Here is a 144,179-nt window from a genome sequence, read left to right on the forward strand (position 1 = left end):
GGTCAGTGGCAAAAAGAGGAGGAGGATGCCACTGACACTAACAGCATGGGTAATAGGAGTAGTATAAATGACACAGGTGACGGTGCGGGGCGCTCTGCCTGCTGCTCGCCTTCGCCTGACTGTGCACTGCTGCCAACGGTGCTAGAGTAAAATGTGAAGATTGCTCAGATGGCAGTGATGAGAAGATGTGTGAAAAAGATGTGTGCTGAATCTGACTTTGTGTTCAACAGTGGTCAGTGTGTGCCAAACAGATGGCAGTGTGATGGGGATTAGGATTGTGAAGATGGGTCTGACAAAAGTGCTGAGCTGTGTCATGTGAGAGCATGCCGGGTAAATGAAATCAGCTGTGGTCCTCAGTCGACCCAGTGTATCCCAGTGTCGTGGAAATGTGATGGTGAAAGAGACTGTGACAGTGGAAAAGATGAAGAGAATTATGGCAATGTGACTTGTAGTAGTGCAGCAGAGTTCACATGCAGTAGTGGACAATGTATTTCCAAAAGCTTTGTCTGCAATGGTCAAGGTGACTGCTCTGACCACTCAGATGAATCTTTGGAGCAGTGTGGCTGCCAGCCTGCACCTCCGGTGAAGTGTTCTGTGAGTGAGGTGCAGTGCGGCTCAGGTGAATGTATCTACAAGTGGTGATGTGACAGAGATCCTTATTGCAAGGATGGAAGTGATGAAATTAACTGCCCTTCCTAGATGTGAAGATGGGAACTGTGTCCATGGGGGTAGACAGTGCAGTGGTGTGAGAGACTGTCTGGATGGCACTGATGAAGCAAACTGTAACAATGTTATTCAGTGCTCTGGACCTGGCAAATTCAAGTGCAGAAGTGGAGAATGCATAGATATCAATAAAGTGTGTAACCAGCAGAGAGACTGCAAGGACTGGGGTGATGAGCCCCTGAAAGAATGCAACATAAATGAATGTGACTGTCCAGCTGGGAAACTGTGGAGATAGTGATGAATGCCAAAACCCTGGTATCTGTAGTCAAATCTGTATCAACCTGAAAGGCTATCAGATGGAGGCAACCCCTATGGGTATTGACTGCCGAGTGAGAGGGCCTCGACTGGACTTCTCCCACACTAAGGTCAGGTTGTCCTGAGAAAATAACATAAGAACCTTTTTTTAACCTATATAAAATTGTGATTCGTTTTCCAGGAGCTGGATCACCCTGACAGGCCGAACGGTAACACAAGCCTGAATCAACCCTGAAGGTGTTTGCCTATTATGATCCAGATACGTGGGCAGAAGACAGATTGTGGGACTATAGGACCCCAGTATATATACTTAATAGAATAATTAGGTTATTAGCTGTAATAGAAATAGTTATAAATGATGAGAACTGCTTTGTATCAAAATAGCCTAACTTTGGATTATTTACTAGCACAAGAAGGAGAAGTCTGTGGAAAATTTAGCTTTAGTAATTGCTGTTTAAAGATTGATAAAAAGGGTGTTTCTTCCTAGTAGCTGATAGAATGTTATGTTCTGGTTTAGGATGAGAAGAATGTTAATAATATGCTGATGTTTTAATTGTTTTTAATTGTTACAGAGCAGTGCTTACACCAAGCCAAGGACCAAGCCAAATTCAGCTTCTCACTGTCCTGCTAGCAGGCAGGCTGGGAGGAGGACCGGACTGCTCGGGGTTAGGTTGGGCATCGGACAGCAGGTGGTGAGCAATTGAATTGTGCATCACTTGTTTCGTATACATTATTACTAGTAGTAATATTATCATCATTGTTGTTATTATTATTATTGTTATTATCTTCTTGTTTTTATCTCAACTCACAGGCTTCACTTTCCCATTTCTCTCTCCCATCCCAGAGAAGGAGGGGGGGGAGGTGAGCGAGCAAACACAAACCTGGAAGGATATGGAATGGGATTTATTTTCATGGCTGCCTGGTGGACCATGGGTTAATAGAGTGTTATTTTTATTGTTATGTGGTGTAAAGATGTTATTGTTTATACCTTGTATGATATCTTGTCTTACATTATTAATACACCGGGTGATAAATAGTACATTGGTAATAACTTCATTAAAAAAAGAAGGGAATATGTCAATTATGATGCTTAAGGATTGGACCCTCCAAGAACTGATTTCAAACTGATGAAATCCAATTATTAATAACAGAAGAGACACGAATTGGGGATATTAAAAAGAAGATAAGGGATTGTGAGGAATGTTTTAACAATTCCAATTCGTGTCCATAAATTTGTGTCCATAAAGAATAATTCTGTTTGAATCCTGTCTGCCTCTGGGCCCTGCACTGGCAATTTAATTCTTGAACCACAGATGCAGTGTGCCCCAGTCTCCCCCTCATTCCAGTCAATTTATCACGTCTTCAGAAAACACTCCTTAAATTTGTGAACCTGTTTGCTTTTGTTATTCCTGACTTCTAGTTCTAACAGTTACAGTTTTTTTTCTGTCTTCTTCGAGATTGATTTAACACTGCTATAGATGTTATGTAGATGACTGTAAATAGCTGGGAAAGAATGTTTTAATTGCTCGTGAGTCGTCAAGCTGTTTGGGAGTTTCAGAACAACTGATAAGAACTGGTGACTGCTGGTGACTGTTATGAGATCCTTGGTATCTGGCCAGGGGGGCCAAGAGATTAAGAGGAAGAAAAAAGAAGCTGAAGGACGGTTGGGAGACAAGACCTGTGGAGACTGTACAGAGAGTGTTCCATAAACTTGGAATAGTGCCGAGTAAGTACAAAGGGTGAGAGGAAGACTACGAGCCTTCAGCATGAAAGACCCCTAGAGACCCCCAGAGGAGACTGATGTGCATGCTCCAGTAGGAGGAACTGGACCCCGGAAGCTAATTATAATAATCTATTTTTTTTAGAAGTCGTAATGAATATGTATTAGTCTAGGTGCATAAAAATCAGCTGCTTGATGTAACTGGTGTGCGTCCTGGTGGAGCGAAGACTCCCGGTGCACCCAGCGCTGTTTGCTTACCTCTATTCCTTTATATTCTTTTAATAAATCCTATTTTTTTATTTAATCCTAATTTGAATCCTGAGCCATTTATAACACTCCGTATTCGCTCTTTCACAGCAACCCTAAATATAGCCCTGGCCCGCATTGAAGACGACTGAAAAATCGGGCCCCAGAAAACGGGTTACAAGCCCCTTTCGCCCATCCAAAAGTGCCCCCAAAGGAAGGCTTTGGGAACAAGTGAACTCCCCAGGGGAGCCTTTATGCAGCCCCACATGCAACTGGACCCTCCTTATTCGCTCTTTCACAGGAAGCCTAAATATATCCCTGCCCGCATGGCAGACGACTGAAAAATCGGGCCCCAGAAAACGGGTTACAAGCCCCTTTCGCCCATCCAAAAGTGCCCCCAAAAGGAAGGCTTTGGGTACAACTGAACTCCCCAGGGGAGCCTTTTTGCAGACCCACATGCAACTGGACCCTCCGGGTTCGCTCTTTCCGAGCAACACTAAATATAGCACTAGCCGCAAAGGGAGAAGATTAAAAAAGCTGGCCCCAGAAAACGTATTCCGAGCCCCTTTCGTCCATCCAAAAGTGCCCCCAAAGGAAGGCTTTGGGTACAGCTGAACTCCCCAGGGGAGCCTTTTTGCAGACCCACATGCAACTGGACCCTCAGGGTTCACTCTTTCTACGCAAGCCTAAATATAGCCCTGGCCGCAAAGGGAGAGGATTGAAAAAGCTGGCCCCAGAAAGCGGGTTACAAGCCCCTTTCGCCCATCCAAAAGTGCCTCCAGAGGAAGGCTTTGGGTACAAGTGAACTCCCCAGGGGATCCTTTACACAGCCCCACATGCAACTGGACCCTCCTTATTCGCTCTTTCCGAGCAACCCTAAATATAGCCCTAGCCCGCATCGGAGACGACTGAAAAATCGGGCCAAAGACAAAGCGTTACAATACCCTTTCGCCCACCCAAAAGTGCCCCCAAAGGAAGGCTTTGGGTACAAATGAACTCCCCAGGGGAGCCTTTACGCAGCCCCACATGCAACTGGACCCTCCGGGTTCGCTCTTTCACAGCAACACTAAATATAGCCCTGGCCCGCATGGCAGACGACTGAAAAATCGGGCCCCAGAAAACGTGCTACAAGCCCCTTTCGCCCATCCAAAAGTGCCCCCAAAAAAAGGCTTAGGGTACAAGTGAACTCCCCAGGGGAGCCTTTACACAGCCCCACATGCAACTGGCCCCTCTGGGTTTGCTGTTTCCGAGCAAAACTAAATATAGCCCTAGCCGGAATGAGAGACGACTGAAAACTCGGGCCCCAGAAAACGCATTACATAACACTTTCGCCCATCCAAAAGTGCCCCCAGAGGAAGGCTTTGGGTACAACTGAACTCCCCAGGGGAGCCTTTTTGCAGACCCACATGCAACTGGACCCTCAGGGTTCACTCTTTCTACGCAAGCCTAAATATAGCCCTGGCCGCAAAGGGAGAAGATTGAAAAAGCTGGCCCCAGAAAACGGGTTACAAGCCCCTTTCGCCCATCCAAAAGTGCCTCCAGAGGAAGTCTTTGGGTACAAGTGAACTCCCCAGGGGATCCTTTACACAGCCCCACATGCAACTGGACCCTCCGTATTCGCTCTTTCACAGCAACCCTAAATATAACACTAGCCAGCATGGCAGACGACTGAAAAATCGGGCCCCAGAAAACGTGCTACAAGCCCCATTCGACCATCCAAAAGTTCCCCCAAAGGAAGGCTTTGGGTACAAGTGAACTCCCCAGGGGAGCCTTTATGCAGGCCCATACGCAACTGGACCCCCCGTGTTCGCTGTTTATAAGCAACACTAAATATACCCCTAGCCAGCATGGCAGAAGGCTGAAAACTCGGGCTCCAGAAAATGCGTTTCAAGCCCCATTCACCCATCCAGAAGTGCCCCCAAAGGAAGGCTTTGGGTACAAGTGAACTCCCAGGGGAGCCTTTATGCAGGCCCATACGCAACTGGACCCTCCGGGTTCACTCTTTCACCGCAGGCCTAAATATAGCCCTCGGCGCAATGGGAGAAGACTGAAAACTCGGGCTCCAGAAAATGCGTTTCAAGCCCCATTCACCCATCCAGAAGTGCCCCCAAAGGAAGGCTTTGGGTACAACTGGACTCCCCAGGGGAGCCTTTATGCAGCCCCACATGCAACTGGACCCTCCGGGTTCACTCTTTCACCGCAAGCCTAAATATAGCCCTAGCACGCCTGGCAGTCGACTGAAAGCTCGGGCTACAGAAAATGTGTTACGAGCCCCATTCGCCCATCCAAAAGTGCCCCCAAAGGAAGGCTTTGGGTACAACTGAACTCCCCAGGGGAGCCTTTATGCAGCCCCACATGCAACTGGACCCTCCTTGTTCACTGTTTACGAGCAACCCTAAATATACCCCTAGCCACCATGGCAGAAGACTGAAAACTCGGGCCCCAGAAAATGCGTTTCAAGCCCCATTCACCCATCCAGAAGTGCCCCCAAAGGAAGGCTTTGGGTACAAGTGAACTCCCCAGGGGAGCCTTTATGCAGCCCCACATGCAACTGGACCCTCCGGGTTCACTCTTTCCCCGCAAGACTAAATATAGCCCTCGGCGCAATGGGAGAAGACTGAAAAAGCGGGCCTAGGAAAATGCATTGCGATTCCCCTTGGACCATCCAAAAGTGCCCCAAAAGGAAGGCTCTGGGTACAACTGGACTCCCCAGGGGAGCCTTTACGCAGCCCCACATGCAACTGGACCCTCCGTGTTCGCTCTTTACAGCAACCCTAAATATAACCCTAGCCAGCATGGCAGAAGACTGAAAACACGGGCCACAGAAAAAGCGTTTCAAGCCCCTTTCGCCCATCCAAAAGTGCCCCCAAAGGAAGGCTTTGGGTACAACTGAACTCCCAGGGGAGCCTTTATGCAGGCCCATACGCAACTGGACCCCCCGTGTTCGCTGTTTACAAGCAACCCTAAATATAACACTAGCCAGCATGGCAGAAAACTGAAAACTCGGGCCACAGAAAAAGCGTTTCAAGCCCCATTCACCCATCCAGAAGTGCCCCCAAAGGAAGGCTTTGGGTACAAGTGAACTCCCCAGGGGAGCCTTTATGCAGCCCCACATGCAATTGGACCCTCCGTGTTCACTCTTTCACAGCAACCCTAAATATAGCCCTGGCCCGCCTGGCAGTCGACTGAAAACTCGGGCCCCAGAAAATGCGTTAAAAGCCTAATTCGCCCATCCAAAAGTGCCCCCAGAGGAAGGCTTTGGGTACAACTGAACTCCCCAGGGGAGCCTTAACGCAGCCCCACATGCAACTGGACCCTTCGTATTCGCTCTTTCACAGCAACCCTAAATATAGCCCTGGCCCGCCTGGCAGTCGACTGAAAACTCGGGCCCCAGAAAATGCGTTAAAAGCCTAATTCGTCCATCCAAAAGTGCCCCCAGAGGAAGGCTTTGGGTACAACTGAACTCCCCAGGGGAGCCTTTACGCAGCCCCACATGCAACTGGACCCTCCTTGTTCACTGTTTACGAGCAACCCTAAATATAACCCTAGCCAGCATGGCAGAAGGCTGAAAACTCGGGCTCCAGAAAATGCGTTTCAAGCCCCATTCACCCATCCAGAAGTGCCCCCAAAGGAAGGCTTTGGGTACAACTGAACTCCCCAGGGGAGCCTTTATGCAGCCCCACATGCAACTGGACCCTCCGGGTTCACTCTTTCACCGCAGGCCTAAATATAGCCCTCGGCGCAATGGGAGAAGACTGAAAAAGCGGGACCCAGAAAACGCATTGCGATTCCCCTTGGACCATCCAAAAGTGCTCCCAAAGGAAGGCTTTGGGTACAACTGGACTCCCCAGGGGAGCCTTAACGCAGCCCCACATGCAACTGGACCCTCCGTGTTCGCTCTTTCACAGCAACCCTAAATATAGCCCTAGCACGCCTGGCAGTCGACTGAAAGCTCGGGCCACAGAAAATGTGTTACGAGCCTCATTCGCCCTTCCAAAAGTGCCCCCAAAGGAAGGCTTTGGGTACAACTGAACTCTCCAGGGGAGCCTTTATGCAGGCCCATACGCAACTGGACCCCCCGTGTTCGCTGTTTATAAGCAACCCTAAATATACCCCTAGCCACCATGGCAGAAGACTGAAAACTCGGGCTCCAGAAAATGCGTTTCAAGCCCCATTCACCCATCCAGAAGTGCCCCCAGAGGAAGGCTTTGGGTACAACTGAACTCCCCAGGGGAGCCTTTACGCAGCCCCACATGCAACTGGACCCTCCTTGTTCACTGTTTACGACCAACCCTAAATATACCCCTAGCCACCATGGCAGAAGACTGAAAACTCGGGCTCCAGAAAATGCGTTTCAAGCCCCATTCACCCATCCAGAAGTGCCCCCAAAGAAGGCTTTGGGTACAACTGGACTCCCCAGGGGAGCCTTTATGCAGCCCCACATGCAACTGGACCCTCCGGGTTCACTCTTTCACCGCAAGCCTAAATATAGCCCTAGCACGCCTGGCAGTCGACTGAAAGCTCGGGCCACAGAAAATGTGTTACGAGCCCCATTCGCCCATCCAAAAGTGCCCCCAAAGGAAGGCTCTGTGTACATCTGAACTCCCCAGGGGAGCCTTTACGCAGCCCCACATGCAACTGGACCCTCCGTGTTCGCTCTTTACAGCAACCCTAAATATAACCCTAGCCAGCATGGCAGAAGACTGAAAACTCGGGCCACAGAAAAAGCGTTTCAAGCCCCTTTCGCCCATCCAGAAGTGCCCCCAAAGGAAGGCTTTGGGTACAAGTGAACTCCCCAGGGGAGCCTTTATGCAGCCCCACATGCAACTGGACCCTCCTTGTTCACTGTTTACGAGCAACCCTAAATATACCCCTAGCCACCATGGCAGAAGACTGAAAACTCGGGCTCCAGAAAATGCGTTTCAAGCCCCATTCACCCATCCAGAAGTGCCCCCAAAGGACGGCTTTGGGTACAACTGAACTCCCCAGGGGAGCCTTTATGCAGCCCCACATGCAACTGGACCCTCCGGGTTCACTCTTTCACCGCAAGCCTAAATATAGCCCTCGGCGCAATGGGAGAAGACTGAAAAAGCGAACCTCAGAAAACGCATTGCGATTCCCCTTGGACCATCCAAAAGTGCTCCCAAAGGAAGGCTTTGGGTACAAGTGAACTCCCCAGGGGATCCTTTACACAGCCCCACACGCAACTGGACCCTCCGTATTCGCTCTTTCACAGCAACCCTAAATATAACCCTGGCCCACATGGCAGACGACTGAAAAATCGGGCCCCAGAAAGCGTGCTACAAGCCCCATTCGTTCATCCAAAAGTGCCCCCAAAGGAAGGCTTTGGGTACAAGTGAACTCCCCAGGGGAGCCTTTATGCAGCCCCACATGCAATTGGACCCTCCGTGTTCACTCTTTCACAGCAACCCTAAATATAGCCCTGGCCCGCCTGGCAGTCGACTGAAAACTCGGGCCCCAGAAAATGCGTTAAAAGCCTAATTCGCCCACCCAAAAGTGCCCCCAGAGGAAGGCTTTGGGTACAACTGAACTCCCCAGGGGAGCCTTAACGCAGCCCCACATGCAACTGGACCCTTCGTATTCGCTCTTTCACAGCAACCCTAAATATAGCCCTGGCCCGCCTGGCAGTCGACTGAAAACTCGGGCTCCAGAAAATGCGTTTCAAGCCCCATTCACCCATCCAGAAGTGCCCCCAAAGGAAGGCTTTGGGTACAAGTGAACTCCCCAGGGGAGCCTTTATGCAGCCCCACATGCAACTGGACCCTCCGTGTTCGCTCTTTACAGCAACCCTAAATATAACCCTAGCCAGCATGGCAGAAGACTGAAAACTCGGGCCACAGAAAAAGTGTTTCAAGCCCCTTTCGCCCATCCAGAAGTGCCCCCAAAGGAAGGCTTTGGGTACAACTGAACTCCCCAGGGGAGCCTTTACGCAGCCACACATGCAACTGGACCCTCCTTGTTCACTGTTTACGAGCAACCCTAAATATACCCCTAGCCACCATGGCATAAGACTGAAAACTCGGGCTCCAGAAATTGCGTTTCAAGCCCCATTCACCCATCCAGAAGTGCCCCCAAAGGAAGGCTTTGGGTACAACTGAACTCCCCAGGGGAGCCTTTATGCAGCCCCACATGCAACTGGACCCTCCGCATTCACTCTTTCACCGCAAGCCTAAATATAGCCCTCGGCGCAATGGGAGAAGACTGAAAAAGCGGGCCTCAGAAAACGCACTGCGATTCCCCTTGGACCATGCAAAAGTGCCCCCAAAGGAAATCTTTGGGTACAACTGGACTCCCCAGGGGAGCCTTAACGCAGCCCCACATGCAACTGGACCCTCCGTATTCGCTCTTTCACAGCAACCCTAAATATAGCCCTATCCCGCCTGGCAGTCGACTGAAAACTCGGGCCCCAGAAAATGCGTTAAAAGCCTAATTCGCCCATCCAAAAGTGCCCCCAGAGGAAGGCTTTGGGTACAACTGAACTCCCCAGGGGAGCCTTTACGCAGCCCCACATGCAACTGGACCCTCCTTGTTCACTGTTTACGAGCAACCCTAAATATACCCCTAGCCAGCATGGCAGAAGACTGAAAACTCAGGCTCCAGAAAATGCGTTTCAAGCCCCATTCACCCATCCAGAAGTGCCCCCAAAGGAAGGCTTTGGGTACAAGTGAACTCCCCAGGGGAGCCTTTATGCAGCCCCACATGCAACTGGACCCTCCGTATTCACTGTTTACGAGCAACCCTAAATATAACCCTAGACACCATGGCAGAAGACTGAAAACTCGGGCTCCAGAAAATGGGTTTCAAGCCCCATTCACCCATCCAGAAGTGCCCCCAAAGGAAGGCTTTGGGTACAACTGAACTCCCCAGGGGAGCCTTTATGCAGCCCCACATGCAACTGGACCCTCCGCGTTCACTCTTTCACCGCAAGCCTAAATATAGCCCTCGGCGCAATGGGAGAAGACTGAAAAAGCGGGCCTCAGAAAACGCATTGCGATTCCCCTTGGACCATCCAAAAGTGCCCGCAGAGGAAGGCTTTGGGTACAACTGGACTCCCCAGGGGAGCCTTTACGCAGCCCCACATGCAACTGGACCCTCCGTATTCGCTCTTTCACAGCAACCCTAAATATAACCCTGGCCCGCATGGCAGACGACTGAAAAATCGGGCCCCAGAAAAAGTGCTACAAGCCCCATTCGACCATCCAAAAGTGCCCCCAGAGGAAGGCTTTGGGTACAAGTGAACTCCCCAGGGGAGCCTTTATGCAGCCCCACATGCAACTGGACCCCCCGTGTTCGCTGTTTACAAGCAACCCTAAATATAACACTAGACAGCATGGCAGAATACTGAAAACTCGGGCCACAGAAAAACTATGAAAAGCATAATTCGCCCATCCAAAAGAGCCCCCAGAGGAAGGCTTTGGTACAACTGAACTCCCCAGGGGAGCCTTTACGCAGCCCCACATGCAACTGGACCCTCCTTGTTCACTGTTTACGAGCAACCCTAAATATACCCCAAGCCACCATGGCAGAAGACTGTAAACTCGGGCTCCAGAAAAAGAGTTTCAAGCCCCTTTCGCCCATCCAGAAGTGCCCCCAAAGGAAGGCTTTGGGTACAACTGAACTCCCCAGGGGAGCCTTTATGCAGCCCCACATGCAACTGGACCCTCCGTATTCGCTGTTTACAAGCAACCCTAAATATAACACTAGCCAGCATGGCAGACGACTGAAAAATCGGGCCCCAGAAAAAGTGCTACAAGCCCCATTCGACCATCCAAAAGTGCCCCCAAAGGAAGGCTTTGGTACAACTGAACTCCCCAGGGGAGCCTTTATGCAGGCCCATACGCAACTGGACCCCCCGTGTTCGCTGTTTACAAGCAACCCTAAATATAACACTAGCCAGCATGGCAGAAGACTGAAAACTCGGGCCACAGAAAAAGCGTTTCAAGCCCCATTCACCCATCCAGAAGTGCCCCCAAAGGAAGGCTTTGGGTACAAGTGAACTCCCCAGGGGAGCCTTTATGAAGCCCCACATGCAACTGGACCCTCCGTATTCGCTCTTTCACAGGAACCCTAAATATAGCCCTGGCCCTCCTGGCAGTCGACTGAAAACTCGGGCCCCAGAAAATGCGTTAAAAGCCTAATTCGCCCATCCAAAAGTGCCCCCAGAGGAAGGCTTTGGGTACAACTGAACTCCCCAGGGGAGCCTTTATGCAGCCCCACATGCAACTGGACCCTCCGCGTTCACTCTTTCACCGCAAGCCTAAATATATCCCTCGGCGCAATGGGAGAAAACTGAAAAAGCGGGCCCCAGAAAACGCATTGCGATTCCCCTTGGACCATCCAAAAGTACACCCAAAGGAAATCTTTGGGTACAACTGGACTCCCCAGGGGAGCCTTAACGCAGCCCCACATGCAACTGGACCCTCCGTATTCGCTCTTTCACAGCAACCCTAAATATAACCCTGGCCCGCATGGCAGACGACTGAAAAATCGGGCCCCAGAAAAAGTGCTACAAGCCCCATTCGACCATCCAAAAGTGCCCCCAAAGGAAGGCTTTGGGTACAAGTGAACTCCCCAGGGGAGCCTTTATGCAGCCCCACATGCAACTGGACCCCCCGTGTTCGCTGTTTACAAGCAACCCTAAATATAACACTAGACAGCATGGCAGAATACTGAAAACTCGGGCCCCAGAAAAACTATGAAAAGCATAATTCGCCCATCCAAAAGTGCCCCCAGAGGAAGGCTTTGGGTACAAGTGAACTCCCCAGGGGAGCCTTTACGCAGCCCCACATGCAACTGGACCCTCCTTGTTCACTGTTTACGAGCAACCCTAAATATACCCCTAGCCACCATGGCAGAAGACTGAAAACTCGGGCCACAGAAAAAGCGTTTCAAGCCCCTCTCGCCCATCTAGAAGTGCCCCCAAAGGAAGGCTTTGGGTACAACTGAACTCCCCAGGGGAGCCTTTATGCAGCCCCACATGCAACTGGACCCTCCGTATTCGCTCTTTCACAGCAACCCTAAATATAACCCTGGCCCGCCTGGCAGACGACTGAAAAATCGGGCACCAGAAAACGTGCTACAAGCCCCATTCGACCATCCAAAAGTGCCCCCAAAGGAAGGCTTTGGGTACAACTGAACTCCCCAGGGGAGCCTTTATGCAGGCCCATACGCAACTGGACCCCCCGTGTTCGCTGTTTACAAGCAACCCTAAATATAACACTAGCCAGCATGGCAGAAGACTGAAAACTCGGGCCACAGAAAAAGCGTTTCAAGCCCCATTCACCCATCCAGAAGTGCCCCCAAAGGAAGGCTTTGGGTACAAGTGAACTCCCCAGGGGAGCCTTTATGCAGCCACACATGCAACTGGACCCTCCGGGTTCACTCTTTCACCGCAAGCCTAAATATAGCCCTAGCACGCCTGGCAGTCGACTGAAAGCTCGGGCCACAGAAAATGTGTTACAAGCCCCATTCGCCCATCCAAAAGTGCCCCCAGAGGAAGGCTTTGGGTACAACTGAACTCCCCAGGGGAGCCTTTACGCAGCCCCACATGCAACTGGACCCTCCGCGTTCACTCTTTCACCGCAAGCCTAAATATAGCCCTCGGCGCAATGGGAGAAGACTGAAAAAGCGGGCCTCAGAAAACGCATTGCGATTCCCCTTGGACCATCCAAAAGTGCCCCCAAAGGAAATCTTTGGGTACAACTGGACTCCCCAGGGGAGCCTTAACGCAGCCCCACATGCAACTGGACCCTCCGTATTTGCTCTTTCACAGCAACCCTAAATATAACCCTGGCCCGCATGGCTGACGACTGAAAAATCGGGCCCCAGAAAAAGTGCTACAAGCCCCATTCGACCATCCAAAAGTGCCCCCAAAGGAAGGCTTTGGGTACAAGTGAACTCCCCAGGGGAGCCTTAATGCAGCCCCACATGCAACTGGACCCTCCTTGTTCACTGTTTACGAGCAACCCTAAATATACCCGTAGCCACCATGGCAGAAGACTGAAAACTCCGTCCCCAGAAAAAGCGTTTCAAGCCCCATTCACCCATCCAGAAGTGCCCCCAAAGGAAGGCTTTGGGTACAACTGAACTCCCCAGGGGAGCCTTTATGCAGCCCCACATGCAACTGGACCCTCCTTGTTCACTGTTTACGAGCAACCCTAAATATACCCCTAGCCAGCATGGCAGAAGACTGAAAACTCGGGCCACAGAAAAAGAGTTTCAAGCCCCTCTCGCCCATCCAGAAGTGCCCCCAAAGGAAGGCTTTGGGTACAACTGAACTCCCCAGGGGAGCCTTTATGCAGGCCCATACGCAACTGGACCCCCCGTGTTCGCTGTTTACAAGCAACCCTAAATATAACACTAGCCACCATGGCAGAAGACTGAAAACTCGGGCCACAGAAAAAGCGTTTCAAGCCCCATTCACCCATCCAGAAGTGCCCCCAAAGGAAGGCTCTGGGTACAAGTGAACTCCCCAGGGGAGCCTTTATGCAGCCCCACATGCAACTGGACCCTCCGGGTTCACTCTTTCACCGCAAGCCTAAATATAGCCCTAGCACGCCTGGCAGTCGACTGAAAGCTCGGGCCACAGAAAATGTGTTACAAGCCCCATTCGCCCATCCAAAAGTGCCCCCAGAGGAAGGCTTTGGGTACAACTGAACTCCCCAGGGGAGCCTTTACGCAGCCCCACATGCAACTGGACCCTCCGCGTTCACTCTTTCACCGCAAGCCTAAATATAGCCCTCGGCGCAATGGGAGAAGACTGAAAAAGCGGGCCTCAGAAAACGCATTGCGATTCCCCTTGGACCATCCAAAAGTGCCCCCAAAGGAAATCTTTGGGTACAACTGGACTCCCCAGGGGAGCCTTAACGCAGCCCCACATGCAACTGGACCCTCCGTATTTGCTCTTTCACAGCAACCCTAAATATAACCCTGGCCCGCATGGCTGACGACTGAAAAATCGGGCCCCAGAAAAAGTGCTACAAGCCCCATTCGACCATCCAAAAGTGCCCCCAAAGGAAGGCTTTGGGTACAAGTGAACTCCCCAGGGGAGCCTTAATGCAGCCCCACATGCAACTGGACCCTCCTTGTTCACTGTTTACGAGCAACCCTAAATATACCCGTAGCCACCATGGCAGAAGACTGAAAACTCCGTCCCCAGAAAAAGCGTTTCAAGCCCCATTCACCCATCCAGAAGTGCCCCCAAAGGAAGGCTTTGGGTACAACTGAACTCCCCAGGGGAGCCTTTATGCAGCCCCACATGCAACTGGACCCTCCTTGTTCACTGTTTACGAGCAACCCTAAATATACCCCTAGCCAGCATGGCAGAAGACTGAAAACTCGGGCCACAGAAAAAGAGTTTCAAGCCCCTCTCGCCCATCCAGAAGTGCCCCCAAAGGAAGGCTTTGGGTACAACTGAACTCCCCAGGGGAGCCTTTATGCAGGCCCATACGCAACTGGACCCCCCGTGTTCGCTGTTTACAAGCAACCCTAAATATAACACTAGCCACCATGGCAGAAGACTGAAAACTCGGGCCACAGAAAAAGCGTTTCAAGCCCCATTCACCCATCCAGAAGTGCCCCCAAAGGAAGGCTCTGGGTACAAGTGAACTCCCCAGGGGAGCCTTTATGCAGCCCCACATGCAACTGGACCCTCCGGGTTCACTCTTTCACCGCAAGCCTAAATATAGCCCTAGCACGCCTGGCAGTCGACTGAAAGCTCGGGCCACAGAAAATGTGTTACGAGCCCCATTCGCCCATCCAAAAGTGCCTCCAAAGGAAGGCTTTGGGTACATCTGAACTCCCCAGGGGAGCCTTTATGCAGCCCCACATGCAACTGGACCCTCCGTGTTCGCTCTTTACAGCAACCCTAAATATACCCCTAGCCACCATGGCAGAAGACTGAAAACTCGGTCCCCAGAAAAAGCGTTTCAAGCCCCTTTCGCCATCCAGAAGTGCCCCCAGAGGAAGGCTTTGGGTACAACTGAACTCCCCAGGGGAGCCTTTATGCAGCCCCACATGCAACTGGACCCTCCGGGTTCACTCTTTCACCGCAAGCCTAAATATAGCCCTCGGCGCAATGGGAGAAGACTGAAAAAGCGGGCCTCAGAAAACTCATGCGATTCCCCTTGGACCATGCAAAAGTGCCCCCAAAGGAAGGCTTTGGGTACAACTGGACTCCCCAGGGGAGCCTTAACGCAGCCCCACATGCAACTGGACCCTCCGTATTCGCTCTTTCACAGCAACCCTAAATATAGCCCTAGCCCGTCTGGCAGTCGACTGAAAACTCGGGCCCCAGAAAATGCATTAAAAGCCTAATTCGCACATCCAAAATTGCCCCCAGAGGAAGGCTTTGGGTACAACTGAACTCCCCAGGGGAGCCTTTACGCAGCCCCACATGCAACTAGACCCTCCGTGTTCGCTCTTTACAGCAACCTTAAAAATAACCCTAGCCAGCATGACAGAAGACTGAAAACTCGGGCCACAGAAATAGCGTTTCAAGCCCCTTTCTCCCATCCAGAAGTGCCCCCAAAGGAAGTCTTTGGGTACAACTGAACTCCCCAGGGGAGCCTTTATGCAGGCCCATACGCAACTGGACCCCCCGTGTTCGCTGTTTACAAGCAAGCCTAAATATAGCCCTCGGCGCAATGGGAGAAGACTGAAAAAGCGGGCCTCAGAAAACTCATGCGATTCCCCTTGGACCATCCAAAAGTGCCCCCAAAGGAAGGCTTTGGGTACAACTGGACTCCCCAGGGGAGCCTTAACGCAGCCCCACATGCAACTGGACCCTCCGTATTCGCTCTTTCACAGCAACCCTAAATATAGCCCTAGCCCGTCTGGCAGTCGACTGAAAACTCGGGCCCCAGAAAATGCATTAAAAGCCTAATTCGCACATCCAAAATTGCCCCCAGAGGAAGGCTTTGGGTACAAGTGAACTCCCCAGGGGAGCCTTTATGCAGCCCCACATGCAACTGGACCCTCCGGGTTCGCTCTTTCACAGCAACCCTAAATATAGCCCTGGCCCGCATGGCAGACGACTGAAAGCTCGGACCACAGAAAATGTGTTACGAGCCCCATTCGCCCATCCAAATGTGCCCCCAAAGGAAGGCTTTGGGTACATCTGAACTCCCCAGGGGAGCCTTTATGCAGGCCCATACACAACTGGACCCCCCTTGTTCGCTGTTTACAAGCAACCCTAAATATACCCCTAGCCACCATGGCAGAAGACTGAAAATTCGGGCTCCAGAAAATGCGTTTCAAGCCCCATTCACCCATACAGAAGTGCCCCCAAAGGAAGGCTTTGGGTACAAGTGAACTCCCCAGGGGAGCCTTTATGCAGCCCCACATGTAACTGGACCCTCCGGGTTCACTCTTTCACCGCAAGCCTAAATATTGCCCTCGGAGCAATGGGAGAAGACTGAAAATTCGGGCTCCAGAAAATGTGTTACGAGCCCCATTCGCCCATCCAAAAGTGCCCCCAAAGGAAGGCTTTGGGTACAAGTGAACTCCCCAGGGGAGCCTTAACGCAGCCCCACATGTAACTGGACCCTCCGTATTTGCTCTTTCACAGCAACCCTAAATATAGCCCTGGCCCGCCTGGCAGTCGACTGAAAACTCGGGCCCCAGAAAATGCATTAAAAGCCTAATTCGCCCATCCAAAAGTGCCCCCAGAGGAAGGCTTTGGGTACAACTGAACTCCCCAGGGGAGCCTTTATGCAGCCCCACATGCAACTGGACCCTCCTTGTTCAATGTTTACGAGCAACCCTAAATATACCCCTAGCCATCATGGCAGAAGACTGAAAACTCGGGCTCCCGAAAATGCGTTTCAAGCCCCATTCACCCATCCAGAAGTGCCCCCAAAGGAAGGCTTTGGGTACAACTGAACTCCCCAGGGGAGCCTTTATGCAGCCCCACATGCAACTGGACCCTCCGGGTTCACTCTTTCACCGCAAGCCTAAATATAGCCCTAGCACGCCTGGCAGTAGACTGAAAGCTGGGGCCACAGAAAATGTGTTACGAGCCCCATTCGCCCATCCAAAAGTGCCCCCAAAGGAAGGCTTTGGGTACATCTGAACTCCCCAGGGGAGCCTTTACGCAGCCCCACATGCAACTGGACCCTCCGTGTTCGCTCTTTACAGCAACCCTAAATATAACACTAGGCAGCATGGCAGAAGACTGAAAACTCGGGCCACAGAAAAAGCGTTTCAAGCCCCTTTCGCCCATCCAGAAGTGCCCCCAAAGGAAGGCTTTGGGTACAAGTGAACTCCCCAGGGGAGCCTTTATGCAGCCCCACATGCAACTGGACCCTCCGTGTTCGCTCTTTCACAGCAACCCTAAATATATCCCTGGCCCGCATGGCAGACGACTTAAAAATCGGGCCCCAGAAAACGTGCTACAAGCCCCATTCGACCATCCAAATGTGCCCCCAAAGGAAGGCTTTGGGTACAAGTGAACTCCCCAGGGGAGCCTTTATGCAGGCCCATACGCAACTGGACCCCCCGTGTTCGCTGTTTACAAGCAACCCTAAATATAACACTAGCCAGCATGGCAGAAAACTGAAAACTCGGGCCCCAGAAAATGCATTAAAAGCCTAATTCGCCCATCCAAAAGTGCCCCCAGAGGAAGGCTTTGGGTACAACTGAACTCCCCAGGGGAGCCTTTATGCAGCCCCACATGCAACTGGACCCTCCTTGTTCACTGTTTACGAGCAACCCTAAATATACTCCTAGCCATCATGGCAGAAGACTGAAAACTCGGGCTCCAGAAAATGCGTTTCAAGCCCCATTCCCCCATCCAGAAGTGCCCCCAAAGGAAGGCTTTGGGTACAACTGAACTCCCCAGGGGAGCCTTTATGCAGCCCCACATGCAACTGGACCCTCCGGGTTCACTCTTTCACCGCAAGCCTAAATATAACCCTAGCACGCCTGGCAGTCGACTGAAAGCTCGGGCCACAGAAAATGTGTTACGAGCCCCATTCGCCCATCCAAAAGTGCCCCCAAAGGAAGGCTTTGGGTACATCTGAACTCCCCAGGGGAGCCTTTACGCAGCCCCACATGCAACTGGACCCTCCGTGTTCGCTCTTTACAGCAACCCTAAATATAACACTAGCCAGCATGGCAGAAGACTCAAAACTCAGTCCACAGAAAAAGCGTTTCAAGCCCCTTTCGCCCATCCAGAAGTGCCCCCAAAGGAAGGCTTTGGGTACAAGTGAACTCCCCAGGGGAGCCTTTATGCAGCCCCACATGCAACTGGACCCTCCTTGTTCACTGTTTACGAGCAACCCTAAATAAACCCCTAGCCACCATGGCAGAAGACTGAAAACTCGGGCTCCAGAAAAAGCGTTTCAAGCCCGTTTTGCCCATCCAGAAGTGCCCCCAAAGGAAGGCTTTGGGTACAACTGAACTCCCCAGGGGAGCCTTTATGCAGCCCCACATGCAACTGGACACTCCGGGTTCACTCTTTCACCGCAAGCCTAAATATAGCCCTGGCCTGCCTGGCAGTCGACTGAAAACTCGGGCCCCAGAAAATGCGTTAAAAGCCTAATTCGCCCATCCAGAAGTGCCCCCAGAGGAAGGCTTTGGGTACAAGTGAACTCCCCAGGGGAGCCTTTATGCAGCCCCACATGCAACTGGACCCTCCTTGTTCACTGTTTACGAGCAACCCTAAATATACCCCTAGCCAGCATGGCAGAAGACTGAAAACTCGGGCTCCAGAAAATGCGTTTCAAGCCCCATTCACCCATCCAAAAGTGCCCCCAAAGGAAGGCTTTGGGTACAACTGGACTCCCCAGGGGAGCCTTAACGCAGTCCCACATGCAACTGGACCCTCCGTATTCGCTCTTTCACTGCAACCCTAAATATAGCCCGGGCCCGCCTGGCAGTCGACTGAAAAATCGGGCACCAGAAAACGTGCTACAAGCCCCATTCGACCATCCAAAAGTACCTCCAAAGGAAGGCTTTGGGTACAACTGAACTCCCCAGGGGAGCCTTTATGCAGGCCCACATGCAACTGGACCCTCCGTGTTCGCTCTTTACAGCAACCCTAAATATAACACTAGCCACCATGGCAGAAGACTGAAAACTCGGGCCACAGAAAAAGCGTTTCAAGCCCCTTTCGCCCATCCAGAAGTGCCCCCAGAGGAAGGCTTTGGGTACAAGTGAACTCCCCAGGGGAGCCTTTATGCAGCCCCACATGCAACTGGACCCTCCGTATTCGCTCTTTTACAGCAACCCTAAATATAACCCTAGCCACCATGGCAGAAGACTGAAAACTCGGGCTCCAGAAAAAGCGTTTCAAGCCCCATTCACCCATCCAGAAGTGCCCCCAAAGGAAGGCTTTGGGTACAACTGAACTCCCCAGGGGAGCCTTTATGCAGCCCCACATGCAACTGCACCCTCCGTATTCGCTCTTTCACAGCAACCCTAAATATAGCCCTAGAACGCCTGGCAGTCGACTGAAAGCTCGGGCCACAGAAAATGTGTTACGAGCCCCATTCGCCCACCAAAAAGTGCCTCCAAAGGAAGGCTTTGGGTACAAGTGAACTGCCCAGGGGAGCCTTTATGCAGCCCCACATGCAACTGGACCCTCCGGGTTCACTCTTTCACCGCAAGCCTAAATATAGCCCTCGGCGCAATGGGAGAAGACTGAAAAAGCGGGCCTAAGAAAACGCATTGCGATTCCCCTTGGACCATCCAAAATTGCCCCCAGAGGAAGCCTTTGGGTACAACTGGACTCCCCAGGGGAGCCTTTACGCAGCCCCACATGCAACTGGACCCTCCGTGTTCACTCTTTCACCGCAAGCCTAAATATAGCCCTAGCACGCCTGGCAGTCGACTGAAAGCTCGGGCTACAGAAAATGTGTTACGAGCCCCATTCGCCCATAAAAAAGTGCCCCCAAAGGAAGGCTTTGGGTACATCTGAACTCCCCAGGGGAGCCTTTACACAGCCCCACATGCAACTGGACCCTCCGTGTTCGCTCTTTACAGCAACCCTAAATATAACACTAGCCAGCATGGCAGAAGACTGAAAACTCGGGCCACAGAAAAAGTGTTTCAAGCCCCTTTCGCCCATCCAGAAGTGCCCACAAAGGAAGGCTTTGGGTACAAGTGAACTCCCCAGGGGAGCCTTTATGCAGCCCCACATACAACTGGACCCTCCTTGTTCACTGTTTACGAGCAACCCTAAATATACCCCTAGCCACCATGGCGGAAGACTGAAAACTCGGGCTCCAGAAAATGCGTTTCAAGCCCCATTCACCCATCCAGAAGTGCCCCCAAAGGAAGGCTTTGGGTACAACTGAACTCCCCAGGGGAGCCTTTATGCAGCCCCACATGCAACTGGACCCTCCGGGTTCACTCTTTCACCGCAACCCTAAATATAGCCCTCGGCGCAATGGGAGAAGGCTGAAAAAGCGGGCCTCAGAAAACGTATTGCGATTCCCCTTGGACCATCCAAAAGTGCCCCCAAAGGAAGGCTTTGGGTACAACTGGACTCCCCAGGGGATCCTTAACGCAGCCCCACATGCAACTGGACCCTCCGTATTCCCTCTTTCACAGCAACCCTAAATATAGCCCTGGCCCGCATGGCAGACGACTGAAAAATCGGGCCACAGAAAACGTGCTACAAGCCCCTTTCGCCCATCCAGAAGTGCCCCCAAAGGAAGGCTTTGGGTACAAGTGAACTCCCCAGGGGAGCCTTTATGCAGGCCCATACGCAACTGGACCCCCCGTGTTCGCTGTTTACAAGCAACCCTAAATATAACACTAGCCAGCATGGCAGAAAACTGAAAACTCGGGCCACAGAAAAAGCGTTTCAAGCCCCATTCACCCATCCAGAAGTGCCCCCAAAGGAAGGCTTTGGGTACAAGTGAACTCCCCAGGGGAGCCTTTATGCAGCCCCACATGCAACTGGACCCTCCTTGTTCACTGTTTACGAGCAACCCTAAATAAACCCCTAGCCACCATGGCAGAAGACTGAAAATTCGGGCTCCAGAAAATGTGTTTCAAGCCCCATTCACCCATACAAAAGTGCCCCCAAAGGAAGGCTTTGGGTACAAGTGAACTCCCCAGGGGAGCCTTTATGCAGCCCCACATGCAACTGGACCCTTTGAGTTCACTCTTTCACCGCAAGCCTAAATATAGCACTAGCACGCCTGGCAGTCGACTGAAAGCTCGGGCCACAGAAAATGTGTTACGAGCCCCATTCGCCCATCTAAAAGTGCCCCCAAAGGAAGGCTTTGGGTACAACTGAACTCCCCAGGGGAGCCTTTATGCAGCCCCACATGCAACTGGACCCTCCGGGTTCACTCTTTCACCGCAAGCCTAAATATAGCCCTAGCACGCCTGGCAGTCGACTGAAAGCTCGGGGCACAGAAAATGTGTTACGAGCCCCATTCGCCAATCCAAAAGTGCCCCCAAAGGAAGGCTTTGGGTACATCTGAACTCCCCAGGGGAGCCTTTATGCAGCCCCACATGCAACTGCACCCTCCGTATTCGCTCTTTCACAGCAACCCTAAATATAATCCTGGCACGCATGGCAGACGAATGAAAAATCGGGCCCCAGAAAACGTGCTACAAGCCCCATTTGACCATCCAAAAGTGCCCCCAAAGGAAGGCTTTGGGTACAACTGAACTCCCCAGAGGAGCCTTTATGCAGCCCCACATGCAACTGGACCCTCCGTATTCACTGTTTACGAGCAACCCTAAATATAACCCTAGCCACCATGGCAGAAGACTGAAAACTCGGGCTCCAGAAAATGCGTTTCAAGCCCCATTCACCCATCCAGAAGTGCCCCCAAAGGACGGCTTTGGGTACAACTGAACTCCCCAGGGGAGCCTTTATGCAGCCCCACATGCAACTTGACCCTCCGCGTTCACTCTTTCACCGCAAGCCTATATATAGCCCTCGGCGCAATGGGAGAAGTCTGAAAAAGCGGGCCTCAGAAAACGCATTGCGATTCCCCTTGGACCATGCAAAAGTGCCCCCAAAGGAAGGGTTTGCGTACAACTGGACTCCCCAGGGGAACCTTAACTCAGCCCGACATGCAACTGGACCCTCCGTATTCGCTCTTTCACAGCAACCCTAAATATAGCCCTGGCCCGCCTGGCAGTCGACTGAAAACTCGGGCCACAGAAAATGCATTAAAAGCCCAATTCGCCCATCCAAAAGTGCCCCCAGAGGAAGGCTTTGGGTACAAGTGAACTCCCCAGGGGAGCCTTTACGCAGCCCCACATGCAACTGGACCCTCCGTATTCGCTCTTTCACAGCAACCCTAAATATAACTCTGGCCCGCATGGCTGACGACTGAAAAATCGGGCCCCAGGAAAAGTGCTACAAGCTCCATTCAACCATCCAAAAGTGCCCCCAAAGGAAGGCTTTGGGTACAAGTGAACTCCCCAGGGGAGCCTTTATGCAGCCCCACATGCAACTAGACCCCCCGTGTTCGCTGTTTACAAGCAACCGTAAATATAACACTAGACAGCATGGCAGAATACTGAAAACATGGGCCACAGAAAAACTGTTAAAAGCCTAATTCGCCCATCCAAAAGTGCCCCCAGAGGAAGGCTTTGGGTACAACTGAACTCCCCAGGGGAGCCTTTATGCAGGCCCATACGCAGCTGGACCCCCCGTGTTCACTGTTTACAAGCAACCCTAAATATACCCCTAGCCACCATGGCAGAAGACTGAAAATTCGGGCTCCAGAAAATGCGTTTCAAGCCCCATTCACCCATCCAGAAGTGCCCCCAAAGGAAGGCTTTGGGTACAACTGAACTCCCCAGGGGAGCCTTTATGCAGCCCCACATGCAACTGGACCCTCCGGGTTCACTCTTTCACCGCAAGCCTAAATATATCCCTCGGCGCAATGGGAGAAGACTGAAAACTCGGGCTACAGAAAATGTGTTACGAGCCCCATTCGCCCATCCAAAAGTGCCCCCAAAGGAAGGCTTTGGGTACAACTGGACTCCCCAGGGGAGCCTTAATGCAGCCCCACATGCAACTGCACCCTCCGTATTCGCTCTTTCACAGCAACCCTAAATATAGCCCTAGCCCGTCTGGCAGTCGACTGAAAACTCGGGCCCCAGAAAATGCATTAAAAGCCTAATTCGCCCATCCAAAAGTGCCCCCAGAGGAAGGCTTTGGGTACAACTAAACTCCCCAGGGGAGCCTTTATGCAGAACAACATGCAACTGGACCCTCCGTGTTCGCTCTTTACAGCAACCCTAAATATAACCCAAGCCAGCATGGCAGACGACTGAAAACTCGGGCCACAGAAAACGTGCTACAAGCCCCATTCGACCATCCAAAAGTGCCCCCAAAGGAAGGCTTTGGGTACAACTGAACTCCCCAGGGGAGCCTTTATGCAGGCCCATACGCAACTGGACCCCCCGTGTTCGCTGTTTACAAGCAACCCTAAATATAACACTAGCCAGCATGGCAGAAAACTGAAAACTCGGGCCACAGAAAAATCGTTTCAAGCCCCATTCACCCATCCAGAAGTGCCCCCAAAGGAAGGCTTTGGGTACAACTGAACTCCCCAGGGGAGCCTTAACGCAGCCCCACATGCAACTGGACCCTCCGTATTCGCTCTTTCACAGCAACCCTAAATATAGCCCTGGCCCGCCTGGCAGTCGACTGAAAACTCGGGCCCCAGAAAAACTGTTAAAAGCCTAATTCGTCCATCCAAAAGTGCCCCCAGAGGAAGGCTTTGGGTACAACTGAACTCCCCAGGGGAGCCTTTATGCAGCCCCACATGCAACTGGACCCTCCTTGTTCACTGTTCACGAGCAACCCTATATATAACCCTGGCCCGCCTGGCAGTCGACTGAAAACTCGGGCCACAGAAAATGCATTAAAAGCCTAATTCGCCCCTCCAAAAGTGCCCCCAGAGGAAGGCTTTGGGTACAACTGAACTCCCCAGGGGAGCCTTTACGCAGCCCCACATGCAACTGCACCCTCCTTGTTCACTGTTTACGAGCAACCCTATATATACCCCTAGCCACCATGGCAGAAGACTGAAAACTCGGGCTCCAGAAAATGCGTTTCAAGCCCCATTCACCCATCCAAAAGTGCCCCCAAAGGAAGGCTTTGGGTACATCTGAACTCCCCAGGGGAGCCTTTACGCAGCCCCACAAGCAACTGGACCCTCTGTGTTCGCTCTTTACAGCATCCCTAAATATAACCCTAGCCAGCATGGCAGAAGACTGAAAACTCGGGCCACAGAAAACGTGCTACAAGCCCGATTCGACCATCCAGAAGTGCCCCCAAAGGAAGGCTTTGGGTACATCTGAACTCCCCAGGGGAGCCTTTATGCAGCCCCACATGCAACTGGACCCTCCGTGTTCGCTCTTTACAGCAACCCTAAATATAACCCTAGCCAGCATGGCAGAAGACTGAAACCTCGGGCCACAGAAAAAGCGTTTCAAGCCCCATTAGCCCACACAAAAGTGCCCCCAAAGGAAGGCTTTGGGTACAACTGAACTCCCCAGGGGAGCCTTTATGCAGCCCCACATGCAACTGGTCACTCCGGGTTCACTCTTTCACCGCAAGCCTAAATATAGCCCTCGGCGCAATGGGAGAAGACTCAAAAAGCGGGCCTCAGAAAACTCATGCGATTCCCCTTGGACCATCCAAAAGTGCTCCCAAAGGAAGGCTTTGGGTACAACTGGACTCCCCAGGGGAGCCTTAACGCAGCCCCACATGCAACTGGACCCTCCGTATTCGCTCTTTCACAGCAACCCTAAATATAGCCCTGGCCCGCCTGGCAGTCGACTGAAAACTCGGGCCCCAGAAAATGCATTAAAAGCCTAATTCGCCCATCCAAAAGTGCCCCCAGAGGAAGGCTTTGGGTACAACTGAACTCCCCAGGGGAGCCTTTACGCAGCCCCACATGCAACTGGACCCTCCGTGTTCGCTCTTTACAGCAACCTTAAAAATAAAACTAGCCAGCATGGCAGAAGACTGAAAACTCGGGCCAAAAAAATAGCATTTCAAGCCCCTTTCGCCCATCCAGAAGTGCCCCCAAAGGAAGGCTTTGGGTACAACTGAACTCCCCAGGGGAGCCTTTATGCAGCCCCACATGCAACTGGACCCTCCTTGTTCACTGTTCACGAGGAACCCTAAATATAACCCTGGCCCGCCTGGCAGTCGACTGAAAGCTCGGGCCACAGAAAATGCATTAAAAGCCTAATTCGCCCCTCCAAAAGTGCCCCCAAAGGAAGGCTTTGGGTACATCTGAACTCCCCAGGGGAGCCTTTATGCAGGCCCATACGCAACTGGACCCCCCGTGTTCGCTGTTTACAAGCAACCCTAAATATACCCCTAGCCACCATGGCAGAAGACTGAAAATTCGGGCTCCAGAAAATGCGTTTCAAGCCCCATTCACCCATCCAGAAGTGCCCCCAAAGGAAGGCTTTGGGTACAACTGAACTCCCCAGAGGAGCCTTTATGCAGCCCCACATGCAACTGGACCCTCCGGGTTCACTCTTTCACCGCAAGCCTAAATATAGCCCTCGGCGCAATGGGAGAAGACTGAAAACTCGGGCTACAGAAAATGTGTTACGAGCCCCATTCGCCCATCCAAAAGTGCCCCCAAAGGAAGGCTTTGGGTACAACTGGACTCCCCAGGGGAGCCTTAACGCAGCCCCACATGCAACTGGACCCTCCGTATTCGCTCTTTCACAGCAACCCTAAATATAGCCCTAGCCCGTCTGGCAGTCGACTGAAAACTCGGGCCCCAGAAAATGCATTAAAAGCCTAATTCGCCCATCCAGAAGTGCCCCCAGAGGAAGGCTTTGGGTACAAGTGAACTCCCCAGGGGAGCCTTTATGCAGCCCCACATGCAACTGGACCCTCCTTGTTCACTGTTTACGAGCAACCCTAAATATAACCCTAGCCACCATGGCAGAAGACTGAAAACTCGGGCTCCAGAAAATGCGTTTCAAGCCCCATTCACCCATCCAGAAGTGCCCCCAAAGGAAGGCTTTGGGTACAAGTGAACTCCCCAGGGGAGCCTTTATGCAGCCCCACATGCAACTGGACCCTCCGTGTTCGCTCTTTCACAGCAACCCTAAATATATCCCTGGCCCGCATGGCAGACGACTTAAAAATCGGGCCCCAGAAAACGTGCTACAAGCCCCATTCGACCATCCAAATGTGCCCCCAAAGGAAGGCTTTGGGTACAACTGAACTCCCCAGGGGAGCCTTTATGCAGGCCCATACGCAACTGGACCCCCCGTGTTCGCTGTTTACAAGCAACCCTAAATATAACACTAGCCAGCATGGCAGAAAACTGAAAACTCGGGCCACAGAAAAAGCGTTTAAAGCCCCATTCATCCATCCAGAAGTGCCCCCAAAGGAAGGCTTTGGGTACAAGTGAACTCCCCAGGGGAGCCTTAATGCAGCCCCACATGCAACTGGACCCTCCGTATTTGCTCTTTCACAGCAACCCTAAATATAGCCCTGGCCCGCCTGGCAGTCGACTGAAAACTCGGGCCCCAGAAAATGCGTTAAAAGCCTAATTCGCCCATCCAAAAGTGCCCCCAGAGGAAGGCTTTGGGTACAACTGAACTCCCCAGGGGAGCCTTTATGCAGCCCCACATGCAACTGGACCCTCCTTGTTCACTGTTTACGAGCAACCCTAAATATACTCCTAGCCATCATGGCAGAAGACTGAAAACTCGGGCTCCAGAAAATGCGTTTCAAGCCCCATTCCCCCATCCAGAAGTGCCCCCAAAGGAAGGCTTTGGGTACAACTGAACTCCCCAGGGGAGCCTTTATGCAGCCCCACATGCAACTGGACCCTCCGGGTTCACTCTTTCACCGCAAGCCTAAATATAGCCCTAGCACGCCTGGCAGTCGACTGAAAGCTCGGGCCACAGAAAATGTGTTACGAGCCCCATTCGCCCATCCAAAAGTGCCCCCAAAGGAAGGCTTTGGGTACAACTGAACTCCCCAGGGGAGCCTTTACGCAGCCCCACATGCAACTGGACCCTCCGTGTTCGCTCTTTACAGCAACCCTAAATATAACACTAGCCAGCATGGCAGAAGACTGAAAACTCGGGCCACAGAAAAAGCGTTTCAAGCCCCTTTCGCCCATCCAGAAGTGCCCCCAAAGGAAGGCTTTGGGTACAACTGAACTCCCCAGGGGAGCCTTTATGCAGCCCCACATGCAACTGGACCCTCCTTGTTCACTGTTTACGAGCAACCCTAAATAAACCCCTAGCCACCATGGCAGAAGACTGAAAACTCGGGCTCCAGAAAAAGCGTTTCAAGCCCGTTTTGCCCATCCAGAAGTGCCCCCAAAGGAAGGCTTTGGGTACAACTGAACTCCCCAGGGGAGCCTTTATGCAGCCCCACATGCAACTGGACACTCCGGGTTCACTCTTTCACCGCAAGCCTAAATATAGCCCTGGCCTGCCTGGCAGTCGACTGAAAACTCGGGCCCCAGAAAATGCATTAAAAGCCTAATTCGCCCATCCAGAAGTGCCCCCAGAGGAAGGCTTTGGGTACAAGTGAACTCCCCAGGGGAGCCTTTATGCAGCCCCACATGCAACTGGACCCTCCTTGTTCACTGTTTACGAGCAACCCTAAATATACCCCTAGCCAGCATGGCAGAAGACTGAAAACTCGGGCTCCAGAAAATGCGTTTCAAGCCCCATTCACCCATCCAAAAGTGCCCCCAAAGGAAGGCTTTGGGTACAACTGAACTCCCCAGGGGAGCCTTAACGCAGCCCCACATGCAACTGGACCCTCCGTATTCGCTCTTTCACAGCAACCCTAAATATAGCCCTGGCCCGCCTGGCAGTCGACTGAAAACTCGGGCCCCAGAAAATGCATTAAAAGCCTAATTCGCCCATCCAAAAGTGCCCCCAGAGGAAGGCTTTGGGTACAACTGAACTCCCCAGGGGAGCCTTTACGCAGCCCCACATGCAACTGGACCCTCCGTGTTCGCTCTTTACAGCAACCTTAAAAATAAAACTAGCCAGCATGGCAGAAGACTGAAAACTCGGGCCAAAAAAATAGCATTTCAAGCCCCTTTCGCCCATGCAGAAGTGCCCCCAAAGGAAGGCTTTGGGTACAACTGAACTCCCCAGGGGAGCCTTTATGCAGCCCCACATGCAACTGGACCCTCCTTGTTCACTGTTCACGAGCAACCCTAAATATAACCCTGGCCCGCCTGGCAGTCGACTGAAAGCTCGGGCCACAGAAAATGCATTAAAAGCCTAATTCGCCCCTCCAAAAGTGCCCCCAAAGGAAGGCTTTGGGTACATCTGAACTCCCCAGGGGAGCCTTTATGCAGGCCCATACGCAACTGGACCCCCCGTGTTCGCTGTTTACAAGCAACCCTAAATATACCCCTAGCCACCATGGCAGAAGACTGAAAATTCGGGCTCCAGAAAATGCGTTTCAAGCCCCATTCACCCATCCAGAAGTGCCCCCAAAGGAAGGCTTTGGGTACAACTGAACTCCCCAGAGGAGCCTTTATGCAGCCCCACATGCAACTGGACCCTCCGGGTTCACTCTTTCACCGCAAGCCTAAATATAGCCCTCGGCGCAATGGGAGAAGACTGAAAACTCGGGCTACAGAAAATGTGTTACGAGCCCCATTCGCCCATCCAAAAGTGCCCCCAAAGGAAGGCTTTGGGTACAACTGGACTCCCCAGGGGAGCCTTAACGCAGCCCCACATGCAACTGGACCCTCCGTATTCGCTCTTTCACAGCAACCCTAAGTATAGCCCTAGCCCGTCTGGCAGTCGACTGAAAACTCGGGCCCCAGAAAATGCATTAAAAGCCTAATTCGCCCATCCAGAAGTGCCCCCAGAGGAAGGCTTTGGGTACAAGTGAACTCCCCAGGGGAGCCTTTATGCAGCCCCACATGCAACTGGACCCTCCTTGTTCACTGTTTACGAGCAACCCTAAATATAACCCTAGCCACCATGGCAGAAGACTGAAAACTCGGGCTCCAGAAAATGCGTTTCAAGCCCCATTCACCCATCCAGAAGTGCCCCCAAAGGAAGGCTTTGGGTACAAGTGAACTCCCCAGGGGAGCCTTTATGCAGCCCCACATGCAACTGGACCCTCCGTGTTCGCTCTTTCACAGCAACCCTAAATATATCCCTGGCCCGCATGGCAGACGACTTAAAAATCGGGCCCCAGAAAACGTGCTACAAGCCCCATTCGACCATCCAAATGTGCCCCCAAAGGAAGGCTTTGGGTACAAGTGAACTCCCCAGGGGAGCCTTTATGCAGGCCCATACGCAACTGGACCCCCCGTGTTCGCTGTTTACAAGCAACCCTAAATATAACACTAGCCAGCATGGCAGAAAACTGAAAACTCGGGCCACAGAAAAAGCGTTTAAAGCCCCATTCATCCATCCAGAAGTGCCCCCAAAGGAAGGCTTTGGGTACAAGTGAACTCCCCAGGGGAGCCTTAATGCAGCCCCACATGCAACTGGACCCTCCGTATTTGCTCTTTCACAGCAACCCTAAATATAGCCCTGGCCCGCCTGGCAGTCGACTGAAAACTCGGGCCCCAGAAAATGCGTTAAAAGCCTAATTCGCCCATCCAAAAGTGCCCCCAGAGGAAGGCTTTGGGTACAACTGAACTCCCCAGGGGAGCCTTTATGCAGCCCCACATGCAACTGGACCCTCCTTGTTCACTGTTTACGAGCAACCCTAAATATACTCCTAGCCATCATGGCAGAAGACTGAAAACTCGGGCTCCAGAAAATGCGTTTCAAGCCCCATTCCCCCATCCAGAAGTGCCCCCAAAGGAAGGCTTTGGGTACAACTGAACTCCCCAGGGGAGCCTTTATGCAGCCCCACATGCAACTGGACCCTCCGGGTTCACTCTTTCACCGCAAGCCTAAATATAGCCCTAGCACGCCTGGCAGTCGACTGAAAGCTCGGGCCACAGAAAATGTGTTACGAGCCCCATTCGCCCATCCAAAAGTGCCCCCAAAGGAAGGCTTTGGGTACAACTGAACTCCCCAGGGGAGCCTTTACGCAGCCCCACATGCAACTGGACCCTCCGTGTTCGCTCTTTACAGCAACCCTAAATATAACACTAGCCAGCATGGCAGAAGACTGAAAACTCGGGCCACAGAAAAAGCGTTTCAAGCCCCTTTCGCCCATCCAGAAGTGCCCCCAAAGGAAGGCTTTGGGTACAAGTGAACTCCCCAGGGGAGCCTTTATGCAGCCCCACATGCAACTGGACCCTCCTTTTTCACTGTTTACGAGCAACCCTAAATAAACCCCTAGCCACCATGGCAGAAGACTGAAAACTCGGGCTCCAGAAAAAGCGTTTCAAGCCCGTTTTGCCCATCCAGAAGTGCCCCCAGAGGAAGGCTTTGGGTACAACTGAACTCCCCAGGGGAGCCTTTATGCAGCCCCACATGCAACTGGACCCTCCTTGTTCACTGTTTACGAGCAACCCTAAATATACCCCTAGCCAGCATGGCAGAAGACTGAAAACTCGGGCTCCAGAAAATGCGTTTCAAGCCCCATTCACCCATCCAAAAGTGCCCCCAAAGGAAGGCTTTGGGTACAACTGGACTCCCCAGGGGAGCCTTAACGCAGTCCCACATGCAACTGGACCCTCCGTATTCGCTCTTTCACAGCAACACTAAATATAGCCCTGGCCCGCCTGGCAGTCGACTGAAAAATCGGGCACCAGAAAACGTGCTACAAGCCCCATTCGACCATCCAAAAGTACCTCCAAAGGAAGGCTTTGGGTACAACTGAACTCCCCAGGGGAGCCTTTATGCAGACCCATACGCAACTGGACCCTCCGTGTTCGCTCTTTACAGCAACCCTAAATATAACACTAGCCACCATGGCAGAAGACTGAAAACTCGGGCCACAGAAAAAGCGTTTCAAGCCCCTTTCGCCCATCCAGAAGTGCCCCCAAAGGAAGGCTTTGGGTACAACTGAACTCCCCAGGGGAGCCTTTATGCAGCCCCACATGCAACTGGACCCTCCGTATTCGCTCTTTTACAGCAACCCTAAATATAACCCTAGCCACCATGGCAGAAGACTGAAAACTCGGGCTCCAGAAAATGCGTTTCAAGCCCCATTCACCCATCCAGAAGTGCCCCCAAAGGAAGGCTTTGGGTACAATTGAACTCCCCAGGGGAGCCTTTATGCAGCCCCACATGCAACTGCACCCTCCGTATTCGCTCTTTCACAGCAACCCTAAATATAGCCCTAGAACGCCTGGCAGTCGACTGAAAGCTCAGGCCACAGAAAATGTGTTACGAGCCCCATTCGCCCACCAAAAAGTGCCTCCAAAGGAAGGCTTTGGGTACAAGTGAACTGCCCAGGGGAGCCTTTATGCAGCCCCACATGCAACTGGACCCTCCGCGTTCACTCTTTCACCGCAAGCCTAAATATAGCCCTCGGCGCAATGGGAGAAGACTGAAAAAGCGGGCCTAAGAAAACGCATTGCGATTCCCCTTGGACCATCCAAAAGTGCCCCCAGAGGAAGGCTTTGGGTACAACTGGACTCCCCAGGGGAGCCTTTACGCAGCCCCACATGCAACTGGACCCTCCGTGTTCGCTCTTTCACAGCAACCCTAAATATAGCCCTGGCCCGCCTGGCAGTCGACTGAAAACTCGGGCCCCTGAAAATGCGTTAAAAGCCTAATTCGCCCATCCAAAAGTGCCACCAGAGGAAGGCTTTGGGTACAAGTGAACTCCCCAGGGGAGCCTTTATGCAGCCCCACATGCAACTGGACCCTCCGTGTTCACTCTTTCACCGCAAGCCTAAATATAGCCCTAGCACGCCTGGCAGTCGACTGAAAGCTCGGGCTACAGAAAATGTGTTACGAGCCCCATTCGCCCATAAAAAAGTGCCCCCAAAGGAAGGCTTTGGGTACATCTGAACTCCCCAGGGGAGCCTTTACACAGCCCCACATGCAACTGGACCCTCCGTGTTCGCTCTTTACAGCAACCCTAAATATAACACTAGCCAGCATGGCAGAAGACTGAAAACTCGGGCTCCAGAAAATGCGTTTCAAGCCCCATTCACCCATCCAAAAGTGCCCCCAAAGGAATGCTTTGGGTACAACTGAACTCCCCAGGGGAGCCTTTATGCAGCCCCACATGCAACTGGACCCTCCGCGTTCACTCTTTCACAGCAACCCTAAATATAGCCCTCGGCGCAATGGGAGAAGTCTGAAAAAGCGGGCCTCAGAAAACGCATTGCGATTCCCCTTGGACCATCCAAAAGTGCCCCCAAAGGAAGGCTTTGGGTACAACTGGACTCCCCAGGGGATCCTTAACGCAGCCCCACATGCAACTGGACCCTCCGTATTCCCTCTTTCACAGCAACCCTAAATATAGCCCTGGCCCGCATGGCAGACGACTGAAAAATCGGGCCACAGAAAACGTGCTACAAGCCCCATTCGACCATCCAGAAGTGCCCCCAAAGGAAGGCTTTGGGTACAAGTGAACTCCCCAGGGGAGCCTTTATGCAGGCCCATACGCAACTGGACCCCCCGTGTTCGCTGTTTACAAGCAACCCTAAATATAACACTAGCCAGCATGGCAGAAAACTGAAAACTCGGGCCACAGAAAAAGCGTTTCAAGCCACATTCACCCATCCAGAAGTGCCCCCAAAGGAAGGCTTTGGGTACAAGTGAACTCCCCAGGGGAGCCTTTATGCAGCCCCACATGCAACTGGACCCTCCTTGTTCACTGTTTACGAGCAACCCTAAATATACCCCTAGCCACCATGGCTGAAGACTGAAAACTCGGGCTCCAGAAAATGCGTTTCAAGCCCCATTCACCCATACAAAAGTGCCCCCAAAGGAAGGCTTTGGGTACAACTGAACTCCCCAGGGGAGCCTTTATGCAGCCCCACATGCAACTGGACCATTTGGGTTCACTCTTTCACCGCAAGCCTAAATATAGCACTAGCACGCCTGGCAGTCGACTGAAAGCTCGGGCCACAGAAAATGTGTTACGAGCCCCATTCGCCCATCCAAAAGTGCCCCCAAAGGAAGGCTTTGGGTACAACTGAACTCCCCAGGGGAGCCTTTATGCAGCCCCACATGCAACTGGACCCTCCGGGTTCACTCTTTCACCGCAAGCCTAAATATAGCCCTAGCACGCCTGGCAGTCGACTGAAAGCTCGGGGCACAGAAAATGTGTTACGAGCCCCATTCGCCAATCCAAAAGTGCCCCCAAAGGAAGGCTTTGGGTACAACTGAACTCCCCAGGGGAGCCTTTATGCAGCCCCACATGCAACTGCACCCTCCGTATTCGCTCTTTCACAGCAACCCTAAATATAATCCTGGCACGCATGGCAGACGAATGAAAAATCGGGCCCCAGAAAACGTGCTACAAGCCCCATTTGACCATCCAAAAGTGCCCCCAGAGGAAGGCTTTGGGTACAACTGAACTCCCCAGGGGAGCCTTTATGCAGGCCCACATGCAACTGGACCCTCCGTATTCACTGTTTACGAGCAACCCTAAATATAACCCTAGCCACCATGGCAGAAGACTGAAAACTCGGGCTCCAGAAAATGCGTTTCAAGCCCCATTCACCCATCCAGAAGTGCCCCCAAAGGAAGGCTTTGGGTACAACTGAACTCCCCAGGGGAGCCTTTATGCAGCCCCACATGCAACTGGACCCTCCGCGTTCACTCTTTCACCGCAAGCCTATATATAGCCCTCGGCGCAATGGGAGAAGTCTGAAAAAGCGGGCCTCAGAAAACGCATTGCGATTCCCCTTGGACCATGCAAAAGTGCCCCCAAAGGAAGGGTTTGCGTACAACTGGACTCCCCAGGGGAGCCTTAACGCAGCCCGACATGCAACTGGACCCTCCGTATTCGCTCTTTCACAGCAACCCTAAATATAGCCCTGGCCCGCCTGGCAGTCGACTGAAAACTCGGGCCACAGAAAATGCATTAAAAGCCCAATTCGCCCATCCAAAAGTGCCCCCAGAGGAAGGCTTTGGGTACAAGTGAACTCCCCAGGGGAGCCTTTACGCAGCCCCACATGCAACTGGACCCTCCGTATTCGCTCTTTCACAGCAACCCTAAATATAACCCTGGCCCGCATGGCTGACGACTGAAAAATCGGGCCCCAGAAAAAGTGCTACAAGCCCCATTCAACCATCCAAAAGTGCCCCCAAAGGAAGGCTTTGGGTACAACTGAACTCCCCAGGGGAGCCTTTATGCAGCCCCACATGCAACTAGACCCCCGTGTTCGCTGTTTACAAGCAACCGTAAATATAACACTAGACAGCATGGCAGAATACTGAAAACTTGGGCCACAGAAAAACTGTTAAAAGCCTAATTCGCCCATCCAAAAGTGCCCCCAGAGGAAGGCTTTGGGTACAACTGAACTCCCCAGGGGAGCCTTTATGCAGGCCCATACGCAACTGGACCCCCCGTGTTCGCTGTTTACAAGCAACCCTAAATATACCCCTAGCCACCATGGCAGAAGACTGAAAATTCGGGCTCCAGAAAATGCGTTTCAAGCCCCATTCACCCATCCAGAAGTGCCCCGAAAGGAAGGCTTTGGGTACAACTGAACTCCCCAGAGGAGCCTTTATGCAGCCCCACATGCAACTGGACCCTCCGGGTTCACTCTTTCACCGCAAGCCTAAATATATCCCTCGGCGCAATGGGAGAAGACTGAAAACTCGGGCTACAGAAAATGTGTTACGAGCCCCATTCGCCCATCCAAAAGTGCCCCCAAAGGAAGGCTTTGGGTACAACTGGACTCCCCAGGGGAGCCTTTATGCAGCCCCACATGCAACTGCACCCTCCGTATTCGCTCTTTCACAGCAACCCTAAATATAGCCCTAGCCCGTCTGGCAGTCGACTGAAAACTCGGGCCCCAGAAAATGCATTAAAAGCCTAATTCGCCCATCCAAAAGTGCCCCCAGAGGAAGGCTTTGGGTACAACTAAACTCCCCAGGGGAGCCTTTATGCAGAACAACATGCAACTGGACCCTCCGTGTTCGCTCTTTACAGCAACCCTAAATATAACCCAAGCCAGCATGGCAGACGACTGAAAACTTGGGCCACAGAAAACGTGCTACAAGCCCCATTCGACCATCCAAAAGTGCCCCCAAAGGAAGGCTTTGGGTACAACTGAACTCCCCAGGGGAGCCTTTATGCAGGCCCATACGCAACTGGACCCCCCGTGTTCGCTGTTTACAAGCAACCCTAAATATACACCTAGCCACCATGGCAGAAGACTGAAAATTCGGGCTCCAGAAAATGCGTTTCAAGCCCCATTCACCCATCCAGAAGTGCCCCCAAAGGAAGGCTTTGGGTACAACTGAACTCCCCAGGGGAGCCTTAACGCAGCCCCACATGCAACTGGACCCTCCGTATTCGCTCTTTCACCGCAAGCCTAAATATATCCCTTGGCGCAATGGGAGAAGACTGAAAACTCGGGCTACAGAAAATGTGTTACGAGCCCCATTCGCCCATCCAAAAGTGCCCCCAAAGGAAGGCTTTGGGTACAACTGGACTCCCCAGGGGAGCCTTTATGCAGCCCCACATGCAACTGCACCCTCCGTATTCGCTCTTTCACAGCAACCCTAAATATAGCCCTAGCCCGTCTGGCAGTCGACTGAAAACTCGGGCCCCAGAAAATGCATTAAAAGCTTAATTCGCCCATCCAAAAGTGCCCCCAGAGGAAGGCTTTGGGTACAACTAAACTCCCCAGGGGAGCCTTTATGCAGCCCCACATGCAACTGGACCCTCCGGGTTCACTCTTTCACCGCAAGCCTAAATATAGCCCTAGCACGCCTGGCAGTCGACTGAAAGCTCGGGCCACAGAAAATGTGTTACGAGCCCCATTCGCCCATCCAAAAGTGCCCCCAAAGGAAGGCTTTGGGTACATCTGAACTCCCCAGGGGAGCCTTTACGCAGCCCCACATGCAACTGGACCCTCCGTGTTCGCTCTTTACAGCAACCCTAAATATAACACTAGCCAGCATGGCAGAAGACTGAAAACTCGGGCCACAGAAAAAGCGTTTCAAGCCCCTTTCGCCCATCCAGAAGTGCCCCCAAAGGAAGGCTTTGGGTACAACTGAACTCCCCAGGGGAGCCTTTATGCAGCCCCACATGCAACTGGACCCTCCTTGTTCACTGTTTACGAGCAACCCTAAATAAACCCCTAGCCACCATGGCAGAAGACTGAAAACTCGGGCTCCAGAAAAAGCGTTTCAAGCCCGTTTTGCCCATCCAGAAGTGCCCCCAAAGGAAGGCTTTGGGTACAACTGAACTCCCCAGGGGAGCCTTTATGCAGCCCCACATGCAACTGGACACTCCGGGTTCACTCTTTCACCGCAAGCCTAAATATAGCCCTGGCCTGCCTGGCAGTCGACTGAAAACTCGGGCCCCAGAAAATGCGTTAAAAGCCTAATTCGCCCATCCAGAAGTGCCCCCAGAGGAAGGCTTTGGGTACAAGTGAACTCCCCAGGGGAGCCTTTATGCAGCCCCACATGCAACTGGACCCTCCTTGTTCACTGTTTACGAGCAACCCTAAATATACCCCTAGCCAGCATGGCAGAAGACTGAAAACTCGGGCCACAGAAAATGCATTAAAAGCCTAATTCGCCCCTCCAAAAGTGCCCCCAGAGGAAGGCTTTGGGTACAACTGAACTCCCCAGGGGAGCCTTTACGCAGCCCCACATGCAACTGCACCCTCCTTGTTCACTGTTTACGAGCAACCCTATATATACCCCTAGCCACCATGGCAGAAGACTGAAAACTCGGGCTCCAGAAAATGCGTTTCAAGCCCCATTCACCCATCCAAAAGTGCCCCCAAAGGAAGGCTTTGGGTACATCTGAACTCCCCAGGGGAGCCTTTACGCAGCCCCACAAGCAACTGGACCCTCCGTGTTCGCTCTTTACAGCATCCCTAAATATAACCCTAGCCAGCATGGCAGAAGACTGAAAACTCGGGCCACAGAAAACGTGCTACAAGCCCGATTCGACCATCCAGAAGTGCCCCCAAAGGAAGGCCTTGGGTACATCTGAACTCCCCAGGGGAGCCTTTATGCAGCCCCACATGCAACTGGACCCTCCGTGTTCGCTCTTTACAGCAACCCTAAATATAACCCTAGCCAGCATGGCAGAAGACTGAAACCTCGGGCCACAGAAAAAGCGTTTCAAGCCCCTTTCGCCCATCCAGAAGTGCCCCCAAAGGAAGGCTTTGGGTACAACTGAACTCCCCAGGGGAGCCTTTATGCAGCCCCACATGCAACTGGACCCTCCGTGTTCGCTCTTTACAGCAACCCTAAATATAACCCTAGCCAGCATGGCAGAAGACTGAAAACTCGGGCCACAGAAAAAGCGTTTCAAGCCCCTTTCGCCATCCAGAGGTGCCCCCAGAGGAAGTCTTTGGGTACAACTGAACTCCCCAGGGGAGCCTTTATGCAGCCCCACATGCAACTGGACCCTCCGTTTTCACTCTTTCACCGCAAGCCTAAATACAGCCCTAGAACGCCTGGCAGTGGACTGAAATCTCGGGCCACAGAAAATGTGTTACGAGCCCCATTAGCCCACACAAAAGTGCCCCCAAAGGAAGGCTTTGGGTAAATCTGAACTCCTCAGGGGAGCCTTTATGCAGCCCCACATGCAACTGGACCCTCCGGGTTCACTCTTTCACCGCAAGCCTAAATATAGCCCTCGGCGCAATGGGAGAAGACTCAAAAAGCGGGCCTCAGAAAACTCATGCGATTCCCCTTGGACCATCCAAAAGTGCTCCCAAAGGAAGGCTTTGGGTACAACTGGACTCCCCAGGGGAGCCTTAACGCAGCCCCACATGCAACTGGACCCTCCGTATTCGCTCTTTCACAGCAACCCTAAATATAGCCCTGGCCCGCCTGGCAGTCGACTGAAAACTCGGGCCCCAGAAAATGCATTAAAAGCCTAATTCGCCCATCCAAAAGTGCCCCCAGAGGAAGGCTTTGGGTACAAGTGAACTCCCCAGGGGAGCCTTTACGCAGCCCCACATGCAACTGGACCCTCCGTGTTCGCTCTTTACAGCAACCTTAAAAATAAAACTAGCCAGCATGGCAGAAGACTGAAAACTCGGGCCAAAGAAATAGCATTTCAAGCCCCTTTCGCCCATGCAGAAGTGCCCCCAAAGGAAGGCTTTGGGTACAACTGAACTCCCCAGGGGAGCCTTTATGCAGCCCCACATGCAACTGGACCCTCCTTGTTCACTGTTCACGAGCAACCCTAAATATAACCCTGGCCCGCCTGGCAGTCGACTGAAAACTCGGGCCCCAGAAAATGCGTTAAAAGCCTAATTCGCCCCTCCAAAAGTGCCCCCAGAGGAAGGCTTTGGGTACAACTGAACTCCCCAGGGGAGCCTTTATGCAGCCCCACATGCAACTGGACCCTCCTTGTTCACTGTTTACGAGCAACCCTAAATATACTCCTAGCCATCATGGCAGAAGACTGAAAACTCGGGCTCCAGAAAATGCGTTTCAAGCCCCATTCCCCCATCCAGAAGTGCCCCCAAAGGAAGGCTTTGGGTACAACTGAACTCCCCAGGGGAGCCTTTATGCAGCCCCACATGCAACTGGACCCTCCGGGTTCACTCTTTCACCGCAAGCCTAAATATAGCCCTAGCACGCCTGGCAGTCGACTGAAAGCTCGGGCCACAGAAAATGTGTTACGAGCCCCATTCGCCCATCCAAAAGTGCCCCCAAAGGAAGGCTTTGGGTACATCTGAACTCCCCAGGGGAGCCTTTACGCAGCCCCACATGCAACTGGACCCTCCGTGTTCGCTCTTTACAGCAACCCTAAATATAACACTAGCCAGCATGGCAGAAGACTGAAAACTCGGGCCACAGAAAAAGCGTTTCAAGCCCCTTTCGCCCATCCAGAAGTGCCCCCAAAGGAAGGCTTTGGGTACAACTGAACTCCCCAGGGGAGCCTTTATGCAGCCCCACATGCAACTGGACCCTCCTTGTTCACTGTTTATGAGCAACCCTAAATAAACCCCTAGCCACCATGGCAGAAGACTGAAAACTCGGGCTCCAGAAAATGCGTTTCAAGCCCCATTCACCCATCCAGAAGTGCCCCCAAAGGAAGGCTTTGGGTACAACTGAACTCCCCAGGGGAGCCTTTATGCAGCCCCACATGCAACTGGACACTCCGCGTTCACTCTTTCACCGCAAGCCTAAATATAGCCCTGGCCTGCCTGGCAGTCGACTGAAAACTCGGGCCCCAGAAAATGCGTTAAAAGCCTAATTCGCCCATCCAGAAGTGCCCCCAGAGGAAGGCTTTGGGTACAAGTGAACTCCCCAGGGGAGCCTTTATGCAGCCCCACATGCAACTGGACCCTCCTTGTTCACTGTTTACGAGCAACCCTAAATATACCCCTAGCCAGCATGGCAGAAGACTGAAAACTCGGGCTCCAGAACATGCGTTTCAAGCCCCATTCACCCATCCAAAAGTGCCCCCAAAGGAAGGCTTTGGGTACAACTGGACTCCCCAGGGGAGCCTTAACGCAGTCCCACATGCAACTGGACCCTCCGTATTCGCTCTTTCACAGCAACCCTAAATATAGCCCTGGCCCGCCTGGCAGTCGACTGAAAAATCGGGCACCAGAAAACGTGCTACAAGCCCCATTCGACCATCCAAAAGTACCTCCAAAGGAAGGCTTTGGGTACAACTGAACTCCCCAGGGGAGCCTTTATGCAGGCCCATACGCAACTGGACCCTCCGTGTTCACTCTTTACAGCAACCCTAAATATAACCCTAGCCACCATGGCAGAAGACTGAAAACTCGGGCCACAGAAAAAGCGTTTCAAGCCCCTTTCGCCCATCCAGAAGTGCCCCCAAAGGAAGGCTTTGGGTACAACTGAACTCCCCAGGGGAGCCTTTATGCAGCCCCACATGCAACTGGACCCTCCGTATTCGCTCTTTTACAGCAACCCTAAATATAACCCTAGCCACCATGGCAGAAGACTGAAAACTCGGGCTCCAGAAAAAGCGTTTCAAGCCCGTTTTGCCCATCCAGAAGTGCCCCCAAAGGAAGGCTTTGGGTACAACTGAACTCCCCAGGGGAGCCTTTATGCAGCCCCACATGCAACTGCACCCTCCGTATTCGCTCTTTCACAGCAACCCTAAATATAGCCCTAGAACGCCTGGCAGTCGACTGAAAGCTCGGGCCACAGAAAATGTGTTACGAGCCCCATTCGCCCACCAAAAAGTGCCTCCAAAGGAAGGCTTTGGGTACAAGTGAACTGCCCAGGGGAGCCTTTATGCAGCCCCACATGCAACTGGACCCTCCGCGTTCACTCTTTCACCGCAAGCCTAAATATAGCCCTCGGCGCAATTGCAGAAGACTGAAAAAGCGGGCCTAAGAAAACGCATTGCGATTCCCCTTGGACCATCCAAAAGTGCCCCCAGAGGAAGGCTTTGGGTACAACTGGACTCCCCAGGGGAGCCTTTACGCAGCCCCACATGCAACTGGACCCTCCGTGTTCGCTCTTTCACAGCAACCCTAAATATAGCCCTGGCCCGCCTGGCAGTCGACTGAAAACTCGGGCCACAGAAAAAGCGTTTCAAGCCCCTTTCGCCCATCCAGAAGTGCCCCCAAAGGAAGGCTTTGGGTACAACTGAACTCCCCAGGGGAGCCTTTATGCAGCCCCACATGCAACTGGACCCTCCTTGTTCACTGTTTACGAGCAACCCTAAATAAACCCCTAGCCACCATGGCAGAAGACTGAAAACTCGGGCTCCAGAAAATGCGTTTCAAGCCCCATTCACCCATCCAGAAGTGCCCCCAAAGGAAGGCTTTGGGTACAACTGAACTCCCCAGGGGAGCCTTTATGCAGCCCCACATGCAACTGGACACTCCGCGTTCACTCTTTCACCGCAAGCCTAAATATAGCCCTGGCCTGCCTGGCAGTCGACTGAAAACTCGGGCCCCAGAAAATGCGTTAAAAGCCTAATTCGCCCATCCAGAAGTGCCCCCAGAGGAAGGCTTTGGGTACAAGTGAACTCCCCAGGGGAGCCTTTATGCAGCCCCACATGCAACTGGACCCTCCTTGTTCACTGTTTACGAGCAACCCTAAATATACCCCTAGCCAGCATGGCAGAAGACTGAAAACTCGGGCTCCAGAAAATGCGTTTCAAGCCCCATTCACCCATCCAAAAGTGCCCCCAAAGGAAGGCTTTGGGTACAACTGGACTCCCCAGGGGAGCCTTAACGCAGTCCCACATGCAACTGGACCCTCCGTATTCGCTCTTTCACAGCAACCCTAAATATAGCCCTGGCCCGCCTGGCAGTCGACTGAAAAATCGGGCACCAGAAAACGTGCTACAAGCCCCATTCGACCATCCAAAAGTACCTCCAAAGGAAGGCTTTGGGTACAACTGAACTCCCCAGGGGAGCCTTTATGCAGACCCATACGCAACTGGACCCTCCGTGTTCGCTCTTTACAGCAACCCTAAATATAACCCTAGCCACCATGGCAGAAGACTGAAAACTCGGGCCACAGAAAAAGCGTTTCAAGCCCCTTTCGCCCATCCAGAAGTGCCCCCAAAGGAAGGCTTTGGGTACAACTGAACTCCCCAGGGGAGCCTTTATGCAGCCCCACATGCAACTGGACCCTCCGTATTCGCTCTTTTACAGCAACCCTAAATATAACCCTAGCCACCATGGCAGAAGACTGAAAACTCGGGCTCCAGAAAATGCGTTTCAAGCCCCATTCACCCATCCAGAAGTGCCCCCAAAGGAAGGCTTTGGGTACAATTGAACTCCCCAGGGGAGCCTTTATGCAGCCCCACATGCAACTGCACCCTCCGTATTCGCTCTTTCACAGCAACCCTAAATATAGCCCTAGAACGCCTGGCAGTCGACTGAAAGCTCAGGCCACAGAAAATGTGTTACGAGCCCCATTCGCCCACCAAAAAGTGCCTCCAAAGGAAGGCTTTGGGTACAAGTGAACTGCCCAGGGGAGCCTTTATGCAGCCCCACATGCAACTGGACCCTCCGGGTTCACTCTTTCACCGCAAGCCTAAATATAGCCCTCGGCGCAATGGGAGAAGACTGAAAAAGCGGGCCTAAGAAAACGCATTGCGATTCCCCTTGGACCATCCAAAAGTGCCCCCAGAGGAAGGCTTTGGGTACAACTGGACTCCCCAGGGGAGCCTTTACGCAGCCCCACATGCAACTGGACCCTCCGTGTTCGCTCTTTCACAGCAACCCTAAATATAGCCCTGGCCCGCCTGGCAGTCGACTGAAAACTCGGGCCCCTGAAAATGCGTTAAAAGCCTAATTCGCCCATCCAAAAGTGCCACCAGAGGAAGGCTTTGGGTACAAGTGAACTCCCCAGGGGAGCCTTTATGCAGCCCCACATGCAACTGGACCCTCCGTGTTCACTCTTTCACCGCAAGCCTAAATATAGCCCTAGCACGCCTGGCAGTCGACTGAAAGCTCGGGCTACAGAAAATGTGTTACGAGCCCCATTCGCCCATAAAAAAGTGCCCCCAAAGGAAGGCTTTGGGTACAACTGAACTCCCCAGGGGAGCCTTTACGCAGCCCCACATGCAACTGGACCCTCCGTATTCACTGTTTACGAGCAACCCTAAATATAACCCTAGCCACCATGGCAGAAGACTGAAAACTCGGGCTCCAGAAAATGCGTTTCAAGCCCCATTCACCCATCCAGAAGTGCCCCCAAAGGAAGGCTTTGGGTACAACTGAACTCCCCAGGGGAGCCTTTATGCAGCCCCACATGCAACTTGACCCTCCGCGTTCACTCTTTCACCGCAATCCTATATATAGCCCTCGGCGCAATGGGAGAAGTCTGAAAAAGCGGGCCTCAGAAAACGCATTGCGATTCCCCTTGGACCATGCAAAAGTGCCCCCAAAGGAAGGGTTTGCGTACAACTGGACTCCCCAGGGGAGCCTTAACGCAGCCCGACATGCAACTGGACCCTCCGTATTCGCTCTTTCACAGCAACCCTAAATATAGCCCTGGCCCGCCTGGCAGTCGACTGAAAACTCGGGCCACAGAAAATGCATTAAAAGCCCAATTCGCCCATCCAAAAGTGCCCCCAGAGGAAGGCTTTGGGTACAAGTGAACTCCCCAGGGGAGCCTTTACGCAGCCCCACATGCAACTGGACCCTCCGTATTCGCTCTTTCACAGCAACCCTAAATATAACCCTGGCCCGCATGGCTGACGACTGAAAAATCGGGCCCCAGAAAAAGTGCTACAAGCCCCATTCAACCATCCAAAAGTGCCCCCAAAGGAAGGCTTTGGGTACAACTGAACTCCCCAGGGGAGCCTTTATGCAGCCCCACATGCAACTAGACCCCCCGTGTTCGCTGTTTACAAGCAACCGTAAATATAACACTAGACAGCATGGCAGAATACTGAAAACTTGGGCCACAGAAAAACTGTTAAAAGCCTAATTCGCCCATCCAAAAGTGCCCCCAGAGGAAGGCTTTGGGTACAACTGAACTCCCCAGGGGAGCCTTTATGCAGGCCCATACGCAACTGGACCCCCCGTGTTCGCTGTTTACAAGCAACCCTAAATATACCCCTAGCCACCATGGCAGAAGACTGAAAATTCGGGCTCCAGAAAATGCGTTTCAAGCCCCATTCACCCATCCAGAAGTGCCCCGAAAGGAAGGCTTTGGGTACAACTGAACTCCCCAGAGGAGCCTTTATGCAGCCCCACATGCAACTGGACCCTCCGGGTTCACTCTTTCACCGCAAGCCTAAATATATCCCTCGGCGCAATGGGAGAAGACTGAAAACTCGGGCTACAGAAAATGTGTTACGAGCCCCATTCGCCCATCCAAAAGTGCCCCCAAAGGAAGGCTTTGGGTACAACTGGACTCCCCAGGGGAGCCTTTATGCAGCCCCACATGCAACTGCACCCTCCGTATTCGCTCTTTCACAGCAACCCTAAATATAGCCCTAGCCCGTCTGGCAGTCGACTGAAAACTCGGGCCCCAGAAAATGCATTAAAAGCCTAATTCGCCCATCCAAAAGTGCCCCCAGAGGAAGGCTTTGGGTACAACTAAACTCCCCAGGGGAGCCTTTATGCAGAACAACATGCAACTGGACCCTCCGTGTTCGCTCTTTACAGCAACCCTAAATATAACCCAAGCCAGCATGGCAGACGACTGAAAACTCGGGCCACAGAAAACGTGCTACAAGCCCCATTCGACCATCCAAAAGTGCCCCCAAAGGAAGGCTTTGGGTACAACTGAACTCCCCAGGGGAGCCTTTATGCAGGCCCATACGCAACTGGACCCCCCGTGTTCGCTGTTTACAAGCAACCCTAAATATACACCTAGCCACCATGGCAGAAGACTGAAAATTCGGGCTCCAGAAAATGCGTTTCAAGCCCCATTCACCCATCCAGAAGTGCCCCCAAAGGAAGGCTTTGGGTACAACTGAACTCCCCAGGGGAGCCTTAACGCAGCCCCACATGCAACTGGACCCTCCGTATTCGCTCTTTCACCGCAAGCCTAAATATATCCCTCGGCGCAATGGGAGAAGACTGAAAACTCGGGCTACAGAAAATGTGTTACGAGCCCCATTCGCCCATCCAAAAGTGCCCCCAAAGGAAGGCTTTGGGTACAACTGGACTCCCCAGGGGAGCCTTTATGCAGCCCCACATGCAACTGCACCCTCCGTATTCGCTCTTTCACAGCAACCCTAAATATAGCCCTAGCCCGTCTGGCAGTCGACTGAAAACTCGGGCCCCAGAAAATGCATTAAAAGCCTAATTCGCCCATCCAAAAGTGCCCCCAGAGGAAGGCTTTGGGTACAACTAAACTCCCCAGGGGAGCCTTTATGCAGAACAACATGCAACTGGACCCTCCGTGTTCGCTCTTTACAGCAACCCTAAATATAACCCAAGCCAGCATGGCAGACGACTGAAAACTCGGGCCACAGAAAACGTGCTACAAGCCCCATTCGACCATCCAAAAGTGCCCCCAAAGGAAGGCTTTGGGTACAACTGAACTCCCCAGGGGAGCCTTTATGCAGGCCCATACGCAACTGGACCCCCCGTGTTCGCTGTTTACAAGCAACCCTAAATATAACACTAGCCAGCATGGCAGAAAACTGAAAACTTGGGCCACAGAAAAAGTGTTTCAAGCCCCATTCACCCATCCAGAAGTGCCCCCAAAGGAAGGCTTTGGGTACAACTGAACTCCCCAGGGGAGCCTTAACGCAGCCCCACATGCAACTGGACCCTCCGTATTCGCTCTTTCACAGCAACCCTAAATATAGCCCTGGCCCGCCTGGCAGTCGACTGAAAACTCGGGCCCCAGAAAAACTGTTAAAAGCCTAATTCGTCCATCCAAAAGTGCCCCCAGAGGAAGGCTTTGGGTACAAGTGAACTCCCCAGGGGAGCCTTTACGCAGCCCCACATGCAACTGGACCCTCCTTGTTCACTGTTCACGAGCAACCCTATATATAACCCTGGCCCGCCTGGCAGTCGACTGAAAACTCGGGCCACAGAAAATGCATTAAAAGCCTAATTCGCCCCTCCAAAAGTGCCCCCAGAGGAAGGCTTTGGGTACAACTGAACTCCCCAGGGGAGCCTTTACGCAGCCCCACATGCAACTGCACCCTCCTTGTTCACTGTTTACGAGCAACCCTATATATACCCCTAGCCACCATGGCAGAAGACTGAAAACTTGGGCTCCAGAAAATGCGTTTCAAGCCCCATTCACCCATCCAAAAGTGCCCCCAAAGGAAGGCTTTGGGTACATCTGAACTCCCCAGGGGAGCCTTTACGCAGCCCCACAAGCAACTGGACCCTCCGTGTTCGCTCTTTACAGCATCCCTAAATATAACCCTAGCCAGCATGGCAGAAGACTGAAAACTCGGGCCACAGAAAACGTGCTACAAGCCCGATTCGACCATCCAGAAGTGCCCCCAAAGGAAGGCTTTGGGTACATCTGAACTCCCCAGGGGAGCCTTTATGCAGCCCCACATGCAACTGGACCCTCCGTGTTCGCTCTTTACAGCAACCCTAAATATAACCCTAGCCAGCATGGCAGAAGACTGAAACCTCGGGCCACAGAAAAAGCGTTTCAAGCCCCTTTCGCCCATCCAGAAGTGCCCCCAAAGGAAGGCTTTGGGTACAACTGAACTCCCCAGGGGAGCCTTTATGCAGCCCCACATGCAACTGGACCCTCCGTGTTCGCTCTTTACAGCAACCCTAAATATAACCCTAGCCAGCATGGCAGAAGACTGAAAACTCGGGCCACAGAAAAAGCGTTTCAAGCCCCTTTCGCCATCCAGAGGTGCCCCCAGAGGAAGTCTTTGGGTACAACTGAACTCCCCAGGGGAGCCTTTACGCAGCCCCACATGCAACTGGACCCTCCGTTTTCACTCTTTCACCGCAAGCCTAAATACAGCCCTAGAACGCCTGGCAGTGGACTGAAATCTCGGGCCACAGAAAATGTGTTACGAGCCCCATTAGCCCACACAAAAGTGCCCCCAAAGGAAGGCTTTGGGTAAATCTGAACTCCTCAGGGGAGCCTTTATGCAGCCCCACATGCAACTGGACCCTCCGGGTTCACTCTTTCACCGCAAGCCTAAATATAGCCCTCGGCGCAATGGGAGAAGACTCAAAAAGCGGGCCTCAGAAAACTCATGCGATTCCCCTTGGACCATCCAAAAGTGCTCCCAAAGGAAGGCTTTGGGTACAACTGGACTCCCCAGGGGAGCCTTAACGCAGCCCCACATGCAACTGGACCCTCCGTATTCGCTCTTTCACAGCAACCCTAAATATAGCCCTGGCCCGCCTGGCAGTCGACTGAAAACTCGGGCCCCAGAAAATGCATTAAAAGCCTAATTCGCCCATCCAAAAGTGCCCCCAGAGGAAGGCTTTGGGTACAACTAAACTCCCCAGGGGAGCCTTTATGCAGAACAACATGCAACTGGACCCTCCGTGTTCGCTCTTTACAGCAACCCTAAATATAACCCAAGCCAGCATGGCAGACGACTGAAAACTCGGGCCACAGAAAACGTGCTACAAGCCCCATTCGACCATCCAAAAGTGCCCCCAAAGGAAGGCTTTGGGTACAACTGAACTCCCCAGGGGAGCCTTTATGCAGGCCCATACGCAACTGGACCCCCCGTGTTCGCTGTTTACAAGCAACCCTAAATATAACACTAGCCAGCATGGCAGAAAACTGAAAACTTGGGCCACAGAAAAAGTGTTTCAAGCCCCATTCACCCATCCAGAAGTGCCCCCAAAGGAAGGCTTTGGGTACAACTGAACTCCCCAGGGGAGCCTTAACGCAGCCCCACATGCAACTGGACCCTCCGTATTCGCTCTTTCACAGCAACCCTAAATATAGCCCTGGCCCGCCTGGCAGTCGACTGAAAACTCGGGCCCCAGAAAAACTGTTAAAAGCCTAATTCGTCCATCCAAAAGTGCCCCCAGAGGAAGGCTTTGGGTACAAGTGAACTCCCCAGGGGAGCCTTTACGCAGCCCCACATGCAACTGGACCCTCCTTGTTCACTGTTCACGAGCAACCCTATATATAACCCTGGCCCGCCTGGCAGTCGACTGAAAACTCGGGCCACAGAAAATGCATTAAAAGCCTAATTCGCCCCTCCAAAAGTGCCCCCAGAGGAAGGCTTTGGGTACAACTGAACTCCCCAGGGGAGCCTTTACGCAGCCCCACATGCAACTGCACCCTCCTTGTTCACTGTTTACGAGCAACCCTATATATACCCCTAGCCACCATGGCAGAAGACTGAAAACTTGGGCTCCAGAAAATGCGTTTCAAGCCCCATTCACCCATCCAAAAGTGCCCCCAAAGGAAGGCTTTGGGTACATCTGAACTCCCCAGGGGAGCCTTTACGCAGCCCCACAAGCAACTGGACCCTCCGTGTTCGCTCTTTACAGCATCCCTAAATATAACCCTAGCCAGCATGGCAGAAGACTGAAAACTCGGGCCACAGAAAACGTGCTACAAGCCCGATTCGACCATCCAGAAGTGCCCCCAAAGGAAGGCTTTGGGTACATCTGAACTCCCCAGGGGAGCCTTTATGCAGCCCCACATGCAACTGGACCCTCCGTGTTCGCTCTTTACAGCAACCCTAAATATAACCCTAGCCAGCATGGCAGAAGACTGAAACCTCGGGCCACAGAAAAAGCGTTTCAAGCCCCTTTCGCCCATCCAGAAGTGCCCCCAAAGGAAGGCTTTGGGTACAACTGAACTCCCCAGGGGAGCCTTTATGCAGCCCCACATGCAACTGGACCCTCCGTGTTCGCTCTTTACAGCAACCCTAAATATAACCCTAGCCAGCATGGCAGAAGACTGAAAACTCGGGCCACAGAAAAAGCGTTTCAAGCCCCTTTCGCCATCCAGAGGTGCCCCCAGAGGAAGTCTTTGGGTACAACTGAACTCCCCAGGGGAGCCTTTACGCAGCCCCACATGCAACTGGACCCTCCGTTTTCACTCTTTCACCGCAAGCCTAAATACAGCCCTAGAACGCCTGGCAGTGGACTGAAATCTCGGGCCACAGAAAATGTGTTACGAGCCCCATTAGCCCACACAAAAGTGCCCCCAAAGGAAGGCTTTGGGTAAATCTGAACTCCTCAGGGGAGCCTTTATGCAGCCCCACATGCAACTGGACCCTCCGGGTTCACTCTTTCACCGCAAGCCTAAATATAGCCCTCGGCGCAATGGGAGAAGACTCAAAAAGCGGGCCTCAGAAAACTCATGCGATTCCCCTTGGACCATCCAAAAGTGCTCCCAAAGGAAGGCTTTGGGTACAACTGGACTCCCCAGGGGAGCCTTAACGCAGCCCCACATGCAACTGGACCCTCCGTATTCGCTCTTTCACAGCAACCCTAAATATAGCCCTGGCCCGCCTGGCAGTCGACTGAAAACTCGGGCCCCAGAAAATGCATTAAAAGCCTAATTCGCCCATCCAAAAGTGCCCCCAGAGGAAGGCTTTGGGTACAACTGAACTCCCCAGGGGAGCCTTTACGCAGCCCCACATGCAACTGGACCCTCCGTGTTCGCTCTTTACAGCAACCTTAAAAATAAAACTAGCCAGCATGGCAGAAGACTGAAAACTCGGGCCAAAGAAATAGCATTTCAAGCCCCTTTCGCCCATGCAGAAGTGCCCCCAAAGGAAGGCTTTGGGTACAACTGAACTCCCCAGGGGAGCCTTTATGCAGCCCCACATGCAACTGGACCCTCCTTGTTCACTGTTCACGAGCAACCCTAAATATAACCCTGGCCCGCCTGGCAGTCGACTGAAAACTCGGGCCACAGAAAATGCATTAAAAGCCTAATTCGCCCCTCCAAAAGTGCCCCCAAAGGAAGGCTTTGGGTACAACTGAACTCCCCAGGGGAGCCTTTATGCAGGCCCATACGCAACTGGACCCCCCGTGTTCGCTGTTTACAAGCAACCCTAAATATACCCCTAGCCACCATGGCAGAAGACTGAAAATTCGGGCGCCAGAAAATGCGTTTCAAGCCCCATTCACCCATCCAGAAGTGCCCCCAAAGGAAGGCTTTGGGTACAACTGAACTCCCCAGAGGAGCCTTTATGCAGCCCCACATGCAACTGGACCCTCCGGGTTCACTCTTTCACCGCAAGCCTAAATATAGCCCTAGCACGCCTGGCAGTCGACTGAAAGTTCGGGGCACAGAAAATGTGTTACGAGCCCCATTCGCCAATCCAAAAGTGCCCCCAAAGGAAGGCTTTGGGTACATCTGAACTCCCCAGGGGAGCCTTTATGCAGCCCCACATGCAACTGCACCCTCCGTATTCGCTCTTTCACAGCAACCCTAAATATAATCCTGGCACGCATGGCAGACGAATGAAAAATCGGGCCCCAGAAAACGTGCTACAAGCCCCATTTGACCATCCAAAAGTGCCCCCAAAGGAAGGCTTTGGGTACAACTGAACTCCCCAGGGGAGCCTTTATGCAGGCCCACATGCAACTGGACCCTCCGTATTCACTGTTTACGAGCAACCCTAAATATAACCCTAGCCACCATGGCAGAAGACTGAAAACTCGGGCTCCAGAAAATGCGTTTCAAGCCCCATTCACCCATCCAGAAGTGCCCCCAAAGGAAGGCTTTGGGTACAACTGAACTCCCCAGGGGAGCCTTTATGCAGCCCCACATGCAACTTGACCCTCCGCGTTCACTCTTTCACCGCAATCCTATATATAGCCCTCGGCGCAATGGGAGAAGTCTGAAAAAGCGGGCCTCAGAAAACGCATTGCGATTCCCCTTGGACCATGCAAAAGTGCCCCCAAAGGAAGGGTTTGCGTACAACTGGACTCCCCAGGGGAGCCTTAACGCAGCCCGACATGCAACTGGACCCTCCGTATTCGCTCTTTCACAGCAACCCTAAATATAGCCCTGGCCCGCCTGGCAGTCGACTGAAAACTCGGGCCACAGAAAATGCATTAAAAGCCCAATTCGCCCATCCAAAAGTGCCCCCAGAGGAAGGCTTTGGGTACAAGTGAACTCCCCAGGGGAGCCTTTACGCAGCCCCACATGCAACTGGACCCTCCGTATTCGCTCTTTCACAGCAACCCTAAATATAACCCTGGCCCGCATGGCTGACGACTGAAAAATCGGGCCCCAGAAAAAGTGCTACAAGCCCCATTCAACCATCCAAAACTGCCCCCAAAGGAAGGCTTTGGGTACAACTGAACTCCCCAGGGGAGCCTTTATGCAGCCCCACATGCAACTAGACCCCCCGTGTTCGCTGTTTACAAGCAACCGTAAATATAACACTAGACAGCATGGCAGAATACTGAAAACTTGGGCCACAGAAAAACTGTTAAAAGCCTAATTCGCCCATCCAAAAGTGCCCCCAGAGGAAGGCTTTGGGTACAACTGAACTCCCCAGGGGAGCCTTTATGCAGGCCCATACGCAACTGGACCCCCCGTGTTCGCTGTTTACAAGCAACCCTAAATATACCCCTAGCCACCATGGCAGAAGACTGAAAATTCGGGCTCCAGAAAATGCGTTTCAAGCCCCATTCACCCATCCAGAAGTGCCCCGAAAGGAAGGCTTTGGGTACAACTGAACTCCCCAGAGGAGCCTTTATGCAGCCCCACATGCAACTGGACCCTCCGGGTTCACTCTTTCACCGCAAGCCTAAATATATCCCTCGGCGCAATGGGAGAAGACTGAAAACTCGGGCTACAGAAAATGTGTTACGAGCCCCATTCGCCCATCCAAAAGTGCCCCCAAAGGAAGGCTTTGGGTACAACTGGACTCCCCAGGGGAGCCTTTATGCAGCCCCACATGCAACTGCACCCTCCGTATTCGCTCTTTCACAGCAACCCTAAATATAGCCCTAGCCCGTCTGGCAGTCGACTGAAAACTCGGGCCCCAGAAAATGCATTAAAAGCCTAATTCGCCCATCCAAAAGTGCCCCCAGAGGAAGGCTTTGGGTACAACTAAACTCCCCAGGGGAGCCTTTATGCAGAACAACATGCAACTGGACCCTCCGTGTTCGCTCTTTACAGCAACCCTAAATATAACCCAAGCCAGCATGGCAGACGACTGAAAACTCGGGCCACAGAAAACGTGCTACAAGCCCCATTCGACCATCCAAAAGTGCCCCCAAAGGAAGGCTTTGGGTACAACTGAACTCCCCAGGGGAGCCTTTATGCAGGCCCATACGCAACTGGACCCCCCGTGTTCGCTGTTTACAAGCAACCCTAAATATACACCTAGCCACCATGGCAGAAGACTGAAAATTCGGGCTCCAGAAAATGCGTTTCAAGCCCCATTCACCCATCCAGAAGTGCCCCCAAAGGAAGGCTTTGGGTACAACTGAACTCCCCAGGGGAGCCTTAACGCAGCCCCACATGCAACTGGACCCTCCGTATTCGCTCTTTCACCGCAAGCCTAAATATATCCCTCGGCGCAATGGGAGAAGACTGAAAACTCGGGCTACAGAAAATGTGTTACGAGCCCCATTCGCCCATCCAAAAGTGCCCCCAAAGGAAGGCTTTGGGTACAACTGGACTCCCCAGGGGAGCCTTTATGCAGCCCCACATGCAACTGCACCCTCCGTATTCGCTCTTTCACAGCAACCCTAAATATAGCCCTAGCCCGTCTGGCAGTCGAATGAAAACTCGGGCCCCAGAAAATGCATTAAAAGCCTAATTCGCCCATCCAAAAGTGCCCCCAGAGGAAGGCTTTGGGTACAACTAAACTCCCCAGGGGAGCCTTTATGCAGAACAACATGCAACTGGACCCTCCGTGTTCGCTCTTTACAGCAACCCTAAATATAACCCAAGCCAGCATGGCAGACGACTGAAAACTCGGGCCACAGAAAACGTGCTACAAGCCCCATTCGACCATCCAAAAGTGCCCCCAAAGGAAGGCTTTGGGTACAACTGAACTCCCCAGGGGAGCCTTAACGCAGCCCCACATGCAACTGGACCCTCCGTATTCGCTCTTTCACAGCAACCCTAAATATAGCCCTGGCCCGCCTGGCAGTCGACTGAAAACTCGGGCCCCAGAAAAACTGTTAAAAGCCTAATTCGTCCATCCAAAAGTGCCCCCAGAGGAAGGCTTTGGGTACAAGTGAACTCCCCAGGGGAGCCTTTACGCAGCCCCACATGCAACTGGACCCTCCTTGTTCACTGTTCACGAGCAACCCTATATATAACCCTGGCCCGCCTGGCAGTCGACTGAAAACTCGGGCCACAGAAAATGCATTAAAAGCCTAATTCGCCCCTCCAAAAGTGCCCCCAGAGGAAGGCTTTGGGTACAACTGAACTCCCCAGGGGAGCCTTTACGCAGCCCCACATGCAACTGCACCCTCCTTGTTCACTGTTTACGAGCAACCCTATATATACCCCTAGCCACCATGGCAGTAGACTGAAAACTCGGGCTCCAGAAAATGCGTTTCAAGCCCCATTCACCCATCCAAAAGTGCCCCCAAAGGAAGGCTTTGGGTACATCTGAACTCCCCAGGGGAGCCTTTACGCAGCCCCACAAGCAACTGGACCCTCCGTGTTCGCTCTTTACAGCATCCCTAAATATAACCCTAGCCAGCATGGCAGAAGACTGAAAACTCGGGCCACAGAAAACGTGCTACAAGCCCCATTCGACCATCCAGAAGTGCCCCCAAAGGAAGGCTTTGGGTACATCTGAACTCCCCAGGGGAGCCTTTATGCAGCCCCACATGCAACTGGACCCTCCGTGTTCGCTCTTTACAGCAACCCTAAATATAACCCTAGCCAGCATGGCAGAAGACTGAAACCTCGGGCCACAGAAAAAGCGTTTCAAGCCCCTTTCGCCCATCCAGAAGTGCCCCCAAAGGAAGGCTTTGGGTACAACTGAACTCCCCAGGGGAGCCTTTATGCAGCCCCACATGCAACTGGACCCTCCGTGTTCGCTCTTTACAGCAACCCTAAATATAACCCTAGCCAGCATGGCAGAAGACTGAAAACTCGGGCCACAGAAAAAGCGTTTCAAGCCCCTTTCGCCATCCAGAGGTGCCCCCAGAGGAAGTCTTTGGGTACAACTGAACTCCCCAGGGGAGCCTTTACGCAGCCCCACATGCAACTGGACCCTCCGTTTTCACTCTTTCACCGCAAGCCTAAATACAGCCCTAGAACGCCTGGCAGTGGACTGAAATCTCGGGCCACAGAAAATGTGTTACGAGCCCCATTAGCCCACACAAAAGTGCCCCCAAAGGAAGGCTTTGGGTAAATCTGAACTCCTCAGGGGAGCCTTTATGCAGCCCCACATGCAACTGGACCCTCCGGGTTCACTCTTTCACCGCAAGCCTAAATATAGCCCTCGGCGCAATGGGAGAAGACTCAAAAAGCGGGCCTCAGAAAACTCATGCGATTCCCCTTGGACCATCCAAAAGTGCTCCCAAAGGAAGGCTTTGGGTACAACTGGACTCCCCAGGGGAGCCTTAACGCAGCCCCACATGCAACTGGACCCTCCGTATTCGCTCTTTCACAGCAACCCTAAATATAGCCCTGGCCCGCCTGGCAGTCGACTGAAAACTCGGGCCCCAGAAAATGCATTAAAAGCCTAATTCGCCCATCCAAAAGTGCCCCCAGAGGAAGGCTTTGGGTACAACTGAACTCCCCAGGGGAGCCTTTACGCAGCCCCACATGCAACTGGACCCTCCGTGTTCGCTCTTTACAGCAACCTTAAAAATAAAACTAGCCAGCATGGCAGAAGACTGAAAACTCGGGCCAAAGAAATAGCATTTCAAGCCCCTTTCGCCCATGCAGAAGTGCCCCCAAAGGAAGGCTTTGGGTACAACTGAACTCCCCAGGGGAGCCTTTATGCAGCCCCACATGCAACTGGACCCTCCTTGTTCACTGTTCACGAGCAACCCTAAATATAACCCTGGCCCGCCTGGCAGTCGACTGAAAACTCGGGCCACAGAAAATGCATTAAAAGCCTAATTCGCCCCTCCAAAAGTGCCCCCAAAGGAAGGCTTTGGGTACATCTGAACTCCCCAGGGGAGCCTTTATGCAGGCCCATACGCAACTGGACCCCCCGTGTTCGCTGTTTACAAGCAACCCTAAATATACCCCTAGCCACCATGGCAGAAGACTGAAAATTCGGGCGCCAGAAAATGCGTTTCAAGCCCCATTCACCCATCCAGAAGTGCCCCCAAAGGAAGGCTTTGGGTACAACTGAACTCCCCAGAGGAGCCTTTATGCAGCCCCACATGCAACTGGACCCTCCGGGTTCACTCTTTCACCGCAAGCCTAAATATAGCCCTCGGCGCAATGGGAGAAGACTGAAAACTCGGGCTACAGAAAATGTGTTACGAGCCCCATTCGCCCATCCAAAAGTGCCCCCAAAGGAAGGCTTTGGGTACAACTGGACTCCCCAGGGGAGCCTTAACGCAGCCCCACATGCAACTGGACCCTCCGTATTCGCTCTTTCACAGCAACCCTAAATATAGCCCTAGCCCGTCTGGCAGTCGACTGAAAACTCGGGCCCCAGAAAATGCATTAAAAGCCTAATTCGCCCATCCAAAAGTGCCACCAGAGGAAGGCTTTGGGTAAAACTGAACTCCCCAGGGGAGCCTTTATGCAGCCCCACATGCAACTGGACCCTCCGTGTTCGCTCTTTACAGCAACCCTAAATATAACCCTAGCCAGCATGGCAGAAGACTGAAAACTCGGGCCACAGAAAAAGCGTTTCAAGCCCCTTTCGCCCATCCAGAAGTGCCCCCAAAGGAAGGCTTTGGGTACATCTGAACTCCCCAGGGGAGCCTTTATGCAGCCCCACATGCAACTGAACCCTCCGGGTTCGCTCTTTCACAGCAACCCTAAATATAACCCTAGCCAGCATGGCAGAAGACTGAAAACTCGGGCCACAGAAAAAGCGTTTCAAGCCCCTTTCGCCCATCCAGAAGTGCCCCCAAAGGAAGTCTTTGGGTACAACTGAACTCCCCAGGGGAGCCTTTATGCAGCCCCACATGCAACTGGACCCTCCGTGTTCGCTCTTTACAGCAACCCTAAATATAACCCTAGCCAGCATGGCAGAAGACTGAAAACTCGGGCCACAGAAAAAGAGTTTCAAGCCCCTTTCGCCATCCAGAAGTGCCCCCAGAGGAAGGCTTTGGGTACAAGTGAACTCCCCAGGGGAGCCTTTATGCAGCCCCACATGCAACTGGACCCTCCGGGTTCACTCTTTCACCGCAAGCCTAAATATAGCCCTCGGCGCAAAGGGAGAAGACTGAAAAAGCGGGCCTCAGAAAACTCATGCGATTCCCCTTGGACCATCCAAAAGTGCTCCCAAAGGAAGGCTTTGGGTACAACTGAACTCCCCAGGGGAGCCTTAACGCAGCCCCACATGCAACTGGACCCTCCGTATTCGCTCTTTCACAGCAACCCTAAATATAGCCCTAGCCCGTTTGGCAGTCGACTGAAAACTCGGGCCCCAGAAAATGCATTAAAAGCCTAATTCGCCCATCCAAAAGTGCCCCCAGAGGAAGGCTTTGGGTACAACTGAACTCCCCAGGGGAGCCTTTACGCAGCCCCACATGCAACTGGACCCTCCGTGTTCGCTCTTTACAGCAACCTTAAATATAACCCTAGCCAGCATGGCAGAAGACTGAAAACTCGGGCCAAAGAAATAGCGTTTCAAGCCCCTTTCGCCCATCCAGAAGTGCCCCCAAAGGAAGGCTTTGGGTACAAGTGAACTCCCCAGGGGAGCCTTTATGCAGCCCCACATGCAACTGGACCCTCCGGGTTCGCTCTTTCACAGCAACCCTAAATATAGCCCTGGCCCGCATGGTAGACGACTGAAAGCTCGGGCCACAGAAAATGTGTTACGAGCCCCATTCGCCCATCCAAAAGTGCCCCCAAAGGAAGGCTTTGGGTACATCTGAACTCCCCAGGGGAGCCTTTATGCAGGCCCATACGCAACTGGACCCCCCGTGTTCGCTGTTTACAAGCAACCCTAAATATACCCCTAGCCACCATGGCAGAAGACTGAAAATTCGGGCGCCAGAAAATGCGTTTCAAGCCCCATTCACCCATCCAGAAGTGCCCCGAAAGGAAGGCTTTGGGTACAACTGAACTCCCCAGAGGAGCCTTTATGCAGCCCCACATGCAACTGGACCCTCCGGGTTCACTCTTTCACCGCAAGCCTAAGTATATCCCTCGGCGCAATGGGAGAAGACTGAAAACTCGGGCTACAGAAAATGTGTTACGAGCCCCATTCGCCCATCCAAAAGTGCCCCCAAAGGAAGGCTTTGGGTACAACTGGACTCCCCAGGGGAGCCTTAACGCAGCCCCACATGCAACTGGACCCTCCGTATTCGCTCTTTCACAGCAACCCTAAATATAGCCCTAGCCCGTTTGGCAGTCGACTGAAAACTCGGGCCCCAGAAAATGCATTAAAAGCCTAATTCGCCCATCCAAAAGTGCCCCCAGAGGAAGGCTTTGGGTACAACTGAACTCCCCAGGGGAGCCTTTACGCAGCCCCACATGCAACTGGACCCTCCGTGTTCGCTCTTTACAGCAACCTTAAATATAACCCTAGCCAGCATGGCAGACGACTGAAAACTCGGGCCAAAGAAATAGCGTTTCAAGCCCCTTTCGCCCATCCAAAAGTGCCCCCAAAGGAAGGCTTTGGGTACAAGTGAACTCCCCAGGGGAGCCTTTATGCAGCCCCACATGCAACTGGACCCTCCGGGTTCGCTCTTTCACAGCAACCCTAAATATATCCCTGGCCCGCATGGCAGACGACTGAAAGCTCGGGCCACAGAAAATGTGTTACGAGCCCCATTCGCCCATCCAATAGTGCCCCCAAAGGAAGGCTTTGGGTACATCTGAACTCCCCAGGGGAGCCTTTACGCAGCCCCACATGCAACTGGACCCTCCGTGTTCGCTCTTTACAGCAACCCTAAATATAACCCTAGCCAGCATGGCAGAAGACTGAAAACTCGGGCCACAGAAAACGTGCTACAAGCCCCATTCGACCATCCAAAAGTGCCCCCAAAGGAAGGCTTTGGGTACATCTGAACTCCCCAGGGGAGCCTTTATGCAGCCCCACATGCAACTGGACCCTCCGGGTTCGCTCTTTACAGCAACCCTAAATATAACCCTAGCCAGCATGGCAGAAGACTGAAAACTCGGGCCACAGAAAAAGCGTTTCAAGCCCCTTTCGCCCATCCAGAAGTGCCCCCAAAGGAAGGCTTTGGGTCCAACTGAACTCCCCAGGGGAGCCTTTATGCAGCCCCACATGCAACTGGACCCTCCGTGTTCGCTCTTTACAGCAACCCTAAATATAACCCTAGCCAGCATGGCAGAAGACTGAAAACTCGGGCCACAGAAAAAGCGTTTCAAGCCCCTTTCGCCATCCAGAAGTGCCCCCAGAGGAAGGCTTTGGGTACAAGTGAACTCCCCAGGGGAGCCTTTATGCAGCCCCACATGCAACTGGACCCTCCGGGTTCACTCTTTCACCGCAAGCCTAAATATAGCCCTCGGCGCAAAGGGAGAAGACTGAAAAAGCGGGCCTCAGAAAACTCATGCGATTCCCCTTGGACCATCCAAAAGTGCTCCCAAAGGAAGGCTTTGGGTACAACTGGACTCCCCAGGGGAGCCTTAACGCAGCCCCACATGCAACTGGACCCTCCGTATTCGCTCTTTCACAGCAACCCTAAATATAGCCCTAGCCCGTTTGGCAGTCGACTGAAAACTCGGGCCCCAGAAAATGCATTAAAAGCCTAATTCGCCCATCCAAAAGTGCCCCCAGAGGAAGGCTTTGGGTACAACTGAACTCCCCAGGGGAGCCTTTACGCAGCCCCACATGCAACTGGACCCTCCGTGTTCGCTCTTTACAGCAACCTTAAATATAACCCTAGCCAGCATGGCAGAAGACTGAAAACTCGGGCCAAAGAAATAGCGTTTCAAGCCCCTTTCGCCCATCCAGAAGTGCCCCCAAAGGAAGGCTTTGGGTACAAGTGAACTCCCCAGGGGAGCCTTTATGCAGCCCCACATGCAACTGGACCCTCCGGGTTCGCTCTTTCACAGCAACCCTAAATATAGCCCTGGCCCGCATGGCAGACGACTGAAAGCTCGGGCCACAGAAAATGTGTTACGAGCCCCATTCGCCCATCCAAAAGTGCCCCCAATGGAAGGCTTTGGGTACAACTGAACTCCCCAGGGGAGCCTTTATGCAGGCCCATACGCAACTGGACCCCCCGTGTTCGCTGTTTACAAGCAACCCTAAATATACCCCTAGCCACCATGGCAGAAGACTGAAAATTCGGGCTCCAGAAAATGCGTTTCAAGCCCCATTCACCCATCCAGAAGTGCCCCCAAAGGAAGGCTTTGGGTACAACTGAACTCCCCAGAGGAGCCTTTATGCAGCCCCACATGCAACTGGACCCTCCGGGTTCACTCTTTCACCGCAAGCCTAAGTATATCCCTCGGCGCAATGGGAGAAGACTGAAAACTCGGGCTACAGAAAATGTGTTACGAGCCCCATTCGCCCATCCAAAAGTGCCACCAAAGGAAGGCTTTGGGTACAACTGGACTCCCCAGGGGATCCTTAACGCAGCCCCACATGCAACTGCACCCTCCGTATTCGCTCTTTCACAGCAACCCTAAATATAGCCCTAGCCCGTCTGGCAGTCGACTGAAAACTCGGGCCCCAGAAAATGCATTAAAAGCTTAATTCGCCCATCCAAAAGTGCCCCCAGAGGAAGGCTTTGGGTACCACTGAACTCCCCAGGGGAGCCTTTATGCAGCCCCACATGCAACTGGACCCTCCGTGTTCGCTCTTTACAGCAACCCTAAATATAACCCAAGCCAGCATGGCAGACGACTTAAAACTCGGGCCACAGAAAACGTGCTACAAGCCCCATTCGACCATCCAAAAGTGCCCCCAAAGGAAGGCTTTGGGTACAACTGAACTCCCCAGGGGAGCCTTTATGCAGGCCCATACGCAACTGGACCCCCCGTGTTCGCTGTTTACAAGCAACCCTAAATATAACACTAGCCAGCATGGCAGAAAACTGAAAATTCGGGCCACAGAAAAAGCGTTTCAAGCCCCATTCACCCATCCAGAAGTGCCCCCAAAGGAAGGCTTTGGGTACAACTGAACTCCCCAGGGGAGCCTTTATGCAGCCCCACATGCAACTGGACCCTCCGTATTCGCTCTTTCACAGCAACCCTAAATATAGCCCTGGCCCGCCTGGCAGTCGACTGAAAACTCGGGCCCCAGAAAAACTGTTAAAAGCCTAATTCGCCCATCCAAAAGTGCCCCCAGAGGAAGGCTTTGGGTACAACTGAACTCCCCAGGGGAGCCTTTACGCAGCCCCACATGCAACTGGACCCTCCTTGTTCACTGTTCACAAGCAACCCTAAATATAACCCTGGCCCGCCTGGCAGTCGACTGAAAACTCGGGCCACAGAAAATGCATTAAAAGCCTAATTCGCCCCTCCAAAAGTGCCCCCAGAGGAAGGCTTTGGGTACAACTGAACTCCCCAGGGGAGCCTTTACGCAGCCCCACATGCAACTGGACCCTCCTTGTTCACTGTTTACGAGCAACCCTATATATACCCCTAGCCACCATGGCAGAAGACTGAAAACTCGGGCTCCAGAAAATGCGTTTCAAGCCCCATTCACCCATCCAGAAGTGCCCCCAAAGGAAGGCTTTGGGTACAAGTGAACTCCCCAGGGGAGCCTTTATGCAGCCCCACATGCAACTGGACCCTCCGGGTTCACTCTTTCACCGCAAGCCTAAATATAGCCCTAGCACGCCTGGCAGTCGACTGAAAGCTCGGGCCTCAGAAAATGTGTTACGAGCCCCATTCGCCCATCCAAAAGTGCCCCCAAAGGAAGGCTTTGGGTACAACTGAACTCCCCAGGGGAGCCTTTATGCAGCCCCACATGCAACTGGACCCTCCGTGTTCGCTCTTTACAGCAACCCTAAATATAACCCTAGCCAGCATGGCAGAAGACTGAAAACTCGGGCCACAGAAAAAGCGTTTCAAGCCCCTTTCGCCATCCAGAAGTGCCCCCAGAGGAAGTCTTTGGGTACAACTGAACTCCCCAGGGGAGCCTTTACGCAGCCCCACATGCAACTGGACCCTCCTTGTTCACTGTTTACGAGCAACCCTAAATATACCCCTAGCCACCATGGCAGAAGACTGAAAACTCGGGCCACAGAAAAAGCGTTTCAAGCCCCTCTCGCCCATCCAGAAGTGCCCCCAAAGGAAGGCTTTGGGTACAACTGAACTCCCCAGGGGAGCCTTTATGCAGCCCCACATGCAACTGGACCCTCCGTGTTCGCTCTTTACAGCAACCCTAAATATAACACTAGACAGCATGGCAGAATACTGAAAACTCGGGCCACAGAAAAACTATTAAAAGCATAATTCGCCCATCCAAAAGTGCCCCCAAAGGAAGGCTTTGGGTACAACTGAACTCCCCAGGGGAGCCTTTATGCAGCCCCACATGCAACTGGACCCTCCGTATTCGCTCTTTCACAGCAACCCTAAATATAACCCTGGCCCGCATGGCAGACGAATGAAAAATCCGGCACCAGAAAACGTGCTACAAGCCCCATTCGACCATCCAAAAGTGCCCCCAAAGGAAGGCTTTGGGTACAACTGAACTCCCCAGGGGAGCCTTTATGCAGGCCCATACGCAACTGGACCCCCCGTGTTCGCTGTTTACAAGCAACCCTAAATATAACACTAGCCAGCATGGCAGAAGACTGAAAACTCGGGCCACAGAAAAAGCGTTTCAAGCCCCATTCACCCATCCAGAAGTGCCCCCAAAGGAAGGCTTTAGGTACAACTGGACTCCCCAGAGGAGCCTTTACGCAGCCCCACATGCAACTGGACCCTCCGTATTCGCTCTTTCACAGCAACCCTAAATATAGCCCTGGCCCGCCTGGCAGTAGACTGAAAACTCGGGCCCGAGAAAATGCATGAAAAGCCTAATTCGCCCATCCAAAAGTGCCCCCAGAGGAAGGCTTTGGGTACAACTGAACTCCCCAGGGGAGCCTTTACGCAGCCCCACATGCAACTGGACCCTCCGTATTCGCTCTTTCACAGCAACCCTAAATATAACCCTGGCCCGCATGGCAGACGACTGAAAAATCGGGCCCCAGAAAAAGTGCTACAAGCCCCATTCGACCATCCAAAAGTGCCCCCAGAGGAAGGCTTTGGGTACAAGTGAACTCCCCAGGGGAGCCTTTATGCAGCCCCACATGCAACTGGACCCCCCGTGTTCGCTGTTTACAAGCAACCCTAAATATAACACTAGCCAGCATGGCAGAAGACTGAAAACTCGGGCCACAGAAAAACTATTAAAAGCATAATTCGCCCATCCAAAAGTGCCCCCAGAGGAAGGCTTTGGGTACAAGTGAACTCCCCAGGGGAGCCTTTACGCAGCCCCACATGCAACTGCACCCTCCGTATTCGCTCTTTCACAGCAACCCTAAATATAGCCCTGGCCCGCCTGGCAGTCGACTGAAAACTCGGGCCCCAGAAAATGCGTTAAAAGCCTAATTCGCCCATCCAAAAGTGCCCCCAAAGGAAGGCTTTGGGTACAACTGAACTCCCCAGGGGAGCCTTTATGCAGCCCCACATGCAACTGGACCCTCCGCGTTCACTCTTTCACCGCAAGCCTAAGTATAGCCCTCGGCGCAATGGGAGAAGACTGAAAAAGCGGGCCCCAGAAAACGCATTGCGATTCCCCTTGGACCATCCAAAAGTACACCCAAAGGAAATCTTTGGGTAAAACTGGACTCCCCAGGGGAGCCTTAACGCAGCCCCACATGCAACTGGACCCTCCGTATTCGCTCTTTCACAGCAACCCTAAATATAACCCTGGCCCGCATGGCAGACGACTGAAAAATCGGGCCCCAGAAAAAGTGCTACAAGCCCCATTCGACCATCCAAAAGTGCCCCCAGAGGAAGGCTTTGGGTACAAGTGAACTCCCCAGGGGAGCCTTTATGCAGCCCCACATGCAACTGGACCCCCCGTGTTCGCTGTTTACAAGCAACCCTAAATATAACACTAGACAGCATGGCAGAATACTGAAAACTCGGGCCACAGAAAAACTATTAAAAGCATAATTCGCCCATCCAAAAGTGCCCCCAGAGGAAGGCTTTGGGTACAAGTGAACTCCCCAGGGGAGCCTTTACGCAGCCCCACATGCAACTGGACTCTCCTTTTTCACTGTTTACGAGCAACCCTAAATATACCCCTAGCCAGCATGGCAGAAGACTGAAAACTCGGGCCACAGAAAAAGCGTTTCAAGCCCCTCTCGCCCATCCAGAAGTGCCCCGAAAGGAAGGCTTTGGGTACAAGTGAACTCCCCAGGGGAGCCTTTATGCAGCCCCACATGCAACTGGACCCTCCGTATTCGCTCTTTCACAGCAACCCTAAATATAACCCTGGCCCGCATGGCAGACGACTGAAAAATCGGGCACCAGAAAACGTGCTACAAGCCCCATTCGACCATCCAGAAGTGCCCCCAGAGGAAGGCTTTGGGTACAACTGAACTCCCCAGGGGAGCCTTTATGCAGGCCCATACGCAACTGGACCCCCCGTGTTCGCTGTTTACAAGCAACCCTAAATATAACACTAGCCAGCATGGCAGAATACTGAAAACTCGGGCCACAGAAAAAGCGTTTCAAGCCCCATTCACCCATCCAGAAGTGCCCCCAAAGGAAGGCTTTAGGTACAACTGGACTCCCCAGAGGAGCCTTTACGCAGCCCCACATGCAACTGGACCCTCCGTATTCGCTCTTTCACAGCAACCCTAAATATAGCCCTGGCCTGCCTGGTAGTAGACTGAAAACTCGGGCCACAGAAAAACTGTTAAAAGCCTAATTCGCCCATCCAAAAGTACCTCCAAAGGAAGGCTTTGGGTACAACTGGACTCCCCAGGGGAGCCTTTATGCAGCCCCACATGCAACTGGACCCTCCGCGTTCACTCTTTCACCGCAAGCCTAAATATAGCCCTCAGCGCAATGGGAGAAGACTGAAAAAGCGGGCCCCAGAAAACGCATTGCGATTCCCCTTCGACCATCCAAAAGTACACCCAAAGGAAATCTTTGGGTACAACTGGACTCCCCAGGGGAGCCTTAACGCAGCCCCACATGCAACTGGACCCTCCGTATTCGCTCTTTCACAGCAACCATAAATACAGCCCTGGCCCGCCTGGCAGTCGACTGAAAACTCGGGCCACAGAAAAACTGTTAAAAGCCTAATTCGCCCATCCAAAAGTGCCCCCAGAGGAAGGCTTTGGGTACAACTGAACTCCCCAGGGGAGCCTTTATGCAGCCCCACATGCAACTGGACCCTCCGGGTTCGCTCTTTACAGCAACCCTATATATACCCCTAGCCACCATGGCAGAAGACTGAAAACTCGGGCTCCAGAAAATGCGTTTCAAGCCCCATTCACCCATCCAGAAGTGCCCCCAAAGGAAGGCTTTGGGTACAACTGAACTCCCCAGGGGAGCCTTTATGCAGCCCCACATGCAACTGGACCCTCCGCGTTCACTCTTTCACCGCAAGCCTAAATATAGCCCTCGGCGCAATGGGAGAAGACTGAAAAAGCGGGCCTCAGAAAACGCATTGCGATTCCCCTTGGACCATGCAAAAGTGCCCCCAAAGGAAATCTTTGGGTACAACTGGACTCCCCAGGGGAGCCTTAACGCAGCCCCACATGCAACTGGACCCTCCGTATTCGCTCTTTCACAGCAACCCTAAATATAGCCCTAGCCCGCCTGGCAGTCGACTGAAAACTCGGGCCCCAGAAAATGCGTTAAAAGCCTAATTCGCCCATCCAAAAGTGCCCCCAGAGGAAGGCTTTGGGTACAAGTGAACTCCCCAGGGGAGCCTTTACGCAGCCCCACATGCAACTGGACCCTCCGTATTCGCTCTTTCACAGCAACCCTAAATATAACCCTGGCCCGCATGGCTGACGACTGAAAAATCGGGCCCCAGAAAAAGTGCTACAAGCCCCATTCGACCATCCAAAAGTGCCCCCAGAGGAAGGCTTTGGGTACAAGTGAACTCCCCAGGGGAGCCTTTATGCAGCCCCACATGCAACTGGACCCCCCGTGTTCGCTGTTTACAAGCAACCCTAAATATAACACTAGACAGCATGGCAGAATACTGAAAACTCGGGCCACAGAAAAACTATTAAAAGCATAATTCGCCCATCCAAAAGTGCCCCCAGAGGAAGGCTTTGGGTACAAGTGAACTCCCCAGGGGAGCCTTTACGCAGCCCCACATGCAACTGGACCCTCCTTGTTCACTGTTTACGAGCAACCCTAAATATACCCCTAGCCAGCATGGCAGAAGACTGAAAACTCGGGCTCCAGAAAAAGCGTTTCAAGCCCCTTTTGCCCATCCAAAAGTGCCCCCAAAGGAAGGCTTTGGGTACAAGTGAACTCCCCAGGGGAGCCTTTATGAAGCCCCACATGCAACTGGACCCTCCGTATGCGCTCTTTCACAGCAACCCTAAATATAGACCTGGCCCGCCTGGCAGTCGACTGAAAACTCGGGCCCCAGAAAATGCGTTTCAAGCCCCTTTCGCCCATCCAAAAGTGCCCCCAGAGGAAGGCTTTGGGTACAACTGAACTCCCCAGGGGAGCCTTTATGCAGCCCCACATGCAACTGGACCCTCCGCGTTCACTTCTTTCACCGCAAGCCTAAATATAGCCCTCGGCGCAATGGGAGAAGACTGAAAAAGCGGGCCCCAGAAAACGCATTGCGATTCCCCTTGGACCATCCAAAAGTACACCCAAAGGAAATCTTTGGGTAAAACTGGACTCCCCAGGGGAGCCTTAACGCAGCGCCACATGCAACTGGACCCTCCGTATTCGCTCTTTCACAGCAACCCTAAATATAACCCTGGCCCGCATGGCAGACGACTGAAAAATCGGGCACCAAAAAAGTGCTACAAGCCCCATTCGACCATCCAAAAGTGCCCCCAAAGGAAGGCTTTGGGTACAAGTGAACTCCCCGGGGGAGCCTTTATGCAGCCCCACATGCAACTGGACCCCCCGTGTTCGCTGTTTACAAGCAACCCTAAATATAACACTAGACAGCATGGCAGAATACTGAAAACTCGGGCCACAGAAAAACTATTAAAAGCATAATTCGCCCATCCAAAAGTGCCCCCAGAGGAAGGCTTTGGGTACAAGTGAACTCCCCAGGGAGCCTTTACGCAGCCCCACATGCAACTGGACCCTCCTTGTTCACTGTTTACGAGCAACCCTAAATATACCCCTAGCCAGCATGGCAGAAGACTGAAAACTCGGGCCACAGAAAAAGCGTTTCAAGCCCCATTCACCCATCCAGAAGTGCCCCCAAAGGAAGGCTTTGGGTACAAGTGAACTCCCCAGGGGAGCCTTTATGCAGCCCCACATGCAACTGGACCCTCCGCGTTCACTCTTTCACCGCAAGCCTAAATATAGCCCTAGCACGCCTGGCAGCCGACTGAAAGCTCGGGCCACAGAAAATATGTTACGAGCCCCATTCGCCCATCCAAAAGTGCCCCCAAAGGAAGGCTTTGGGTACATCTGAACTCCCCAGGGGAGCCTTTATGCAGCCCCACATGCAACTGGACCCTCCGGGTTCGCTCTTTAAAGCAACCCTAAATATAACCCTAGCCAGCATGGCAGAAGACTGAAAACTCGGGCCACAGAAAACGTGCTACAAGCCCCATTCGACCATCCAAAAGTGCCCCCAAAGGAAGGCTTTGGGTACATCTGAACTCCCCAGGGGAGCCTTTATGCAGCCCCACATGCAACTGGACCCTCCGTGTTCGCTCTTTACAGCAAACCCTAAATATACCCCTAGCCACCATGGCAGAAGACTGAAAACTCGGGCTCCAGAAAATGCGTTTCAAGCCCCATTCGCCCACCCAGAAGTGCCCCCAAAGGAAGGCTTTGGGTACAACTGAACTCCCCAGGGGAGCCTTTATGCAGCCCCCACATGCAACTGGACACTCCGCGTTCACTCTTTCACCGCAAGCCTAAATATAGCCCTCGGCGCAATGGGAGAAGACTGAAAAAGAGGGCCTCAGAAAACGCATTGCGATTCCCCTTGGACCATGCAAAAGTGCCCCCAAAGGAAGGCTTTGGGTACAACCGGACTCCCCAGGGGAGCCTTAACGCAGCCCCACATGCAACTGGACCCTCCGTATTCGCTCTTTCACAGCAACCTTAAATATAGCCCTAGCCCGCCTGGCAGTCGACTGAAAACTCGGGCCCCAGAAAATGCGTTAAAAGCCTAATTCGTCCATCCAAAAGTGCCCCCAGAGGAAGGCTTTGGGTACAACTGAACTCCCCAGGGGAGCCTTTACGCAGCCCCACATGCAACTGGACCCTCCTTGTTCACTGTTTACGAGCAACCCTAAATATATCCCTAGCCAGCATGGCAGAAGACTGAAAACTCGGGCCACAGAAAAAGCGTTTCAAGCCCCATTCACCCATCCAGAAGTGCCCCCAAAGGAAGGCTTTGGGTACAAGTGAACTCCCCAGGGGAGCCTTAATGCAGCCCCACATGCAACTGGACCCTCCGTATTCGCTCTTTCACAGCAACCCTAAATATAACCCTAGCCACCATGGCAGAAGACTGAAAACTCGGGCTCCAGAAAATGCGTTTCAAGCCCCATTCACCCATCCAGAAGTGCCCCCAAAGGAAGGCTTTGGGTACAAGTGAACTCCCCAGGGGAGCCTTTATGCAGCCCCACATGCAACTGGACCCTCCGCGTTCACTCTTTCACCGCAAGCCTAAATATAGCCCTCGGCGCAATGGGAGAAGACTGAAAACTCGGGCCTCAGAAAATGCATTGCGATTCCCCTTGGACCATCCAAAAGTGCCCCCAAAGGAAGGCTTTAGGTACAACTGGACTCCCCAGAGGAGCCTTTACGCAGCCCCACATGCAACTGGACCCTCCGTATTCGCTCTTTCACAGCAACCCTAAATATAACCCTGGCCCGCATGGCAGACGACTGAAAAATCGGGCCCCAGAAAAAGTGCTACAAGCCCCATTCGACCATCCAAAAGTGCCCCCAAAGGAAGGCTTTGGGTACAAGTGAACTCCCCAGGGGAGCCTTTATGCAGCCCCACATGCAACTGGACCCCCCGTGTTCGCTGTTTACAAGCAACCCTAAATATAACACTAGCCAGCATGGCAGAAGACTGAAAACTCGGGCCACAGAAAAAGCGTTTCAAGCCCCATTCACCCATCCAGAAGTGCCCCCAAAGGAAGGCTTTGGGTACAACTGGACTCCCCAGGGGAGCCTTTATGCAGCCCCACATGCAACTGGACCCTCCGCGTTCACTCTTTCACCGCAAGCCTAAATATAGCCCTCGGCGCAATGGGAGAAGACTGAAAAAGCGGGCCCCAGAAAACGCATTGCGATTCCCCTTCGACCATCCAAAAGTACACCCAAAGGAAATCTTTGGGTACAACTGGACTCCCCAGGGGAGCCTTAACGCAGCCCCACATGCAACTGGACCCTCCGTATTCGCTCTTTCACAGCAACCATAAATACAGCCCTGGCCCGCCTGGCAGTCGACTGAAAACTCGGGCCACAGAAAAACTGTTAAAAGCCTAATTCGCCCATCCAAAAGTGCCCCCAGAGGAAGGCTTTGGGTACAACTGAACTCCCCAGGGGAGCCTTTATGCAGCCCCACATGCAACTGGACCCTCCGGGTTCGCTCTTTACAGCAACCCTATATATACCCCTAGCCACCATGGCAGAAGACTGAAAACTCGGGCTCCAGAAAATGCGTTTCAAGCCCCATTCACCCATCCAGAAGTGCCCCCAAAGGAAGGCTTTGGGTACAACTGAACTCCCCAGGGGAGCCTTTATGCAGCCCCACATGCAACTGGACCCTCCGCGTTCACTCTTTCACCGCAAGCCTAAATATAGCCCTCGGCGCAATGGGAGAAGACTGAAAAAGCGGGCCTCAGAAAACGCATTGCGATTCCCCTTGGACCATGCAAAAGTGCCCCCAAAGGAAATCTTTGGGTACAACTGGACTCCCCAGGGGAGCCTTAACGCAGCCCCACATGCAACTGGACCCTCCGTATTCGCTCTTTCACAGCAACCCTAAATATAGCCCTAGCCCGCCTGGCAGTCGACTGAAAACTCGGGCCCCAGAAAATGCGTTAAAAGCCTAATTCGCCCATCCAAAACTGCCCCCAGAGGAAGGCTTTGGGTACAAGTGAACTCCCCAGGGGAGCCTTTACGCAGCCCCACATGCAACTGGACCCTCCGTATTCGCTCTTTCACAGCAACCCTAAATATAACCCTGGCCCGCATGGCTGACGACTGAAAAATCGGGCCCCAGAAAAAGTGCTACAAGCCCCATTCGACCATCCAAAAGTGCCCCCAGAGGAAGGCTTTGGGTACAAGTGAACTCCCCAGGGGAGCCTTTATGCAGCCCCACATGCAACTGGACCCCCCGTGTTCGCTGTTTACAAGCAACCCTAAATATAACACTAGACAGCATGGCAGAATACTGAAAACTCGGGCCACAGAAAAACTATTAAAAGCATAATTCGCCCATCCAAAAGTGCCCCCAGAGGAAGGCTTTGGGTACAAGTGAACTCCCCAGGGGAGCCTTTACGCAGCCCCACATGCAACTGGACCCTCCTTGTTCACTGTTTACGAGCAACCCTAAATATACCCCTAGCCAGCATGGCAGAAGACTGAAAACTCGGGCTCCAGAAAAAGCGTTTCAAGCCCCTTTTGCCCATCCAAAAGTGCCCCCAAAGGAAGGCTTTGGGTACAAGTGAACTCCCCAGGGGAGCCTTTATGAAGCCCCACATGCAACTGGACCCTCCGTATGCGCTCTTTCACAGCAACCCTAAATATAGACCTGGCCCGCCTGGCAGTCGACTGAAAACTCGGGCCCCAGAAAATGCGTTTCAAGCCCCTTTCGCCCATCCAAAAGTGCCCCCAGAGGAAGGCTTTGGGTACAACTGAACTCCCCAGGGGAGCCTTTATGCAGCCCCACATGCAACTGGACCCTCCGCGTTCACTCTTTCACCGCAAGCCTAAATATAGCCCTCGGCGCAATGGGAGAAGACTGAAAAAGCGGGCCCCAGAAAACGCATTGCGATTCCCCTTGGACCATCCAAAAGTACACCCAAAGGAAATCTTTGGGTAAAACTGGACTCCCCAGGGGAGCCTTAACGCAGCGCCACATGCAACTGGACCCTCCGTATTCGCTCTTTCACAGCAACCCTAAATATAACCCTGGCCCGCATGGCAGACGACTGAAAAATCGGGCACCAAAAAAGTGCTACAAGCCCCATTCGACCATCCAAAAGTGCCCCCAAAGGAAGGCTTTGGGTACAAGTGAACTCCCCGGGGGAGCCTTTATGCAGCCCCACATGCAACTGGACCCCCCGTGTTCGCTGTTTACAAGCAACCCTAAATATAACACTAGACAGCATGGCAGAATACTGAAAACTCGGGCCACAGAAAAACTATTAAAAGCATAATTCGCCCATCCAAAAGTGCCCCCAGAGGAAGGCTTTGGGTACAAGTGAACTCCCCAGGGGAGCCTTTACGCAGCCCCACATGCAACTGGACCCTCCTTGTTCACTGTTTACGAGCAACCCTAAATATACCCCTAGCCAGCATGGCAGAAGACTGAAAACTCGGGCCACAGAAAAAGCGTTTCAAGCCCCATTCACCCATCCAGAAGTGCCCCCAAAGGAAGGCTTTGGGTACAAGTGAACTCCCCAGGGGAGCCTTTATGCAGCCCCACATGCAACTGGACCCTCCGCGTTCACTCTTTCACCGCAAGCCTAAATATAGCCCTAGCACGCCTGGCAGCCGACTGAAAGCTCGGGCCACAGAAAATATGTTACGAGCCCCATTCGCCCATCCAAAAGTGCCCCCAAAGGAAGGCTTTGGGTACATCTGAACTCCCCAGGGGAGCCTTTATGCAGCCCCACATGCAACTGGACCCTCCGGGTTCGCTCTTTAAAGCAACCCTAAATATAACCCTAGCCAGCATGGCAGAAGACTGAAAACTCGGGCCACAGAAAACGTGCTACAAGCCCCATTCGACCATCCAAAAGTGCCCCCAAAGGAAGGCTTTGGGTACATCTGAACTCCCCAGGGGAGCCTTTATGCAGCCCCACATGCAACTGGACCCTCCGTGTTCGCTCTTTACAGCAACCCTAAATATACCCCTAGCCACCATGGCAGAAGACTGAAAACTCGGGCTCCAGAAAATGCGTTTCAAGCCCCATTCGCCCACCCAGAAGTGCCCCCAAAGGAAGGCTTTGGGTACAACTGAACTCCCCAGGGGAGCCTTTATGCAGCCCCACATGCAACTGGACACTCCGCGTTCACTCTTTCACCGCAAGCCTAAATATAGCCCTCGGCGCAATGGGAGAAGACTGAAAAAGAGGGCCTCAGAAAACGCATTGCGATTCCCCTTGGACCATGCAAAAGTGCCCCCAAAGGAAGGCTTTGGGTACAACCGGACTCCCCAGGGGAGCCTTAACGCAGCCCCACATGCAACTGGACCCTCCGTATTCGCTCTTTCACAGCAACCTTAAATATAGCCCTAGCCCGCCTGGCAGTCGACTGAAAACTCGGGCCCCAGAAAATGCGTTAAAAGCCTAATTCGTCCATCCAAAAGTGCCCCCAGAGGAAGGCTTTGGGTACAACTGAACTCCCCAGGGGAGCCTTTACGCAGCCCCACATGCAACTGGACCCTCCTTGTTCACTGTTTACGAGCAACCCTAAATATATCCCTAGCCAGCATGGCAGAAGACTGAAAACTCGGGCCACAGAAAAAGCGTTTCAAGCCCCATTCACCCATCCAGAAGTGCCCCCAAAGGAAGGCTTTGGGTACAAGTGAACTCCCCAGGGGAGCCTTAATGCAGCCCCACATGCAACTGGACCCTCCGTATTCGCTCTTTCACAGCAACCCTAAATATAACCCTAGCCACCATGGCAGAAGACTGAAAACTCGGGCTCCAGAAAATGCGTTTCAAGCCCCATTCACCCATCCAGAAGTGCCCCCAAAGGAAGGCTTTGGGTACAAGTGAACTCCCCAGGGGAGCCTTTATGCAGCCCCACATGCAACTGGACCCTCCGCGTTCACTCTTTCACCGCAAGCCTAAATATAGCCCTCGGCGCAATGGGAGAAGACTGAAAACTCGGGCCTCAGAAAATGCATTGCGATTCCCCTTGGACCATCCAAAAGTGCCCCCAAAGGAAGGCTTTAGGTACAACTGGACTCCCCAGAGGAGCCTTTACGCAGCCCCACATGCAACTGGACCCTCCGTATTCGCTCTTTCACAGCAACCCTAAATATAACCCTGGCCCGCATGGCAGACGACTGAAAAATCGGGCCCCAGAAAAAGTGCTACAAGCCCCATTCGACCATCCAAAAGTGCCCCCAAAGGAAGGCTTTGGGTACAAGTGAACTCCCCAGGGGAGCCTTTATGCAGCCCCACATGCAACTGGACCCCCCGTGTTCGCTGTTTACAAGCAACCCTAAATATAACACTAGCCAGCATGGCAGAAGACTGAAAACTCGGGCCACAGAAAAAGCGTTTCAAGCCCCATTCACCCATCCAGAAGTGCCCCCAAAGGAAGGCTTTGGGTACAACTGGACTCCCCAGGGGAGCCTTTATGCAGCCCCACATGCAACTGGACCCTCCGCGTTCACTCTTTCACCGCAAGCCTAAATATAGCCCTCGGCGCAATGGGAGAAGACTGAAAAAGCGGGCCCCAGAAAACGCATTGCGATTCCCCTTCGACCATCCAAAAGTACACCCAAAGGAAATCTTTGGGTACAACTGGACTCCCCAGGGGAGCCTTAACGCAGCCCCACATGCAACTGGACCCTCCGTATTCGCTCTTTCACAGCAACCATAAATACAGCCCTGGCCCGCCTGGCAGTCGACTGAAAACTCGGGCCACAGAAAAACTGTTAAAAGCCTAATTCGCCCATCCAAAAGTGCCCCCAGAGGAAGGCTTTGGGTACAACTGAACTCCCCAGGGGAGCCTTTATGCAGCCCCACATGCAACTGGACCCTCCGGGTTCGCTCTTTACAGCAACCCTAAATATACCCCTAGCCACCATGGCAGAAGACTGAAAACTCGGGCTCCAGAAAATGCGTTTCAAGCCCCATTCACCCATCCAGAAGTGCCCCCAAAGGAAGGCTTTGGGTACAACTGAACTCCCCAGGGGAGCCTTTATGCAGCCCCACATGCAACTGGACCCTCCGCGTTCACTCTTTCACCGCAAGCCTAAATATAGCCCTCGGCGCAATGGGAGAAGACTGAAAACTCGGGCCTCAGAAAACGCATTGCGATTCCCCTTGGACCATGCAAAAGTGCCCCCAAAGGAAATCTTTGGGTACAACTGGACTCCCCAGGGGAGCCTTAACGCAGCCCCACATGCAACTGGACCCTCCGTATTCGCTCTTTCACAGCAACCCTAAATATAGCCCTAGCCCGCCTGGCAGTCGACTGAAAACTCGGGCCCCAGAAAATGCGTTAAAAGCCTAATTCGCCCATCCAAAACTGCCCCCAGAGGAAGGCTTTGGGTACAACTGAACTCCCCAGGGGAGCCTTTACGCAGCCCCACATGCAACTGGACCCCCCGTGTTCGCTGTTTACAAGCAACCCTAAATATAACACTAGACACCATGGCAGAATACTGAAAACTCGGGCCACAGAAAAACTATGAAAAGCATAATTCGCCCATCCAAAAGTGCCCCCAGAGGAAGGCTTTGGGTACAAGTGAACTCCCCAGGGGAGCCTTTACGCAGCCCCACATGCAACTGGACCCTCCTTGTTCACTGTTTACGAGGAACCCTAAATATACCCCTAGCCAGCATGGCAGAAGACTGAAAACTCGGGCTCCAGAAAAAGCGTTTCAAGCCCCTTTCGCCCATCCAGAAGTGCCCCCAAAGGAAGGCTTTGGGTACAAGTGAACTCCCCAGGGGAGCCTTTATGAAGCCCCACATGCAACTGGACCCTCCGTATGCGCTCTTTCACAGCAACCCTAAATATAGCCCTGGCCCGCCTGGCAGTCGACTGAAAACTCGGGCCCCAGAAAATGCGTTTCAAACCCCTTTCGCCCATCCAAAAGTGCCCCCAGAGGAAGGCTTTGGGTACAGCTGAACTCCCCAGGGGAGCCTTTATGCAGCCCCACATGCAACTGGACCCTCCGCGTTCACTCTTTCACCGCAAGCCTAAATATAGCCCTCGGCGCAATGGGAGAAGACTGAAAAAGCGGGCCCCAGAAAACGCATTGCGATTCCCCTTGGACCATCCAAAAGTACACCCAAAGGAAATCTTTGGGTACAACTGGACTCCCCAGGGGAGCCTTAACGCAGCCCCACATGCAACTGGACCCTCCGGGTTCACTCTTTCACCGCAAGCCTAAATATAGCCCTAGCACGCCTGGCAGTCGACTGAAAGCTCGGGCCACAGAAAATGTGTTACGAGCCCCATTCGCCCATCCAAAAGTGCCTCCAAAGGAAGGCTTTGGGTACATCTGAACTCCCCAGGGGAGCCTTTATGCAGCCCCACATGCAACTGGACCCTCCGTGTTCGCTCTTTACAGCAACCCTAAATATAACCCTAGCCACCATGGCAGAAGACTGAAAACTCGGGCCACAGAAAAACTGTTAAAAGCCTAATTCGCCTATCCAAAAGTGCCCCCAAAGGAAGGCTTTGGGTACAACTGAACTCCCCAGGGGAGCCTTTATGAAGCCCCACATGCAACTGGACCCTCCGTGTTCGCTCTTTACAGCAACCCTAAATATACCCCTAGCCACCATGGCAGAAGACTGAAAACTCGGGCTCCAGAAAATGCGTTTCAAGCCCCATTCACCCATCCAGAAGTGCCCCCAAAGGAAGGCTTTGGGTACAAGTGAACTCCCCAGGGGAGCCTTTATGCAGCCCCACATGCAACTGGACCCTCCGCGTTCACTCTTTCACCGCAAGCCTAAATATAGCCCTCGGCGCAATGGGAGAAGACTGAAAAAGCGGGCCTCAGAAAACGCATTGCGATTCCCCTTGGACCATGCAAAAGTGCCCCCAAAGGAAATCTTTGGGTACAACTGGACTCCCCAGGGGAGCCTTAACGCAGCCCCACATGCAACTGGACCCTCCGTATTCGCTCTTTCACAGCAACCCTAAATATAGCCCTAGCCCGCCTGGCAGTTGACTGAAAACTCGGGCCCCAGAAAATGCGTTAAAAGCCTAATTCGCCCATCCAAAAGTGCCCCCAGAGGAAGGCTTTGGGTACAAGTGAACTCCCCAGGGGAGCCTTTACGCAGCCCCACATGCAACTGGACCCTCCTTGTTCACTGTTTACGAGCAACCCTAAATATACCCCTAGCCAGCATGGCAGAAGACTGAAAACTCGGGCCACAGAAAAAGCGTTTCAAGCCCCATTCACCCATCCAGAAGTGCCCCCAAAGGAAGGCTTTGGGTACAAGTGAACTCCCCAGGGGAGCCTTTATGCAGCCCCACATGCAACTGGACCCTCCGCGTTCACTCTTTCACCGCAAGCCTAAATATAGCCCTAGCACGCCTGGCAGCCGACTGAAAGCTCGGGCCACAGAAAATATGTTACGAGCCCCATTCGCCCATCCAAAAGTGCCCCCAAAGGAAGGCTTTGGGTACATCTGAACTCCCCAGGGGAGCCTTTATGCAGCCCCACATGCAACTGGACCCTCCGGGTTCGCTCTTTAAAGCAACCCTAAATATAACCCTAGCCAGCATGGCAGAAGACTGAAAACTCGGGCCACAGAAAACGTGCTACAAGCCCCATTCGACCATCCAAAAGTGCCCCCAAAGGAAGGCTTTGGGTACATCTGAACTCCCCAGGGGAGCCTTTATGCAGCCCCACATGCAACTGGACCCTCCGTGTTCGCTCTTTACAGCAACCCTAAATATACCCCTAGCCACCATGGCAGAAGACTGAAAACTCGGGCTCCAGAAAATGCGTTTCAAGCCCCATTCGCCCATCCAGAAGTGCCCCCAAAGGAAGGCTTTGGGTACAACTGAACTCCCCAGGGGAGCCTTTATGCAGCCCCACATGCAACTGGACACTCCGCGTTCACTCTTTCACCGCAAGCCTAAATATAGCCCTCGGCGCAATGGGAGAAGACTGAAAAAGAGGGCCTCAGAAAACGCATTGCGATTCCCCTTGGACCATGCAAAAGTGCCCCCAAAGGAAGGCTTTGGGTACAACTGGACTCCCCAGGGGAGCCTTAACGCAGCCCCACATGCAACTGGACCCTCCGTATTCGCTCTTTCACAGCAACCTTAAATATAGCCCTAGCCCGCCTGGCAGTCGACTGAAAACTCGGGCCCCAGAAAATGCGTTAAAAGCCTAATTCGTCCATCCAAAAGTGCCCCCAGAGGAAGGCTTTGGGTACAACTGAACTCCCCAGGGGAGCCTTTACGCAGCCCCACATGCAACTGGACCCTCCTTGTTCACTGTTTACGAGCAACCCTAAATATATCCCTAGCCAGCATGGCAGAAGACTGAAAACTCGGGCCACAGAAAAAGCGTTTCAAGCCCCATTCACCCATCCAGAAGTGCCCCCAAAGGAAGGCTTTGGGTACAAGTGAACTCCCCAGGGGAGCCTTAATGCAGCCCCACATGCAACTGGACCCTCCGTATTCGCTCTTTCACAGCAACCCTAAATATAACCCTAGCCACCATGGCAGAAGACTGAAAACTCGGGCTCCAGAAAATGCGTTTCAAGCCCCATTCACCCATCCAGAAGTGCCCCCAAAGGAAGGCTTTGGGTACAACTGAACTCCCCAGGGGAGCCTTTATGCAGCCCCACATGCAACTGGACCCTCCGCGTTCACTCTTTCACCGCAAGCCTAAATATAGCCCTCGGCGCAATGGGAGAAGACTGAAAACTCGGGCCTCAGAAAATGCATTGCGATTCCCCTTGGACCATCCAAAAGTGCCCCCAAAGGAAGGCTTTAGGTACAACTGGACTCCCCAGAGGAGCCTTTACGCAGCCCCACATGCAACTGGACCCTCCGTATTCGCTCTTTCACAGCAACCCTAAATATAACCCTGGCCCGCATGGCAGACGACTGAAAAATCGGGCCCCAGAAAAAGTGCTACAAGCCCCATTCGACCATCCAAAAGTGCCCCCAAAGGAAGGCTTTGGGTACAAGTGAACTCCCCAGGGGTGCCTTTATGCAGCCCCACATGCAACTGGACCCCCCGTGTTCGCTGTTTACAAGCAACCCTAAATATAACACTAGCCAGCATGGCAGAAGACTGAAAACTCGGGCCACAGAAAAAGCGTTTCAAGCCCCATTCACCCATCCAGAAGTGCCCCCAAAGGAAGGCTTTGGGTACAACTGGACTCCCCAGGGGAGCCTTTATGCAGCCCCACATGCAACTGGACCCTCCGCGTTCACTCTTTCACCGCAAGCCTAAATATAGCCCTCGGCGCAATGGGAGAAGACTGAAAAAGCGGGCCCCAGGAAACGCATTGCGATTCCCCTTGGACCATCCAAAAGTACACCCAAAGGAAATCTTTGGGTACAACTGGACTCCCCAGGGGAGCCTTAACGCAGCCCCACATGCAACTGGACCCTCCGTATTCGCTCTTTCACAGCAACCATAAATACAGCCCTGGCCCGCCTGGCAGTCGACTGAAAACTCGGGCCACAGAAAAACTGTTAAAAGCCTAATTCGCCCATCCAAAAGTGCCCCCAGAGGAAGGCTTTGGGTACAACTGAACTCCCCAGGGGAGCCTTTATGCAGCCCCACATGCAACTGGACCCTCCGGGTTCGCTCTTTACAGCAACCCTAAATATACCCCTAGCCACCATGGCAGAAGACTGAAAACTCGGGCTCCAGAAAATGCGTTTCAAGCCCCATTCACCCATCCAGAAGTGCCCCCAAAGGAAGGCTTTGGGTACAAGTGAACTCCCCAGGGGAGCCTTTATGCAGCCCCACATGCAACTGGACCCTCCGCGTTCACTCTTTCACCGCAAGCCTAAATATAGCCCTCGGCGCAATGGGAGAAGACTGAAAAAGCGGGCCTCAGAAAACGCATTGCGATTCCCCTTGGACCATGCAAAAGTGCCCCCAAAGGAAATCTTTGGGTACAACTGGACTCCCCAGGGGAGCCTTAACGCAGCCCCACATGCAACTGGACCCTCCGTATTCGCTCTTTCACAGCAACCCTAAATATAGCCCTAGCCCGCCTGGCAGTCGACTGAAAACTCGGGCCCCAGAAAATGCGTTAAAAGCCTAATTCGCCCATCCAAAAGTGCCCCCAGAGGAAGGCTTTGGGTACAACTGAACTCCCCAGGGGAGCCTTTACGCAGCCCCACATGCAACTGGACCCCCCGTGTTCGCTGTTTACAAGCAACCCTAAATATAACACTAGACACCATGGCAGAATACTGAAAACTCGGGCCACAGAAAAACTATGAAAAGCATAATTCACCCATCCAAAAGTGCCCCCAGAGGAAGGCTTTGGGTACAAGTGAACTCCCCAGGGGAGCCTTTACGCAGCCCCACATGCAACTGGACCCTCCTTGTTCACTGTTTACGAGGAACCCTAAATATACCCCTAGCCAGCATGGCAGAAGACTGAAAACTCGGGCTCCAGAAAAAGCGTTTCAAGCCCCTTTCGCCCATCCAGAAGTGCCCCCAAAGGAAGGCTTTGGGTACAAGTGAACTCCCCAGGGGAGCCTTTATGAAGACCCACATGCAACTGGACCCTCCGTATGCGCTCTTTCACAGCAACCCTAAATATAGCCCTGGCCCGCCTGGCTGTCGACTGAAAACTCGGGCCCCAGAAAATGCGTTTCAAGCCCCTTTCGCCCATCCAAAAGTGCCCCCAGAGGAAGGCTTTGGGTACAAGTGAACTCCCCAGGGGAGCCTTTATGCAGCCCCACATGCAACTGGACCCTCCGCGTTCACTCTTTCACCGCAAGCCTAAATATAGCCCTCAGCGCAATGGGAGAAGACTGAAAAAGCGGGCCCCAGAAAACGCATTGCGATTCCCCTTGGACCATGCAAAAGTGCCCCCAAAGGAAATCTTTGGGTACAACTGGACTCCCCAGGGGAGCCTTAACGCAGCCCCACATGCAACTGGACCCTCCGGGTTCACTCTTTCACCGCAAGCCTAAATATAGCCCTAGCACGCCTGGCAGTCGACTGAAAGCTCGGGCCACAGAAAATGTGTTACGAGCCCCATTCGCCCATCCAAAAGTGCCTCCAAAGGAAGGCTTTGGGTACATCTGAACTCCCCAGGGGAGCCTTTATGCAGCCCCACATGCAACTGGACCCTCCGTGTTCGCTCTTTACAGCAACCCTAAATATAACCCTAGCCAGCATGGCAGAAGACTGAAAACTCGGGCCACAGAAAAACTGTTAAAAGCCTAATTCGCCTATCCAAATGTGCCCCCAAAGGAAGGCTTTGGGTACAACTGAACTCCCCAGGGGAGCCTTTATGAAGCCCCACATGCAACTGGACCCTCCGTGTTCGCTCTTTACAGCAACCCTAAATATACCCCTAGCCACCATGGCAGAAGACTGAAAACTCGGGCTCCAGAAAATGCGTTTCAAGCCTCATTCACCCATCCAGAAGTGCCCCCAAAGGAAGGCTTTGGGTACAAGTGAACTCCCCAGGGGAGCCTTTATGCAGCCCCACATGCAACTGGACCCTCCGGGTTCACTCTTTCACCGCAAGCCTAAATATAGCCCTCGGCGCAATGGGAGAAGACTGAAAAAGCGGGCCTCAGAAAACGCATTGCGATTCCCCTTGGACCATGCAAAAGTGCCCCCAAAGGAAATCTTTGGGTACAACTGGACTCCCCAGGGGAGCCTTAACGCAGCCCCACATGCAACTGGACCCTCCGTATTCGCTCTTTCACAGCAACCCTAAATATAGCCCTAGCCCGCCTGGCAGTCGACTGAAAACTCGGGCCCCAGAAAATGCGTTAAAAGCCTAATTCGCCCATCCAAAAGTGCCCCCAGAGGAAGGCTTTGGGTACAACTGAACTCCCCAGGGGAGCCTTTACGCAGCCCCACATGCAACTGGACCCCCCGTGTTCGCTGTTTACAAGCAACCCTAAATATACCCCTAGCCAGCATGGCAGAATACTGAAAACTCGGGCCACAGAAAAACTATGAAAAGCATAATTCGCCCATCCAAAAGTGCCCCCAGAGGAAGGCTTTGGGTACAAGTGAACTCCCCAGGGGAGCCTTTACGCAGCCCCACATGCAACTGGACCCTCCTTGTTCACTGTTTACGAGCAACCCTAAATATAACCCTGGCCCGCCTGGCAGTCGACTGAAAACTCGGGCTCCAGAAAAAGCGTTTCAAGCCCCTTTCGCCCATCCAGAAGTGCCCCCAAAGGAAGGCTTTGGGTACAAGTGAACTCCCCAGGGGAGCCTTTATGAAGCCCCACATGCAACTGGACCCTCCGTATGCGCTCTTTCACAGCAACCCTAAATATAGCCCTGGCCCGCCTGGCAGTCGACTGAAAACTCGGGCCCCAGAAAATGCGTTTCAAACCCCTTTCGCCCATCCAAAAGTGCCCCCAGAGGAAGGCTTTGGGTACAGCTGAACTCCCCAGGGGAGCCTTTATGCAGCCCCACATGCAACTGGACCCTCCGCGTTCACTCTTTCACCGCAAGCCTAAATATAGCCCTCGGCGCAATGGGAGAAGACTGAAAAAGCGGGCCCCAGAAAACGCATTGCGATTCCCCTTGGACCATCCAAAAGTACACCCAAAGGAAATCTTTGGGTACAACTGGACTCCCCAGGGGAGCCTTAACGCAGCCCCACATGCAACTGGACCCTCCGGGTTCACTCTTTCACCGCAAGCCTAAATATAGCCCTAGCACGCCTGGCAGTCGACTGAAAGCTCGGGCCACAGAAAATGTGTTACGAGCCCCATTCGCCCATCCAAAAGTGCCTCCAAAGGAAGGCTTTGGGTACATCTGAACTCCCCAGGGGAGCCTTTATGCAGCCCCACATGCAACTGGACCCTCCGTGTTCGCTCTTTACAGCAACCCTAAATATAACCCTAGCCAGCATGGCAGAAGACTGAAAACTCGGGCCACAGAAAAACTGTTAAAAGCCTAATTCGCCTATCCAAATGTGCCCCCAAAGGAAGGCTTTGGGTACAACTGAACTCCCCAGGGGAGCCTTTATGAAGCCCCACATGCAACTGGACCCTCCGTGTTCGCTCTTTACAGCAACCCTAAATATACCCCTAGCCACCATGGCAGAAGACTGAAAACTCGGGCTCCAGAAAATGCGTTTCAAGCCCCATTCGCCCACCCAGAAGTGCCCCCAAAGGAAGGCTTTGGGTACAAGTGAACTCCCCAGGGGAGCCTTTATGCAGCCCCACATGCAACTGGACCCTCCGCGTTCACTCTTTCACCGCAAGCCTAAATATAGCCCTCGGCGCAATGGGAGAAGACTGAAAAAGCGGGCCTCAGAAAACGCATTGCGATTCCCCTTGGACCATGCAAAAGTGCCCCCAAAGGAAATCTTTGGGTACAACTGGACTCCCCAGGGGAGCCTTAACGCAGCCCCACATGCAACTGGACCCTCCGTATTCGCTCTTTCACAGCAACGCTAAATATAGCCCTAGCCCGCCTGGCAGTTGACTGAAAACTCGGGCCACAGAAAATGCGTTAAAAGCCTAATTCGCCCATCCAAAAGTGCCCCCAGAGGAAGGCTTTGGGTACAACTGAACTCCCCAGGGGAGCCTTTACGCAGCCCCACATGCAACTGGACCCTCCTTGTTTACTGTTTACGAGCAACCCTAAATATACCCCTAGCCAGCATGGCAGAAGACTGAAAACTCGGGCTCCAGAAAATGCGTTTCAAGCCCCATTCACCCATCCAGAAGTGCCCCCAAAGGAAGGCTTTGGGTACAAGTGAACTCCCCAGGGGAGCCTTTATGCAGCCCCACATGCAACTTGAACCTCCGTATTCACTGTTTACGAGCAACCCTAAATATAACCCTAGCCACCATGGCAGAAGACTGAAAACTCGGGCTCCAGAAAATGCGTTTCAAGCCCCATTCACCCATCCAGAAGTGCCCCCAAAGGAAGGCTTTGGGTACAAGTGAACTCCCCAGGGGAGCCTTTATGAAGCCCCACATGCAACTGGACCCTCCGCGTTCACTCTTTCACCGCAAGCCTAAATATAGCCCTCGGCGCAATGGGAGAAGACTGAAAACTCGGGCCTCAGAAAACGCATTGCGATTCCCCTTGGACCATCCAAAAGTGCCCCCAAAGGAAGGCTTTAGGTACAACTGGACTCCCCAGAGGAGCCTTTACGCAGCCCCACATGCAACTGGACCCTCCGTATTCGCTCTTTCACAGAAACCCTAAATATAGCCCTGGCCCGCCTGGCAGTCGACTGAAAACTCGGGCCCCAGAAAATGCATTAAAAGCCTAATTCACCCATCCAAAAGTGCCCCCAGAGGAAGGCTTTGGGTACAACTGAACTCCCCAGGGGAGCCTTTACGCAGCCCCACATGCAACTGGACCCTCCGTATTCGCTCTTTCACAGCAACCCTAAATATAACCCTGGCCCGCATGGCAGACGACTGAAAAATCGGGCCCCAGAAAAAGTGCTACAAGCCCCATTCGACCATCCAAAAGTGCCCCCAGAGGAAGGCTTTGGGTACAAGTGAACTCCCCAGGGGAGCCTTTATGCAGCCCCACATGCAACTGGACCCTCCGTATTCGCTCTTTCACAGCAACCCTAAATATAGCCCTAGCCCGCCTGGCAGTCGACTGAAAACTCGGGCCCCAGAAAATGCGTTAAAAGCCTAATTCGCCCATCCAAAACTGCCCCCAGAGGAAGGCTTTGGGTACAACTGAACTCCCCAGGGGAGCCTTTACGCAGCCCCACATGCAACTGGACCCCCCGTGTTCGCTGTTTACAAGCAACCCTAAATATAACACTAGACACCATGGCAGAATACTGAAAACTCGGGCCACAGAAAAACTATGAAAAGCATAATTCACCCATCCAAAAGTGCCCCCAGAGGAAGGCTTTGGGTACAAGTGAACTCCCCAGGGGAGCCTTTACGCAGCCCCACATGCAACTGGACCCTCCTTGTTCACTGTTTACGAGGAACCCTAAATATACCCCTAGCCAGCATGGCAGAAGACTGAAAACTCGGGCTCCAGAAAAAGCGTTTCAAGCCCCTTTCGCCCATCCAGAAGTGCCCCCAAAGGAAGGCTTTGGGTACAAGTGAACTCCCCAGGGGAGCCTTTATGAAGACCCACATGCAACTGGACCCTCCGTATGCGCTCTTTCACAGCAACCCTAAATATAGCCCTGGCCCGCCTGGCAGTCGACTGAAAACTCGGGCCCCAGAAAATGCGTTTCAAGCCCCTTTCGCCCATCCAAAAGTGCCCCCAGAGGAAGGCTTTGGGTACAAGTGAACTCCCCAGGGGAGCCTTTATGCAGCCCCACATGCAACTGGACCCTCCGCGTTCACTCTTTCACCGCAAGCCTAAATATAGCCCTCGGCGCAATGGGAGAAGACTGAAAAAGCGGGCCCCAGAAAACGCATTGCGATTCCCCTTGGACCATCCAAAAGTATACCCAAAGGAAATCTTTGGGTACAACTGGACTCCCCAGGGGAGCCTTAACGCAGCCCCACATGCAACTGGACCCTCCGGGTTCACTCTTTCACAGCAACCCTAAATATAGCCCTAGCACGCCTGGCAGTCGACTGAAAGCTCGGGCCACAGAAAATGTGTTACGAGCCCCATTCGCCCATCCAAAAGTGCCTCCAAAGGAAGGCTTTGGGTACATCTGAACTCCCCAGGGGAGCCTTTATGCAGCCCCACATGCAACTGGACCCTCCGTGTTCGCTCTTTACAGCAACCCTAAATATAACCCTAGCCAGCATGGCAGAAGACTGAAAACTCGGGCCACAGAAAAACTGTTAAAAGCCTAATTCGCCTATCCAAATGTGCCCCCAAAGGAAGGCTTTGGGTACAACTGAACTCCCCAGGGGAGCCTTTATGAAGCCCCACATGCAACTGGACCCTCCGTGTTCGCTCTTTACAGCAACCCTAAATATACCCCTAGCCACCATGGCAGAAGACTGAAAACTCGGGCTCCAGAAAATGCGTTTCAAGCCCCATTCACCCATCCAGAAGTGCCCCCAAAGGAAGGCTTTGGGTACAACTGGACTCCCCAGGGGAGCCTTTATGCAGCCCCACATGCAACTGGACCCTCCGCGTTCACTCTTTCACCGCAAGCCTAAATATAGCCCTCGGCGCAATGGGAGAAGACTGAAAAAGCGGGCCTCAGAAAACGCATTGCGATTCCCCTTGGACCATGCAAAAGTGCCCCCAAAGGAAATCTTTGGGTACAACTGGACTCCCCAGGGGAGCCTTAACGCAGCCCCACATGCAACTGGACCCTCCGTATTCGCTCTTTCACAGCAACCCTAAATATAGCCCTAGCCCGCCTGGCAGTCGACTGAAAACTCGGGCCCCAGAAAATGCGTTAAAAGCCTAATTCGCCCATCCAAAAGTGCCCCCAGAGGAAGGCTTTGGGTACAACTGAACTCCCCAGGGGAGCCTTTACGCAGCCCCACATGCAACTGGACCCCCCGTGTTCGCTGTTTACAAGCAACCCTAAATATAACACTAGACAGCATGGCAGAATACTGAAAACTCGGGCCACAGAAAAACTATGAAAAGCATAATTCGCCCATCCAAAAGTGCCCCCAGAGGAAGGCTTTGGGTACAAGTGAACTCCCCAGGGGAGCCTTTACGCAGCCCCACATGCAACTGGACCCTCCTTGTTCACTGTTTACGAGCAACCCTAAATATAACCCTGGCCCGCCTGGCAGTCGACTGAAAACTCGGGCTCCAGAAAAAGCGTTTCAAGCCCCTTTCGCCCATCCAGAAGTGCCCCCAAAGGAAGGCTTTGGGTACAAGTGAACTCCCCAGGGGAGCCTTTATGAAGCCCCACATGCAACTGGACCCTCCGTATGCGCTCTTTCACAGCAACCCTAAATATAGCCCTGGCCCGCCTGGCAGTCGACTGAAAACTCGGGCCCCAGAAAATGCGTTTCAAACCCCTTTCGCCCATCCAAAAGTGCCCCCAGAGGAAGGCTTTGGGTACAAGTGAACTCCCCAGGGGAGCCTTTATGCAGCCCCACATGCAACTGGACCCTCCGCGTTCACTCTTTCACCGCAAGCCTAAATATAGCCCTCGGCGCAATGGGAGAAGACTGAAAAAGCGGGCCCCAGAAAACGCATTGCGATTCCCCTTGGACCATCCAAAAGTACACCCAAAGGAAATCTTTGGGTACAACTGGACTCCCCAGGGGAGCCTTAACGCAGCCCCACATGCAACTGGACCCTCCGGGTTCACTCTTTCACCGCAAGCCTAAATATAGCCCTAGCACGCCTGGCAGTCGACTGAAAGCTCGGGCCACAGAAAATGTGTTACGAGCCCCATTCGCCCATCCAAAAGTGCCTCCAAAGGAAGGCTTTGGGTACATCTGAACTCCCCAGGGGAGCCTTTATGCAGCCCCACATGCAACTGGACCCTCCGTGTTCGCTCTTTACAGCAACCCTAAATATAACCCTAGCCAGCATGGCAGAAGACTGAAAACTCGGGCCACAGAAAAACTGTTAAAAGCCTAATTCGCCTATCCAAATGTGCCCCCAAAGGAAGGCTTTGGGTACAACTGAACTCCCCAGGGGAGCCTTTATGAAGCCCCACATGCAACTGGACCCTCCGTGTTCGCTCTTTACAGCAACCCTAAATATACCCCTAGCCACCATGGCAGAAGACTGAAAACTCGGGCTCCAGAAAATGCGTTTCAAGCCCCATTCACCCATCCAGAAGTGCCCCCAAAGGAAGGCTTTGGGTACAACTGGACTCCCCAGGGGAGCCTTTATGCAGCCCCACATGCAACTGGACCCTCCGCGTTCACTCTTTCACCGCAAGCCTAAATATAGCCCTCGGCGCAATGGGAGAAGACTGAAAAAGCGGGCCTCAGAAAACGCATTGCGATTCCCCTTGGACCATGCAAAAGTGCCCCCAAAGGAAATCTTTGGGTACAACTGGACTCCCCAGGGGAGCCTTAACGCAGCCCCACATGCAACTGGACCCTCCGTATTCGCTCTTTCACAGCAACGCTAAATATAGCCCTAGCCCGCCTGGCAGTTGACTGAAAACTCGGGCCCCAGAAAATGCGTTAAAAGCCTAATTCGCCCATCCAAAAGTGCCCCCAGAGGAAGGCTTTGGGTACAACTGAACTCCCCAGGGGAGCCTTTACGCAGCCCCACATGCAACTGGACCCTCCTTGTTTACTGTTTACGAGCAACCCTAAATATACCCCTAGCCAGCATGGCAGAAGACTGAAAACTCGGGCTCCAGAAAATGCGTTTCAAGCCCCATTCACCCATCCAGAAGTGCCCCCAAAGGAAGGCTTTGGGTACAAGTGAACTCCCCAGGGGAGCCTTTATGCAGCCCCACATGCAACTTGAACCTCCGTATTCACTGTTTACGAGCAACCCTAAATATAACCCTAGCCACCATGGCAGAAGACTGAAAACTCGGGCTCCAGAAAATGCGTTTCAAGCCCCATTCACCCATCCAGAAGTGCCCCCAAAGGAAGGCTTTGGGTACAACTGAACTCCCCAGGGGAGCCTTTATGCAGCCCCACATGCAACTGGACCCTCCGCGTTCACTCTTTCACCGCAAGCCTAAATATAGCCCTCGGCGCAATGGGAGAAGACTGAAAACTCGGGCCTCAGAAAACGCATTGCGATTCCCCTTGGACCATCCAAAAGTGCCCCCAAAGGAAGGCTTTAGGTACAACTGGACTCCCCAGAGGAGCCTTTACGCAGCCCCACATGCAACTGGACCCTCCGTATTCGCTCTTTCACAGAAACCCTAAATATAGCCCTGGCCCGCCTGGCAGTCGACTGAAAACTCGGGCCCCAGAAAATGCATTAAAAGCCTAATTCACCCATCCAAAAGTGCCCCCAGAGGAAGGCTTTGGGTACAACTGAACTCCCCAGGGGAGCCTTTACGCAGCCCCACATGCAACTGGACCCTCCTTGTTCACTGTTTACGAGCAACCCTAAATATACCCCTAGCCACCATGGCAGAAGACTGAAAACTCGGGCTCCGGAAAAAGCGTTTCAAGCCACTTTCGCCCATCCAGAAGTGCCCCCAAAGGAAGGCTTTGGGTACAAGTGAACTCCCCAGGGGAGCCTTTATGCAGCCCCACATGCAACTGGACCCTCCGTATTCGCTCTTTCACAGCAACCCTAAATATAGCCCTGGCCCGCATTGCAGACGACTGAAAAATCGGGCACCAGAAAACGTGCTACAAGCCCCATTCGACCATCCAAAAGTGCCCCCAAAGGAAGGCTTTGGTACAACTGAACTCCCCAGGGGAGCCTTTATGCAGGCCCATACGCAACTGGACCCCCCGTGTTCGCTGTTTACAAGCAACTCTAAATATAACACTAGTCAGCATGGCAGAAGACTGAAAACTCGGGCCACAGAAAAAGCGTTTCAAGCCCCATTCACCCATCCAGAAGTGCCCCCAAAGGAAGGCTTTGGGTACAACTGAACTCCCCAGGGGAGCCTTTATGAAGCCCCACATGCAACTGGACCCTCCGTATGCGCTCTTTCACAGCAACCCTAAATATAGCCCTGGCCCGCATGGCAGTCGACTGAAAATTCGGGCCCCAGAAAATGCGTTAAAAGCCTAATTCGCCCATCCAAAAGTGCCCCCAGAAAAAGGCTTTGGGTACAACTGAACTCTCCAGGGGATCCTTTATGCAGCCCCACATGCAACTGGACCCTCCGCGTTCACTCTTTCACCGCAAGCCTAAATATAGCCCTCGGCGCAATGGGAGAAGACTGAAAAAGCGGGCCCCAGAAAACGCATTGCGATTCCCCTTGGACCATCCAAAAGTACACCCAAAGGAAATCTTTGGGTACAACTGGACTCCCCAGGGGAGCCTTAACGCAGCCCCACATGCAACTGGACCCTCCGTATTCGCTCTTTCACAGCAACCCGAAATATAACCCTGGCCCGCATGGCAGACGACTGAAAAATCGGGCCACAGAAAACGTGCTACAAGCCCCATTCGACCATCCAAAAGTGCCCCCAAAGGAAGGCTTTGGGTACAACTGAACTCCCCAGGGGAGCCTTTACGCAGCCCCACATGCAACTGGACCCCCCGTGTTCGCTGTTTACAAGCAACCCTAAATATAACACTAGTCAGCATGGCAGAAGACTGAAAACTCGGGCCACAGAAAAAGCGTTTCAAGCCCCATTCACCCATCCAGAAGTGCCCCCAAAGGAAGGCTTTGGGTTCAACTGAACTCCCCAGGGGAGCCTGTATGCAGCCCCACATGCAACTGGACCCTCCGGGTTCACTCTTTCACTGCAAGCCTAAATATAGCCCTAGCACGCCTGGCAGTCGACTGAAAGCTCGGGCCACAGAAAATGTGTTACGAGCCCCATTCGCCCATCCAAAAGTGCCCCCAGAGGAAGGCTTTGGGTACATCTGAACTCCCCAGGGGAGCCTTTATGCAGCCCCACATGCAACTGGACCCTCCGTGTTCGCTCTTTACAGCAACCCTAAATATAACCCTAGACACCATGGCAGAAGACTGAAAACTCGGGCCACAGAAAAAGCGTTTCAAGCCCCTTTCGCCCATCCAGAAGTGCCCCCAAAGGAAGGCTTTGGGTCCAACTGAACTCCCCAGGGGAGCCTTTATGCAGCCCCACATGCAACTGGACCCTCCGTGTTCGCTCTTTACAGCAACCCTAAATATAACCCTAGCCACCATGGCAGAAGACTGAAAACTCGGTCCCCAGAAAAAGAGTTTCAAGCCCCTTTCGCCATCCAGAAGTGCCCCCAGAGGAAGGCTTTGGGTACAACTGAACTCCCCAGGGGAGGCTTTATGAAGCCCCACATGCAACTGGACCCTCCGTATTCGCTCTTTCACCGCAAGCCTAAATATAGCCCTCGGCGCAATGGGAGAAGACTGAAAAAGCAGGCCTCAGAAAACGCATTGCGATTCCCCTTGGACCATCCAAAAGTGCCCCCAAAGGAAGGCTTTGGGTACAACTGGACTCCCCAGGGGAGCCTTAACGCAGCCCCACATGCAACTGGACCCTCCGTATTCGCTCTTTCACAGCAACCCTAAATATAGCCCTAGCCCGTCTGGCAGTCGACTGAAAACTCGGGCCCCAGAAAATGCATTAAAAGCCTAATTCGCCCATCCAAAAGTGCCCCCAGAGGAAGGCTTTGGGTACAACTGAACTCCCCAGGGGAGCCTTTATGCAGGCCCACATGCAACTGGACCCTCCGTGTTCGCTCTTTACAGCAACCTTAAAAATAACCCTAGCCAGCATGGCAGAAGACTGAAAACTCGGGCCACAGAAATAGCGTTTCAAGCCGCTTTCTCCCATCCAGAAGTGCCCCCAGAGGAAGGCTTTGGGTACAACTGAACTCCCCAGGGGAGCCTTTATGCAGCCCCACATGCAACTGGACCCTCCGGGTTCGCTCTTTCACAGCAACCCTAAATATAGCCCTGGCCCGCATGGCAGACGACTGAAAGCTCGGGCCACAGAAAATGTGTTACGAGCCCCATTCGCCCATCCAAAAGTGCCCCCAAAGGAAGGCTTTGGGTACATCTGAACTCCCCAGGGGAGCCTTTATGCAGGCCCATACGCAACTGGACCCCCCGTGTTCGCTGTTTACAAGCAACCCTAAATATACCCTTAGCCACCATGGCAGAAGACTGAAAACTCGGGCTCCAGAAAATGCGTTTCAAGCCCCATTCACCCATCCAGAAGTGCCCCCAAAGGAAGGCTTTGGGTACAAGTGAACTCCCCAGAGGAGCCTTTATGCAGCCCCACATGCAACTGGACCCTCCGTATTCAATGTTTACGAGCAACCCTAAATATAACCCTAGACACCATGGCAGAAGACTGAAAACTCGGGCTCCAGAAAATGCGTTTCAAGCCCCATTCACCCATCCAGAAGTGCCCCCAAAGGAAGGCTTTGGGTACAACTGAACTCCCCAGGGGAGCCTTTATGCAGCCCCACATGCAACTGGACCCTCCGGGTTCACACTTTCACCGCAAGCCTAAATATAGCCCTCGGCGCAATGGGAGAAGACTGAAAAAGCGGGCCTCAGAAAACTCATGCGATTCCCCTTGGACCATCCAAAAGTGCTCCCAAAGGAAGGCTTTGGGTAAAACTGGACTCCCCAGGGGAGCCTTAACGCAGCCCCACATGCAACTGGACCCTCCGTATTCGCTCTTTCACAGCAACCCTAAATATAGCCCTAGCCCGTCTGGCAGTCGACTGAAAACTCGGGCCCCAGAAAATGCATTAAAAGCCTAATTCGCCCATCCAAAAGTGCCCCCAGAGGAAGGCTTTGGGTACAACTGAACTCCCCAGGGGAGCCTTTATGCAGCCCCACATGCAACTGGACCCACCGTGTTCGCTCTTTACAGCAACCTTAAAAATAACCCTAGCCAGCATGGCAGAAGACTGAAAACTCGGGCCAAAGAAATAGCGTTTCAAGCCCCATTCACCCATCCAGAAGTGCCCCCAAAGGAAGGCTTTGGGTACAACTGAACTCCCCAGGGGAGCCTTTATGCAGGCCCACATGCAACTGGACCCTCCGTGTTCGCTCTTTACAGCAACCTTAAAAATAACCCTAGCCAGCATGGCAGAAGACTGAAAACTCGGGCCAAAGAAATAGCGTTTCAAGCCCCTTTCGCCCATCCAGAAGTGCCCCCAAAGGAAGGCTTTGGGTACAACTGAACTCCCCAGGGGAGCCTTTATGCAGCCCCACATGCAACTGGACCCTCCGTGTTCGCTCTTTACAGCAACCTTAAAAATAACCCTAGCCAGCATGGCAGAAGACTGAAAACTCGGGCCAAAGAAATAGCGTTTCAAGCCCCTTTCGCCCATCCAGAAGTGCCCCCAAAGGAAGGCTTTGGGTACAACTGAACTCCCCAGGGGAGCCTTTATGCAGCCCCACATGCAACTGGACCCTCCGGGTTCGCTCTTTCACAGCAACCCTAAATATAGCCCTGGCCCGCATGGCAGACGACTGAAAGCTCGGGCCACAGAAAATGTGTTACGAGCCCCATTCGCCCATCCCAAAGTGCCCCCAAAGGAAGGCTTTGGGTACAACTGAACTCCCCAGGGGAGCCTTTATGCAGGCCCATACGCAACTGGACCCCCCGTGTTCGCTGTTTTCAAGCAACCCTAAATATACCCCTAGCCACCATGGCAGAAGACTGAAAATTCGGGCTCCAGAAAATGCGTTTCAAGCCCCATTCACCCATCCAGAAGTGCCCCCAAAGGAAGGCTTTGGGTACAACTGAACTCCCCAGAGGAGCCTTTATGCAGCCCCACATGCAACTGGACCCTCCGGGTTCACTCTTTCACCGCAAGCCTAAATATAGCCCTCGGCGCAATGGGAGAAGACTGAAAACTCGGGCTACAGAAAATGTGTTACGAGCCCCATTCGCCCATCCAAAAGTGCTCCCAAAGGAAGGCTTTGGGTACAACTGGACTCCCCAGGGGAGCCTTAACGCAGCCCCACATGCAACTGGACCCTCCTTGTTCACTGTTTATGAGCAACCCTAAATATAGCCCTAGCCCGTCTGGCAGTCGACTGAAAACTCGGGCCCCAGAAAATGCATTAAAAGCCTAATTCGCCCATCCAAAAGTGCCCCCAGAGGAAGGCTTTGGGTACAACTGAACTCCCCAGGGGAGCCTTTATGCAGCCCCACATGCAACTGGACCCTCCGTGTTCGCTCTTTACAGCAACCCTAAATATAACACTAGCCAGCATGGCAGACGACTGAAAACTCGGGCCACAGAAAACGTGCTACAAGCCCCATTCGACCATCCAAAAGTGCCCCCAAAGGAAGGCTTTGGGTACAACTGAACTCCCCAGGGGAGCCTTTATGCAGGCCCATACGCAACTGGACCCCCCGTGTTCGCTGTTTACAAGCAACCCTAAATATAACACTAGCCAGCATGGCAGAAAACTGAAAACTCGGGCCACAGAAAAAGCGTTTCAAGCCCCATTCACCCATCCAGAAGTGCCCCCAAAGGAAGGCTTTGGGTACAACTGAACTCCCCAGGGGAGCCTTTATGCAGCCCCACATGCAACTGGACCCTCCGTATTCGCTCTTTCACAGCAACCCTAAATATAGCCCTGGCCCGCCTGGCAGTCGACTGAAAACTCGGGCCCCAGAAAAACTGTTAAAAGCCTAATTCGTCCATCCAAAAGTGCCCCCAGAGGAAGGCTTTGGGTACAAGTGAACTCCCCAGGGGAGCCTTTACGCAGCCCCACATGCAACTGGACCCTCCTTGTTCACTGTTCACGAGCAACCCTAAATATAACCCTGGCCCGCCTGGCAGTCGACTGAAAACTCGGGCCCCAGAAAATGCATTAAAAGCCTAATTCGCCCCTCCAAAAGTGCCCCCAGAGGAAGGCTTTGGGTACAACTGAACTCCCCAGGGGAGCCTTTACGCAGCCCCACATGCAACTGGACCCTCCTTGTTCACTGTTTACGAGCAACCCGAAATATACCCCTAGCCACCATGGCAGAAGACTGAAAACTCGGGCTCCAGAAAATGCGTTTCAAGCCCCATTCACCCATCCAGAAGTGCCCCCAAAGGAAGGCTTTGGGTACAAGTGAACTCCCCAGGGGAGCCTTTATGCAGCCCCACATGCAACTGGACCCTCCGGGTTCACTCTTTCACCGCAAGCCTAAATATAGACCTCGGCGCAATGGGAGAAGACTGAAAACTCGGGCTACAGAAAATGTGTTACGAGCCCCATTCGCCCATCCAAAAGTGCCCCCAAAGGAAGGCTTTGGGTACAACTGGACTCCCCAGGGGAGCCTTTATGCAGCCCCACATGCAACTGGACCCTCCGTATTCGCTCTTTCACAGCAACCCTAAATATAGCCCTGGCCCGCCTGGCAGTCGACTGAAAACTCGGGCCCCAGAAAATGCGTTAAAAGCCTAATTCGCCCACCCAAAAGTGCCCCCACAGGAAGGCTTTGGGTACAACTGAACTCCCCAGGGGAGCCTTTATGCAGCCCCACATGCAACTGGACCCTCCGCGTTCACTCTTTCACCGCAAGCCTAAATATAGCCCTCGGCGCAATGGGAGAAGACTGAAAAAGCGGGCCCCAGAAAACGCATTGCGATTCCCCTTGGACCATCCAAAAGTACACCCAAAGGAAATCTTTGGGTACAACTGAACTCCCCAGGGGAGCCTTTATGCAGCCCCACATGAAACTGGACCCTCCGCGTTCACTCTTTCACCGCAAGCCTAAATATAGCCCTAGCACGCCTGGCAGTCGACCGAAAGCTCGGGCCACAGAAAATGTGTTACGAGCCCCATTCGCCCATCCAAAAGTGCCCCAAAGGAAGGCTTTGGGTACAACTGAACTCCCCAGGGGAGCCTTTATGCAGGCCCACATGCAACTGGACCCTCCGTGTTCGCTCTTTACAGCAACCCTAAATATAACCCTAGCCAGCATGGCAGAAGACTGAAAACTCGGGCCACAGAAAAAGCGTTTCAAGCCCCTCTCACCCATCCAGAAGTGCCCCCAAAGGAAGGCTTTGGGTACAACTGAACTCCCCAGGGGAGCCTTTATGCAGCCCCACATGCAACTGGACCCTCCGTATTCGCTCTTTCACAGCAACCCTAAATATAACCCTGGCCCGCATGGCAGACGACTGAAAAATCGGGCACCAGAAAACGGGCTACAAGCCCCATTCGACCATCCAAAAGTGCCCCCAAAGGAAGGCTTTGGGTACAACTGAACTCCCCAGGGGAGCCTTTATGCAGGCCCATACGCAACTGGACCCCCCGTGTTCGCTGTTTACAAGCAACCCTAAATATAACCCTAGCCAGCATGGCAGAAGACTGAAAACTCGGGCCACAGAAAAAGCGTTTCAAGCCCCATTCACCCATCCAGAAGTGCCCCCAAAGGAAGGCTTTGGGTACAACTGGACTCCCCAGGGGAGCCTTTATGCAGCCCCACATGCAACTGCACCCTCCGTATTCGCTCTTTCACAGCAACCCTAAATATAGCCCTGGCCCGCCTGGCAGTCGACTGAAAACTCGGGCCCCAGAAAATGCATTAAAAGCCTAATTCGCCCCTCCAAAAGTGCCCCCAGAGGAAGGCTTTGGGTACAACTGAACTCCCCAGGGGAGCCTTTACGCAGCCCCACATGCAACTGGACCCTCCTTGCTCACTGTTTACGAGCAACCCTAAATATACCCCTAGCCACCATGGCAGAAGACTGAAAACTCGGGCTCCAGAAAATGCGTTTCAAGCCCCATTCACCCATCCAGCAGTGCCCCCAAAGGAACGCTTTGGGTACAAGTGAACTCCCCAGGGGAGCCTTTATGCAGCCCCACATGCAACTGGACCCTCCGGGTTCACTCTTTCACCGCAAGCCTAAATATAGCCCTAGCACGCCTGGCAGTCGACCGAAAGCTCGGGCCACAGAAAATGTGTTACGAGCCCCATTCGCCCATCCAAAAGTGCCCCCAAAGGAAGGCTTTGGGTACAACTGAACTCCCCAGGGGAGCCTTTATGCAGGCCCACATGCAACTGGACCCTCCGTGTTCGCTCTTTACAGCAACCCTAAATATAACCCTAGCCAGCATGGCAGAAGACTGAAAACTCGGGCCACAGAAAAAGCGTTTCAAGCCCCTCTCGCCCATCCAGAAGTGCCCCCAAAGGAAGGCTTTGGGTACAACTGAACTCCCCAGGGGAGCCTTTATGCAGCCCCACATGCAACTGGACCCTCCGTATTCGCTCTTTCACAGCAACCCTAAATATAACCCTGGCCCGCATGGCAGACGACTGAAAAATCGGGCACCAGAAAACGTGCTACAAGCCCCATTCGACCATCCAAAAGTGCCCCCAAAGGAAGGCTTTGGGTACAACTGAACTCCCCAGGGGAGCCTTTATGCAGGCCCATACGCAACTGGACCCCCCGTGTTCGCTGTTTACAAGCAACCCTAAATATAACCCTAGCCACCATGGCAGAAGACTGAAAACTCGGGCCACAGAAAAAGCGTTTCAAGCCCCATTCACCCATCCAGAAGTGCCCCCAAAGGAAGGCTTTGGGTACAACTGGACTCCCCAGGGGAGCCTTTATGCAGCCCCACATTCAACTGCACCCTCCGTATTCGCTCTTTCACAGCAACCCTAAATATAGCCCTGGCCCGCCTGGCAGTCGACTGAAAACTCGGGCCCCAGAAAATGCATTAAAAGCCTAATTCGCCCCTCCAAAAGTGCCCCCAGAGGAAGGCTTTGGGTACAACTGAACTCCCCAGGGGAGCCTTTACGCAGCCCCACATGCAACTGGACCCTCCTTGTTCACTGTTTACGAGCAACCCTAAATATACCCCTAGCCACCATGGCAGAAGACTGAAAACTCGGGCTCCAGAAAATGCGTTTCAAGCCCCATTCACCCATCCAGAAGTGCCCCCAAAGGAAGGCTTTGGGTACAAGTGAACTCCCCAGGGGAGCCTTTATGCAGCCCCACATGCAACTGGACCCTCCGGGTTCACTCTTTCACCGCAAGCCTAAATATAGCCCTAGCACGCCTGGCAGTCGACCGAAAGCTCGGGCCACAGAAAATGTGTTACGAGCCCCATTCGCCCATCCAAAAGTGCCCCCAAAGGAAGGCTTTGGGTACAACTGAACTCCCCAGGGGAGCCTTTATGCAGGCCCACATGCAACTGGACCCTCCGTGTTTGCTCTTTACAGCAACCCTAAATATAACACTAGCCAGCATGGCAGAAAACTGAAAACTCGGGCCACAGAAAAAGCGTTTCAAGCCCCATTCGCCCATCCAGAAGTGCCTCCAAAGGAAGGCTTTGGGTACAACTGAACTCCCCAGGGGAGCCTTTATGCAGCCCCACATGCAACTGGACCCTCCGGGTTCGCTCTTTCACAGCAACCCTAAATATAGCCCTGGCCCGCATGGCAGACGACTGAAAGCTCGGGCCACAGAAAATGTGTTACGAGCCCCATTCGCCCATCCAAAAGTGCCCCCAAAGGAAGGCTTTGGGTACATCTGAACTCCCCAGGGGAGCCTTTATGCAGGCCCATACGCAACTGGACCCCCCGTGTTCGCTGTTTACAAGCAACCCTAAATATACCCCTAGCCACCATGGCAGACGACTGAAAATTCGGGCTCCAGAAAATGCGTTTCAAGCCCCATTCACCCATCCAGAAGTGCCCCCAAAGGAAGGCTTTGGGTACAACTGAACTCCCCAGAGGAGCCTTTATGCAGCCCCACATGCAACTGGACCCTCCGGGTTCACTCTTTCACCGCAAGCCTAAATATAGCCCTCGGCGCAATGGGAGAAGACTGAAAACTCGGGCCCCAGAAAATGTGTTACGAGCCCCATTCGCCCATCCAAAAGTGCCCCCAAAGGAAGGCTTTGGGTACAGCTGGACTCCCCAGGGGAGCCTTTATGCAGGCCCATACGCAACTGGACCCCCCGTGTTCGCTGTTTACAAGCAACCCTAAATATAACACTAGCCAGCATGGCAGAAAACTGAAAACTCGGGCCACAGAAAAAGCGTTTCAAGCCCCATTCACCCATCCAGAAGTGCCCCCAAAGGAAGGCTTTGGGTACAACTGAACTCCCCAGGGGAGCCTTTATGCAGCCCCACATGCAACTGGACCCTCCGTATTCGCTCTTTCACAGCAACCCTAAATATAGCCCTGGCCCACCTGGCAGTCGACTGAAAACTCGGGCCCCAGAAAAACTGTTAAAAGCCTAATTCGTCCATCCAAAAGTGCCCCCAAAGGAAGGCTTTGGGTACAAGTGAACTCCCCAGGGGATCCTTTACGCAGCCCCACATGCAACTGGACCCTCCTTGTTCACTGTTCACGAGCAACCCTAAATATAACCCTGGCCCGCCTGGCAGTCGACTGAAAACTCGGGCCCCAGAAAATGCATTAAAAGCCTAATTCGCCCCTCCAAAAGTGCCCCCAGAGGAAGGCTTTGGGTACAAGTGAACTCCCCAGGGGAGCCTTTACGCAGCCCCACATGCAACTGGACCCTCCTTGTTCACTGTTCACGAGCAACCCGAAATATACCCCTAGCCACCATGGCAGAAGACTGAAAACTCGGGCTCCAGAAAATGCGTTTCAAGCCCCATTCACCCATCCAGAAGTGCTCCCAAAAGAAGGCTTTGGGTACAAGTGAACTCCCCAGGGGAGCCTTTATGCAGCCCCACATGCAACTGGACCCTCCGGGTTCACTCTTTCACCGCAAGCCTAAATATAGCCCTAGCACGCCTGGCAGTCGACTGAAAGCTCGGGCCACAGAAAATGTGTTACGAGCCCGATTCGCCCATCCAAAAGTGCCCCCAAAGGAAGGCTTTGGGTACAACTGAACTCCCCAGGGGAGCCTTTATGCAGGCCCACATGCAACTGGACCCTCCGTGTTCGCTCTTTACAGCAACCCTAAATATAACCCTAGCCAGCATGGCAGAAGACTGAAAACTCGGGCCACAGAAAATGCGTTTCAAGCCCCTTTCGCCCATCCAGAAGTGCCCCCAAAGGAAGGCTTTGGGTACAACTGAACTCCTCAGGGGAGCCTTTATGCAGGCCCACATGCAACTGGACCCTCCGTGTTCGCTCTTTACAGCAACCCTAAATATAACTCTAGCCACCATGGCAGAAGACTGAAAACTCGGGCCACAGAAAAAGCGTTTCAAGCCCCTCTCGCCCATCCAGAAGTGCCCCCAAAGGAAGGCTTTGGGTACATCTGAACTCCCCAGGGGAGCCTTTACGCAGCCCCACATGCAACTGGACCCTCCGTGTTCGCTCTTTACAGCAACCCTAAATATAACTCTAGCCAGCATGGCAGAAGACTGAAAACTCGGGCCACAGAAAACGTGCTACAAGCCCCATTCGACCATCCAAAAGTGCCCCCAAAGGAAGGCTTTGGGTACATCTGAACTCCCCAGGGGAGCCTTTATGCAGCCCCACATGCAACTGGACCCTCCTTGTTCACTGTTCACGAGCAACCCTAAATATAACCCTAGCCAGCATGGCAGAATACTGAAAACTCGGGCCACAGAAAAAGCGTTTCAAGCCCCTTTCGCCCCTCCAAAAGTGCCCCCAAAGGAAGGCTTTGGGTACAACTGAACTCCCCAGGGGAGCCTTTATGCAGCCCCACATGCAACTGGACCCTCCGTGTTCGCTCTTTACAGCAACCCTAAATATAACCCTAGCCACCATGGCAGAAGACTGAAAACTCAGACCCCAGAAAAAGCGTTTCAAGCCCCTTTCGCCATCCAGAAGTGCCCCCAGAGGAAGGCTTTGGGTACAACTGAACTCCCCAGGGGAGCCTTTATGCAGCCCCACATGCAACTGGACCCTCCGGGTTCGCTCTTTCACCGCAAGCCTAAATATAGCCCTAGCACGCCTGGCAGTCGACTGAAAGCTCGGGCCACAGAAAATGTGTTACGAGCCCCATTCGCCCATCCAAAAGTGCCCCCAAAGGAAGGCTTTGGGTACATCTGAACTCCCCAGGGGAGCCTTTATGCAGCCCCACATGCAACTGGACCCTCCGGGTTCACTCTTTCACCGCAAGCCTAAATATAGTCCTAGCACGCCTGGCAGTCGACTGAAAGCTCGGGCCACAGAAAATGTGTTACGAGCCCCATTCGCCCATCCAAAAGTGCCCCCAAAGGAAGGCTTTGGGTACATCTGAACTCCCCAGGGGAGCCTTTATGCAGCCCCACATGCAACTGGACCCTCCGCGTTCACTCTTTCACCGCAAGCCTAAATATAGCCCTCGGCGCAATGGGAGAAGACTGAAAAAGCGGGCCTCAGAAAACGCATTGCGATTCCCCTTGGACAATGCAAAAGTGCCCCCAAAGGAAGGCTTTGGGTACAACTGGACTCCCCAGGGGAGCCTTAACGCAGCCCCACATGCAACTGGACCCTCCGGGTTCACTCTTTCACAGCAACCCTAAATATAGCCCTGGCCCGCCTGGCAGTCGACTGAAAACTCGGGCCCCAGAAAATGCGTTAAAAGCCTAATTCGCCCATCCAAAAGTGTCCCGAGAGGAAGGCTTTGGGTACATCTGAACTCCCCAGGGGAGACTTTACGCAGCCCCACATGCAACTGGACCCTCCTTGTTCACTGTTTACGAGCAACCCTAAATATAACCCTAGACACCATGGCAGAAGACTGAAAACTCGGGCTCCAGAAAATGCGTTTCAAGCCCCATTCACCCATCCAGAAGTGCCCCCAAAGGAAGGCTTTGGGTACAAGTGAACTCCCCAGAGGAGCCTTTATGCAGCCCCACATGCAACTGGACCCTCCGTATTCACTGTTTACGAGCAACCCTAAATATAACCCTAGACACCATGGCAGAAGACTGAAAACTCGGGCTCCAGAAAATGCGTTTCAAGCCCCATTCACCCATCCAGAAGTGCCCCCAAAGGAAGGCTTTGGGTACAACTGAACTCCCCAGAGGAGCCTTTATGCAGCCCCACATGCAACTGGACCCTCCGGGTTCACTCTTTCACCGCAAGCCTAAATATAGCCCTCGGCGCAATGGGAGAAGACTGAAAAAGCGGGCCTCAGAAAACGCATTGCGATTCCCCTTGGACCATCCAAAAGTGCTCCCAAAGGAAGGCTTTGGGTACAACTGGACTCCCCAGGGGAGCCTTAACGCAGCCCCACATGCAACTGCACCCTCCGTATTCGCTCTTTCACAGCAACCCTAAATATAGCCCTAGCCCGTCTGGCAGTCGACTGAAAACTCGGGCCCCAGAAAATGCATTAAAAGCCTAATTCGCCCATCCAAAAGTGCCCCCAGAGGAAGGCTTTGGGTACAACTGAACTCCCCAGGGGAGCCTTTATGCAGCCCCACATGCAACTGGACCCACCGTGTTCGCTCTTTACAGCAACCTTAAAAATAACCCTAGCCAGCATGGCAGAAGACTGAAAACTCGGGCCAAAGAAATAGCGTTTCAAGCCCCTTTCGCCCATCCAGAAGTGCCCCCAAAGGAAGGCTTTGGGTACAACTGAACTACCCAGGGGAGCCTTTATGCAGGCCCACATGCAACTGGACCCTCCGTGTTCGCTCTTTACAGCAACCTTAAAAATAACCCTAGCCAGCATGGCAGAAGACTGAAAACTCGGGCCAAAGAAATAGCGTTTCAAGCCCCTTTCGCCCATCCAGAAGTGCCCCCAAAGGAAGGCTTTGGGTACAACTGAACTCCCCAGGGGAGCCTTTATGCAGCCCCACATGCAACTGGACCCTCCGGGTTCGCTCTTTCACAGCAACCCTAAATATAGCCCTGGCCCGCATGGCAGACGACTGAAAGCTCGGGCCACAGAAAATGTGTTACGAGCCCCATTCGCCCATCCAAAAGTGCCCCCAAAGGAAGGCTTTGGGTACATCTGAACTCCCCAGGGGAGCCTTTATGCAGGCCCATACGCAACTGGATCCCCCGTGTTCGCTGTTTTCAAGCAACCCGAAATATACCCCTAGCCACCATGGCAGAAGACTGAAAATTCGGGCTCCAGAAAATGCGTTTCAAGCCCCATTCACCCATCCAGAAGTGCCCCCAAAGGAAGGCTTTGGGTACAACTGAACTCCCCAGAGGAGCCTTTATGCAGCCCCACATGCAACTGGACCCTCCGGGTTCACTCTTTCACCGCAAGCCTAAATATAGCCCTCGGCGCAATGGGAGAAGACTGAAAACTCGGGCTACAGAAAATGTGTTACGAGCCCCATTCGCCCATCCAAAAGTGCCCCCAAAGGAAGGCTTTGGGTACAACTGGACTCCCCAGGGGAGCCTTAACGCAGCCCCACATGCAACTGGACCCTCCTTGTTCACTGTTTACGAGCAACCCTAAATATAGCCCTAGCCCGTCTGGCAGTCGACTGAAAACTCGGGCCCCAGAAAATGCATTAAAAGCCTAATTCGCCCATCCAAAAGTGCCCCCAGAGGAAGGCTTTGGGTACAACTGAACTCCCCAGGGGAGCCTTTATGCAGCCCCACATGCAACTGGACCCTCCGTGTTCGCTCTTTACAGCAACCCTAAATATAACACTAGCCAGCATGGCAGACGACTGAAAACTCGGGCCACAGAAAACGTGCTACAAGCCCCATTCGACCATCCAAAAGTGCCCCCAAAGGAAGGCTTTGGGTACAACTGAACTCCCCAGGGGAGCCTTTATGCAGGCCCATACGCAACTGGACCCCCCGTGTTCGCTGTTTACAAGCAACCCTAAATATAACACTAGCCAGCATGGCAGAAAACTGAAAACTCGGGCCACAGAAAAAGCGTTTCAAGCCCCATTCACCCATCCAGAAGTGCCCCCAAAGGAAGGCTTTGGGTACAACTGAACTCCCCAGGGGAGCCTTTATGCAGCCCCACATGCAACTGGACCCTCCGTATTCGCTCTTTCACAGCAACCCTAAATATAGCCCTGGCCCGCCTGGCAGTCGACTGAAAACTCGGGCCCCAGAAAAACTGTTAAAAGCCTAATTCGTCCATCCAAAAGTGCCCCCAGAGGAAGGCTTTGGGTACAAGTGAACTCCCCAGGGGAGCCTTTACGCAGCCCCACATGCAACTGGACCCTCCTTGTTCACTGTTCACGAGCAACCCTAAATATAACCCTGGCCCGCCTGGCAGTCGACTGAAAACTCGGGCCCCAGAAAATGCATTAAAAGCCTAATTCGCCCCTCCAAAAGTGCCCCCAGAGGAAGGCTTTGGGTACAACTGAACTCCCCAGGGGAGCCTTTACGCAGCCCCACATGCAACTGGACCCTCCTTGTTCACTGTTTACGAGCAACCCGAAATATACCCCTAGCCACCATGGCAGAAGACTGAAAACTCGGGCTCCAGAAAATGCGTTTCAAGCCCCATTCACCCATCCAAAAGTGCCCCCAAAGGAAGGCTTTGGGTACAAGTGAACTCCCCAGGGGAGCCTTTATGCAGCCCCACATGCAACTGGACCCTCCGGGTTCACTCTTTCACCGCAAGCCTAAATATAGCCCTAGCACGCCTGGCAGTCGACCGAAAGCTCGGGCCACAGAAAATGTGTTACGAGCCCCATTCGCCCATCCAAAAGTGCCCCCAAAGGAAGGCTTTGGGTACAAGTGAACTCCCCAGGGGAGCCTTTATGCAGCCCCACATGCAACTGGACCCTCCGGGTTCACTCTTTCACCGCAAGCCTAAATATAGCCCTAGCACGCCTGGCAGTCGACCGAAAGCTCGGGCCACAGAAAATGTGTTACGAGCCCCATTCGCCCATCCAAAAGTGCCCCCAAAGGAAGGCTTTGGGTACAAGTGAACTCCCCAGGGGAGCCTTTATGCAGCCCCACATGCAACTGGACCCTCCGTATTCGCTCTTTCACAGCAACCCTAAATATAACCCTGGCCCGCATGGCAGACGACTGAAAAATCGGGCACCAGAAAACGTGCTACAAGCCCCATTCGACCATCCAAAAGTGCCCCCAAAGGAAGGCTTTGGGTACAACTGAACTCCCCAGGGGAGCCTTTATGCAGGCTCATACGCAACTGGACCCTCCGGGTTCACTCTTTCACCACAAGCCTAAATATATCCCTCGGCGCAATGGGAGAAGACTGAAAACTCGGGCTACAGAAAATGTGTTACGAGCCCCATTCGCCCATCCAAAAGTGCCCCCAAAGGAAGGCTTTGGGTACAACTGGACTCCCCAGGGGAGCCTTAACGCAGCCCCACATGCAACTGCACCCTCCGTATTCGCTCTTTCACAGCAACCCTAAATATAGCCCTAGCCCGCCTGGCAGTCGACTCAAAACTCGGGCCCCAGAAAATGCATTAAAAGCCTAATTCGCCCATCCAAAAGTGCCCCCAGAGGAAGGCTTTGGGTACAACTGAACTCCCCAGGGGAGCCTTTATGCAGGCCCACATGCAACTGGACCCTCCGTGTTCGCTCTTTACAGCAACCCTAAATATAACCCAAGCCAGCATGGTAGACGACTGAAAACTCGGGCCACAGAAAACGTGCTACAAGCCCCATTCGACCATCCAAAAGTGCCCCCAAAGGAAGTCTTTGGGTACAACTGAACTCCCCAGGGGAGCCTTTATGCAGGCCCATACGCAACTGGACCCCCCGTGTTCGCTGTTTACAAGCAACCCTAAATATAACACTAGCCAGCATGGCAGAAAACTGAAAACTCGGGCCACAGAAAAAGCGTTTCAAGCCCCATTCACCCATCCAGAAGTGCCCCCAAAGGAAGGCTTTGGGTACAACTGAACTCCCCAGGGGAGCCTTTATGCAGCCCCACATGCAACTGGACCCTCCGTATTCGCTCTTTCACAGCAACCCTAAATATAACCCTGGCCCGCCTGGCAGTCGACTGAAAACTCGGGCCCCAGAAAAACTGTTAAAAGCCTAATTCGTCCATCCAAAAGTGCCCCCAGAGGAAGGCTTTGGGTACAAGTGAACTCCCCAGGGGAGACTTTACGCAGCCCCACATGCAACTGGACCCTCCGTGTTCGCTCTTTACAGCAACCCTAAATATAACCCTAGCCACCATGGCAGAAGACTGAAAACTCGGGCTCCAGAAAATGCGTTTCAAGCCCCATTCACCCATCCAGAAGTGCCCCCAAAGGAAGGCTTTGGGTACAAGTGAACTCCCCAGGGGAGCCTTTATGCAGCCCCACATGCAACTGGACCCTCCGGGTTCACTCTTTCACCGCAAGCCTAAATATAGCCCTAGCACGCCTGGCAGTCGACTGAAAGCTCGGGCCACAGAAAATGTGTTACGAGCCCCATTCACCCATCCAAAAGTGCCCCCAAAGGAAGGCTTTGGGTACAACTGAACTCCCCAGGGGAGCCTTTATGCAGGCCGACATGCAACTGGACCCTCCGTGTTCGCTCTTTACAGCAACCCTAAATATAACCCTAGCCAGCATGGCAGAAAACTGAAAACTCGGGCCACAGAAAAAGCGTTTCAAGCCCCTCTCGCCCATCCAGAAGTGCCCCCAAAGGAAGGCTTTGGGTACATCTGAACTCCCCAGGGGAGCCTTTACGCAGCCCCACATGCAACTGGACCCTCCGTGTTCGCTCTTTACAGCAACCCTAAATATAACTCTAGCCAGCATGGCAGAAGACTGAAAACTCGGGCCACAGAAAACGTGCTACAAGCCCCATTCGACCATCCAAAAGTGCCCCCAAAGGAAGGCTTTGGGTACATCTGAACTCCCCAGGGGAGCCTTTATGCAGCCCCACATGCAACTGGACCCTCCTTGTTCACTGTTCACGAGCAACCCTAAATATAACCCTAGCCAGCATGGCAGAATACTGAAAACTCGGGCCACAGAAAAAGCGTTTCAAGCCCCTTTCGCCCCTCCAAAAGTGCCCCCAAAGGAAGGCTTTGGGTACAACTGAACTCCCCAGGGGAGCCTTTATGCAGCCCCACATGCAACTGGACCCTCCGTGTTCGCTCTTTACAGCAACCCTAAATATAACCCTAGCCACCATGGCAGAAGACTGAAAACTCAGACCCCAGAAAAAGCGTTTCAAGCCCCTTTCGCCATCCAGAAGTGCCCCCAGAGGAAGGCTTTGGGTACAACTGAACTCCCCAGGGGAGCCTTTATGCAGCCCCACATGCAACTGGACCCTCCGGGTTCACTCTTTCACCGCAAGCCTAAATATAGCCCTAGCACGCCTGACAGTCGACTGAAAGCTCGGGCCACAGAAAATGTGTTACGAGCCCCATTCGCCCATCCAAAAGTGCCCCCAAAGGAAGGCTTTGGGTACATCTGAACTCCCCAGGGGAGCCTTTATGCAGCCCCACATGCAACTGGACCCTCCGGGTTCACTCTTTCACCGCAAGCCTAAATATAGTCCTAGCACGCCTGGCAGTCGACTGAAAGCTCGGGCCACAGAAAATGTGTTACGAGCCCCATTCGCCCATCCAAAAGTGCCCCCAAAGGAAGGCTTTGGGTACATCTGAACTCCCCAGGGGAGCCTTTATGCAGCCCCACATGCAACTGGACCCTCCGCGTTCACTCTTTCACCGCAAGCCTAAATATAGCCCTCGGCGCAATGGGAGAAGACTGAAAAAGCGGGCCTCAGAAAACGCATTGCGATTCCCCTTGGACAATGCAAAAGTGCCCCCAAAGGAAGGCTTTGGGTACAACTGGACTCCCCAGGGGAGCCTTAACGCAGCCCCACATGCAACTGGACCCTCCGGGTTCACTCTTTCACAGCAACCCTAAATATAGCCCTGGCCCGCCTGGCAGTCGACTGAAAACTCGGGCCCCAGAAAATGCGTTAAAAGCCTAATTCGCCCATCCAAAAGTGTCCCGAGAGGAAGGCTTTGGGTACATCTGAACTCCCCAGGGGAGACTTTACGCAGCCCCACATGCAACTGGACCCTCCTTGTTCACTGTTTACGAGCAACCCTAAATATAACCCTAGACACCATGGCAGAAGACTGAAAACTCGGGCTCCAGAAAATGCGTTTCAAGCCCCATTCACCCATCCAGAAGTGCCCCCAAAGGAAGGCTTTGGGTACAACTGGACTCCCCAGAGGAGTCTTTATGCAGCCCCACATGCAACTGGACCCTCCGTATTCACTGTTTACGAGCAACCCTAAATATAACCCTAGACACCATGGCAGAAGACTGAAAACTCGGGCTCCAGAAAATGCGTTTCAAGCCCCATTCACCCATCCAGAAGTGCCCCCAAAGGAAGGCTTTGGGTACAACTGAACTCCCCAGAGGAGCCTTTATGCAGCCCCACATGCAACTGGACCCTCCGGGTTCACTCTTTCACCGCAAGCCTAAATATAGCCCTCGGCGCAATGGGAGAAGACTGAAAAAGCGGGCCTCAGAAAACTCATGCGATTCCCCTTGGACCATCCAAAAGTGCTCCCAAAGGAAGGCTTTGGGTACAACTGGACTCCCCAGGGGAGCCTTAACGCAGCCCCACATGCAACTGCACCCTCCGTATTTGCTCTTTCACAGCAACCCTAAATATAGCCCTAGCCCGTCTGGCAGTCGACTGAAAACTCGGGCCCCAGAAAATGCATTAAAAGCCTAATTCGCCCATCCAAAAGTGCCCCCAGAGGAAGGCTTTGGGTACAACTGAACTCCCCAGGGGAGCCTTTATGCAGCCCCACATGCAACTGGACCCACCGTGTTCGCTCTTTACAGCAACCTTAAAAATAACCCTAGCCAGCATGGCAGAAGACTGAAAACTCGGGCCAAAGAAATAGCGTTTCAAGCCCCTTTCGCCCATCCAGAAGTGCCCCCAAAGGAAGGCTTTGGGTACAACTGAACTACCCAGGGGAGCCTTTATGCAGGCCCACATGCAACTGGACCCTCCGTGTTCGCTCTTTACAGCAACCTTAAAAATAACCCTAGCCAGCATGGCAGAAGACTGAAAACTCGGGCCAAAGAAATAGCGTTTCAAGCCCCTTTCGCCCATCCAGAAGTGCCCCCAAAGGAAGGCTTTGGGTACAACTGAACTCCCCAGGGGAGCCTTTATGCAGCCCCACATGCAACTGGACCCTCCGGGTTCGCTCTTTCACAGCAACCCTAAATATAGCCCTGGCCCGCATGGCAGACGACTGAAAGCTCGGGCCACAGAAAATGTGTTACGAGCCCCATTCGCCCATCCAAAAGTGCCCCCAAAGGAAGGCTTTGGGTACATCTGAACTCCCCAGGGGAGCCTTTATGCAGGCCCATACGCAACTGGATCCCCCGTGTTCGCTGTTTTCAAGCAACCCGAAATATACCCCTAGCCACCATGGCAGAAGACTGAAAATTCGGGCTCCAGAAAATGCGTTTCAAGCCCCATTCACCCATCCAGAAGTGCCCCCAAAGGAAGGCTTTGGGTACAACTGAACTCCCCAGAGGAGCCTTTATGCAGCCCCACATGCAACTGGACCCTCCGGGTTCACTCTTTCACCGCAAGCCTAAATATAGCCCTCGGCGCAATGGGAGAAGACTGAAAACTCGGGCTACAGAAAATGTGTTACGAGCCCCATTCGCCCATCCAAAAGTGCCCCCAAAGGAAGGCTTTGGGTACAACTGGACTCCCCAGGGGAGCCTTAACGCAGCCCCACATGCAACTGGACCCTCCTTGTTCACTGTTTACGAGCAACCCTAAATATAGCCCTAGCCCGTCTGGCAGTCGACTGAAAACTCGGGCCCCAGAAAATGCATTAAAAGCCTAATTCGCCCATCCAAAAGTGCCCCCAGAGGAAGGCTTTGGGTACAACTGAACTCCCCAGGGGAGCCTTTATGCAGCCCCACATGCAACTGGACCCTCCGTGTTCGCTCTTTACAGCAACCCTAAATATAACACTAGCCAGCATGGCAGACGACTGAAAACTCGGGCCACAGAAAACGTGCTACAAGCCCCATTCGACCATCCAAAAGTGCCCCCAAAGGAAGGCTTTGGGTACAACTGAACTCCCCAGGGGAGCCTTTATGCAGGCCCATACGCAACTGGACCCCCCGTGTTCGCTGTTTACAAGCAACCCTAAATATAACACTAGCCAGCATGGCAGAAAACTGAAAACTCGGGCCACAGAAAAAGCGTTTCAAGCCCCATTCACCCATCCAGAAGTGCCCCCAAAGGAAGGCTTTGGGTACAACTGAACTCCCCAGGGGAGCCTTTATGCAGCCCCACATGCAACTGGACCCTCCGTATTCGCTCTTTCACAGCAACCCTAAATATAGCCCTGGCCCGCCTGGCAGTCGACTGAAAACTCGGGCCCCAGAAAAACTGTTAAAAGCCTAATTCGTCCATCCAAAAGTGCCCCCAGAGGAAGGCTTTGGGTACAAGTGAACTCCCCAGGGGAGCCTTTACGCAGCCCCACATGCAACTGGACCCTCCTTGTTCACTGTTCACGAGCAACCCTAAATATAACCCTGGCCCGCCTGGCAGTCGACTGAAAACTCGGGCCCCAGAAAATGCATTAAAAGCCTAATTCGCCCCTCCAAAAGTGCCCCCAGAGGAAGGCTTTGGGTACAACTGAACTCCCCAGGGGAGCCTTTACGCAGCCCCACATGCAACTGGACCCTCCTTGTTCACTGTTTACGAGCAACCCGAAATATACCCCTAGCCACCATGGCAGAAGACTGAAAACTCGGGCTCCAGAAAATGCGTTTCAAGCCCCATTCACCCATCCAAAAGTGCCCCCAAAGGAAGGCTTTGGGTACAAGTGAACTCCCCAGGGGAGCCTTTATGCAGCCCCACATGCAACTGGACCCTCCGGGTTCACTCTTTCACCGCAAGCCTAAATATAGCCCTAGCACGCCTGGCAGTCGACCGAAAGCTCGGGCCACAGAAAATGTGTTACGAGCCCCATTCGCCCATCCAAAAGTGCCCCCAAAGGAAGGCTTTGGGTACAAGTGAACTCCCCAGGGGAGCCTTTATGCAGCCCCACATGCAACTGGACCCTCCGGGTTCACTCTTTCACCGCAAGCCTAAATATAGCCCTAGCACGCCTGGCAGTCGACCGAAAGCTCGGGCCACAGAAAATGTGTTACGAGCCCCATTCGCCCATCCAAAAGTGCCCCCAAAGGAAGGCTTTGGGTACAACTGAACTCCCCAGGGGAGCCTTTATGCAGCCCCACATGCAACTGGACCCTCCGTATTCGCTCTTTCACAGCAACCCTAAATATAACCCTGGCCCGCATGGCAGACGACTGAAAAATCGGGCACCAGAAAACGTGCTACAAGCCCCATTCGACCATCCAAAAGTGCCCCCAAAGGAAGGCTTTGGGTACAACTGAACTCCCCAGGGGAGCCTTTATGCAGGCTCATACGCAACTGGACCCTCCGGGTTCACTCTTTCACCGCAAGCCTAAATATATCCCTCGGCGCAATGGGAGAAGACTGAAAACTCGGGCTACAGAAAATGTGTTACGAGCCCCATTCGCCCATCCAAAAGTGCCCCCAAAGGAAGGCTTTGGGTACAACTGGACTCCCCAGGGGAGCCTTAACGCAGCCCCACATGCAACTGGACCCTCCGTATTCGCTCTTTCACAGCAACCCTAAATATAGCCCTAGCCCGCCTGGCAGTCGACTCAAAACTCGGGCCCCAGAAAATGCATTAAAAGCCTAATTCGCCCATCCAAAAGTGCCCCCAGAGGAAGGCTTTGGGTACAACTGAACTCCCCAGGGGAGCCTTTATGCAGGCCCACATGCAACTGGACCCTCCGTGTTCGCTCTTTACAGCAACCCTAAATATAACCCAAGCCAGCATGGTAGACGACTGAAAACTCGGGCCACAGAAAACGTGCTACAAGCCCCATTCGACCATCCAAAAGTGCCCCCAAAGGAAGTCTTTGGGTACAACTGAACTCCCCAGGGGAGCCTTTATGCAGGCCCATACGCAACTGGACCCCCCGTGTTCGCTGTTTACAAGCAACCCTAAATATAACACTAGCCAGCATGGCAGAAAACTGAAAACTCGGGCCACAGAAAAAGCGTTTCAAGCCCCATTCACCCATCCAGAAGTGCCCCCAAAGGAAGGCTTTGGGTACAACTGAACTCCCCAGGGGAGCCTTTATGCAGCCCCACATGCAACTGGACCCTCCGTATTCGCTCTTTCACAGCAACCCTAAATATAACCCTGGCCCGCCTGGCAGTCGACTGAAAACTCGGGCCCCAGAAAAACTGTTAAAAGCCTAATTCGTCCATCCAAAAGTGCCCCCAGAGGAAGGCTTTGGGTACAAGTGAACTCCCCAGGGGAGACTTTACGCAGCCCCACATGCAACTGGACCCTCCGTGTTCGCTCTTTACAGCAACCCTAAATATAACCCTAGCCACCATGGCAGAAGACTGAAAACTCGGGCTCCAGAAAATGCGTTTCAAGCCCCATTCACCCATCCAGAAGTGCCCCCAAAGGAAGGCTTTGGGTACAAGTGAACTCCCCAGGGGAGCCTTTATGCAGCCCCACATGCAACTGGACCCTCCGGGTTCACTCTTTCACCGCAAGCCTAAATATAGCCCTAGCACGCCTGGCAGTCGACTGAAAGCTCGGGCCACAGAAAATGTGTTACGAGCCCCATTCACCCATCCAAAAGTGCCCCCAAAGGAAGGCTTTGGGTACAACTGAACTCCCCAGGGGAGCCTTTATGCAGGCCGACATGCAACTGGACCCTCCGTGTTCGCTCTTTACAGCAACCCTAAATATAACCCTAGCCAGCATGGCAGAAAACTGAAAACTCGGGCCACAGAAAAAGCGTTTCAAGCCCCTTTCGCCCATCCAGAAGTGCCTCCAAAGGAAGGCTTTGGGTACAACTGAACTCCCCAGGGGAGCCTTTATGCAGCCCCACATGCAACTGGACCCTCCGGGTTCACTCTTTCACCGCAAGCCTAAATATAGTCCTAGCACGCCTGGCAGTCGACTGAAAGCTCGGGCCACAGAAAATGTGTTACGAGCCCCATTCGCCCATCCAAAAGTGCCCCCAAAGGAAGGCTTTGGGTACATCTGAACTCCCCAGGGGAGCCTTTATGCAGCCCCACATGCAACTGGACCCTCCGCGTTCACTCTTTCACCGCAAGCCTAAATATAGCCCTAGCACGCCTGGCAGTCGACTGAAAGCTCGGGCCACAGAAAATGTGTTACGAGCCCCATTCACCCATCCAAAAGTGCCCCCAAAGGAAGGCTTTGGGTACAACTGAACTCCCCAGGGGAGCCTTTATGCAGGCCGACATGCAACTGGACCCTCCGTGTTCGCTCTTTACAGCAACCCTAAATATAACCCTAGCCAGCATGGCAGAAAACTGAAAACTCGGGCCACAGAAAAAGCGTTTCAAGCCCCTTTCGCCCATCCAGAAGTGCCTCCAAAGGAAGGCTTTGGGTACAACTGAACTCCCCAGGGGAGCCTTTATGCAGCCCCACATGCAACTGGACCCTCCGGGTTCGCTCTTTCACAGCAACCCTAAATATAGCCCTGGCCCGCATGGCAGACGACTGAAAGCTCGGGCCACAGAAAATGTGTTACGAGCCCCATTCGCCCATCCAAAAGTGCCCCCAGAGGAAGGCTTTGGGTACATCTGAACTCCCCAGGGGAGCCTTTACGCAGGCCCATACGCAACTGGACCCCCCGTGTTCGCTGTTTACAAGCAACCCTAAATATACCCCTAGGCACCATGGCAGAAGACTGAAAATTCGGGCTCCAGAAAATGCGTTTCAAGCCCCATTCACCCATCCAGAAGTGCCCCCAAAGGAAGGCTTTGGGTACAACTGAACTCCCCAGAATAGCCTTTATGCAGCCCCACATGCAACTGGACCCTCCGGGTTCACTCTTTCACCGCAAGCCTAAATATAGCCCTCGGCGCAATGGGAGAAGACTGAAAACTCGGGCCCCAGAAAATGTGTTACGAGCCCCATTTGCCCATCCAAAAGAGCCCCCAAAGGAAGGCTTTGGGTACAGCTGGACTCCCCAGGGGAGCCTTAACGCAGCCCCACATGCAACTGGACCCTCCGTATTCGGTCTTTCACAGCAACCCTAAATATAGCTTTAGCCCGTCTGGCAGTCGACTGAAAACTCGGGCCCCAGAAAATGCATTAAAAGCCTAATTCGCCCATCCAAAAGTGCCCCCAGAGGAAGGCTTTGGGTACAACTGAACTCCCCAGGGGAGCCTTTATGCAGCCCCACATGCAACTGGACCCTCCGTGTTCGCTCTTTACAGCCACCCTAAATATAACCCAAGCCAGCATGGCAGACGACTGAAAACTCGGGCCACAGAAAACGTGCTACAAGCCCCATTCGACCATCCAAAAGTGCCCCCAAAGGAAGGCTTTGGGTACAACTGAACTCCCCAGGGGAGCCTTTATGCAGGCCCATACGCAACTGGACCCCCCGTGTTCGCTGTTTACAAGCAACCCTAAATATAACACTAGCCAGCATGGCAGAAAACTGAAAACTCGGGCCACAGAAAAAGCGTTTCAAGCCCCATTCACCCATCCAGAAGTGCCCCCAAAGGAAGGCTTTGGGTACAACTGAACTCCCCAGGGGAGCCTTTATGCAGCCCCACATGCAACTGGACCCTCCGTATTCGCTCTTTCACAGCAACCCTAAATATAGCCCTGGCCCACCTGGCAGTCGACTGAAAACTCGGGCCCCAGAAAAACTGTTAAAAGCCTAATTCGTCCATCCAAAAGTGCCCCCAAAGGAAGGCTTTGGGTACAAGTGAACTCCCCAGGGGAGCCTTTACGCAGCCCCACATGCAACTGGACCCTCCTTGTTCACTGTTCACGAGCAACCCTAAATATAACCCTGGCCCGCCTGGCAGTCGACTGAAAACTCGGGCCCCAGAAAATGCATTAAAAGCCTAATTCGCCCCTCCAAAAGTGCCCCCAGAGGAAGGCTTTGGGTACAACTGAACTCCCCAGGGGAGCCTTTACGCAGCCCCACATGCAACTGGACCCTCCTTGTTCACTGTTTACGAGCAACCCGAAATATACCCCTAGCCACCATGGCAGAAGACTGAAAACTCGGGCTCCAGAAAATGCGTTTCAAGCCCCATTCACCCATCCAGAAGTGCTCCCAAAAGAAGGCTTTGGGTACAAGTGAACTCCCCAGGGGAGCCTTTATGCAGCCCCACATGCAACTGGACCCTCCGGGTTCACTCTTTCACCGCAAGCCTAAATATAGCCTTAGCACGCCTGGCAGTCGACTGAAAGCTCGGGCCACAGAAAATGTGTTACGAGCCCGATTCGCCCTCCCAAAAGTGCCCCCAAAGGAAGGCTTTGGGTACAACTGAACTCCCCAGGGGAGCCTTTATGCAGGCCCACATGCAACTGGACCCTCCGTGTTCGCTCTTTACAGCAACCCTAAATATAACCCTAGCCAGCATGGCAGAAGACTGAAAACTCGGGCCACAGAAAAAGCGTTTTAAGCCCCTTTCGCCCATCCAGAAGTGCCCCCAAAGGAAGGCTTTGGGTACAACTGAACTCCTCAGGGGAGCCTTTATGCAGGCCCACATGCAACTGGACCCTCCGTGTTCGCTCTTTACAGCAACCCTAAATATAACTCTAGCCACCATGGCAGAAGACTGAAAACTCGGGCCACAGAAAAAGCGTTTCAAGCCCCTCTCGCCCATCCAGAAGTGCCCCCAAAGGAAGGCTTTGGGTACATCTGAACTCCCCAGGGGAGCCTTTACGCAGCCCCACATGCAACTGGACCCTCCGTGTTCGCTCTTTACAGCAACCCTAAATATAACCCTAGCCAGCATGGCAGAAGACTGAAAACTCGGGCCACAGAAAAAGCGTTTCAAGCCCCTTTCGCCATCCAGAAGTGCCCCCAAAGGAAGGCTTTGGGTACAAGTGAACTCCCCAGGGGAGCCTTTATGCAGCCCCACATGCAACTGGACCCTCCGGGTTCACTCTTTCACCGCAAGCCTAAATATAGTCCTAGCACGCCTGGCAGTCGACTGAAAGCTCGGGCCACAGAAAATGTGTTACGAGCCCCATTCGCCCATCCAAAAGTGCCCCCAAAGGAAGGCTTTGGGTACATCTGAACTCCCCAGGGGAGCCTTTATGCAGCCCCACATGCAACTGGACCCTCCGCGTTCACTCTTTCACCGCAAGCCTAAATATAGCCCTCGGCGCAATGGGAGAAGACTGAAAAAGCGGGCCTCAGAAAACTCATGCGATTCCCCTTGGACCATCCAAAAGTGCTCCCAAAGGAAGGCTTTGGGTACAACTGAACTCCCCAGGGGAGCCTTTATGCAGCCCCACATGCAACTGGACCCACCGTGTTCGCTCTTTACAGCAACCTTAAAAATAACCCTAGCCAGCATGGCAGAAGACTGAAAACTCGGGCCAAAGAAAGAGCGTTTCAAGCTTCTTTCGCCCATCCAGAAGTGCCCCCAAAGGAAGGCTTTGGGTACAACTGAACTCCCCAGGGGAGCCTTTATGCAGCCCCACATGCAACTGGACCCTCCGTGTTCGCTCTTTACAGCAACCTTAAAAATAACCCTAGCCAGCATGGCAGAAGACTGAAAACTCGGGCCAAAGAAATAGCGTTTCAAGCCCCTTTCACCCATCCAGAAGTGCCCCCAAAGGAAGGCTTTGGGTAAAACTGAACTCCCCAGGGGAGCCTTTATGCAGCCCCACATGCAACTGGACCCTCCGGGTTCGCTCTTTCACAGCAACCCTAAATATAGCCCTGGCCCGCATGGCAGACGACTGAAAGCTCGGGCCACAGAAAATGTGTTACGAGCCCCATTCGCCCATCCAAAAGTGCCCCCAAAGGAAGGCTTTGGGTACATCTGAACTCCCCAGGGGAGCCTTTATGCAGGCCCATACGCAACTGGATCCCCCGTGTTCGCTGTTTTCAAGCAACCCTAAATATACCCCTAGCCACCATGGCAGAAGACTGAAAATTCGGGCTCCAGAAAATGCGTTTCAAGCCCCATTCACCCATCCAGAAGTGCCCCCAAAGGAAGGCTTTGGGTACAACTGAACTCCCCAGAGGAGCCTTTATGCAGCCCCACATGCAACTGGACCCTCCGGGTTCACTCTTTCACCGCAAGCCTAAATATAGCCCTCGGCGCAATGGGAGAAGACTGAAAACTCGGGCTACAGAAAATGTGTTACGAGCCCCATTCGCCCATCCAAAAGTGCCCCCAAAGGAAGGCTTTGGGTACATCTGAACTCCCCAGGGGAGCCTTTATGCAGCCCCACATGCAACTGGACCCTCCGGGTTCACTCTTTCACCGCAAGCCTAAATATAGTCCTAGCACGCCTGGCAGTCGACTGAAAAAGCGGGCCTCAGAAAATGCATTAAAAGCCTAATTCGCCCATCCAAAAGTGCCCCCAGAGGAAGGCTTTGGGTACAACTGAACTCCCCAGGGGAGCCTTTATGCAGCCCCACATGCAACTGGACCCTCCGTGTTCGCTCTTTACAGCAACCCTAAATATAACACTAGCCAGCATGGCAGATGACTGAAAACTCGGGCCACAGAAAACGTGCTACAAGCCCCATTCGACCATCCAAAAGTGCCCCCAGAGGAAGGCTTTGGGTACAAGTGAACTCCCCAGGGGAGCCTTTACGCAGCCCCACATGCAACTGGACCCTCCTTGTTCACTGTTCACGAGCAACCCTAAATATAACCCTGGCCCGCCTGGCAGTCGACTGAAAACTCGGGCCCCAGAAAATGCATTAAAAGCCTAATTCGCCCCTCCAAAAGTGCCCCCAGAGGAAGGCTTTGGGTACAACTGAACTCCCCAGGGGAGCCTTTACGCAGCCCCACATGCAACTGGACCCTCCTTGTTCACTGTTTACGAGCAACCCGAAATATACCCCTAGCCACCATGGCAGAAGACTGAAAACTCGGGCTCCAGAAAATGCGTTTCAAGCCCCATTCACCCATCCAGAAGTGCCCCCAAAGGAAGGCTTTGGGTACAAGTGAACTCCCCAGGGGAGCCTTTATGCAGCCCCACATGCAACTGGACCCTCTGCGTTCACTCTTTCACCGCAAGCCGAAATATATCCCTCGGCGCAATGGGAGAAGACTGAAAACTCGGGCTACAGAAAATGTGTTACGAGCCCCATTCGCCCATCCAAAAGTGCCCCCAAAGGAAGGCTTTGGGTACAACTGGACTCCCCAGGGGAGCCTTTATGCAGCCCCACATGCAACTGGACCCTCCGTATTCGCTCTTTCACAGCAACCCTAAATATAGCCCTGGCCCTCCTGGCAGTCGACTGAAAACTCGGGCCCCAGAAAATGCGTTAAAAGCCTAATTCGCCCACCCAAAAGTGCCCCCAGAGGAAGGCTTTGGGTACAACTGAACTCCCCAGGGGAGCCTTTATGCAGCCCCACATGCAACTGGACCCTCCGGGTTCACTCTTTCACCGCAAGCCTAAATATAGCCCTCGGCGCAATGGGAGAAGACTGAAAAAGCGGGCCCCAGAAAACGCATTGCGATTCCCCTTGGACCATCCAAAAGTACACCCAAAGGAAATCTTTGGGTACAACTGGACTCCCCAGGGGAGCCTTAACGCAGCCCCACATGCATCTGGACCCTCCGTATTCGCTCTTTCACAGCAACCCTAAATATAGCCCTGGCCCGCCTGGCAGTCGACTGAAAACTCGGGCCCCAGAAAATGCATTAAAAGCCTAATTCGCCCATCCAAAAGTGCCCCCAGAGGAAGGCTTTGGGTACAAGTGAACTCCCCAGGGGAGCCTTTACGCAGCCCCACATGCAACTGGACCCTCCTTGTTCACTGTTCACGAGCAACCCTAAATATAACCCTGGCCCGCCTGGCAGTCGACTGAAAACTCGGGCCCCAGAAAATGCATTAAAAGCCTAATTCGCCCCTCCAAAAGTGCCCCCAGAGGAAGGCTTTGGGTACAACTGAACTCCCCAGGGGACCCTTTACGCAGCCCCACATGCAACTGGACCCTCCTTGTTCACTGTTTACGAGCAACCCTAAATATACCCCTAGCCACCATGGCAGAAGACTGAAAACTCGGCCCCAGAAAATGCGTTTCAAGCCCCATTCACCCATCCAGAAGTGCCCCCAAAGGAAGGCTTTGGGTACAAGTGAACTCCCCAGAGGAGCCTTTATGCAGCCCCACATGCAACTGGACCCTCCGGGTTCACTCTTTCACCGCAAGCCTAAATATAGCCCTAGCACGCCTGGCAGTCGACCGAAAGCTCGGGCCACAGAAAATGTGTTACGAGCCCCATTCGCCCATCCAAAAGTGCCCCCAAAGGAAGGCTTTGGGTACAACTGAACTCCCCAGGGGAGCCTTTACGCAGGCCCATACGCAACTGGACCCCCCGTGTTCGCTGTTTACAAGCAACCCTAAATATAACCCTAGCCAGCATGGCAGAAGACTGAAAACTCGGGCCACAGAAAAAGCGTTTCAAGCCCCATTCACCCATCCAGAAGTGCCCCCAAAGGAAGGCTTTGGGTACAACTGGACTCCTCAGGGGAGCCTTTATGTAGCCCCACATGCAACTGGACCCTCCTTGTTCACTGTTCACGAGCAACCCTAAATATAACCCTGGCCCGCCTGGCAGTCGACTGAAAACTCGGGCCCCAGAAAATGCATTAAAAGCCTAATTCGCCCCTCCAAAAGTGCCCCCAGAGGAAGGCTTTGGGTACAACTGAACTCCCCAGGGGACCCTTTACGCAGCCCCACATGCAACTGGACCCTCCTTGTTCACTGTTTACGAGCAACCCGAAATATACCCCTAGCCACCATGGCAGAAGACTGAAAACTCGGCCCCAGAAAATGCGTTTCAAGCCCCATTCACCCATCCAGAAGTGCCCCCAAAGGAAGGCTTTGGGTACAAGTGAACTCCCCAGAGGAGCCTTTATGCAGCCCCACATGCAACTGGACCCTCCGGGTTCACTCTTTCACCGCAAGCCTAAATATAGCCCTAGCACGCCTGGCAGTCGACCGAAAGCTCGGGCCACAGAAAATGTGTTACGAGCCCCATTCGCCCATCCAAAAGTGCCCCCAAAGGAAGGCTTTGGGTACAACTGAACTCCCCAGGGGAGCCTTTACGCAGGCCCATACGCAACTGGACCCCCCGTGTTCGCTGTTTACAAGCAACCCTAAATATAACCCTAGCCAGCATGGCAGAAGACTGAAAACTCGGGCCACAGAAAAAGCGTTTCAAGCCCCATTCACCCATCCAGAAGTGCCCCCAAAGGAAGGCTTTGGGTACAACTGGACTCCTCAGGGGAGCCTTTATGTAGCCCCACATGCAACTGCACCCTCCGTATTCGCTCTTTCACAGCAACCCTAAATATAGCCCTGGCCCGCCTGGCAGTCGACTGAAAACTCGGGCCCCAGAAAATGCATTAAAAGCCTAATTCGCCCCTCCAAAAGTGCCCCCAGAGGAAGGCTTTGGGTACAACTGAACTCCCCAGGGGAGCCTTTACGCAGCCCCACATGCAACTGGACCCTCCTTGCTCACTGTTTACGAGCAACCCTAAATATACCCCTAGCCACCATGGCAGAAGACTGAAAACTCGGGCTCCAGAAAATGCGTTTCAAGCCCCATTCACCCATCCAGAAGTGCCCCCAAAGGAAGGCTTTGGGTACAACTGAACTCCCCAGGTGAGCCTTTATGCAGCCCCACATGCAACTGGACCCTCCGGGTTCACTCTTTCACCGCAAGCCTAAATATAGCCCTAGCACGCCTGGCAGTCGACCGAAAGCTCGGGCCACAGAAAATGTGTTACGAGCCCCATTCGCCCATCCAAAAGTGCCCCCAAAGGAAGGCTTTGGGTACAACTGAACTCCCCAGGGGAGCCTTTATGCAGGCCCACATGCAACTGGACCCTCCGTGTTCGCTCTTTACAGCAACCCTAAATATAACCCTTGCCAGCATGGCAGAAAACTGAAAACTCGGGCCACAGAAAAAGCGTTTCAAGCCCCTCTCGCCCATCCAGAAGTGCCCCCAAAGGAAGGCTTTGGGTACAACTGAACTCCCCAGGGGAGCCTTTATGCAGCCCCACATGCAACTGGACCCTCCGTATTCGCTCTTTCACAGCAACCCTAAATATAACCCTGGCCCGCATGGCAGACGACTGAAAAATCGGGCACCAGAAAACGTGCTACAAGCCCCATTCGACCATCCAAAAGTGCCCCCAAAGGAAGGCTTTGGGTACAACTGAACTCCCCAGGGGAGCCTTTATGCAGGCCCATACGCAACTGGACCCCCCGTGTTCGCTGTTTACAAGCAACCCTAAATATAACACTAGCCAGCATGGCAGAAGACTGAAAACTCGGGCCACAGAAAAAGCGTTTCAAGCCCCATTCACCCATCCAGAAGTGCCCCCAAAGGAAGGCTTTGGGTACAACTGGACTCCCCAGGGGAGCCTTTATGCAGCCCCACATGCAACTGCACCCTCCGTATTCGCTCTTTCACAGCAACCCTAAATATAGCCCTGGCCCGCCTGGCAGTCGACTGAAAACTCGGGCCCCAGAAAATGCATTAAAAGCCTAATTCGCCCCTCCAAAAGTGCCCCCAGAGGAAGGCTTTGGGTACAACTGAACTCCCCAGGGGAGCCTTTACGCAGCCCCACATGCAACTGGACCCTCCTTGTTCACTGTTTACGAGCAACCCGAAATATACCCCTAGCCACCATGGCAGAAGACTGAAAACTCGGGCTCCAGAAAATGCGTTTCAAGCCCCATTCACCCATCCAGAAGTGCCCCCAAAGGAAGGCTTTGGGTACAAGTGAACTCCCCAGGGGAGCCTTTATGCAGCCCCACATGCAACTGGACCCTCCGGGTTCACTCTTTCACCGCAAGCCTAAATATAGCCCTAGCATGCCTGGCAGTCGACTGAAAGCTCGGGCCACAGAAAATGTGTTACGAGCCCCATTCGCCCATCCAAAAGTGCCCCCAAAGGAAGGCTTTGGGTACAAGTGAACTCCCCAGGGGAGCCTTTATGCAGGCCCACATGCAACTGGACCCTCCGTGTTTGCTCTTTACAGCAACCCTAAATATAACACTAGCCAGCATGGCAGAAAACTGAAAACTCGGGCCACAGAAAAAGCGTTTCAAGCCCATTTCGCCCATCCAGAAGTGCCTCCAAAGGAAGGTTTTGGGTACAACTGAACTCCCCAGGGGAGCCTTTATGCAGCCCCACATGCAACTGGACCCTCCGTATTCGCTCTTTCACAGCAACCCTAAATATAACCCTGGCCCGCATGGCAGACGACTGAAAAATCGGGCACCAGAAAACGTGCTAGAAGCCCCATTTTACCATCCAAAAGTGCCCCCAAAGGAAGGCTTTGGGTACAGCTGGACTCCCCAGGGGAGCCTTAACGCAGCCCCACATGCAACTGGACCCTCCGTATTCGCTCTTTCACAGCAACCCGAAATAAACCCCTAGCCACCATGGCAGAAGACTGAAAACTCGGGCTCCAGAAAATGCGTTTCAAGCCCCATTCACCCATCCAGAAGTGCTCCCAAAAGAAGGCTTTGGGTACAAGTGAACTCCCCAGGGGAGCCTTTATGCAGCCCCACATGCAACTGGACCCTCCGGGTTCACTCTTTCACCGCAAGCCTAAATATAGCCCTAGCACGCCTGGCAGTCGACTGAAAGCTCGGGCCACAGAAAATGTGTTACGAGCCCGATTCGCCCATCCAAAAGTGCCCCCAAAGGAAGGCTTTGGGTACAACTGAACTCCCCAGGGGAGCCTTTATGCAGGCCCACATGCAACTGGACCCTCCGTGTTCGCTCTTTACAGCAACCCTAAATATAACCCTAGCCAGCATGGCAGAAGACTGAAAACTCGGGCCACAGAAAAAGCGTTTCAAGCCCCTTTCGCCCATCCAGAAGTGCCCCCAAAGGAAGGCTTTGGGTACAACTGAACTCCCCAGGGGAGCCTTTATGCAGCCCCACATGCAACTGGACCCTCCGTGTTCGCTCTTTACAGCAACCCTAAATATAACCCTAGCCACCATGGCAGAAGACTGAAAACTCGGGCCACAGAAAAAGCGTTTCAAGCCCCTCTCGCCCATCCAGAAGTGCCCCCAAAGGAAGGCTTTGGGTACATCTGAACTCCCCAGGGGAGCCTTTACGCAGCCCCACATGCAACTGGACCCTCCGTGTTCGCTCTTTACAGCAACCCTAAATATAACTCTAGCCAGCATGGCAGAAGACTGAAAACTCGGGCCACAGAAAACGTGCTACAAGCCCCATTCGACCATCCAAAAGTGCCCCCAAAGGAAGGCTTTGGGTACATCTGAACTCCCCAGGGGAGCCTTTATGCAGCCCCACATGCAACTGGACCCTCCTTGTTCACTGTTCACGAGCAACCCTAAATATAACCCTAGCCAGCATGGCAGAATACTGAAAACTCGGGCCACAGAAAAAGCGTTTCAAGCCCCTTTCGCCCATCCAAAAGTGCCCCCAAAGGAAGGCTTTGGGTACAACTGAACTCCCCAGGGGAGCCTTTATGCAGCCCCACATGCAACTGGACCCTCCGGGTTCACTCTTTCACCGCAAGCCTAAATATAGCCCTAGCACGCCTGGCAGTCGACTGAAAGCTCGGGCCACAGAAAATGTGTTACGAGCCCGATTCGCCCATCCAAAAGTGCCCCCAAAGGAAGGCTTTGGGTACATCTGAACTCCCCAGGGGAGCCTTTACGCAGCCCCACATGCAACTGGGCCCTCCGTGTTCGCTCTTTACAGCAACCCTAAATATAACCCTAGCCAGCATGGCAGAAGACTGAAAACTCGGGCCACAGAAAAAGCGTTTCAAGCCCCTTTCGCCATCCAGAAGTGCCCCCAAAGGAAGGCTTTGGGTACAAGTGAACTCCCCAGGGGAGCCTTTATGCAGCCCCACATGCAACTGGACCCTCCGGGTTCACTCTTTCACCGCAAGCCTAAATATAGCCCTCGGCGCAATGGGAGAAGACTGAAAAAGCGGGCCTCAGAAAACGCATTGCGATTCCCCTTGGACCATGCAAAAGTGCCCCCAAAGGAAGGCTTTGGGTACAACTGGACTCCCCAGGGGAGCCTTTATGCAGCCCCACATGCAACTGCACCCTCCGTATTCGCTCTTTCACAGCAACCCTAAATATAGCCCTGGCCCGCCTGGCAGTCGACTGAAAACTCGGGCCCCAGAAAATGCGTTAAAAGCCTAATTAGCCTATCCAAAAGTGTCCCGAGAGGAAGGCTTTGGGTACATCTGAACTCCCCAGGGGAGACTTTACGCAGCCCCACATGCAACTGGACCCTCCTTGTTCACTGTTTACGAGCAACCCTAAATATACCCCTAGCCAGCATGGCAGAAGACTGAAAACTCGGGCTCCAGAAAATGCGTTTCAAGCCCCATTCACCCATCCAGAAGTGCCCCCAAAGGAAGGCTTTGGGTACAAGTGAACTCCCCAGGGGAGCCTTTATGCAGCCCCACATGCAACTGGACCCTCCGTATTCACTGTCTACGAGCAACCCTAAATATAACCCTAGACACCATGGCAGAAGACTGAAAACTCGGGCTCCAGAAAATGCGTTTCAAGCCCCATTCACCCATCCAGAAGTGCCCCCAAAGGAAGGCTTTGGGTACAACTGAACTCCCCAGGGGAGCCTTTATGCAGCCCCACATGCAACTGGACCCTCCGCGTTCACTCTTTCACCGCAAGCCTAAATATAGCCCTCGGCGCAATGGGAGAAGACTGAAAAAGCGGGCCTCAGAAAACTCATGCGATTCCCCTTGGACCATCCAAAAGTGCTCCCAAAGGAAGGCTTTGGGTACAACTGGACTCCCCAGGGGAGCCTTAACGCAGCCCCACATGCAACTGCACCCTCCGTATTCGCTCTTTCACAGCAACCCTAAATATAGCCCTAGCCCGTCTGGCAGACGACTGAAAACTCGGGCCCCAGAAAATGCATTAAAAGCCTAATTCGCGCATCCAAAAGTGCCCCCAGAGGAAGGCTTTGGGTACAACTGAACTCCCCAGGGGAGCCTTTATGCAGCCCCACATGCAACTGGACCCACCGTGTTCGCTCTTTACAGCAACCTTAAAAATAACCCTAGCCAGCATGGCAGAAGACTGAAAACTCGGGCCAAAGAAATAGCGTTTCAAGCCCCTTTCGCCCATCCAGAAGTGCCCCCAAAGGAAGGCTTTGGGTACAACTGAACTACCCAGGGGAGCCTTTATGCAGCCCCACATGCAACTGGACCCTCCGTGTTCGCTCTTTACAGCAACCTTAAAAATAACCCTAGCCAGCATGGCAGAAGACTGAAAACTCGGGCCAAAGAAATAGCGTTTCAAGCCACTTTCTCCCATCCAGAAGTGCCCCCAAAGGAAGGCTTTGGGTACAACTGAACTCCCCAGGGGAGCCTTTATGCAGCCCCACATGCAACTGGACCCACCGGGTTCGCTCTTTCACAGCAACCCTAAATATAGCCCTGGCCCGCATGGCAGACGACTGAAAGCTCGGGCCACAGAAAATGTGTTACGAGCCCCATTCGCCCATCCAAAAGTGCCCCCAAAGGAAGGCTTTGGGTACATCTGAACTCCCCAGGGGAGCCTTTATGCAGGCCCATACGCAACTGGATCCCCCGTGTTCGCTGTTTTCAAGCAACCCTAAATATACACCTAGCCACCATGGCAGAAGACTGAAAATTCGGGCTCCAGAAAATGCGTTTCAAGCCCCATTCACCCATCCAGAAGTGCCCCCAAAGGAAGGCTTTGGGTACAAGTGAACTCCCCAGAGGAGCCTTTATGCAGCCCCACATGCAACTGGACCCTCCGGGTTCACTCTTTCACCGCAAGCCTAAATATAGCCCTCGGCGCAATGGGAGAAGACTGAAAACTCGGGCTACAGAAAATGTGTTACGAGCCCCATTCGCCCATCCAAAAGTGCCCCCAAAGGAAGGCTTTGGGTACAACTGGACTCCCCAGGGGAGCCTTAACGCAGCCCCACATGCAACTGGACCCTCCTTGTTCACTGTTTACGAGCAACCCTAAATATAGCCCTAGCCCGTCTGGCAGTCGACTGAAAACTCGGGCCCCAGAAAATGCATTAAAAGCCTAATTCGCCCATCCAAAAGTGCCCCCAGAGGAAGGCTTTGGGTACAACTGAACTCCCCAGGGGAGCCTTTATGCAGCCCCACATGCAACTGGACCCTCCGTGTTCGCTCTTTACAGCAACCCTAAATATAACACTAGCCAGCATGGCAGACGACTGAAAACTCGGGCCACAGAAAACGTGCTACAAGCCCCATTCGACCATCCAAAAGTGCCCCCAAAGGAAGGCTTTGGGTACAACTGAACTCCCCAGGGGAGCCTTTATGCAGGCCCATACGCAACTGGACCCCCCGTGTTCGCTGTTTACAAGCAACCCTAAATATAACACTAGCCAGCATGGCAGAAAACTGAAAACTCGGGCCACAGAAAAAGCGTTTCAAGCCCCATTCACCCATCCAGAAGTGCCCCCAAAGGAAGGCTTTGGGTACAACTGAACTCCCCAGGGGAGCCTTTATGCAGCCCCACATGCAACTGGACCCTCCGTATTCGCTCTTTCACAGCAACCCTAAATATAGCCCTGGCCCGCCTGGCAGTCGACTGAAAACTCGGGCCCCAGAAAAACTGTTAAAAGCCTAATTCGTCCATCCAAAAGTGCCCCCAGAGGAAGGCTTTGGGTACAAGTGAACTCCCCAGGGGAGCCTTTACGCAGCCCCACATGCAACTGGACCCTCCTTGTTCACTGTTCACGAGCAACCCTAAATATAACCCTGGCCCGCCTGGCAGTCGACTGAAAACTCGGGCCCCAGAAAATGCATTAAAAGCCTAATTCGCCCCTCCAAAAGTGCCCCCAGAGGAAGGCTTTGGGTACAACTGAACTCCCCAGGGGAGCCTTTACACAGCCCCACATGCAACTGGACCCTCCTTGTTCACTGTTTACGAGCAACCCGAAATATACCCCTAGCCACCATGGCAGAAGACTGAAAACTCGGGCTCCAGAAAATGCGTTTCAAGCCCCATTCACCCATCCAGAAGTGCCCCCAAAGGAAGGCTTTGGGTACAAGTGAACTCCCCAGGGGAGCCTTTATGCAGCCCCACATGCAACTGGACCCTCCGGGTTCACTCTTTCACCGCAAGCCTAAATATAGCCCTAGCACGCCTGGCAGTCGACCGAAAGCTCGGGCCACAGAAAATGTGTTACGAGCCCCATTCGCCCATCCAAAAGTGCCCCCAAAGGAAGGCTTTGGGTACAACTGAACTCCCCAGGGGAGCCTTTATGCAGCCCCACATGCAACTGGACCCTCCGTGTTCGCTCTTTACAGCAACCCTAAATATAACCCTAGCCAGCATGGCAGAAAACTGAAAACTCGGGCCACAGAAAAAGCGTTTCAAGCCCCTTTCGCCCATCCAGAAGTGCCCCCAAAGGAAGGCTTTGGGTACAAGTGAACTCCCCAGGGGAGCCTTTATGCAGCCCCACATGCAACTGGACCCTCAGTATTCGCTCTTTCACAGCAACCCTAAATATAACCCTGGCCCGCATGGCAGACGAATGAAAAATCGGGCACCAGAAAACGTGCTACAAGCCCCATTCGACCATCCAAAAGTGCCCCCAAAGGAAGGCTTTGGGTACAACTGAACTCCCCAGGGGAGCCTTTATGCAGGCCCATACGCAACTGGACCCCCCGTGTTCGCTGTTTACAAGCAACCCTATATATATCCCTAGCCACCATGGCAGAAGACTGAAAACTCGGGCTCCAGAAAATGCGTTTCAAGCCCCATTCACCCATCCAGAAGTGCCCCCAAAGGAAGGCTTTGGGTACAACTGGACTCCCCAGGGGAGCCTTAACGCAGCCCCACATGCAACTGCACCCTCCGTATTCGCTCTTTCACAGCAACCCTAAATATAGCCCTAGCCCGTCTGGCAGTCGACTGAAAACTCGGGCCCCAGAAAATGCATTAAAAGCCTAATTCGCCCATCCAAAAGTGCCCCCAGAGGAAGGCTTTGGGTACAACTGAACTCCCCAGGGGAGCCTTTATGCAGCCCCACATGCAACTGGACCCTCCGTGTTCGCTCTTTACAGCAACCCTAAATATAACCCAAGCCAGCATGGCAGACGACTGAAAACTCGGGCCACAGAAAACGTGCTACAAGCCCCATTCGACCATCCAAAAGTGCCCCCAAAGGAAGGCTTTGGGTACAACTGAACTCCCCAGGGGAGCCTTTATGCAGGCCCATACGCAACTGGACCCCCCGTGTTCGCTGTTTACAAGCAACCCTAAATATAACACTAGCCAGCATGGCAGAAAACTGAAAACTCGGGCCACAGAAAAAGCGTTTCAAGCCCCATTCACCCATCCAGAAGTGCCCCCAAAGGAAGGCTTTGGGTACAACTGAACTCCCCAGGGGAGCCTTTATGCAGCCCCACATGCAACTGGACCCTCCGTATTCGCTCTTTCACAGCAACCCTAAATATAACCCTGGCCCGCCTGGCAGTCGACTGAAAACTCGGGCCCCAGAAAAACTGTTAAAAGCCTAATTCGCCCATCCAAGAGTGCCCCCAGAGGAAGGCTTTGGGTACAACTGAACTCCCCAGGGGAGCCTTTACGCAGCCCCACATGCAACTGGACCCTCCGTGTTCGCTCTTTACAGCAACCCTAAATATAACCCTAGCCACCATGGCAGAAGACTGAAAACTCGGGCTCCAGAAAATGCGTTTCAAGCCCCATTCACCCATCCAGAAGTGCCCCCAAAGGAAGGCTTTGGGTACAACTGAACTCCCCAGAGGAGCCTTTATGCAGCCCCATATGCAACTGGACCCTCCGGGTTCACTCTTTCACCGCAAGCCTAAATATAGCCCTAGCACGCCTAGCAGTCGACTGAAAGCTCGGGCCACAGAAAATGTGTTACGAGCCCCATTCGCCCATCCAAAAGTGCCCCCAAAGGAAGGCTTTGGGTACATCTGAACTCCCCAGGGGAGCCTTTATGCAGCCCCACATGCAACTGGACCCTCCGGGTTCACTCTTTCACCGCAAGCCTAAATATAGCCCTCGGCGCAATGGGAGAAGACTGAAAAAGCGGGCCTCAGAAAACGCATTGCGATTCCCCTTGGACCATGCAAAAGTGCCCCCAAAGGAAGGCTTTGGGTACAACTGGACTCCCCAGGGGAGCCTTTATGCAGCCCCACATGCAACTGCACCCTCCGTATTCGCTCTTTCACAGCAACCCTAAATATAGCCCTGGCCCGCCTGGCAGTCGACTGAAAACTCGGGCCCCAGAAAATGCGTTAAAAGCCTAATTAGCCCATCCAAAAGTGTCCCGAGAGGAAGGCTTTGGGTACATCTGAACTCCCCAGGGGAGACTTTACGCAGCCCCACATGCAACTGGACCCTCCTTGTTCACTGTTTACGAGCAACCCTAAATATACCCCTAGCCAGCATGGCAGAAGACTGAAAACTCGGGCTCCAGAAAATGCGTTTCAAGCCCCATTCACCCATCCAGAAGTGCCCCCAAAGGAAGGCTTTGGGTACAAGTGAACTCCCCAGAGGAGCCTTTATGCAGCCCCACATGCAACTGGACCCTCCGTATTCACTGTCTACGAGCAACCCTAAATATAACCCTAGACACCATGGCAGAAGACTGAAAACTCGGGCTCCAGAAAATGCGTTTCAAGCCCCATTCACCCATCCAGAAGTGCCCCCAAAGGAAGGCTTTGGGTACAACTGAACTCCCCAGGGGAGCCTTTATGCAGCCCCACATGCAACTGGACCCTCCGCGTTCACTCTTTCACCGCAAGCCTAAATATAGCCCTCGGCGCAATGGGAGAAGACTGAAAAAGCGGGCCTCAGAAAACTCATGCGATTCCCCTTGGACCATCCAAAAGTGCTCCCAAAGGAAGGCTTTGGGTACAACTGGACTCCCCAGGGGAGCCTTAACGCAGCCCCACATGCAACTGCACCCTCCGTATTCGCTCTTTCACAGCAACCCTAAATATAGCCCTAGCCCGTCTGGCAGTCGACTGAAAACTCGGGCCCCAGAAAATGCATTAAAAGCCTAATTCGCGCATCCAAAAGTGCCCCCAGAGGAAGGCTTTGGGTACAACTGAACTCCCCAGGGGAGCCTTTATGCAGCCCCACATGCAACTGGACCCTCCGTGTTCGCTCTTTACAGCAACCTTAAAAATAACCCTAGCCAGCATGGCAGAAGACTGAAAACTCGGGCCAAAGAAATAGCGTTTCAAGCCCCTTTCGCCCATCCAGAAGTGCCCCCAAAGGAAGGCTTTGGGTACAACTGAACTACCCAGGGGAGCCTTTATGCAGCCCCACATGCAACTGGACCCTCCGTGTTCGCTCTTTACAGCAACCTTAAAAATAACCCTAGCCAGCATGGCAGAAGACTGAAAACTCGGGCCAAAGAAATAGCGTTTCAAGCCACTTTCTCCCATCCAGAAGTGCCCCCAAAGGAAGGCTTTGGGTACAACTGAACTCCCCAGGGGAGCCTTTATGCAGCCCCACATGCAACTGGACCCACCGGGTTCGCTCTTTCACAGCAACCCTAAATATAGCCCTGGCCCGCATGGCAGACGACTGAAAGCTCGGGCCACAGAAAATGTGTTACGAGCCCCATTCGCCCATCCAAAAGTGCCCCCAAAGGAAGGCTTTGGGTACATCTGAACTCCCCAGGGGAGCCTTTATGCAGGCCCATACGCAACTGGATCCCCCGTGTTCGCTGTTTTCAAGCAACCCTAAATATACACCTAGCCACCATGGCAGAAGACTGAAAATTCGGGCTCCAGAAAAAGCGTTTCAAGCCCCATTCACCCATCCAGAAGTGCCCCCAAAGGAAGGCTTTGGGTACAACTGAACTCCCCAGGGGAGCCTTTATGCAGCCCCACATGCAACTGGACCCTCCGGGTTCACTCTTTCACCGCAAGCCTAAATATAGCCCTCGGCGCAATGGGAGAAGACTGAAAACTCGGGCTACAGAAAATGTGTTACGAGCCCCATTCGCCCATCCAAAAGTGCCCCCAAAGGAAGGCTTTGGGTACAACTGGACTCCCCAGGGGAGCCTTAACGCAGCCCCACATGCAACTGGACCCTCCTTGTTCACTGTTTACGAGCAACCCTAAATATAGCCCTAGCCCGTCTGGCAGTCGACTGAAAACTCGGGCCCCAGAAAATGCATTAAAAGCCTAATTCGCCCATCCAAAAGTGCCCCCAGAGGAAGGCTTTGGGTACAACTGAACTCCCCAGGGGAGCCTTTATGCAGCCCCACATGCAACTGGACCCTCCGTGTTCGCTCTTTACAGCAACCCTAAATATAACCCAAGCCAGCATGGCAGACGACTGAAAACTCGGGCCACAGAAAACGTGCTACAAGCCCCATTCGACCATCCAAAAGTGCCCCCAAAGGAAGGCTTTGGGTACAACTGAACTCCCCAGGGGAGCCTTTATGCAGGCCCATACGCAACTGGACCCTCCGTGTTCGCTGTTTACAAGCAACCCTAAATATAACACTAGCCAGCATGGCAGAAAACTGAAAACTCGGGCCACAGAAAAAGCGTTTCAAGCCCCATTCACCCATCCAGAAGTGCCCCCAAAGGAAGGCTTTGGGTACAACTGAACTCCCCAGGGGAGCCTTTATGCAGCCCCACATGCAACTGGACCCTCCGTATTCGCTCTTTCACAGCAACCCTAAATATAGCCCTGGCCCGCCTGGCAGTCGACTGAAAACTCGGGCCCCAGAAAAACTGTTAAAAGCCTAATTCGTCCATCCAAAAGTGCCCCCAGAGGAAGGCTTTGGGTACAAGTGAACTCCCCAGGGGAGCCTTTACGCAGCCCCACATGCAACTGGACCCTCCTTGTTCACTGTTCACGAGCAACCCTAAATATAACCCTGGCCCGCCTGGCAGTCGACTGAAAACTCGGGCCCCAGAAAATGCATTAAAAGCCTAATTCGCCCCTCCAAAAGTGCCCCCAGAGGAAGGCTTTGGGTACAACTGAACTCCCCAGGGGAGCCTTTACGCAGCCCCACATGCAACTGGACCCTCCTTGTTCACTGTTTACGAGCAACCCGAAATATACCCCTAGCCACCATGGCAGAAGACTGAAAACTCGGGCTCCAGAAAATGCGTTTCAAGCCCCATTCACCCATCCAGAAGTGCCCCCAAAGGAAGGCTTTGGGTACAACTGAACTCCCCAGGGGAGCCTTTATGCAGCCCCACATGCAACTGGACCCTCCGTGTTCGCTCTTTACAGCAACCCTAAATATAACCCTAGCCAGCATGGCAGAAAACTGAAAACTCGGGCCACAGAAAAAGCGTTTCAAGCCCCTTTCGCCCATCCAGAAGTGCCCCCAAAGGAAGGCTTTGGGTACAAGTGAACTCCCCAGGGGAGCCTTTATGCAGCCCCACATGCAACTGGACCCTCAGTATTCGCTCTTTCACAGCAACCCTAAATATAACCCTGGCCCGCATGGCAGACGACTGAAAAATCGGGCACCAGAAAACGTGCTACAAGCCCCATTCGACCATCCAAAAGTGCCCCCAAAGGAAGGCTTTGGGTACAACTGAACTCCCCAGGGGAGCCTTTATGCAGGCCCATACGCAACTGGACCCCCCGTGTTCGCTGTTTACAAGCAACCCTATATATATCCCTAGCCACCATGGCAGAAGACTGAAAACTCGGGCTCCAGAAAATGCGTTTCAAGCCCCATTCACCCATCCAGAAGTGCCCCCAAAGGAAGGCTTTGGGTACAACTGGACTCCCCAGGGGAGCCTTAACGCAGCCCCACATGCAACTGCACCCTCCGTATTCGCTCTTTCACAGCAACCCTAAATATAGCCCTAGCCCGTCTGGCAGTCGACTGAAAACTCGGGCCCCAGAAAATGCATTAAAAGCCTAATTCGCCCATCCAAAAGTGCCCCCAGAGGAAGGCTTTGGGTACAACTGAACTCCCCAGGGGAGCCTTTATGCAGCCCCACATGCAACTGGACCCTCCGGGTTCACTCTTTCACCGCAAGCCTAAATATAGCCCTAGCACGCCTGGCAGTCGACTGAAAGCTCGGGCCACAGAAAATGTGTTACGAGCCCGATTCGCCCATCCAAAAGTGCCCCCAAAGGAAGGCTTTGGGTACATCTGAACTCCCCAGGGGAGCCTTTACGCAGCCCCACATGCAACTGGGCCCTCCGTGTTCGCTCTTTACAGCAACCCTAAATATAACCCTAGCCAGCATGGCAGAAGACTGAAAACTCGGGCCACAGAAAAAGCGTTTCAAGCCCCTTTCGCCATCCAGAAGTGCCCCCAAAGGAAGGCTTTGGGTACAAGTGAACTCCCCAGGGGAGCCTTTATGCAGCCCCACATGCAACTGGACCCTCCGGGTTCACTCTTTCACCGCAAGCCTAAATATAGCCCTCGGCGCAATGGGAGAAGACTGAAAAAGCGGGCCTCAGAAAACGCATTGCGATTCCCCTTGGACCATGCAAAAGTGCCCCCAAAGGAAGGCTTTGGGTACAACTGGACTCCCCAGGGGAGCCTTTATGCAGCCCCACATGCAACTGCACCCTCCGTATTCGCTCTTTCACAGCAACCCTAAATATAGCCCTGGCCCGCCTGGCAGTCGACTGAAAACTCGGGCCCCAAAAAATGCGTTAAAAGCCTAATTAGCCTATCCAAAAGTGTCCCGAGAGGAAGGCTTTGGGTACATCTGAACTCCCCAGGGGAGACTTTACGCAGCCCCACATGCAACTGGACCCTCCTTGTTCACTGTTTACGAGCAACCCTAAATATACCCCTAGCCAGCATGGCAGAAGACTGAAAACTCGGGCTCCAGAAAATGCGTTTCAAGCCCCATTCACCCATCCAGAAGTGCCCCCAAAGGAAGGCTTTGGGTACAAGTGAACTCCCCAGGGGAGCCTTTATGCAGCCCCACATGCAACTGGACCCTCCGTATTCACTGTCTACGAGCAACCCTAAATATAACCCTAGACACCATGGCAGAAGACTGAAAACTCGGGCTCCAGAAAATGCGTTTCAAGCCCCATTCACCCATCCAGAAGTGCCCCCAAAGGAAGGCTTTGGGTACAACTGAACTCCCCAGGGGAGCCTTTATGCAGCCCCACATGCAACTGGACCCTCCGCGTTCACTCTTTCACCGCAAGCCTAAATATAGCCCTCGGCGCAATGGGAGAAGACTGAAAAAGCGGGCCTCAGAAAACTCATGCGATTCCCCTTGGACCATCCAAAAGTGCTCCCAAAGGAAGGCTTTGGGTACAACTGGACTCCCCAGGGGAGCCTTAACGCAGCCCCACATGCAACTGCACCCTCCGTATTCGCTCTTTCACAGCAACCCTAAATATAGCCCTAGCCCGTCTGGCAGACGACTGAAAACTCGGGCCCCAGAAAATGCATTAAAAGCCTAATTCGCGCATCCAAAAGTGCCCCCAGAGGAAGGCTTTGGGTACAACTGAACTCCCCAGGGGAGCCTTTATGCAGCCCCACATGCAACTGGACCCACCGTGTTCGCTCTTTACAGCAACCTTAAAAATAACCCTAGCCAGCATGGCAGAAGACTGAAAACTCGGGCCAAAGAAATAGCGTTTCAAGCCCCTTTCGCCCATCCAGAAGTGCCCCCAAAGGAAGGCTTTGGGTACAACTGAACTACCCAGGGGAGCCTTTATGCAGCCCCACATGCAACTGGACCCTCCGTGTTCGCTCTTTACAGCAACCTTAAAAATAACCCTAGCCAGCATGGCAGAAGACTGAAAACTCGGGCCAAAGAAATAGCGTTTCAAGCCACTTTCTCCCATCCAGAAGTGCCCCCAAAGGAAGGCTTTGGGTACAACTGAACTCCCCAGGGGAGCCTTTATGCAGCCCCACATGCAACTGGACCCACCGGGTTCGCTCTTTCACAGCAACCCTAAATATAGCCCTGGCCCGCATGGCAGACGACTGAAAGCTCGGGCCACAGAAAATGTGTTACGAGCCCCATTCGCCCATCCAAAAGTGCCCCCAAAGGAAGGCTTTGGGTACATCTGAACTCCCCAGGGGAGCCTTTATGCAGGCCCATACGCAACTGGATCCCCCGTGTTCGCTGTTTTCAAGCAACCCTAAATATACACCTAGCCACCATGGCAGAAGACTGAAAATTCGGGCTCCAGAAAATGCGTTTCAAGCCCCATTCACCCATCCAGAAGTGCCCCCAAAGGAAGGCTTTGGGTACAAGTGAACTCCCCAGAGGAGCCTTTATGCAGCCCCACATGCAACTGGACCCTCCGGGTTCACTCTTTCACCGCAAGCCTAAATATAGCCCTCGGCGCAATGGGAGAAGACTGAAAACTCGGGCTACAGAAAATGTGTTACGAGCCCCATTCGCCCATCCAAAAGTGCCCCCAAAGGAAGGCTTTGGGTACAACTGGACTCCCCAGGGGAGCCTTAACGCAGCCCCACATGCAACTGGACCCTCCTTGTTCACTGTTTACGAGCAACCCTAAATATAGCCCTAGCCCGTCTGGCAGTCGACTGAAAACTCGGGCCCCAGAAAATGCATTAAAAGCCTAATTCGCCCATCCAAAAGTGCCCCCAGAGGAAGGCTTTGGGTACAACTGAACTCCCCAGGGGAGCCTTTATGCAGCCCCACATGCAACTGGACCCTCCGTGTTCGCTCTTTACAGCAACCCTAAATATAACACTAGCCAGCATGGCAGACGACTGAAAACTCGGGCCACAGAAAACGTGCTACAAGCCCCATTCGACCATCCAAAAGTGCCCCCAAAGGAAGGCTTTGGGTACAACTGAACTCCCCAGGGGAGCCTTTATGCAGGCCCATACGCAACTGGACCCCCCGTGTTCGCTGTTTACAAGCAACCCTAAATATAACACTAGCCAGCATGGCAGAAAACTGAAAACTCGGGCCACAGAAAAAGCGTTTCAAGCCCCATTCACCCATCCAGAAGTGCCCCCAAAGGAAGGCTTTGGGTACAACTGAACTCCCCAGGGGAGCCTTTATGCAGCCCCACATGCAACTGGACCCTCCGTATTCGCTCTTTCACAGCAACCCTAAATATAGCCCTGGCCCGCCTGGCAGTCGACTGAAAACTCGGGCCCCAGAAAATGCATTAAAAGCCTAATTCGCCCCTCCAAAAGTGCCCCCAGAGGAAGGCTTTGGGTACAACTGAACTCCCCAGGGGAGCCTTTACACAGCCCCACATGCAACTGGACCCTCCTTGTTCACTGTTTACGAGCAACCCGAAATATACCCCTAGCCACCATGGCAGAAGACTGAAAACTCGGGCTCCAGAAAATGCGTTTCAAGCCCCATTCACCCATCCAGAAGTGCCCCCAAAGGAAGGCTTTGGGTACAAGTGAACTCCCCAGGGGAGCCTTTATGCAGCCCCACATGCAACTGGACCCTCCGGGTTCACTCTTTCACCGCAAGCCTAAATATAGCCCTAGCACGCCTGGCAGTCGACCGAAAGCTCGGGCCACAGAAAATGTGTTACGAGCCCCATTCGCCCATCCAAAAGTGCCCCCAAAGGAAGGCTTTGGGTACAACTGAACTCCCCAGGGGAGCCTTTATGCAGCCCCACATGCAACTGGACCCTCCGTGTTCGCTCTTTACAGCAACCCTAAATATAACCCTAGCCAGCATGGCAGAAAACTGAAAACTCGGGCCACAGAAAAAGCGTTTCAAGCCCCTTTCGCCCATCCAGAAGTGCCCCCAAAGGAAGGCTTTGGGTACAAGTGAACTCCCCAGGGGAGCCTTTATGCAGCCCCACATGCAACTGGACCCTCAGTATTCGCTCTTTCACAGCAACCCTAAATATAACCCTGGCCCGCATGGCAGACGACTGAAAAATCGGGCACCAGAAAACGTGCTACAAGCCCCATTCGACCATCCAAAAGTGCCCCCAAAGGAAGGCTTTGGGTACAACTGAACTCCCCAGGGGAGCCTTTATGCAGGCCCATACGCAACTGGACCCCCCGTGTTCGCTGTTTACAAGCAACCCTATATATATCCCTAGCCACCATGGCAGAAGACTGAAAACTCGGGCTCCAGAAAATGCGTTTCAAGCCCCATTCACCCATCCAGAAGTGCCCCCAAAGGAAGGCTTTGGGTACAACTGGACTCCCCAGGGGAGCCTTAACGCAGCCCCACATGCAACTGCACCCTCCGTATTCGCTCTTTCACAGCAACCCTAAATATAGCCCTAGCCCGTCTGGCAGTCGACTGAAAACTCGGGCCCCAGAAAATGCATTAAAAGCCTAATTCGCCCATCCAAAAGTGCCCCCAGAGGAAGGCTTTGGGTACAACTGAACTCCCCAGGGGAGCCTTTATGCAGCCCCACATGCAACTGGACCCTCCGTGTTCGCTCTTTACAGCAACCCTAAATATAACCCAAGCCAGCATGGCAGACGACTGAAAACTCGGGCCACAGAAAACGTGCTACAAGCCCCATTCGACCATCCAAAAGTGCCCCCAAAGGAAGGCTTTGGGTACAACTGAACTCCCCAGGGGAGCCTTTATGCAGGCCCATACGCAACTGGACCCCCCGTGTTCGCTGTTTACAAGCAACCCTAAATATAACACTAGCCAGCATGGCAGAAAACTGAAAACTCGGGCCACAGAAAAAGCGTTTCAAGCCCCATTCACCCATCCAGAAGTGCCCCCAAAGGAAGGCTTTGGGTACAACTGAACTCCCCAGGGGAGCCTTTATGCAGCCCCACATGCAACTGGACCCTCCGTATTCGCTCTTTCACAGCAACCCTAAATATAACCCTGGCCCGCCTGGCAGTCGACTGAAAACTCGGGCCCCAGAAAAACTGTTAAAAGCCTAATTCGCCCATCCAAGAGTGCCCCCAGAGGAAGGCTTTGGGTACAACTGAACTCCCCAGGGGAGCCTTTACGCAGCCCCACATGCAACTGGACCCTCCGTGTTCGCTCTTTACAGCAACCCTAAATATAACCCTAGCCACCATGGCAGAAGACTGAAAACTCGGGCTCCAGAAAATGCGTTTCAAGCCCCATTCACCCATCCAGAAGTGCCCCCAAAGGAAGGCTTTGGGTACAACTGAACTCCCCAGAGGAGCCTTTATGCAGCCCCATATGCAACTGGACCCTCCGGGTTCACTCTTTCACCGCAAGCCTAAATATAGCCCTAGCACGCCTAGCAGTCGACTGAAAGCTCGGGCCACAGAAAATGTGTTACGAGCCCCATTCGCCCATCCAAAAGTGCCCCCAAAGGAAGGCTTTGGGTACATCTGAACTCCCCAGGGGAGCCTTTATGCAGCCCCACATGCAACTGGACCCTCCTTGTTCACTGTTCACGAGCAACCCTAAATATAACCCTAGCCAGCATGGCAGAATACTGAAAACTCGGGCCACAGAAAAAGCGTTTCAAGCCCCTTTCGCCCATCCAAAAGTGCCCCCAAAGGAAGGCTTTGGGTACAACTGAACTCCCCAGGGGAGCCTTTATGCAGGCCCACATGCAACTGGACCCTCCGTGTTCGCTCTTTACAGCAACCCTAAATATAACCCTAGCCACCATGGCAGAAGACTGAAAACTCGGACCCCAGAAAAGCGTTTCAAGCCCATTTCGCCATCCAGAAGTGCCCCCAGAGGAAGGCTTTGGGTACAACTGAACTCCCCAGGGGAGCCTTTATGCAGCCCCACATGCAACTGGACCCTCCGGGTTCACTCTTTCACCGCAAGCCTAAATATAGCCCTAGCACGCCTGGCAGTCGACTGAAAGCTCGGGCCACAGAAAATGTGTTACGAGCCCGATTCGCCCATCCAAAAGTGCCCCCAAAGGAAGGCTTTGGGTACATCTGAACTCCCCAGGGGAGCCTTTACGCAGCCCCACATGCAACTGGGCCCTCCGTGTTCGCTCTTTACAGCAACCCTAAATATAACCCTAGCCAGCATGGCAGAAGACTGAAAACTCGGGCCACAGAAAAAGCGTTTCAAGCCCCTTTCGCCATCCAGAAGTGCCCCCAAAGGAAGGCTTTGGGTACAAGTGAACTCCCCAGGGGAGCCTTTATGCAGCCCCACATGCAACTGGACCCTCCGGGTTCACTCTTTCACCGCAAGCCTAAATATAGTCCTAGCACGCCTGCCAGTATACTGAAAGATCGGGCCACAGAAAATGTGTTACGAGCCCCATTCGCCCATCCAAAAGTGCCCCCAAAGGAAGGCTTTGGGTACATCTGAACTCCCCAGGGGAGCCTTTATGCAGCCCCACATGCAACTGGACCCTCCGGGTTCACTCTTTCACCGCAAGCCTAAATATAGCCCTCGGCGCAATGGGAGAAGACTGAAAAAGCGGGCCTCAGAAAACGCATTGCGATTCCCCTTGGACCATGCAAAAGTGCCCCCAAAGGAAGGCTTTGGGTACAACTGGACTCCCCAGGGGAGCCTTTATGCAGCCCCACATGCAACTGCACCCTCCGTATTCGCTCTTTCACAGCAACCCTAAATATAGCCCTGGCCCGCCTGGCAGTCGACTGAAAACTCGGGCCCCAGAAAATGCGTTAAAAGCCTAATTAGCCCATCCAAAAGTGTCCCGAGAGGAAGGCTTTGGGTACATCTGAACTCCCCAGGGGAGACTTTACGCAGCCCCACATGCAACTGGACCCTCCTTGTTCACTGTTTACGAGCAACCCTAAATATACCCCTAGCCAGCATGGCAGAAGACTGAAAACTCGGGCTCCAGAAAATGCGTTTCAAGCCCCATTCACCCATCCAGAAGTGCCCCCAAAGGAAGGCTTTGGGTACAAGTGAACTCCCCAGAGGAGCCTTTATGCAGCCCCACATGCAACTGGACCCTCCGTATTCACTGTCTACGAGCAACCCTAAATATAACCCTAGACACCATGGCAGAAGACTGAAAACTCGGGCTCCAGAAAATGCGTTTCAAGCCCCATTCACCCATCCAGAAGTGCCCCCAAAGGAAGGCTTTGGGTACAACTGAACTCCCCAGGGGAGCCTTTATGCAGCCCCACATGCAACTGGACCCTCCGCGTTCACTCTTTCACCGCAAGCCTAAATATAGCCCTCGGCGCAATGGGAGAAGACTGAAAAAGCGGGCCTCAGAAAACTCATGCGATTCCCCTTGGACCATCCAAAAGTGCTCCCAAAGGAAGGCTTTGGGTACAACTGGACTCCCCAGGGGAGCCTTAACGCAGCCCCACATGCAACTGCACCCTCCGTATTCGCTCTTTCACAGCAACCCTAAATATAGCCCTAGCCCGTCTGGCAGTCGACTGAAAACTCGGGCCCCAGAAAATGCATTAAAAGCCTAATTCGCGCATCCAAAAGTGCCCCCAGAGGAAGGCTTTGGGTACAACTGAACTCCCCAGGGGAGCCTTTATGCAGCCCCACATGCAACTGGACCCACCGTGTTCGCTCTTTACAGCAACCTTAAAAATAACCCTAGCCAGCATGGCAGAAGACTGAAAACTCGGGCCAAAGAAATAGCGTTTCAAGCCCCTTTCGCCCATCCAGAAGTGCCCCCAAAGGAAGGCTTTGGGTACAACTGAACTACCCAGGGGAGCCTTTATGCAGCCCCACATGCAACTGGACCCTCCGTGTTCGCTCTTTACAGCAACCTTAAAAATAACCCTAGCCAGCATGGCAGAAGACTGAAAACTCGGGCCAAAGAAATAGCGTTTCAAGCCACTTTCTCCCATCCAGAAGTGCCCCCAAAGGAAGGCTTTGGGTACAACTGAACTCCCCAGGGGAGCCTTTATGCAGCCCCACATGCAACTGGACCCACCGGGTTCGCTCTTTCACAGCAACCCTAAATATAGCCCTGGCCCGCATGGCAGACGACTGAAAGCTCGGGCCACAGAAAATGTGTTACGAGCCCCATTCGCCCATCCAAAAGTGCCCCCAAAGGAAGGCTTTGGGTACATCTGAACTCCCCAGGGGAGCCTTTATGCAGGCCCATACGCAACTGGATCCCCCGTGTTCGCTGTTTTCAAGCAACCCTAAATATACACCTAGCCACCATGGCAGAAGACTGAAAATTCGGGCTCCAGAAAAAGCGTTTCAAGCCCCATTCACCCATCCAGAAGTGCCCCCAAAGGAAGGCTTTGGGTACAACTGAACTCCCCAGAGGAGCCTTTATGCAGCCCCACATGCAACTGGACCCTCCGGGTTCACTCTTTCACCGCAAGCCTAAATATAGCCCTCGGCGCAATGGGAGAAGACTGAAAACTCGGGCTACAGAAAATGTGTTACGAGCCCCATTCGCCCATCCAAAAGTGCCCCCAAAGGAAGGCTTTGGGTACAACTGGACTCCCCAGGGGAGCCTTAACGCAGCCCCACATGCAACTGGACCCTCCTTGTTCACTGTTTACGAGCAACCCTAAATATAGCCCTAGCCCGTCTGGCAGTCGACTGAAAACTCGGGCCCCAGAAAATGCATTAAAAGCCTAATTCGCCCATCCAAAAGTGCCCCCAGAGGAAGGCTTTGGGTACAACTGAACTCCCCAGGGGAGCCTTTATGCAGCCCCACATGCAACTGGACCCTCCGTGTTCGCTCTTTACAGCAACCCTAAATATAACCCAAGCCAGCATGGCAGACGACTGAAAACTCGGGCCACAGAAAACGTGCTACAAGCCCCATTCGACCATCCAAAAGTGCCCCCAAAGGAAGGCTTTGGGTACAACTGAACTCCCCAGGGGAGCCTTTATGCAGGCCCATACGCAACTGGACCCTCCGTGTTCGCTGTTTACAAGCAACCCTAAATATAACACTAGCCAGCATGGCAGAAAACTGAAAACTCGGGCCACAGAAAAAGCGTTTCAAGCCCCATTCACCCATCCAGAAGTGCCCCCAAAGGAAGGCTTTGGGTACAACTGAACTCCCCAGGGGAGCCTTTATGCAGCCCCACATGCAACTGCACCCTCCGTATTCGCTCTTTCACAGCAACCCTAAATATAGCCCTGGCCCGCCTGGCAGTCGACTGAAAACTCGGGCCCCAGAAAAACTGTTAAAAGCCTAATTCGTCCATCCAAAAGTGCCCCCAGAGGAAGGCTTTGGGTACAAGTGAACTCCCCAGGGGAGCCTTTACGCAGCCCCACATGCAACTGGACCCTCCTTGTTCACTGTTCACGAGCAACCCTAAATATAACCCTGGCCCGCCTGGCAGTCGACTGAAAACTCGGGCCCCAGAAAATGCATTAAAAGCCTAATTCGCCCCTCCAAAAGTGCCCCCAGAGGAAGGCTTTGGGTACAACTGAACTCCCCAGGGGAGCCTTTACGCAGCCCCACATGCAACTGGACCCTCCTTGTTCACTGTTTACGAGCAACCCGAAATATTCCCCTAGCCACCATGGCAGAAGACTGAAAACTCGGGCTCCAGAAAATGCGTTTCAAGCCCCATTCACCCATCCAGAAGTGCCCCCAAAGGAAGGCTTTGGGTACAACTGAACTCCCCAGGGGAGCCTTTATGCAGCCCCACATGCAACTGGACCCTCCGTGTTCGCTCTTTACAGCAACCCTAAATATAACCCTAGCCAGCATGGCAGAAAACTGAAAACTCGGGCCACAGAAAAAGCGTTTCAAGCCCCTTTCGCCCATCCAGAAGTGCCCCCAAAGGAAGGCTTTGGGTACAAGTGAACTCCCCAGGGGAGCCTTTATGCAGGCCCATACGCAACTGGACCCCCCGTGTTCGCTGTTTACAAGCAACCCTATATATATCCCTAGCCCGTCTGGCAGTCGACTGAAAACTCGGGCCCCAGAAAATGCATTAAAAGCCTAATTCGCCCATCCAAAAGTGCCCCCAGAGGAAGGCTTTGGGTACAACTGAACTCCCCAGGGGAGCCTTTATGCAGCCCCACATGCAACTGGACCCTCCGTGTTCGCTCTTTACAGCAACCCTAAATATAACCCAAGCCAGCATGGCAGACGACTGAAAACTCGGGCCACAGAAAACGTGCTACAAGCCCCATTCGACCATCCAAAAGTGCCCCCAAAGGAAGGCTTTGGGTACAACTGAACTCCCCAGGGGAGCCTTTATGCAGGCCCATACGCAACTGGACCCCCCGTGTTCGCTGTTTACAAGCAACCCTAAATATAACACTAGCCAGCATGGCAGAAAACTGAAAACTCGGGCCACAGAAAAAGCGTTTCAAGCCCCATTCACCCATCCAGAAGTGCCCCCAAAGGAAGGCTTTGGGTACAACTGAACTCCCCAGGGGAGCCTTTATGCAGCCCCACATGCAACTGGACCCTCCGTATTCGCTCTTTCACAGCAACCCTAAATATAACCCTGGCCCGCCTGGCAGTCGACTGAAAACTCGGGCCCCAGAAAAACTGTTAAAAGCCTAATTCGCCCATCCAAAAGTGCCCCCAGAGGAAGGCTTTGGGTACAACTGAACTCCCCAGGGGAGCCTTTACGCAGCCCCACATGCAACTGGACCCTCCGTGTTCGCTCTTTACAGCAACCCTAAATATAACCCTAGCCACCATGGCAGAAGACTGAAAACTCGGGCTCCAGAAAATGCGTTTCAAGCCCCATTCACCCATCCAGAAGTGCCCCCAAAGGAAGGCTTTGGGTACAACTGAACTCCCCAGAGGAGCCTTTATGCAGCCCCATATGCAACTGGACCCTCCGGGTTCAATCTTTCACCGCAAGCCTAAATATAGCCCTAGCACGCCTAGCAGTCGACTGAAAGCTCGGGCCACAGAAAATGTGTTACGAGCCCCATTCGCCCATCCAAAAGTGCCCCCAAAGGAAGGCTTTGGGTACATCTGAACTCCCCAGGGGAGCCTTTATGCAGCCCCACATGCAACTGGACCCTCCGTATTCGCTCTTTCACAGCAACCCTAAATATAACCCTGGCCCGCATGGCAGACGACTGAAAAATCGGGCACCAGAAAACGTGCTAGAAGCCCCATTCGACCATCCAAAAGTGCCCCCAAAGGAAGGCTTTGGGTACAACTGAACTCCCCAGGGGAGCCTTTATGCAGGCCCATACGCAACTGGACCCCCGTGTTCGCTGTTTACAAGCAACCCTAAATATAACCCTAGCCAGCATGGCAGAAGACTGAAAACTCGAGCCACAGAAAAAGCGTTTCAAGCCCCTTTCACCCATCCAGAAGTGCCCCCAAAGGAAGGCTTTGGGTACAACTGGACTCCCCAGGGGAGCCTTTACGCAGCCCCACATGCAACTGGACCCTCCGTATTTGCTCTTTCACAGCAACCCTAAATATAGCCCTGGCCTGCCTGGCAGTCGACTGAAAGCTCGGGCCCCAGAAAATGCATTAAAAGCCTAATTCGCCCATCCAAAAGTGCCCCCAGAGGAAGGCTTTGGGTACAACTGAACTCCCCAGGGGAGCCTTTATGCAGCCCCACATGCAACTGGACCCTCCGTGTTCGCTCTTTACAGCAACCCTAAATATAACCCAAGCCAGCATGGCAGACGACTGAAAACTCGGGCCACAGAAAACGTGCTACAAGCCCCATTCGACCATCCAAAAGTGCCCCCAAAGGAAGGCTTTGGGTACAACTGAACTCCCCAGGGGAGCCTTTATGCAGGCCCATACGCAACTGGACCCCCCGTGTTCGCTGTTTACAAGCAACCCTAAATATAACACTAGCCAGCATGGCAGAAAACTGAAAACTCGGGCCACAGAAAAAGCGTTTCAAACCCCATTCACCCATCCAGAAGTGCCCCCAAAGGAAGGCTTTGGGTACAAGTGAACTCCCCAGGGGAGCCTTTATGCAGCCCCACATGCAACTGGACCCTCCGTATTCGCTCTTTCACAGCAACCCTAAATATAGCCCTGGCCCGCCTGGCAGTCGACTGAAAACTCGGGCCCCAGAAAATGCGTTAAAAGCGTAATTCGTCCATCCAAAAGTGTCCCGAGAGGAAGGCTTTGGGTACATCTGAACTCCCCAGGGGAGCCTTTACGCAGCCCCACATGCAACTGGACCCTCCTTGTTCACTGTTTACGAGCAACCCTAAATATACCCCTAGCCAGCATGGCAGAAGACTGAAAACTCGGGCTCCAGAAAATGCGTTTCAAGCCCCATTCACCCATCCAGAAGTGCCCCCAAAGGAAGGCTTTGGGTACAACTGAACTCCCCAGGGGAGCCTTTATGCAGCCCCACATGCAACTGGACCCTCCGCGTTCACTCTTTCACCGCAAGCCTAAATATAGCCCTCGGCGCAATGGGAGAAGACTGAAAAAGCGGGCCTCAGAAAACTCATGCGATTCCCCTTGGACCATCCAAAAGTGCTCCCAAAGGAAGGCTTTGGGTACAATTGGACTCCCCAGGGGAGCCTTTATGCAGGCCCATACGCAACTGGACCCCCCGTGTTCGCTGTTTACAAGCAACCCTAAATATAACCCTAGCCAGCATGGCAGAAGACTGAAAACTCGAGCCACAGAAAAAGCGTTTCAAGCCCCTTTCACCCATCCAGAAGTGCCCCCAAAGGAAGGCTTTGGGTACAACTGGACTCCCCAGGGGAGCCTTAACGCAGCCCCACATGCAACTGGACCCTCCTTGTTCACTGTTTACGAGCAACCCTAAATATAGCCCTAGCCCGTCTGGCAGTCGACTGAAAACTCGGGCCCCAGAAAATGCATTAAAAGCCTAATTCGCCCATCCAAAAGTGCCCCCAGAGGAAGGCTTTGGGTACAACTGAACTCCCCAGGGGAGCCTTTATGCAGCCCCACATGCAACTGGACCCTCCGTGTTCGCTCTTTACAGCAACCCTAAATATAACCCAAGCCAGCATGGCAGACGACTGAAAACTCGGGCCACAGAAAACGTGCTACAAGCCCCATTCGACCATCCAAAAGTGCCCCCAAAGGAAGGCTTTGGGTACAACTGAACTCCCCAGGGGAGCCTTTATGCAGGCCCATACGCAACTGGACCCCCCGTGTTCGCTGTTTACAAGCAACCCTAAATATAACACTAGCCAGCATGGCAGAAAACTGAAAACTCGGGCCACAGAAAAAGCGTTTCAAGCCCCATTCACCCATCCAGAAGTGCCCCCAAAGGAAGGCTTTGGGTACAACTGGACTCCCCAGGGGAGCCTTTATGCAGCCCCACATGCAACTGCACCCTCCGTATTCGCTCTTTCACAGCAACCCTAAATATAGCCCTGGCCCGCCTGGCAGTCGACTGAAAACTCGGGCCCCAGAAAATGCGTTAAAAGCGTAATTCGTCCATCCAAAAGTGTCCCGAGAGGAAGGCTTTGGGTACATCTGAACTCCCCAGGGGAGCCTTTACGCAGCCCCACATGCAACTGGACCCTCCTTGTTCACTGTTTACGAGCAACCCTAAATATACCCCTAGCCAGCATGGCAGAAGACTGAAAACTCGGGCTCCAGAAAATGCGTTTCAAGCCCCATTCACCCATCCAGAAGTGCCCCCAAAGGAAGGCTTTGGGTACAACTGAACTCCCCAGGGGAGCCTTTATGCAGCCCCACATGCAACTGGACCCTCCGCGTTCACTCTTTCACCGCAAGCCTAAATATAGCCCTCGGCGCAATGGGAGAAGACTGAAAAAGCGGGCCTCAGAAAACTCATGCGATTCCCCTTGGACCATCCAAAAGTGCTCCCAAAGGAAGGCTTTGGGTACAACTGGACTCCCCAGGGGAGCCTTAACGCAGCCTCACATGCAACTGGACCCTCCATATTCGCTCTTTCACAGCAACCTTACATATAGCCCTAGCCCGTCTGGCAGTCGACTGAAAACTCGGGCCCCAGAAAATGCATTAAAAGCCTAATTAGGCCATCCAAAAGTGCCCCCAGAGGAAGGCTTTGGGTACAACTGAACTCACCAGGGGAGCCTTTATGCAGCCCCACATGCAACTGGACCCACCGTGTTCGCTCTTTACAGCAACCTTAAAAATAACCCTAGCCAGCATGGCAGAAGACTGAAAACTCGGGCCAAAGAAATAGCGTTTCAAGCCCCATTCACCCATCCAGAAGTGCCCCCAAAGGAAGGCTTTGGGTACAACTGAACTCCCCAGGGGAGCCTTTATGCAGCCCCACATGCAACTGGACCCTCCGCGTTCACTCTTTCACCGCAAGCCTAAATATAGCCCTGGCCCGCATGGCAGACGACTGAAAGCTCGGGCCACAGAAAATGTGTTACGAGCCCCATTCGCCCATCCAAAAGTGCCCCCAAAGGAAGGCTTTGGGTACATCTGAACTCCCCAGGGGAGCCTTTA

Source organism: Anas acuta, chromosome 5 (genome assembly GCF_963932015.1).
Source record: "Anas acuta chromosome 5, bAnaAcu1.1, whole genome shotgun sequence".
In the NCBI taxonomy this organism is placed as follows: Eukaryota; Metazoa; Chordata; class Aves; order Anseriformes; family Anatidae; genus Anas; species Anas acuta.